At 43.1% G+C, this 144,179-nt stretch overlaps 15 non-coding genes across 15 annotated transcripts; all 15 read left to right on the top strand.

The window, feature by feature from the left end:
* Positions 1 to 6,403: 6,403 nt before the first annotated feature.
* trnap-agg (transfer RNA proline (anticodon AGG)) lies at positions 6,404 to 6,491 on the top strand. Its single transcript is given in 2 exon segments — positions 6,404 to 6,439; positions 6,456 to 6,491. It is a non-coding gene; the product is annotated as a tRNA-Pro (tRNA).
* A 3,034-nt stretch (positions 6,492 to 9,525) lies between these two features.
* Positions 9,526 to 9,613, top strand: trnap-agg (transfer RNA proline (anticodon AGG)). Its single transcript is given in 2 exon segments — positions 9,526 to 9,561; positions 9,578 to 9,613. It is a non-coding gene; the product is annotated as a tRNA-Pro (tRNA).
* Positions 9,614 to 12,647: 3,034 nt separating this feature from the next.
* On the top strand, positions 12,648 to 12,735 carry trnap-agg (transfer RNA proline (anticodon AGG)). Its single transcript is given in 2 exon segments — positions 12,648 to 12,683; positions 12,700 to 12,735. It is a non-coding gene; the product is annotated as a tRNA-Pro (tRNA).
* A 3,034-nt stretch (positions 12,736 to 15,769) lies between these two features.
* On the top strand, positions 15,770 to 15,857 carry trnap-agg (transfer RNA proline (anticodon AGG)). The gene is given in 2 exon segments: positions 15,770 to 15,805; positions 15,822 to 15,857. It is a non-coding gene; the product is annotated as a tRNA-Pro (tRNA).
* A 3,032-nt stretch (positions 15,858 to 18,889) lies between these two features.
* Positions 18,890 to 18,977, top strand: trnap-agg (transfer RNA proline (anticodon AGG)). The gene is given in 2 exon segments: positions 18,890 to 18,925; positions 18,942 to 18,977. It is a non-coding gene; the product is annotated as a tRNA-Pro (tRNA).
* Positions 18,978 to 34,496: 15,519 nt separating this feature from the next.
* Positions 34,497 to 34,584, top strand: trnap-agg (transfer RNA proline (anticodon AGG)). The gene is given in 2 exon segments: positions 34,497 to 34,532; positions 34,549 to 34,584. It is a non-coding gene; the product is annotated as a tRNA-Pro (tRNA).
* Positions 34,585 to 37,618: 3,034 nt separating this feature from the next.
* On the top strand, positions 37,619 to 37,706 carry trnap-agg (transfer RNA proline (anticodon AGG)). Its single transcript is given in 2 exon segments — positions 37,619 to 37,654; positions 37,671 to 37,706. It is a non-coding gene; the product is annotated as a tRNA-Pro (tRNA).
* Positions 37,707 to 40,740: 3,034 nt separating this feature from the next.
* Positions 40,741 to 40,828, top strand: trnap-agg (transfer RNA proline (anticodon AGG)). Its single transcript is given in 2 exon segments — positions 40,741 to 40,776; positions 40,793 to 40,828. It is a non-coding gene; the product is annotated as a tRNA-Pro (tRNA).
* A 3,032-nt stretch (positions 40,829 to 43,860) lies between these two features.
* On the top strand, positions 43,861 to 43,948 carry trnap-agg (transfer RNA proline (anticodon AGG)). The gene is given in 2 exon segments: positions 43,861 to 43,896; positions 43,913 to 43,948. It is a non-coding gene; the product is annotated as a tRNA-Pro (tRNA).
* Positions 43,949 to 46,980: 3,032 nt separating this feature from the next.
* Positions 46,981 to 47,068, top strand: trnap-agg (transfer RNA proline (anticodon AGG)). Its single transcript is given in 2 exon segments — positions 46,981 to 47,016; positions 47,033 to 47,068. It is a non-coding gene; the product is annotated as a tRNA-Pro (tRNA).
* Positions 47,069 to 50,100: 3,032 nt separating this feature from the next.
* Positions 50,101 to 50,188, top strand: trnap-agg (transfer RNA proline (anticodon AGG)). Its single transcript is given in 2 exon segments — positions 50,101 to 50,136; positions 50,153 to 50,188. It is a non-coding gene; the product is annotated as a tRNA-Pro (tRNA).
* A 3,037-nt stretch (positions 50,189 to 53,225) lies between these two features.
* trnap-agg (transfer RNA proline (anticodon AGG)) lies at positions 53,226 to 53,313 on the top strand. Its single transcript is given in 2 exon segments — positions 53,226 to 53,261; positions 53,278 to 53,313. It is a non-coding gene; the product is annotated as a tRNA-Pro (tRNA).
* Positions 53,314 to 56,350: 3,037 nt separating this feature from the next.
* Positions 56,351 to 56,438, top strand: trnap-agg (transfer RNA proline (anticodon AGG)). Its single transcript is given in 2 exon segments — positions 56,351 to 56,386; positions 56,403 to 56,438. It is a non-coding gene; the product is annotated as a tRNA-Pro (tRNA).
* Positions 56,439 to 62,568: 6,130 nt separating this feature from the next.
* On the top strand, positions 62,569 to 62,656 carry trnap-agg (transfer RNA proline (anticodon AGG)). The gene is given in 2 exon segments: positions 62,569 to 62,604; positions 62,621 to 62,656. It is a non-coding gene; the product is annotated as a tRNA-Pro (tRNA).
* Positions 62,657 to 71,266: 8,610 nt separating this feature from the next.
* Positions 71,267 to 71,355, top strand: trnar-ucg (transfer RNA arginine (anticodon UCG)). Its single transcript is given in 2 exon segments — positions 71,267 to 71,303; positions 71,320 to 71,355. It is a non-coding gene; the product is annotated as a tRNA-Arg (tRNA).
* The last annotated feature ends 72,824 nt before the right edge of the window (positions 71,356 to 144,179 follow it).

Below are 144,179 nucleotides of genomic sequence, written 5' to 3' on the forward strand. Positions count from 1 at the left end.
GAAGTAATGTCTCAAAGAATAATCTATTCATCAAAGGGAAAACAGTAGCAGGACTATGGAGAGGGGGACTCATGAGATCGGTCTCTGAGAGTCAGCACATTCACGATGGGCCGAATAGCAAACTAACGTCAGAATGTGAGAGCTAGATCCCTTAATGTCGGCGGCTCGTTGGTCTAGGTGTATGATTCTCGCTTAGGGATTCTAATAATTGAAATGCGAGAGGTCCCGGGTTCAAATCCCGGACGAGTCCTGACAACTTTTAGTCAAAAAACCACTTCTCAGCCGGTCGACATGTGAGAAAACTGACATGTTTCAAATTAAAACTTGTGATTGCGCTCCGTTGTTCACACAGCGTCCAAAAATCCTGGAGATTCCCAGGAGCAAAATGAAACTCACCGAACTGAGTAAAGTTCATGTATCTCAGATGTACTCTGCTCTGTGTCTCATTGGACAACCTGAACCCATGTTTGATACTGGCCAATACTTGATCAGTCCATCTTCCTTTCTGCATGCATGAGCTCACCTCCATTGGGATAAGGATACATTCAGCGTCAATCTCAACTTCAACGTGAAACAGACTCTGTCCTGAATATGAGTGCGTCCTGTTTCTCTAGCGCTGAAAAGATGTGTGAAGTTAGCTTTGCATTTAGTCCATTGGCTGCCGAATTTAAACCGTACAGGAAATCAATCCGGGGTGGCTAAGCTGCCTGGCCTGATGAAAAGGCGTTCACACCCTACATTCCAGGCATGTTATAGTGTTCTGGCCTCAACATTCGTTTCAACGTATCGGATCATAAGCACCGCTCACATTGTCTGCTAATGGTTCTGCTGTTCCCACTAACACCTCCTCTGGTCCATCCTTTGTTACTTTACACCCGCTTACCACCCACTTTGCCTTTTCGCATTGTGCCATTTATTATTCAATCACTCCCACGCTCCACTGTATCACAGACATTTTGTCCTTCCTCGCTGCCTATTTATTTCCAGGCGCTATTTTCGTGGAAAAAATCTGTAAACTTTACATTTTTCTTAAAATATCGGAATGATCATCTGACTGAACGTGAGCCCGGGTTATTCATCCACAGAATGTTCACGACCTGCTGAGTTTAACAGAATTCTTTGTTTTTGTTCATTGTGTTTCTGTATCCCTTTCAACGTGATGTGCTGGTCTGTCCGGGGTCATTCTCTGTCTCTCCAAAATGGTGTGCGATCAGTATCGGATCATTATGTATCTGTTTAAAAGCAATGTGCTGTCTGTCCCGGATTTCAAATTTCAAATTTCAAAAACTGCCTTTGAAGGTTGGAGGAATTTTAATTTGTTGGTGTGTTTGTGTAAGCGAGGGAGTGTGTGCAAACGTGCTGCGCGATCTTACTGTGCATTTCATGTCATGTGAGAAAAAATGCATTACATGCAACTTGAAGCCACACTGATTTCATTGAACACGCATTCGAGGACTGCCTGACAGGCGAAGAATCTGCTGTGGGATTTTACTGTTCCACATCTGAAAGAAGGCAAATTATATAAGTTAGAAACAAAGCGATTTTAGCGAGTGCTTGCGGATGGGCTGTGTGACATGATGAGCTCCTTCCCCCTTATTTTCAAATACGAATCAAATCAAGACAAGACAAGACATGACTGACTGACTGACTTTGTTTATATAAATATATGTATAAATATTTATATATGCGTATATTAACATACATTCCCTACTTTTTAACTTTCACAATTAATGTGCTTTTTCTGTTCTGCCTGCATTGGCTCTATTACATTTGACCTCTTTCACAGCACACGCAGCTTCTGTCTGATCCTGCAGAAAGGCATTCGCGACTTGAAAAGATCGCCTTTGTTGCCCACATCTTCCCTCGTGGCTTGTCTTACACCATGGGCTTACTGTGTTTGGGTATTTACTGACTGCACGCCCTGATTTCCAGTGGATTTCATGCAGTCGCACAGCCTTCGTTCAATCAAAAATATATAGATTAAGTAACAATTATTTATTTGTTTAAATCAAATCAAATTCAATTTTTTGCAATAAATTTGTAAATTTATTTATTTTCTTATTATGATAAATATATATATATGATTTAAATTGTCTTTTTGTCTGGGTTGGTTTTGCTTCCCTCCCTCATTCCTGCCTGTCAATCACCTGTGGCTTCTACAACCGTCCCAGCCCCGCGTGGTCCTGAGAACCGCGCTCACTCACGCACAGCACAATTGCCTTCTGGAATGATAGAAATCCCACTTTAATCTTTTGAAAGGAAACTGCTGTCCGCGAAGGCCCATTCTACAGCTGTGTAAGAGGGATGTGCTTCCTGTCCTGGGTCATTTGGTGTCTGTTCAAACGGGATGGTTGTCAGTTCTGGTTCATCAATTGCCCCTTGAAGACGTATTTTCTCACAATCCGGATCATCCTGTATATTTTAAAAGGAGTGTGATTTCAGTTGCGATAACCGAATTGTTAAACTGTTGTGTTTCAAGCTACATTGACGTTGCCTGTGTCCGTGCACATCCATATCGCAGCGCATCGGTTCATTACTCAAAATATGCCGATGTTTTCCTAAATCCACTCCTTGATCTAACTCTTGTCCCAAATTTGCTCTCAGTATAAAAAAACAACAAATTTTATGACGGTAGCAGCGGCCGCGTGGCGTAATGGATAAGTCGTCTGACTTCGATTGTAACCGTGATGTTGTTAGAAGATTGCAGGTTCGAGTCCGGACGCGGTCAGCGAACTCGCCGAGTGAAATTTTATATTCTTTGTTTTGATTCTGCCTCAAAAGCAACCATCTCGTGCAGTCACTCACCTGAAGTAAAGACAGGCTGTTTGCTTTAAAAAGCTAATGGCACATTTTCATCAATGTCGATCTGGTTGCACGGGCAAAACAAAGACTTTCGTGCACATTATTTCTGTTAAAATGCAAACAGTAGGGGATGGATGTCTGACGTTGCAGGAAATAGGAGACAAGGTGACTGAGAGGTTCAGGCAATGGACTGGTGATCCAGTATGCCCCCAGCTTCGTCGTTATTGTGTTACACCGTTTCCACCCGTTTTTTTTCGGCAATCACATTTAACATCATTGACAAATTCACCTTTTACTGACAAGGATGCAGCTCGTCGGTGAAGTAATGTCTCAAAGAATAATCTATTCATCAAAGGGAAAACAGTAGCAGGACTATGGAGAGGGGGACTCATGAGATCGGTCTCTGAGAGTCAGCACATTCACGATGGGCCGAATAGCAAACTAACGTCAGAATGTGAGAGCTAGATCCCTTAATGTCGGCGGCTCGTTGGTCTAGGTGTATGATTCTCGCTTAGGGATTCTAATAATTGAAATGCGAGAGGTCCCGGGTTCAAATCCCGGACGAGTCCTGACAACTTTTAGTCAAAAAACCACTTCTCAGCCGGTCGACATGTGAGAAAACTGACATGTTTCAAATTAAAACTTGTGATTGCGCTCCGTTGTTCACACAGCGTCCAAAAATCCTGGAGATTCCCAGGAGCAAAATGAAACTCACCGAACTGAGTAAAGTTCATGTATCTCAGATGTACTCTGCTCTGTGTCTCATTGGACAACCTGAACCCATGTTTGATACTGGCCAATACTTGATCAGTCCATCTTGCTTTCTGCATGCATGAGCTCACCTCCATTGGGATAAGGATACATTCAGCGTCAATCTCAACTTCAACGTGAAACAGACTCTGTCCTGAATATGAGTGCGTCCTGTTTCTCTAGCGCTGAAAAGATGTGTGAAGTTAGCTTTGGATTTAGTCCATCGGCTGCCGAATTTAAACCGTACAGGAAATCAATCCGGGGTGGCTAAGCTGCCTGGCCTGATGAAAAGGCGTTCACACCCTACATTCCAGGCATGTTATAGTGTTCTGGCCTCAACATTCGGTTCAACGTATCGGATCATAAGCACCGCTCACATTGTCTGCTAATGTTTCTGCTGTTCCCACTAACATCTCCTCTGGTCCATCCTTTGTTACTTTACACCCGCTTACCACCCACTTTGCCTTTTCGCATTGTGCCATTTATTATTCAATCACTCCCACGCTCCACTGTATCACAGACATTTTGTCCTTCCTCGCTGCCTATTTATTTCCAGGCGCTATTTTCGTGGAAAAAATCTGTAAACTTTACATTTTTCTTAAAATATCGGAATGATCATCTGACTGAACGTGAGCCCGGGTTCTTCATCCACAGAATGTTCACGACCTGCTGAGTTTAACAGAATTCTTTGTTTTTGTTCATTGTGTTTCTGTATCCCTTTCAACGTGATGTGCTGGTCTGTCCGGGGTCATTCTCTGTCTCTCCAAAATGGTGTGCGATCAGTATCGGATCATTATGTATCTGTTTAAAAGCAATGTGCTGTCTGTCCCGGATTTCAAATTTCAAATTTCAAAAACTGCCTTTGGAGGTTGGAGGAATTTTAATTTGTTGGTGTGTTTGTGTAAGCGAGGGAGTGTGTGCAAACGTGCTGCGCGATCTTACTGTGAATTTCATGTCATGTGAGAAAAAATGCATTACATGCAACTTGAAGCCACACTGATTTCATTGAACACGCATTCGAGGACTGCCTGACAGGAGAAGAATCTGCTGTGGGATTTTACTGTTCCACATCTGAAAGAAGGCAAATTATATAAGTTAGAAACAAAGCGATTTTAGCGAGTGCTTGCGGATGGGCTGTGTGACATGATGAGCTCCTTCCCCCTTATTTTCAAATACGAACAAATCAAGACAAGACAAGACATGACTGACTGACTGACTTTGTTTATATAAATATATGTATAAATATTTATATATGCGTATATTAACATACATTCCCTACTTTTTAACTTTCACAATTAATGTGCTTTTTCTGTTCTGCCTGCATTGGCTCTATTACATTTGACCTCTTTCACAGCACACGCAGCTTCTGTCTGATCCTGAAGAAAGGCATTCGCGACTTGAAAAGATCGCCTTTGTTGCCCACATCTTCCCTCGTGGCTTGTCTTACACCATGGGCTTACTGTGTTTGGGTATTTACTGACTGCACGCCCTGATTTCCAGTGGATTTCATGCAGTCGCACAGCCTTCGTTCAATCAAAAATATATAGATTAAGTAACAATTATTTATTTGTTTAAATCAAATCAAATTCAATTTTTTGCAATAAATTTGTAAATTTATTTATTTTCTTATTATGATAAATATATATATATGATTTAAATTGTCTTTTTGTCTGGGTTGGTTTTACTTCCCTCCCTCATTCCTGCCTGTCAATCACCTGTGGCTTCGACAACCGTCCCAGCCCCGCGTGGTCCTGAGAACCGCGCTCACTCACGCACAGCACAATTGCCTTCTGGAATGATAGAAATCCCACTTTAATCTTTTGAAAGGAAACTGCTGTCCGCGAAGGCCCATTCTACAGCTGTGTAAGAGGGATGTGCTTCCTGTCCTGGGTCATTTGGTGTCTGTTCAAACGGGATGGTTGTCAGTTCCGGTTCATCAATTGCCCCTTTAAGACGTATTTTCTCACAATCCGGATCATCCTGTATATTTTAAAAGGAGTGTGATTTCAGTTGCGATAAACGAATTGTTAAACTGTTGTGTTTCAAGCTACATTGACGTTGCCTGTGTCCGTGCACATCCATATCGCAGCGCATCGGTTCATTACTCAAAATATGCCGATGTTTTCCTCAATCCACTCCTTGATCTAACTCTTGTCCCAAATTTGCTCTCAGTATAAAAAAACAACAAATTTCATGACGGTAGCAGCGGCCGCGTGGCGTAATGGATAAGTCGTCTGACTTCGATTGTAACCGTGATGTTGTTAGAAGATTGCAGGTTCGAGTCCGGACGCGGTCAGCTAACTCGCCGCGTGAAATTTTATATTCTTTGTTTTGATTCTGCCTCAAAACCAACCATCTCGTGCAGTCACTCACCTGAAGTAAAGGCAGGCTGTTTGCTTTAAAAAGCTAATGGCACATTTTCATCAATGTCGATCTGGTTGCACGGGCAAAACAAAGACTTTCATGCACATTATTTCTGTTAAAATGCAAATAGTAGGGGATGGATGTCTGACGTTGCAGCAAATAGGAGACAAGGTGACTGAGAGGTTCAGGCAATGGACTGGTGATCCAGTATGCCCCCAGCTTCGTCGTTATTGTGTTACACCGTTTCCACTCGTTTTTTTTCGGCAATCACATTTAACATCATTGACAAATTCACCTTTTACTGACAAGGATGCAGCTCGTCGATGAAGTAATGTCTCAAAGAATAATCTATTCATCAAAGGGACAACAGTAGCAGGACTATGGAGAGGGGGACTCATGAGATCGGTCTCTGAGAGTCAGCACATTCACGATGGGCCGAATAGCAAACTAACGTCAGAATGTGAGAGCTAGATCCCTTAATGTCGGCGGCTCGTTGGTCTAGGGGTATGATTCTCGCTTAGGAATTCTAATAATTGAAATGCGAGAGGTCCCGGGTTCAAATCCCGGACGAGCCCTGACAACTTTTAGTCAAAAAAACACTTCTCAGACGGTCGACATGTGAGAAAACTGACATGTTTCAAATTAAAACTTGTGATTGCGCTCCGTTGTTCACACAGCGTCCAAAAATCCTGGAGATTCCCAGGAGCAAAATGAAACTCACCGAACTGAGTAAAGTTCATGTATCTCAGATGTACTCTGCTCTGTGTCTCATTGGACAACCTGAACCCATGTTTGATACTGGCCAATACTTGATCAGTCCATCTTCCTTTCTACATGCATGAGCTCACCTCCATTGGGATAAGGATACATTCAGCGTCAATCTCAACTTCAACGTGAAACAGACTCTGTCCTGAATATGAGTGCGTCCTGTTTCTCTAGCGCTGAAAAGATGTGTGAAGTTAGCTTTGGATTTAGTCCATTGGCTGCCGAATTTAAACCGTACAGGAAATCAATCCGGGGTGGCTAAGCTGCCTGGCCTGATGAAAAGGCGTTCACACCCTACATTCCAGGCATGTTATAGTGTTCTGGCCTCAACATTCGGTTCAACGTATCGGATGATAAGCACCGCTCACATTGTCTGCTAATGGTTCTGCTGTTCCCACTAACACCTCCTCTGGTCCATCCTTTGTTACTTTACACCCGCTTACCACCCACTTTGCCTTTTCGCATTGTGCCATTTATTATTCAATCACTCCCACGCTCCACTGTATCACAGACATTTTGTCCTTCCTCGCTGCCTATTTATTTCCAGGCGCTATTTTCGTGGAAAAAATCTGTAAACTTTACATTTTTCTTAAAATATCGGAATGATCATCTGACTGAACGTGAGCCCGGGTTCTTCATCCACAGAATGTTCACGACCTGCTGAGTTTAACAGAATTCTTTGTTTTTGTTCATTGTGTTTCAGTATCCCTTTCAACGTGATGTGCTGGTCTGTCCGGGGTCATTCTCTGTCTCTCCAAAATGGTGTGCGATCAGTATCGGATCATTATGTATCTGTTTAAAAGCAATGTGCTGTCTGTCCCGGATTTCAAATTTCAAATTTCAAAAACTGCCTTTGGAGGTTGGAGGAATTTTAATTTGTTGGTGTGTTTGTGTAAGCGAGGGAGTGTGTGCAAACGTGCTGCGCGATCTTACTGTGCATTTCATGTCATGTGAGAAAAAATGCATTACATGCAACTTGAAGCCACACTGATTTCATTGAACACGCATTCGAGGACTGCCTGACAGGAGAAGAATCTGCTGTGGGATTTTACTGTTCCACATCTGAAAGAAGGCAAATTATATAAGTTAGAAACAAAGCGATTTTAGCGAGTGCTTGCGTATGGGCTGTGTGACATGATGAGCTCCTTCCCCCTTTTTTTCAAATAAGAATCAAATCAAGACAAGACAAGACATGACTGACTGACTGACTTTGTTTATGTAAATATATGTATAAATATTTATATATGCGTATATTAACATACATTCCCTACTTTTTAACTTTCACAATAAATGTGCTTTTTTCTGTTCTGCCTGCATTGGCTCTATTACATTTGACCTCTTTCACAGCACACGCAGCTTCTGTCTGATCCTGCAGAAAGGCATTCGCGACTTGAAAAGATCGCCTTTGTTGCCCACATCTTCCCTCGTGGCTTGTCTTACACCATGGGCTTACTGTGTTTGGGTATTTACTGACTGCACGCCCTGATTTCCAGTGGATTTCATGCAGTCGCACAGCCTTCGTTCAATCAAAAATATATAGATTAAGTAACAATTATTTATTTATTTAAATCAAATCAAATTCAATTTTTTGCAATAAATTTGTAAATTTATTTATTTTCTTATTATGATAAATATATATATATGATTTAAATTGTCTTTTTGTCTGGGTTGGTTTTACTTCCCTCCCTCATTCCTGCCTGTCAATCACCTGTGGCTTCTACAACCGTCCCAGCCCCGCGTGGTCCTGAGAACCGCGCTCACTCACGCACAGCACAATTGCCTTCTGGAATGATAGAAATCCCACTTTAATCTTTTGAAAGGAAACTGCTGTCCGCGAAGGCCCATTCTACAGCTGTGTAAGAGGGATGTGTTTCCTGTCCTGGGTCATTTGGTGTCTGTTCAAACGGGATGGTTGTCAGTTCCGGTTCATCAATTGCCCCTTTAAGACGTATTTTCTCATAATCCGGATCATCCTGTATATTTTAAAAGGAGTGTGATTTCAGTTGCGATAACCGAATTGTTAAACTGTTGTGTTTCAAGCTACATTGACGTTGCCTGTGTCCGTGCACATCCATAACGCAGTGCATCGGATCATGACTCAAAATATGCCGATGTTTTCCTAAATCCACTCCTTGATCTAACTCTTGTCCCAAATTTGCTCTCAGTATAAAAAAACAACAAATTTCATGACGGTAGCAGCGGCCGCGTGGCGTAATGGATAAGTCGTCTGACTTCGATTGTAACCGTGATGTTGTTAGAAGATTGCAGGTTCGAGTCCCGACGCGGTCAGCTAACTCGCCGCGTGAAATTTTATATTCTTTGTTTTGATTCTGCCTCAAAACCAACCATCTCGTGCAGTCACTCACCTGAAGTAAAGGCAGGCTGTTTGCTTTAAAAAGCTAATGGCACATTTTCATCAATGTCGATCTGGTTGCACGGGCAAAACAAAGACTTTCATGCACATTATTTCTGTTAAAATGCAAATAGTAGGGGATGGATGTCTGACGTTGCAGCAAATAGGAGACAAGGTGACTGAGAGGTTCAGGCAATGGACTGGTGATCCAGTATGCCCCCAGCTTCGTCGTTATTGTGTTACACCGTTTCCACTCGTTTTTTTTCGGCAATCACATTTAACATCATTGACAAATTCACCTTTTACTGACAAGGATGCAGCTCGTCGATGAAGTAATGTCTCAAAGAATAATCTATTCATCAAAGGGACAACAGTAGCAGGACTATGGAGAGGGGGACTCATGAGATCGGTCTCTGAGAGTCAGCACATTCACGATGGGCCGAATAGCAAACTAACGTCAGAATGTGAGAGCTAGATCCCTTAATGTCGGCGGCTCGTTGGTCTAGGGGTATGATTCTCGCTTAGGAATTGTAATAATTGAAATGCGAGAGGTCCCGGGTTCAAATCCCGGACGAGCCCTGACAACTTTTAGTCAAAAAAACACTTCTCAGACGGTCGACATGTGAGAAAACTGACATGTTTCAAATTAAAACTTGTGATTGCGCTCCGTTGTTCACACAGCGTCCAAAAATCCTGGAGATTCCCAGGAGCAAAATGAAACTCACCGAACTGAGTAAAGTTCATGTATCTCAGATGTACTCTGCTCTGTGTCTCATTGGACAACCTGAACCCATGTTTGATACTGGCCAATACTTGATCAGTCCATCTTCCTTTCTACATGCATGAGCTCACCTCCATTGGGATAAGGATACATTCAGCGTCAATCTCAACTTCAACGTGAAACAGACTCTGTCCTGAATATGAGTGCGTCCTGTTTCTCTAGCGCTGAAAAGATGTGTGAAGTTAGCTTTGGATTTAGTCCATTGGCTGCCGAATTTAAACCGTACAGGAAATCAATCCGGGGTGGCTAAGCTGCCTGGCCTGATGAAAAGGCGTTCACACCCTACATTCCAGGCATGTTATAGTGTTCTGGCCTCAACATTCGGTTCAACGTATCGGATGATAAGCACCGCACACATTGTCTGCTAATGGTTCTGCTGTTCCCACTAACACCTCCTCTGGTCCATCCTTTGTTACTTTACACCCGCTTACCACCCACTTTGCCTTTTCGCATTGTGCCATTTATTATTCAATCACTCCCACGCTCCACTGTATCACAGACATTTTGTCCTTCCTCGCTGCCTATTTATTTCCAGGCGCTATTTTCGTGGAAAAAATCTGTAAACTTTACATTTTTCTTAAAATATCGGAATGATCATCTGACTGAACGTGAGCCCGGGTTCTTCATCCACAGAATGTTCACGACCTGCTGAGTTTAACAGAATTCTTTGTTTTTGTTCATTGTGTTTCAGTATCCCTTTCAACGTGATGTGCTGGTCTGTCCGGGGTCATTCTCTGTCTCTCCAAAATGGTGTGCGATCAGTATCGGATCATTATGTATCTGTTTAAAAGCAATGTGCTGTCTGTCCCGGATTTCAAATTTCAAATTTCAAAAACTGCCTTTGGAGGTTGGAGGAATTTTAATTTGTTGGTGTGTTTGTGTAAGCGAGGGAGTGTGTGCAAACGTGCTGTGCGATCTTACTGTGCATTTCATGTCATGTGAGAAAAAATGCATTACATGCAACTTGAAGCCACACTGATTTCATTGAACACGCATTCGAGGACTGCCTGACAGGAGAAGAATCTGCTGTGGGATTTTACTGTTCCACATCTGAAAGAAGGCAAATTATATAAGTTAGAAACAAAGCGATTTTAGCGAGTGCTTGCGTATGGGCTGTGTGACATGATGAGCTCCTTCCCCCTTTTTTTCAAATAAGAATCAAATCAAGACAAGACAAGACATGACTGACTGACTGACTTTGTTTATGTAAATATATGTATAAATATTTATATATGCGTATATTAACATACATTCCCTACTTTTTAACTTTCACAATAAATGTGCTTTTTTCTGTTCTGCCTGCATTGGCTCTATTACATTTGACCTCTTTCACAGCACACGCAGCTTCTGTCTGATCCTGCAGAAAGGCATTCGCGACTTGAAAAGATCGCCTTTGTTGCCCACATCTTCCCTCGTGGCTTGTCTTACACCATGGGCTTACTGTGTTTGGGTATTTACTGACTGCACGCCCTGATTTCCAGTGGATTTCATGCAGTCGCACAGCCTTCGTTCAATCAAAAATATATAGATTAAGTAACAATTATTTATTTATTTAAATCAAATCAAATTCAATTTTTTGCAATAAATTTGTAAATTTATTTATTTTCTTATTATGATAAATATATATATATGATTTAAATTGTCTTTTTGTCTGGGTTGGTTTTACTTCCCTCCCTCATTCCTGCCTGTCAATCACCTGTGGCTTCTACAACCGTCCCAGCCCCGCGTGGTCCTGAGAACCGCGCTCACTCACGCACAGCACAATTGCCTTCTGGAATGATAGAAATCCCACTTTAATCTTTTGAAAGGAAACTGCTGTCCGCGAAGGCCCATTCTACAGCTGTGTAAGAGGGATGTGTTTCCTGTCCTGGGTCATTTGGTGTCTGTTCAAACGGGATGGTTGTCAGTTCCGGTTCATCAATTGCCCCTTTAAGACGTATTTTCTCATAATCCGGATCATCCTGTATATTTTAAAAGGAGTGTGATTTCAGTTGCGATAACCGAATTGTTAAACTGTTGTGTTTCAAGCTACATTGACGTTGCCTGTGTCCGTGCACATCCATAACGCAGTGCATCGGATCATGACTCAAAATATGCCGATGTTTTCCTAAATCCACTCCTTGATCTAACTCTTGTCCCAAATTTGCTCTCAGTATAAAAAAACAACAAATTTCATGACGGTAGCAGCGGCCGCGTGGCGTAATGGATAAGTCGTCTGACTTCGATTGTAACCGTGATGTTGTTAGAAGATTGCAGGTTCGAGTCCCGACGCGGTCAGCTAACTCGCCGCGTGAAATTTTATATTCTTTGTTTTGATTCTGCCTCAAAACCAACCATCTCGTGCAGTCACTCACCTGAAGTAAAGGCAGGCTGTTTGCTTTAAAAAGCTAATGGCACATTTTCATCAATGTCGATCTGGTTGCACGGGCAAAACAAAGACTTTCATGCACATTATTTCTGTTAAAATGCAAACAGTAGGGGATGGATGTCTGACGTTGCAGCAAATAGGAGACAAGGTGACTGAGAGGTTCAGGCAATGGACTGGTGATCCAGTATGCCCCCAGCTTCGTCGTTATTGTGTTACACCGTTTCCACTCGTTTTGTTTCGGCAATCACATTTAACATCATTGACAAATTCACCTTTTACTGACAAGGATGCAGCTCGTCGATGAAGTAATGTCTCAAAGAATAATCTATTCATCAAAGGGACAACAGTAGCAGGACTATGGAGAGGGGGACTCATGAGATCGGTCTCTGAGAGTCAGCACATTCACGATGGGCCGAATAGCAAACTAACGTCAGAATGTGAGAGCTAGATCCCTTAATGTCGGCGGCTCGTTGGTCTAGGGGTATGATTCTCGCTTAGGGATTCTAATAATTGAAATGCGAGAGGTCCCGGGTTCAAATCCCGGACGAGCCCTGACAACTTTTAGTCAAAAAAACACTTCTCAGCCGGTCGACATGTGAGAAAACTGACATGTTTCAAATTAAAACTTGTGATTGCGCTCCGTTGTTCACACAGCGTCCAAAAATCCTGGAGATTCCCAGGAGCACAATGAAACTCACCGAACTGAGTAAAGTTCATGTATCTCAGATGTACTCTGCTCTGTGTCTCATTGGACAACCTGAACCCATGTTTGATACTGGCCAATACTTGATCAGTCCATCTTGCTTTCTGCATGCATGAGCTCACCTCCATTGGGATAAGGATACATTCAGCGTCAATCTCAACTTCAACGTGAAACAGACTCTGTCCTGAATATGAGTGCGTCCTGTTTCTCTAGCGCTGAAAAGATGTGTGAAGTTAGCTTTGGATTTAGTCCATTGGCTGCCGAATTTAAACCGTACAGGAAATCAATCCGGGGTGGCTAAGCTGCCTGGCCTGATGAAAAGGCGTTCACACCCTACATTCCAGGCATGTTATAGTGTTCTGGCCTCAACATTCGGTTCAACGTATCGGATGATAAGCACCGCTCACATTGTCTGCTAATGGTTCTGCTGTTCCCACTAACACCTCCTCTGGTCCATCCTTTGTTACTTTACACCCGCTTACCACCCACTTTGCCTTTTCGCATTGTGCCATTTATTATTCAATCACTCCCACGCTCCACTGTATCACAGACATTTTGTCCTTCCTCGCTGCCTATTTATTTCCAGGCGCTATTTTCGTGGAAAAAATCTGTAAACTTTACATTTTTCTTAAAATATCGGAATGATCATCTGACTGAACGTGAGCCCGGGTTCTTCATCCACAGAATGTTCACGACCTGCTGAGTTTAACAGAATTCTTTGTTTTTGTTCATTGTGTTTCTGTATCCCTTTCAACGTGATGTGCTGGTCTGTCCGGGGTCATTCTCTGTCTCTCCAAAATGGTGTGCGATCAGTATCGGATCATTATGTATCTGTTGAAAAGCAATGTGCTGTCTGTCCCGGATTTCAAATTTCAAATTTCAAAAACTGCCTTTGGAGGTTGGAGGAATTTTAATTTGTTGGTGTGTTTGTGTAAGCGAGGGAGTGTGTGCAAACGTGCTGCGCGATCTTACTGTGCATTTCATGTCATGTGAGAAAAAATGCATTACATGCAACTTGAAGCCACACTGATTTCATTGAACACGCATTCGAGGACTGCCTGACAGGAGAAGAATCTGCTGTGGGATTTTACTGTTCCACATCTGAAAGAAGGCAAATTATATAAGTTAGAAACAAAGCGATTTTAGCGAGTGCTTGCGTATGGGCTGTGTGACATGATGAGCTCCTTCCCCCTTTTTTTCAAATAAGAATCAAATCAAGACAAGACAAGACATGACTGACTGACTGACTTTGTTTATGTAAATATATGTATAAATATTTATATATGCGTATATTAACATACATTCCCTACTTTTTAACTTTCACAATAAATGTGCTTTTTTCTGTTCTGCCTGCATTGGCTCTATTACATTTGACCTCTTTCACAGCACACGCAGCTTCTGTCTGATCCTGCAGAAAGGCATTCGCGACTTGAAAAGATCGCCTTTGTTGCCCACATCTTCCCTCGTGGCTTGTCTTACACCATGGGCTTACTGTGTTTGGGTATTTACTGACTGCACGCCCTGATTTCCAGTGGATTTCATGCAGTCGCACAGCCTTCGTTCAATCAAAAATATATAGATTAAGTAACAATTATTTATTTATTTAAATCAAATCAAATTCAATTTTTTGCAATAAATTTGTAAATTTATTTATTTTCTTATTATGATAAATATATATATATGATTTAAATTGTCTTTTTGTCTGGGTTGGTTTTACTTCCCTCCCTCATTCCTGCCTGTCAATCACCTGTGGCTTCTACAACCGTCCCAGCCCCGCGTGGTCCTGAGAACCGCGCTCACTCACGCACAGCACAATTGCCTTCTGGAATGATAGAAATCCCACTTTAATCTTTTGAAAGGAAACTGCTGTCCGCGAAGGCCCATTCTACAGCTGTGTAAGAGGGATGTGTTTCCTGTCCTGGGTCATTTGGTGTCTGTTCAAACGGGATGGTTGTCAGTTCCGGTTCATCAATTGCCCCTTTAAGACGTATTTTCTCATAATCCGGATCATCCTGTATATTTTAAAAGGAGTGTGATTTCAGTTGCGATAACCGAATTGTTAAACTGTTGTGTTTCAAGCTACATTGACGTTGCCTGTGTCCGTGCACATCCATATCGCAGTGCATCGGATCATGACTCAAAATATGCCGATGTTTTCCTAAATCCACTCCTTGATCTAACTCTTGTCCCAAATTTGCTCTCAGTATAAAAAAACAACAAATTTCATGACGGTAGCAGCGGCCGCGTGGCGTAATGGATAAGTCGTCTGACTTCGATTGTAACCGTGATGTTGTTAGAAGATTGCAGGTTCGAGTCCGGACGCGGTCAGCTAACTCGCGGCGTGAAATTTTATATTCTTTGTTTTGATTCTGCCTCAAAACCAACCATCTCGTGCAGTCACTCACCTGAAGTAAAGGCAGGCTGTTTGCTTTAAAAAGCTAATGGCACATTTTCATCAATGTCGATCTGGTTGCACGGGCAAAACAAAGACTTTCATGCACATTATTTCTGTTAAAATGCAAACAGTAGGGGATGGATGTCTGACGTTGCAGCAAATAGGAGACAAGGTGACTGAGAGGTTCAGGCAATGGACTGGTGATCCAGTATGCCCCCAGCTTCGTCGTTATTGTGTTACACCGTTTCCACTCGTTTTTTTTCGGCAATCACATTTAACATCATTGACAAATTCACCTTTTACTGACAAGGATGCAGCTCGTCGATGAAGTAATGTCTCAAAGAATAATCTATTCATCAAAGGGACAACAGTAGCAGGACTATGGAGAGGGGGACTCATGAGATCGGTCTCTGAGAGTCAGCACATTCACGATGGGCCGAATAGCAAACTAACGTCAGAATGTGAGAGCTAGATCCCTTAATGTCGGCGGCTCGTTGGTCTAGGGGTATGATTCTCGCTTAGGGATTCTAATAATTGAAATGCGAGAGGTCCCGGGTTCAAATCCCGGACGAACCCTGACAACTTTTAGTCAAAAAAACACTTCCCAGCCGGTCGACATGTGAGAAAACTGACATGTTTCAAATTAAAACTTGTGATTGCGCTCCGTTGTTCACACAGCGTCCAAAAATCCTGGAGATTCCCAGGAGCAAAATGAAACTCACCGAACTGAGTAAAGTTCATGTATCTCAGATGTACTCTGCTCTGTGTCTCATTGGACAACCTGAACCCATGTTTGATACTGGCCAATACTTGATCAGTCCATCTTGCTTTCTGCATGCATGAGCTCACCTCCATTGGGATAAGGATACATTCAGCGTCAATCTCAACTTCAACGTGAAACAGACTCTGTCCTGAATATGAGTGCGTCCTGTTTCTCTAGCGCTGAAAAGATGTGTGAAGTTAGCTTTGGATTTAGTCCATTGGCTGCCGAATTTAAACCGTACAGGAAATCAATCCGGGGTGGCTAAGCTGCCTGGCCTGATGAAAAGGCGTTCACACCCTACATTCCAGGCATGTTATAGTGTTCTGGCCTCAACATTCGGTTCAACGTATCGGATGATAAGCACCGCTCACATTGTCTGCTAATGGTTCTGCTGTTCCCACTAACACCTCCTCTGGTCCATCCTTTGTTACTTTACACCCGCTTACCACCCACTTTGCCTTTTCGCATTGTGCCATTTATTATTCAATCACTCCCACGCTCCACTGTATCACAGACATTTTGTCCTTCCTCGCTGCCTATTTATTTCCAGGCGCTATTTTCGTGGAAAAAATCTGTAAACTTTACATTTTTCTTAAAATATCGGAATGATCATCTGACTGAACGTGAGCCCGGGTTCTTCATCCACAGAATGTTCACGACCTGCTGAGTTTAACAGAATTCTTTGTTTTTGTTCATTGTGTTTCTGTATCCCTTTCAACGTGATGTGCTGGTCTGTCCGGGGTCATTCTCTGTCTCTCCAAAATGGTGTGCGATCAGTATCGGATCATTATGTATCTGTTTAAAAGCAATGTGCTGTCTGTCCCGGATTTCAAATTTCAAATTTCAAAAACTGCCTTTGGAGGTTGGAGGAATTTTAATTTGTTGGTGTGTTTGTGTAAGCGAGGGAGTGTGTGCAAACGTGCTGCGCGATCTTACTGTGCATTTCATGTCATGTGAGAAAAAATGCATTACATGCAACTTGAAGCCACACTGATTTCATTGAACACGCATTCGAGGACTGCCTGACAGGAGAAGAATCTGCTGTGGGATTTTACTGTTCCACATCTGAAAGAAGGCAAATTATATAAGTTAGAAACAAAGCGATTTTAGCGAGTGCTTGCGTATGGGCTGTGTGACATGATGAGCTCCTTCCCCCTTTTTTTCAAATAAGAATCAAATCAAGACAAGACAAGACATGACTGACTGACTGACTTTGTTTATGTAAATATATGTATAAATATTTATATATGCGTATATTAACATACATTCCCAACTTTTTAACTTTCACAATAAATGTGCTTTTTCTGTTCTGCCTGCATTGGCTCTATTACATTTGACCTCTTTCACAGCACACGCAGCTTCTGTCTGATCCTGCAGAAAGGCATTCGCGACTTGAAAAGATCGCCTTTGTTGCCCACATCTTCCCTCGTGGCTTGTCTTACACCATGGGCTTACTGTGTTTGGGTATTTACTGACTGCACGCCCTGATTTCCAGTGGATTTCATGCAGTCGCACAGCCTTCGTTCAATCAAAAATATATAGATTAAGTAACAATTATTTATTTATTTAAATCAAATCAAATTCAATTTTTTGCAATAAATTTGTAAATTTATTTATTTTCTTATTATGATAAATATATATATATGATTTAAATTGTCTTTTTGTCTGGGTTGGTTTTACTTCCCTCCCTCATTCCTGCCTGTCAATCACCTGTGGCTTCTACAACCGTCCCAGCCCCGCGTGGTCCTGAGAACCGCGCTCACTCACGCACAGCACAATTGCCTTCTGGAATGATAGAAATCCCACTTTAATCTTTTGAAAGGAAACTGCTGTCCGCGAAGGCCCATTCTACAGCTGTGTAAGAGGGATGTGCTTCCTGTCCTGGGTCATTTGGTGTCTGTTCAAACGGGATGGTTGTCAGTTCCGGTTCATCAATTGCCCCTTTAAGACGTATTTTCTCATAATCCGGATCATCCTGTATATTTTAAAAGGAGTGTGATTTCAGTTGCGATAACCGAATTGTTAAACTGTTGTGTTTCAAGCTACATTGACGTTGCCTGTGTCCGTGCACATCCATATCGCAGCGCATCGGATCATGACTCAAAATATGCCGATGTTTTCCTAAATCCACTCCTTGATCTAACTCTTGTCCCAAATTTGCTCTCAGTATAAAAAAACAACAAATTTCATGACGGTAGCAGCGGCCGCGTGGCGTAATGGATAAGTCGTCTGACTTCGATTGTAACCGTGATGTTGTTAGAAGATTGCAGGTTCGATCCCGACGCGGTCAGCTAACTCGCCGCGTGAAATTTTATATTCTTTGTTTTGATTCTGCCTCAAAACCAACCATCTCGTGCAGTCACTCACCTGAAGTAAAGGCAGGCTGTTTGCTTTAAAAAGCTAATGGCACATTTTCATCAATGTCGATCTGGTTGCACGGGCAAAACAAAGACTTTCGTGCACATTATTTCTGTTAAAATGCAAACAGTAGGGGATGGATGTCTGACGTTGCAGGAAATAGGAGACAAGGTGACTGAGAGGTTCAGGCAATGGACTGGTGATCCAGTATGCCCCCAGCTTCGTCGTTATTGTGTTACACCGTTTCCACTCGTTTTTTTTCGGCAATCACATTTAACATCATTGACAAATTCACCTTTTACTGACAAGGATGCAGCTCGTCGGTGAAGTAATGTCTCAAAGAATAATCTATTCATCAAAGGGAAAACAGTAGCAGGACTATGGAGAGGGGGACTCATGAGATCGGTCTCTGAGAGTCAGCACATTCACGATGGGCCGAATAGCAAACTAACGTCAGAATGTGAGAGCTAGATCCCTTAATGTCGGCGGCTCGTTGGTCTAGGGGTATGATTCTCGCTTAGGGATTCTAATAATTGAAATGCGAGAGGTCCCGGGTTCAAATCCCGGACGAGCCCTGACAACTTTTAGTCAAAAAAACACTTCTCAGCCGGTCGACATGTGAGAAAACTGACATGTTTCAAATTAAAACTTGTGATTGCGCTCCGTTGTTCACACAGCGTCCAAAAATCCTGGAGATTCCCAGGAGCAAAATGAAACTCACCGAACTGAGTAAAGTTCATGTATCTCAGATGTACTCTGCTCTGTGTCTCATTGGACAACCTGAACCCATGTTTGATACTGGCCAATACTTGATCAGTCCATCTTCCTTTCTGCATGCATGAGCTCACCTCCATTGGGATAAGGATACATTCAGCGTCAATCTCAACTTCAACGTGAAACAGACTCTGTCCTGAATATGAGTGCGTCCTGTTTCTCTAGCGCTGAAAAGATGTGTGAAGTTAGCTTTGGATTTAGTCCATTGGCTGCCGAATTTAAACCGTACAGGAAATCAATCTGGGGTGGCTAAGCTGCCTGGCCTGATGAAAAGGCGTTCACACCCTACATTCCAGGCATGTTATAGTGTTCTGGCCTCAACATTCGGTTCAACGTATCGGATGATAAGCACCGCTCACATTGTCTGCTAATGGTTCTGCTGTTCCCACTAACACCTCCTCTGGTCCATCCTTTGTTACTTTACACCCGCTTACCACCCACTTTGCCTTTTCGCATTGTGCCATTTATTATTCAATCACTCCCACGCTCCACTGTATCACAGACATTTTGTCCTTCCTCGCTGCCTATTTATTTCCAGGCGCTATTTTCGTGGAAAAAATCTGTAAACTTTACATTTTTCTTAAAATATCGGAATGATCATCTGACTGAACGTGAGCCCGGGTTCTTCATCCACAGAATGTTCACGACCTGCTGAGTTTAACAGAATTCTTTGTTTTTGTTCATTGTGTTTCTGTATCCCTTTCAACGTGATGTGCTGGTCTGTCCGGGGTCATTCTCTGTCTCTCCAAAATGGTGTGCGATCAGTATCGGATCATTATGTATCTGTTTAAAAGCAATGTGCTGTCTGTCCCGGATTTCAAATTTCAAATTTCAAAAACTGCCTTTGGAGGTTGGAGGAATTTTAATTTGTTGGTGTGTTTGTGTAAGCGAGGGAGTGTGTGCAAACGTGCTGCGCGATCTTACTGTGCATTTCATGTCATGTGAGAAAAAATGCATTACATGCAACTTGAAGCCACACTGATTTCATTGAACACGCATTCGAGGACTGCCTGACAGGAGAAGAATCTGCTGTGGGATTTTACTGTTCCACATCTGAAAGAAGGCAAATTATATAAGTTAGAAACAAAGCGATTTTAGCGAGTGCTTGCGTATGGGCTGTGTGACATGATGAGCTCCTTCCCCCTTTTTTTCAAATAAGAATCAAATCAAGACAAGACAAGACATGACTGACTGACTGACTTTGTTTATGTAAATATATGTATAAATATTTATATATGCGTATATTAACATACATTCCCTACTTTTTAACTTTCACAATAAATGTGCTTTTTCTGTTCTGCCTGCATTGGCTCTATTACATTTGACCTCTTTCACAGCACACGCAGCTTCTGTCTGATCCTGCAGAAAGGCATTCGCGACTTGAAAAGATCGCCTTTGTTGCCCACATCTTCCCTCGTGGCTTGTCTTACACCATGGGCTTACTGTGTTTGGGTATTTACTGACTGCACGCCCTGATTTCCAGTGGATTTCATGCAGTCGCACAGCCTTCGTTCAATCAAAAATATATAGATTAAGTAACAATTATTTATTTATTTAAATCAAATCAAATTCAATTTTTTGCAATAAATTTGTAAATTTATTTATTTTCTTATTATGATAAATATATATATATGATTTAAATTGTCTTTTTGTCTGGGTTGGTTTTACTTCCCTCCCTCATTCCTGCCTGTCAATCACCTGTGGCTTCTACAACCGTCCCAGCCCCGCGTGGTCCTGAGAACCGCGCTCACTCACGCACAGCACAATTGCCTTCTGGAATGATAGAAATCCCACTTTAATCTTTTGAAAGGAAACTGGTGTCCGCGAAGGCCCATTCTACAGCTGTGTAAGAGGGATGTGCTTCCTGTCCTGGGTCATTTGGTGTCTGTTCAAACGGGATGGTTGTCAGTTCCGGTTCATCAATTGCCCCTTTAAGACGTATTTTCTCATAATCCGGATCATCCTGTATATTTTAAAAGGAGTGTGATTTCAGTTGCGATAACCGAATTGTTAAACTGTTGTGTTTCAAGCTACATTGACGTTGCCTGTGTCCGTGCACATCCATATCGCAGCGCATCGGTTCATTACTCAAAATATGCCGATGTTTTCCTAAATCCACTCCTTGATCTAACTCTTGTCCCAAATTTGCTCTCAGTATAAAAAAACAACAAATTTCATGACGGTAGCAGCGGCCGCGTGGCGTAATGGATAAGTCGTCTGACTTCGATTGTAACCGTGATGTTGTTAGAAGATTGCAGGTTCGAGCCCGACGCGGTCAGCTAACTCGCCGCGTGAAATTTTATATTCTTTGTTTTGATTCTGCCTCAAAACCAACGATCTCGTGCAGTCACTCACCTGAAGTAAAGGCAGGCTGTTTGCTTTAAAAAGCTAATGGCACATTTTCATCAATGTCGATCTGGTTGCACGGGCAAAACAAAGACTTTCGTGCACATTATTTCTGTTAAAATGCAAACAGTAGGGGATGGATGTCTGACGTTGCAGGAAATAGGAGACAAGGTGACTGAGAGGTTCAGGCAATGGACTGGTGATCCAGTATGCCCCCAGCTTCGTCGTTATTGTGTTACACCGTTTCCACTCGTTTTTTTTCGGCAATCACATTTAACATCATTGACAAATTCACCTTTTACTGACAAGGATGCAGCTCGTCGGTGAAGTAATGTCTCAAAGAATAATCTATTCATCAAAGGGAAAACAGTAGCAGGACTATGGAGAGGGGGACTCATGAGATCGGTCTCTGAGAGTCAGCACATTCACGATGGGCCGAATAGCAAACTAACGTCAGAATGTGAGAGCTAGATCCCTTAATGTCGGCGGCTCGTTGGTCTAGGTGTATGATTCTCGCTTAGGGATTCTAATAATTGAAATGCGAGAGGTCCCGGGTTCAAATCCCGGACGAGACCTGACAACTTTTAGTCAAAAAAACACTTCTCAGCCGGTCGACATGTGAGAAAACTGACATGTTTCAAATTAAAACTTGTGATTGCGCTCCGTTGTTCACACAGCGTCCAAAAATCCTGGAGATTCCCAGGAGCAAAATGAAACTCACCGAACTGAGTAAAGTTCATGTATCTCAGATGTACTCTGCTCTGTGTCTCATTGGACAACCTGAACCCATGTTTGATACTGGCCAATACTTGATCAGTCCATCTTCCTTTCTGCATGCATGAGCTCACCTCCATTGGGATAAGGATACATTCAGCGTCAATCTCAACTTCAACGTGAAACAGACTCTGTCCTGAATATGAGTGCGTCCTGTTGCTCTAGCGCTGAAAAGATGTGTGAAGTTAGCTTTGGATTTAGTCCATTGGCTGCCGAATTTAAACCGTACAGGAAATCAATCTGGGGTGGCTAAGCTGCCTGGCCTGATGAAAAGGCGTTCACACCCTACATTCCAGGCATGTTATAGTGTTCTGGCCTCAACATTCGGTTCAACGTATCGGATGATAAGCACCGCTCACATTGTCTGCTAATGGTTCTGCTGTTCCCACTAACACCTCCTCTGGTCCATCCTTTGTTACTTTACACCCGCTTACCACCCACTTTGCCTTTTCGCATTGTGCCATTTATTATTCAATCTCTCCCACGCTCCACTGTATCACAGACATTTTGTCCTTCCTCGCTGCCTATTTATTTCCAGGCGCTATTTTCGTGGAAAAAATCTGTAAACTTTACATTTTTCTTAAAATATCGGAATGATCATCTGACTGAACGTGAGCCCGGGTTCTTCATCCACAGAATGTTCACGACCTGCTGAGTTTAACAGAATTCTTTGTTTTTGTTCATTGTGTTTCTGTATCCCTTTCAACGTGATGTGCTGGTCTGTCCGGGGTCATTCTCTGTCTCTCCAAAATGGTGTGCGATCAGTATCGGATCATTATGTATCTGTTTAAAAGCAATGTGCTGTCTGTCCCGGATTTCAAATTTCAAATTTCAAAAACTGCCTTTGGAGGTTGGAGGAATTTTAATTTGTTGGTGTGTTTGTGTAAGCGAGGGAGTGTGTGCAAACGTGCTGCGCGATCTTACTGTGCATTTCATGTCATGTGAGAAAAAATGCATTACATGCAACTTGAAGCCACACTGATTTCATTGAACACGCATTCGAGGACTGCCTGACAGGAGAAGAATCTGCTGTGGGATTTTACTGTTCCACATCTGAAAGAAGGCAAATTATATAAGTTAGAAACAAAGCGATTTTAGCGAGTGCTTGCGTATGGGCTGTGTGACATGATGAGCTCCTTCCCCCTTTTTTTCAAATAAGAATCAAATCAAGACAAGACAAGACATGACTGACTGACTGACTTTGTTTATGTAAATATATGTATAAATATTTATATATGCGTATATTAACATACATTCCCTACTTTTTAACTTTCACAATAAATGTGCTTTTTCTGTTCTGCCTGCATTGGCTCTATTACATTTGACCTCTTTCACAGCACACGCAGCTTCTGTCTGATCCTGCAGAAAGGCATTCGCGACTTGAAAAGATCGCCTTTGTTGCCCACATCTTCCCTCGTGGCTTGTCTTACACCATGGGCTTACTGTGTTTGGGTATTTACTGACTGCACGCCCTGATTTCCAGTGGATTTCATGCAGTCGCACAGCCTTCGTTCAATCAAAAATATATAGATTAAGTAACAATTATTTATTTATTTAAATCAAATCAAATTCAATTTTTTGCAATAAATTTGTAAATTTATATATTTTCTTATTATGATAAATATATATATATATATGATTTAAATTGTCTTTTTGTCTGGGTTGGTTTTAGTTCCCTCCCTCATTCCTGCCTGTCAATCACCTGTGGCTTCTACAACCGTCCCAGCCCCGCGTGGTCCTGAGAACCGCGCTCACTCACGCACAGCACAATTGCCTTCTGGAATGATAGAAATCACACTTTAATCTTTTGAAAGGAAACTGCTGTCCGCGAAGGCCCATTCTACAGCTGTGTAAGAGGGATGTGCTTCCTGTCCTGGGTCATTTGGTGTCTGTTCAAACGGGATGGTTGTCAGTTCCGGTTCATCAATTGCCCCTTTAAGACGTATTTTCTCATAATCCGGATCATCCTGTATATTTTAAAAGGAGTGTGATTTCAGTTGCGATAACCGAATTGTTAAACTGTTGTGTTTCAAGCTACATTGACGTTGCCTGTGTCCGTGCACATCCATATCGCAGCGCATCGGTTCATTACTCAAAATATGCCGATGTTTTCCTAAATCCACTCCTTGATCTGACTCTTGTCCCAAATTTGCTCTCAGTATAAAAAAACAACAAATTTCATGACGGTAGCAGCGGCCGCGTGGCGTAATGGATAAGTCGTCTGACTTCGATTGTAACTGTGATGTTGTTAGAAGATTGCAGGTTCGAGTCCCGACGCGGTCAGCTAACTCGCCGCGTGAAATTTTATATTCTTTGTTTTGATTCTGCCTCAAAACCAACCATCTCGTGCAGTCACTCACCTGAAGTAAAGACAGGCTGTTTGCTTTAAAAAGCTAATGGCACATTTTCATCAATGTCGATCTGGTTGCACGGGCAAAACAAAGACTTTCGTGCACATTATTTCTGTTAAAATGCAAACAGTAGGGGATGGATGTCTGACGTTGCAGGAAATAGGAGACAAGGTGACTGAGAGGTTCAGGCAATGGACTGGTGATCCAGTATGCCCCCAGCTTCGTCGTTATTGTGTTACACCGTTTCCACCCGTTTTTTTCGGCAATCACATTTAACATCATTGACAAATTCACCTTTTACTGACAAGGATGCAGCTCGTCGGTGAAGTAATGTCTCAAAGAATAATCTATTCATCAAAGGGAAAACAGTAGCAGGATTATGTAGAGGGGGACTCATGAGATCGGTCTCTGAGAGTCAGCACATTCACGATGGGCCGAATAGCAAACTAACGTCAGAATGTGAAAGCTAGATCCCTTAATGTCGGCGGCTCGTTGGTCTAGGGGTATGATTCTCGCTTAGGGATTCTAATAATTGAAATGCGAGAGGTCCCGCGTTCAAATCCCGGACGAGCCCTGACAACTTTTAGTCAAAAAACCACTTCTCAGCCGGTCGACATGTGAGAAAACTGACATGTTTCAAATTAAAACTTGTGATTGCGCTCCGTTGTTCACACAGCGTCCAAAAATCCTGGAGATTCCCAGGAGCAAAATGAAACTCACCGAACTGAGTAAAGTTCATGTATCTCAGATGTACTCTGCTCTGTGTCTCATTGGACAACCTGAACCCATGTTTGATACTGGCCAATACTTGATCAGTCCATCTTCCTTTCTGCATGCATGAGCTCACCTCCATTGGGATAAGGATACATTCAGCGTCAATCTCAACTTCAACGTGAAACAGACTCTGTCCTGAATATGAGTGCGTCCTGTTTCTCTAGCGCTGAAAAGATGTGTGAAGTTAGCTTTGCATTTAGTCCATTGGCTGCCGAATTTAAACCGTACAGGAAATCAATCCGGGGTGGCTAAGCTGCCTGGCCTGATGAAAAGGCGTTCACACCCTACATTCCAGGCATGTTATAGTGTTCTGGCCTCAACATTCGGTTCAACGTATCGGATCATAAGCACCGCTCACATTGTCTGCTAATGGTTCTGCTGTTCCCACTAACACCTCCTCTGGTCCATCCTTTGTTACTTTACACCCGCTTACCACCCACTTTGCCTTTTCGCATTGTGCCATTTATTATTCAATCACTCCCACGCTCCACTGTATCACAGACATTTTGTCCTTCCTCGCTGCCTATTTATTTCCAGGCGCTATTTTCGTGGAAAAAATCTGTAAACTTTACATTTTTCTTAAAATATCGGAATGATCATCTGACTGAACGTGAGCCCGGGTTATTCATCCACAGAATGTTCACGACCTGCTGAGTTTAACAGAATTCTTTGTTTTTGTTCATTGTGTTTCTGTATCCCTTTCAACGTGATGTGCTGGTCTGTCCGGGGTCAATCTCTGTCTCTCCAAAATGGTGTGCGATCAGTATCGGATCATTATGTATCTGTTTAAAAGCAATGTGCTGTCTGTCCCGGATTTCAAATTTCAAATTTCAAAAACTGCCTTTGGAGGTTGGAGGAATTTTAATTTGTTGGTGTGTTTGTGTAAGCGAGGGAGTGTGTGCAAACGTGCTGCGCGATCTTACTGTGCATTTCATGTCATGTGAGAAAAAATGCATTACATGCAACTTGAAGCCACACTGATTTCATTGAACACGCATTCGAGGACTGCCTGACAGGCGAAGAATCTGCTGTGGGATTTTACTGTTCCACATCTGAAAGAAGGCAAATTATATAAGTTAGAAACAAAGCGATTTTAGCGAGTGCTTGCGGATGGGCTGTGTGACATGATGAGCTCCTTCCCCCTTATTTTCAAATACGAATCAAATCAAGACAAGACAAGACATGACTGACTGACTGACTTTGTTTATATAAATATATGTATAAATATTTATATATGCGTATATTAACATACATTCCCTACTTTTTAACTTTCACAATTAATGTGCTTTTTCTGTTCTGCCTGCATTGGCTCTATTACATTTGACCTCTTTCACAGCACACGCAGCTTCTGTCTGATCCTGCAGAAAGGCATTCGCGACTTGAAAAGATCGCCTTTGTTGCCCACATCTTCCCTCGTGGCTTGTCTTACACCATGGGCTTACTGTGTTTGGGTATTTACTGACTGCACGCCCTGATTTCCAGTGGATTTCATGCAGTCGCACAGCCTTCGTTCAATCAAAAATATATAGATTAAGTAACAATTATTTATTTGTTTAAATCAAATCAAATTCAATTTTTTGCAATAAATTTGTAAATTTATTTATTTTCTTATTATGATAAATATATATATATGATTTAAATTGTCTTTTTGTCTGGGTTGGTTTTGCTTCCCTCCCTCATTCCTGCCTGTCAATCACCTGTGGCTTCTACAACCGTCCCAGCCCCGCGTGGTCCTGAGAACCGCGCTCACTCACGCACAGCACAATTGCCTTCTGGAATGATAGAAATCCCACTTTAATCTTTTGAAAGGAAACTGCTGTCCGCGAAGGCCCATTCTACAGCTGTGTAAGAGGGATGTGCTTCCTGTCCTGGGTCATTTGGTGTCTGTTCAAACGGGATGGTTGTCAGTTCTGGTTCATCAATTGCCCCTTGAAGACGTATTTTCTCACAATCCGGATCATCCTGTATATTTTAAAAGGAGTGTGATTTCAGTTGCGATAACCGAATTGTTAAACTGTTGTGTTTCAAGCTACATTGACGTTGCCTGTGTCCGTGCACATCCATATCGCAGCGCATCGGTTCATTACTCAAAATATGCCGATGTTTTCCTAAATCCACTCCTTGATCTAACTCTTGTCCCAAATTTGCTCTCAGTATAAAAAAACAACAAATTTTATGACGGTAGCAGCGGCCGCGTGGCGTAATGGATAAGTCGTCTGACTTCGATTGTAACCGTGATGTTGTTAGAAGATTGCAGGTTCGAGTCCGGACGCGGTCAGCGAACTCGCCGCGTGAAATTTTATATTCTTTGTTTTGATTCTGCCTCAAAAGCAACCATCTCGTGCAGTCACTCACCTGAAGTAAAGACAGGCTGTTTGCTTTAAAAAGCTAATGGCACATTTTCATCAATGTCGATCTGGTTGCACGGGCAAAACAAAGACTTTCGTGCACATTATTTCTGTTAAAATGCAAACAGTAGGGGATGGATGTCTGACGTTGCAGGAAATAGGAGACAAGGTGACTGAGAGGTTCAGGCAATGGACTGGTGATCCAGTATGCCCCCAGCTTCGTCGTTATTGTGTTACACCGTTTCCACCCGTTTTTTTTCGGCAATCACATTTAACATCATTGACAAATTCACCTTTTACTGACAAGGATGCAGCTCGTCGGTGAAGTAATGTCTCAAAGAATAATCTATTCATCAAAGGGAAAACAGTAGCAGGACTATGGAGAGGGGGACTCATGAGATCGGTCTCTGAGAGTCAGCACATTCACGATGGGCCGAATAGCAAACTAACGTCAGAATGTGAGAGCTAGATCCCTTAATGTCGGCGGCTCGTTGGTCTAGGTGTATGATTCTCGCTTAGGGATTCTAATAATTGAAATGCGAGAGGTCCCGGGTTCAAATCCCGGACGAGTCCTGACAACTTTTAGTCAAAAAACCACTTCTCAGCCGGTCGACATGTGAGAAAACTGACATGTTTCAAATTAAAACTTGTGATTGCGCTCCGTTGTTCACACAGCGTCCAAAAATCCTGGAGATTCCCAGGAGCAAAATGAAACTCACCGAACTGAGTAAAGTTCATGTATCTCAGATGTACTCTGCTCTGTGTCTCATTGGACAACCTGAACCCATGTTTGATACTGGCCAATACTTGATCAGTCCATCTTCCTTTCTGCATGCATGAGCTCACCTCCATTGGGATAAGGATACATTCAGCGTCAATCTCAACTTCAACGTGAAACAGACTCTGTCCTGAATATGAGTGCGTCCTGTTTCTCTAGCGCTGAAAAGATGTGTGAAGTTAGCTTTGCATTTAGTCCATTGGCTGCCGAATTTAAACCGTACAGGAAATCAATCCGGGGTGGCTAAGCTGCCTGGCCTGATGAAAAGGCGTTCACACCCTACATTCCAGGCATGTTATAGTGTTCTGGCCTCAACATTCGTTTCAACGTATCGGATCATAAGCACCGCTCACATTGTCTGCTAATGGTTCTGCTGTTCCCACTAACACCTCCTCTGGTCCATCCTTTGTTACTTTACACCCGCTTACCACCCACTTTGCCTTTTCGCATTGTGCCATTTATTATTCAATCACTCCCACGCTCCACTGTATCACAGACATTTTGTCCTTCCTCGCTGCCTATTTATTTCCAGGCGCTATTTTCGTGGAAAAAATCTGTAAACTTTACATTTTTCTTAAAATATCGGAATGATCATCTGACTGAACGTGAGCCCGGGTTATTCATCCACAGAATGTTCACGACCTGCTGAGTTTAACAGAATTCTTTGTTTTTGTTCATTGTGTTTCTGTATCCCTTTCAACGTGATGTGCTGGTCTGTCCGGGGTCATTCTCTGTCTCTCCAAAATGGTGTGCGATCAGTATCGGATCATTATGTATCTGTTTAAAAGCAATGTGCTGTCTGTCCCGGATTTCAAATTTCAAATTTCAAAAACTGCCTTTGGAGGTTGGAGGAATTTTAATTTGTTGGTGTGTTTGTGTAAGCGAGGGAGTGTGTGCAAACGTGCTGCGCGATCTTACTGTGCATTTCATGTCATGTGAGAAAAAATGCATTACATGCAACTTGAAGCCACACTGATTTCATTGAACACGCATTCGAGGACTGCCTGACAGGCGAAGAATCTGCTGTGGGATTTTACTGTTCCACATCTGAAAGAAGGCAAATTATATAAGTTAGAAACAAAGCGATTTTAGCGAGTGCTTGCGGATGGGCTGTGTGACATGATGAGCTCCTTCCCCCTTATTTTCAAATACGAATCAAATCAAGACAAGACAAGACATGACTGACTGACTGACTTTGTTTATATAAATATATGTATAAATATTTATATATGCGTATATTAACATACATTCCCTACTTTTTAACTTTCACAATTAATGTGCTTTTTCTGTTCTGCCTGCATTGGCTCTATTACATTTGACCTCTTTCACAGCACACGCAGCTTCTGTCTGATCCTGCAGAAAGGCATTCGCGACTTGAAAAGATCGCCTTTGTTGCCCACATCTTCCCTCGTGGCTTGTCTTACACCATGGGCTTACTGTGTTTGGGTATTTACTGACTGCACGCCCTGATTTCCAGTGGATTTCATGCAGTCGCACAGCCTTCGTTCAATCAAAAATATATAGATTAAGTAACAATTATTTATTTGTTTAAATCAAATCAAATTCAATTTTTTGCAATAAATTTGTAAATTTATTTATTTTCTTATTATGATAAATATATATATATGATTTAAATTGTCTTTTTGTCTGGGTTGGTTTTGCTTCCCTCCCTCATTCCTGCCTGTCAATCACCTGTGGCTTCTACAACCGTCCCAGCCCCGCGTGGTCCTGAGAACCGCGCTCACTCACGCACAGCACAATTGCCTTCTGGAATGATAGAAATCCCACTTTAATCTTTTGAAAGGAAACTGCTGTCCGCGAAGGCCCATTCTACAGCTGTGTAAGAGGGATGTGCTTCCTGTCCTGGGTCATTTGGTGTCTGTTCAAACGGGATGGTTGTCAGTTCTGGTTCATCAATTGCCCCTTGAAGACGTATTTTCTCACAATCCGGATCATCCTGTATATTTTAAAAGGAGTGTGATTTCAGTTGCGATAACCGAATTGTTAAACTGTTGTGTTTCAAGCTACATTGACGTTGCCTGTGTCCGTGCACATCCATATCGCAGCGCATCGGTTCATTACTCAAAATATGCCGATGTTTTCCTAAATCCACTCCTTGATCTAACTCTTGTCCCAAATTTGCTCTCAGTATAAAAAAACAACAAATTTTATGACGGTAGCAGCGGCCGCGTGGCGTAATGGATAAGTCGTCTGACTTCGATTGTAACCGTGATGTTGTTAGAAGATTGCAGGTTCGAGTCCGGACGCGGTCAGCGAACTCGCCGAGTGAAATTTTATATTCTTTGTTTTGATTCTGCCTCAAAAGCAACCATCTCGTGCAGTCACTCACCTGAAGTAAAGACAGGCTGTTTGCTTTAAAAAGCTAATGGCACATTTTCATCAATGTCGATCTGGTTGCACGGGCAAAACAAAGACTTTCGTGCACATTATTTCTGTTAAAATGCAAACAGTAGGGGATGGATGTCTGACGTTGCAGGAAATAGGAGACAAGGTGACTGAGAGGTTCAGGCAATGGACTGGTGATCCAGTATGCCCCCAGCTTCGTCGTTATTGTGTTACACCGTTTCCACCCGTTTTTTTTCGGCAATCACATTTAACATCATTGACAAATTCACCTTTTACTGACAAGGATGCAGCTCGTCGGTGAAGTAATGTCTCAAAGAATAATCTATTCATCAAAGGGAAAACAGTAGCAGGACTATGGAGAGGGGGACTCATGAGATCGGTCTCTGAGAGTCAGCACATTCACGATGGGCCGAATAGCAAACTAACGTCAGAATGTGAGAGCTAGATCCCTTAATGTCGGCGGCTCGTTGGTCTAGGTGTATGATTCTCGCTTAGGGATTCTAATAATTGAAATGCGAGAGGTCCCGGGTTCAAATCCCGGACGAGTCCTGACAACTTTTAGTCAAAAAACCACTTCTCAGCCGGTCGACATGTGAGAAAACTGACATGTTTCAAATTAAAACTTGTGATTGCGCTCCGTTGTTCACACAGCGTCCAAAAATCCTGGAGATTCCCAGGAGCAAAATGAAACTCACCGAACTGAGTAAAGTTCATGTATCTCAGATGTACTCTGCTCTGTGTCTCATTGGACAACCTGAACCCATGTTTGATACTGGCCAATACTTGATCAGTCCATCTTCCTTTCTGCATGCATGAGCTCACCTCCATTGGGATAAGGATACATTCAGCGTCAATCTCAACTTCAACGTGAAACAGACTCTGTCCTGAATATGAGTGCGTCCTGTTTCTCTAGCGCTGAAAAGATGTGTGAAGTTAGCTTTGCATTTAGTCCATTGGCTGCCGAATTTAAACCGTACAGGAAATCAATCCGGGGTGGCTAAGCTGCCTGGCCTGATGAAAAGGCGTTCACACCCTACATTCCAGGCATGTTATAGTGTTCTGGCCTCAACATTCGTTTCAACGTATCGGATCATAAGCACCGCTCACATTGTCTGCTAATGGTTCTGCTGTTCCCACTAACACCTCCTCTGGTCCATCCTTTGTTACTTTACACCCGCTTACCACCCACTTTGCCTTTTCGCATTGTGCCATTTATTATTCAATCACTCCCACGCTCCACTGTATCACAGACATTTTGTCCTTCCTCGCTGCCTATTTATTTCCAGGCGCTATTTTCGTGGAAAAAATCTGTAAACTTTACATTTTTCTTAAAATATCGGAATGATCATCTGACTGAACGTGAGCCCGGGTTCTTCATCCACAGAATGTTCACGACCTGCTGAGTTTAACAGAATTCTTTGTTTTTGTTCATTGTGTTTCTGTATCCCTTTCAACGTGATGTGCTGGTCTGTCCGGGGTCATTCTCTGTCTCTCCAAAATGGTGTGCGATCAGTATCGGATCATTATGTATCTGTTTAAAAGCAATGTGCTGTCTGTCCCGGATTTCAAATTTCAAATTTCAAAAACTGCCTTTGGAGGTTGGAGGAATTTTAATTTGTTGGTGTGTTTGTGTAAGCGAGGGAGTGTGTGCAAACGTGCTGCGCGATCTTACTGTGCATTTCATGTCATGTGAGAAAAAATGCATTACATGCAACTTGAAGCCACACTGATTTCATTGAACACGCATTCGAGGACTGCCTGACAGGAGAAGAATCTGCTGTGGGATTTTACTGTTCCACATCTGAAAGAAGGCAAATTATATAAGTTAGAAACAAAGCGATTTTAGCGAGTGCTTGCGGATGGGCTGTGTGACATGATGAGCTCCTTCCCCCTTATTTTCAAATACGAATCAAATCAAGACAAGACAAGACATGACTGACTGACTGACTTTGTTTATATAAATATATGTATAAATATTTATATATGCGTATATTAACATACATTCCCTACTTTTTAACTTTCACAATTAATGTGCTTTTTCTGTTCTGCCTGCATTGGCTCTATTACATTTGACCTCTTTCACAGCACACGCAGCTTCTGTCTGATCCTGAAGAAAGGCATTCGCGACTTGAAAAGATCGCCTTTGTTGCCCACATCTTCCCTCGTGGCTTGTCTTACACCATGGGCTTACTGTGTTTGGGTATTTACTGACTGCACGCCCTGATTTCCAGTGGATTTCATGCAGTCGCACAGCCTTCGTTCAATCAAAAATATATAGATTAAGTAACAATTATTTATTTGTTTAAATCAAATCAAATTCAATTTTTTGCAATAAATTTGTAAATTTATTTATTTTCTTATTATGATAAATATATATATATGATTTAAATTGTCTTTTTGTCTGGGTTGGTTTTACTTCCCTCCCTCATTCCTGCCTGTCAATCACCTGTGGCTTCGACAACCGTCCCAGCCCCGCGTGGTCCTGAGAACCGCGCTCACTCACGCACAGCACAATTGCCTTCTGGAATGATAGAAATCCCACTTTAATCTTTTGAAAGGAAACTGCTGTCCGCGAAGGCCCATTCTACAGCTGTGTAAGAGGGATGTGCTTCCTGTCCTGGGTCATTTGGTGTCTGTTCAAACGGGATGGTTGTCAGTTCCGGTTCATCAATTGCCCCTTTAAGACGTATTTTCTCACAATCCGGATCATCCTGTATATTTTAAAAGGAGTGTGATTTCAGTTGCGATAAACGAATTGTTAAACTGTTGTGTTTCAAGCTACATTGACGTTGCCTGTGTCCGTGCACATCCATATCGCAGCGCATCGGTTCATTACTCAAAATATGCCGATGTTTTCCTCAATCCACTCCTTGATCTAACTCTTGTCCCAAATTTGCTCTCAGTATAAAAAAACAACAAATTTCATGACGGTAGCAGCGGCCGCGTGGCGTAATGGATAAGTCGTCTGACTTCGATTGTAACCGTGATGTTGTTAGAAGATTGCAGGTTCGAGTCCGGACGCGGTCAGCTAACTCGCCGCGTGAAATTTTATATTCTTTGTTTTGATTCTGCCTCAAAACCAACCATCTCGTGCAGTCACTCACCTGAAGTAAAGGCAGGCTGTTTGCTTTAAAAAGCTAATGGCACATTTTCATCAATGTCGATCTGGTTGCACGGGCAAAACAAAGACTTTCATGCACATTATTTCTGTTAAAATGCAAATAGTAGGGGATGGATGTCTGACGTTGCAGCAAATAGGAGACAAGGTGACTGAGAGGTTCAGGCAATGGACTGGTGATCCAGTATGCCCCCAGCTTCGTCGTTATTGTGTTACACCGTTTCCACTCGTTTTTTTTCGGCAATCACATTTAACATCATTGACAAATTCACCTTTTACTGACAAGGATGCAGCTCGTCGATGAAGTAATGTCTCAAAGAATAATCTATTCATCAAAGGGACAACAGTAGCAGGACTATGGAGAGGGGGACTCATGAGATCGGTCTCTGAGAGTCAGCACATTCACGATGGGCCGAATAGCAAACTAACGTCAGAATGTGAGAGCTAGATCCCTTAATGTCGGCGGCTCGTTGGTCTAGGGGTATGATTCTCGCTTAGGAATTCTAATAATTGAAATGCGAGAGGTCCCGGGTTCAAATCCCGGACGAGCCCTGACAACTTCTAGTCAAAAAAACACTTCTCAGACGGTCGACATGTGAGAAAACTGACATGTTTCAAATTAAAACTTGTGATTGCGCTCCGTTGTTCACACAGCGTCCAAAAATCCTGGAGATTCCCAGGAGCAAAATGAAACTCACCGAACTGAGTAAAGTTCATGTATCTCAGATGTACTCTGCTCTGTGTCTCATTGGACAACCTGAACCCATGTTTGATACTGGCCAATACTTGATCAGTCCATCTTCCTTTCTACATGCATGAGCTCACCTCCATTGGGATAAGGATACATTCAGCGTCAATCTCAACTTCAACGTTAAACAGACTCTGTCCTGAATATGAGTGCGTCCTGTTTCTCTAGCGCTGAAAAGATGTGTGAAGTTAGCTTTGGATTTAGTCCATTGGCTGCCGAATTTAAACCGTACAGGAAATCAATCAGGGGTGGCTAAGCTGCCTGGCCTGATGAAAAGGCGTTCACACCCTACATTCCAGGCATGTTATAGTGTTCTGGCCTCAACATTCGGTTCAACGTATCGGATGATAAGCACCGCTCACATTGTCTGCTAATGGTTCTGCTGTTCCCACTAACACCTCCTCTGGTCCATCCTTTGTTACTTTACACCCGCTTACCACCCACTTTGCCTTTTCGCATTGTGCCATTTATTATTCAATCACTCCCACGCTCCACTGTATCACAGACATTTTGTCCTTCCTCGCTGCCTATTTATTTCCAGGCGCTATTTTCGTGGAAAAAATCTGTAAACTTTACATTTTTCTTAAAATATCGGAATGATCATCTGACTGAACGTGAGCCCGGGTTCTTCATCCACAGAATGTTCACGACCTGCTGAGTTTAACAGAATTCTTTGTTTTTGTTCATTGTGTTTCAGTATCCCTTTCAACGTGATGTGCTGGTCTGTCCGGGGTCATTCTCTGTCTCTCCAAAATGGTGTGCGATCAGTATCGGATCATTATGTATCTGTTTAAAAGCAATGTGCTGTCTGTCCCGGATTTCAAATTTCAAATTTCAAAAACTGCCTTTGGAGGTTGGAGGAATTTTAATTTGTTGGTGTGTTTGTGTAAGCGAGGGAGTGTGTGCAAACGTGCTGCGCGATCTTACTGTGCATTTCATGTCATGTGAGAAAAAATGCATTACATGCAACTTGAAGCCACACTGATTTCATTGAACACGCATTCGAGGACTGCCTGACAGGAGAAGAATCTGCTGTGGGATTTTACTGTTCCACATCTGAAAGAAGGCAAATTATATAAGTTAGAAACAAAGCGATTTTAGCGAGTGCTTGCGTATGGGCTGTGTGACATGATGAGCTCCTTCCCCCTTTTTTTCAAATAAGAATCAAATCAAGACAAGACAAGACATGACTGACTGACTGACTTTGTTTATGTAAATATATGTATAAATATTTATATATGCGTATATTAACATACATTCCCTACTTTTTAACTTTCACAATAAATGTGCTTTTTTCTGTTCTGCCTGCATTGGCTCTATTACATTTGACCTCTTTCACAGCACACGCAGCTTCTGTCTGATCCTGCAGAAAGGCATTCGCGACTTGAAAAGATCGCCTTTGTTGCCCACATCTTCCCTCGTGGCTTGTCTTACACCATGGGCTTACTGTGTTTGGGTATTTACTGACTGCACGCCCTGATTTCCAGTGGATTTCATGCAGTCGCACAGCCTTCGTTCAATCAAAAATATATAGATTAAGTAACAATTATTTATTTATTTAAATCAAATCAAATTCAATTTTTTGCAATAAATTTGTAAATTTATTTATTTTCTTATTATGATAAATATATATATATGATTTAAATTGTCTTTTTGTCTGGGTTGGTTTTACTTCCCTCCCTCATTCCTGCCTGTCAATCACCTGTGGCTTCTACAACCGTCCCAGCCCCGCGTGGTCCTGAGAACCGCGCTCACTCACGCACAGCACAATTGCCTTCTGGAATGATAGAAATCCCACTTTAATCTTTTGAAAGGAAACTGCTGTCCGCGAAGGCCCATTCTACAGCTGTGTAAGAGGGATGTGTTTCCTGTCCTGGGTCATTTGGTGTCTGTTCAAACGGGATGGTTGTCAGTTCCGGTTCATCAATTGCCCCTTTAAGACGTATTTTCTCATAATCCGGATCATCCTGTATATTTTAAAAGGAGTGTGATTTCAGTTGCGATAACCGAATTGTTAAACTGTTGTGTTTCAAGCTACATTGACGTTGCCTGTGTCCGTGCACATCCATAACGCAGTGCATCGGATCATGACTCAAAATATGCCGATGTTTTCCTAAATCCACTCCTTGATCTAACTCTTGTCCCAAATTTGCTCTCAGTATAAAAAAACAACAAATTTCATGACGGTAGCAGCGGCCGCGTGGCGTAATGGATAAGTCGTCTGACTTCGATTGTAACCGTGATGTTGTTAGAAGATTGCAGGTTCGAGTCCCGACGCGGTCAGCTAACTCGCCGCGTGAAATTTTATATTCTTTGTTTTGATTCTGCCTCAAAACCAACCATCTCGTGCAGTCACTCACCTGAAGTAAAGGCAGGCTGTTTGCTTTAAAAAGCTAATGGCACATTTTCATCAATGTCGATCTGGTTGCACGGGCAAAACAAAGACTTTCATGCACATTATTTCTGTTAAAATGCAAATAGTAGGGGATGGATGTCTGACGTTGCAGCAAATAGGAGACAAGGTGACTGAGAGGTTCAGGCAATGGACTGGTGATCCAGTATGCCCCCAGCTTCGTCGTTATTGTGTTACACCGTTTCCACTCGTTTTTTTTCGGCAATCACATTTAACATCATTGACAAATTCACCTTTTACTGACAAGGATGCAGCTCGTCGATGAAGTAATGTCTCAAAGAATAATCTATTCATCAAAGGGACAACAGTAGCAGGACTATGGAGAGGGGGACTCATGACATCGGTCTCTGAGAGTCAGCACATTCACGATGGGCCGAATAGCAAACTAACGTCAGAATGTGAGAGCTAGATCCCTTAATGTCGGCGGCTCGTTGGTCTAGGGGTATGATTCTCGCTTAGGAATTCTAATAATTGAAATGCGAGAGGTCCCGGGTTCAAATCCCGGACGAGCCCTGACAACTTTTAGTCAAAAAAACACTTCTCAGACGGTCGACATGTGAGAAAACTGACATGTTTCAAATTAAAACTTGTGATTGCGCTCCGTTGTTCACACAGCGTCCAAAAATCCTGGAGATTCCCAGGAGCAAAATGAAACTCACCGAACTGAGTAAAGTTCATGTATCTCAGATGTACTCTGCTCTGTGTCTCATTGGACAACCTGAACCCATGTTTGATACTGGCCAATACTTGATCAGTCCATCTTCCTTTCTACATGCATGAGCTCACCTCCATTGGGATAAGGATACATTCAGCGTCAATCTCAACTTCAACGTGAAACAGACTCTGTCCTGAATATGAGTGCGTCCTGTTTCTCTAGCGCTGAAAAGATGTGTGAAGTTAGCTTTGGATTTAGTCCATTGGCTGCCGAATTTAAACCGTACAGGAAATCAATCCGGGGTGGCTAAGCTGCCTGGCCTGATGAAAAGGCGTTCACACCCTACATTCCAGGCATGTTATAGTGTTCTGGCCTCAACATTCGGTTCAACGTATCGGATGATAAGCACCGCTCACATTGTCTGCTAATGGTTCTGCTGTTCCCACTAACACCTCCTCTGGTCCATCCTTTGTTACTTTACACCCGCTTACCACCCACTTTGCCTTTTCGCATTGTGCCATTTATTATTCAATCACTCCCACGCTCCACTGTATCACAGACATTTTGTCCTTCCTCGCTGCCTATTTATTTCCAGGCGCTATTTTCGTGGAAAAAATCTGTAAACTTTACATTTTTCTTAAAATATCGGAATGATCATCTGACTGAACGTGAGCCCGGGTTCTTCATCCACAGAATGTTCACGACCTGCTGAGTTTAACAGAATTCTTTGTTTTTGTTCATTGTGTTTCAGTATCCCTTTCAACGTGATGTGCTGGTCTGTCCGGGGTCATTCTCTGTCTCTCCAAAATGGTGTGCGATCAGTATCGGATCATTATGTATCTGTTTAAAAGCAATGTGCTGTCTGTCCCGGATTTCAAATTTCAAATTTCAAAAACTGCCTTTGGAGGTTGGAGGAATTTTAATTTGTTGGTGTGTTTGTGTAAGCGAGGGAGTGTGTGCAAACGTGCTGCGCGATCTTACTGTGCATTTCATGTCATGTGAGAAAAAATGCATTACATGCAACTTGAAGCCACACTGATTTCATTGAACACGCATTCGAGGACTGCCTGACAGGAGAAGAATCTGCTGTGGGATTTTACTGTTCCACATCTGAAAGAAGGCAAATTATATAAGTTAGAAACAAAGCGATTTTAGCGAGTGCTTGCGTATGGGCTGTGTGACATGATGAGCTCCTTCCCCCTTTTTTTCAAATAAGAATCAAATCAAGACAAGACAAGACATGACTGACTGACTGACTTTGTTTATGTAAATATATGTATAAATATTTATATATGCGTATATTAACATACATTCCCTACTTTTTAACTTTCACAATAAATGTGCTTTTTTCTGTTCTGCCTGCATTGGCTCTATTACATTTGACCTCTTTCACAGCACACGCAGCTTCTGTCTGATCCTGCAGAAAGGCATTCGCGACTTGAAAAGATCGCCTTTGTTGCCCACATCTTCCCTCGTGGCTTGTCTTACACCATGGGCTTACTGTGTTTGGGTATTTACTGACTGCACGCCCTGATTTCCAGTGGATTTCATGCAGTCGCACAGCCTTCGTTCAATCAAAAATATATAGATTAAGTAACAATTATTTATTTATTTAAATCAAATCAAATTCAATTTTTTGCAATAAATTTGTAAATTTATTTATTTTCTTATTATGATAAATATATATATATGATTTAAATTGTCTTTTTGTCTGGGTTGGTTTTACTTCCCTCCCTCATTCCTGCCTGTCAATCACCTGTGGCTTCTACAACCGTCCCAGCCCCGCGTGGTCCTGAGAACCGCGCTCACTCACGCACAGCACAATTGCCTTCTGGAATGATAGAAATCCCACTTTAATCTTTTGAAAGGAAACTGCTGTCCGCGAAGGCCCATTCTACAGCTGTGTAAGAGGGATGTGTTTCCTGTCCTGGGTCATTTGGTGTCTGTTCAAACGGGATGGTTGTCAGTTCCGGTTCATCAATTGCCCCTTTAAGACGTATTTTCTCATAATCCGGATCATCCTGTATATTTTAAAAGGAGTGTGATTTCAGTTGCGATAACCGAATTGTTAAACTGTTGTGTTTCAAGCTACATTGACGTTGCCTGTGTCCGTGCACATCCATAACGCAGTGCATCGGATCATGACTCAAAATATGCCGATGTTTTCCTAAATCCACTCCTTGATCTAACTCTTGTCCCAAATTTGCTCTCAGTATAAAAAAACAACAAATTTCATGACGGTAGCAGCGGCCGCGTGGCGTAATGGATAATTCGTCTGACTTCGATTGTAACCGTGATGTTGTTAGAAGATTGCAGGTTCGAGTCCCGACGCGGTCAGCTAACTCGCCGCGTGAAATTTTATATTCTTTGTTTTGATTCTGCCTCAAAACCAACCATCTCGTGCAGTCACTCACCTGAAGTAAAGGCAGGCTGTTTGCTTTAAAAAGCTAATGGCACATTTTCATCAATGTCGATCTGGTTGCACGGGCAAAACAAAGACTTTCATGCACATTATTTCTGTTAAAATGCAAACAGTAGGGGATGGATGTCTGACGTTGCAGCAAATAGGAGACAAGGTGACTGAGAGGTTCAGGCAATGGACTGGTGATCCAGTATGCCCCCAGCTTCGTCGTTATTGTGTTACACCGTTTCCACTCGTTTTTTTTCGGCAATCACATTTAACATCATTGACAAATTCACCTTTTACTGACAAGGATGCAGCTCGTCGATGAAGTAATGTCTCAAAGAATAATCTATTCATCAAAGGGACAACAGTAGCAGGACTATGGAGAGGGGGACTCATGAGATCGGTCTCTGAGAGTCAGCACATTCACGATGGGCCGAATAGCAAACTAACGTCAGAATGTGAGAGCTAGATCCCTTAATGTCGGCGGCTCGTTGGTCTAGGGGTATGATTCTCGCTTAGGGATTCTAATAATTGAAATGCGAGAGGTCCCGGGTTCAAATCCCGGACGAGCCCTGACAACTTTTAGTCAAAAAAACACTTCTCAGCCGGTCGACATGTGAGAAAACTGACATGTTTCAAATTGAAACTTGTGATTGCGCTCCGTTGTTCACACAGCGTCCAAAAATCCTGGAGATTCCCAGGAGCAAAATGAAACTCACCGAACTGAGTAAAGTTCATGTATCTCAGATGTACTCTGCTCTGTGTCTCATTGGACAACCTGAACCCATGTTTGATACTGGCCAATACTTGATCAGTCCATCTTGCTTTCTGCATGCATGAGCTCACCTCCATTGGGATAAGGATACATTCAGCGTCAATCTCAACTTCAACGTGAAACAGACTCTGTCCTGAATATGAGTGCGTCCTGTTTCTCTAGCGCTGAAAAGATGTGTGAAGTTAGCTTTGGATTTAGTCCATTGGCTGCCGAATTTAAACCGTACAGGAAATCAATCCGGGGTGGCTAAGCTGCCTGGCCTGATGAAAAGGCGTTCACACCCTACATTCCAGGCATGTTATAGTGTTCTGGCCTCAACATTCGGTTCAACGTATCGGATGATAAGCACCGCTCACATTGTCTGCTAATGGTTCTGCTGTTCCCACTAACACCTCCTCTGGTCCATCCTTTGTTACTTTACACCCGCTTACCACCCACTTTGCCTTTTCGCATTGTGCCATTTATTATTCAATCACTCCCACGCTCCACTGTATCACAGACATTTTGTCCTTCCTCGCTGCCTATTTATTTCCAGGCGCTATTTTCGTGGAAAAAATCTGTAAACTTTACATTTTTCTTAAAATATCGGAATGATCATCTGACTGAACGTGAGCCCGGGTTCTTCATCCACAGAATGTTCACGACCTGCTGAGTTTAACAGAATTCTTTGTTTTTGTTCATTGTGTTTCTGTATCCCTTTCAACGTGATGTGCTGGTCTGTCCGGGGTCATTCTCTGTCTCTCCAAAATGGTGTGCGATCAGTATCGGATCATTATGTATCTGTTTAAAAGCAATGTGCTGTCTGTCCCGGATTTCAAATTTCAAATTTCAAAAACTGCCTTTGGAGGTTGGAGGAATTTTAATTTGTTGGTGTGTTTGTGTAAGCGAGGGAGTGTGTGCAAACGTGCTGCGCGATCTTACTGTGCATTTCATGTCATGTGAGAAAAAATGCATTACATGCAACTTGAAGCCACACTGATTTCATTGAACACGCATTCGAGGACTGCCTGACAGGAGAAGAATCTGCTGTGGGATTTTACTGTTCCACATCTGAAAGAAGGCAAATTATATAAGTTAGAAACAAAGCGATTTTAGCGAGTGCTTGCGTATGGGCTGTGTGACATGATGAGCTCCTTCCCCCTTTTTTTCAAATAAGAATCAAATCAAGACAAGACAAGACATGACTGACTGACTGACTTTGTTTATGTAAATATATGTATAAATATTTATATATGCGTATATTAACATACATTCCCAACTTTTTAACTTTCACAATAAATGTGCTTTTTCTGTTCTGCCTGCATTGGCTCTATTACATTTGACCTCTTTCACAGCACACGCAGCTTCTGTCTGATCCTGCAGAAAGGCATTCGCGACTTGAAAAGATCGCCTTTGTTGCCCACATCTTCCCTCGTGGCTTGTCTTACACCATGGGCTTACTGTGTTTGGGTATTTACTGACTGCACGCCCTGATTTCCAGTGGATTTCATGCAGTCGCACAGCCTTCGTTCAATCAAAAATATATAGATTAAGTAACAATTATTTATTTATTTAAATCAAATCAAATTCAATTTTTTGCAATAAATTTGTAAATTTATTTATTTTCTTATTATGATAAATATATATATATGATTTAAATTGTCTTTTTGTCTGGGTTGGTTTTACTTCCCTCCCTCATTCCTGCCTGTCAATCACCTGTGGCTTCTACAACCGTCCCAGCCCCGCGTGGTCCTGAGAACCGCGCTCACTCACGCACAGCACAATTGCCTTCTGGAATGATAGAAATCCCACTTTAATCTTTTGAAAGGAAACTGCTGTCCGCGAAGGCCCATTCTACAGCTGTGTAAGAGGGATGTGCTTCCTGTCCTGGGTCATTTGGTGTCTGTTCAAACGGGATGGTTGTCAGTTCCGGTTCATCAATTGCCCCTTTAAGACGTATTTTCTCATAATCCGGATCATCCTGTATATTTTAAAAGGAGTGTGATTTCAGTTGCGATAACCGAATTGTTAAACTGTTGTGTTTCAAGCTACATTGACGTTGCCTGTGTCCGTGCACATCCATATCGCAGCGCATCGGATCATGACTCAAAATATGCCGATGTTTTCCTAAATCCACTCCTTGATCTAACTCTTGTCCCAAATTTGCTCTCAGTATAAAAAAACAACAAATTTCATGACGGTAGCAGCGGCCGCGTGGCGTAATGGATAAGTCGTCTGACTTCGATTGTAACCGTGATGTTGTTAGAAGATTGCAGGTTCGATCCCGACGCGGTCAGCTAACTCGCCGCGTGAAATTTTATATTCTTTGTTTTGATTCTGCCTCAAAACCAACCATCTCGTGCAGTCACTCACCTGAAGTAAAGGCAGGCTGTTTGCTTTAAAAAGCTAATGGCACATTTTCATCAATGTCGATCTGGTTGCACGGGCAAAACAAAGACTTTCGTGCACATTATTTCTGTTAAAATGCAAACAGTAGGGGATGGATGTCTGACGTTGCAGGAAATAGGAGACAAGGTGACTGAGAGGTTCAGGCAATGGACTGGTGATCCAGTATGCCCCCAGCTTCGTCGTTATTGTGTTACACCGTTTCCACTCGTTTTTTTTCGGCAATCACATTTAACATCATTGACAAATTCACCTTTTACTGACAAGGATGCAGCTCGTCGGTGAAGTAATGTCTCAAAGAATAATCTATTCATCAAAGGGAAAACAGTAGCAGGACTATGGAGAGGGGGACTCATGAGATCGGTCTCTGAGAGTCAGCACATTCACGATGGGCCGAATAGCAAACTAACGTCAGAATGTGAGAGCTAGATCCCTTAATGTCGGCGGCTCGTTGGTCTAGGGGTATGATTCTCGCTTAGGGATTCTAATAATTGAAATGCGAGAGGTCCCGGGTTCAAATCCCGGACGAGCCCTGACAACTTTTAGTCAAAAAAACACTTCTCAGCCGGTCGACATGTGAGAAAACTGACATGTTTCAAATTAAAACTTGTGATTGCGCTCCGTTGTTCACACAGCGTCCAAAAATCCTGGAGATTCCCAGGAGCAAAATGAAACTCACCGAACTGAGTAAAGTTCATGTATCTCAGATGTACTCTGCTCTGTGTCTCATTGGACAACCTGAACCCATGTTTGATACTGGCCAATACTTGATCAGTCCATCTTCCTTTCTGCATGCATGAGCTCACCTCCATTGGGATAAGGATACATTCAGCGTCAATCTCAACTTCAACGTGAAACAGACTCTGTCCTGAATATGAGTGCGTCCTGTTTCTCTAGCGCTGAAAAGATGTGTGAAGTTAGCTTTGGATTTAGTCCATTGGCTGCCGAATTTAAACCGTACAGGAAATCAATCTGGGGTGGCTAAGCTGCCTGGCCTGATGAAAAGGCGTTCACACCCTACATTCCAGGCATGTTATAGTGTTCTGGCCTCAACATTCGGTTCAACGTATCGGATGATAAGCACCGCTCACATTGTCTGCTAATGGTTCTGCTGTTCCCACTAACACCTCCTCTGGTCCATCCTTTGTTACTTTACACCCGCTTACCACCCACTTTGCCTTTTCGCATTGTGCCATTTATTATTCAATCACTCCCACGCTCCACTGTATCACAGACATGTTGTCCTTCCTCGCTGCCTATTTATTTCCAGGCGCTATTTTCGTGGAAAAAATCTGTAAACTTTACATTTTTCTTAAAATATCGGAATGATCATCTGACTGAACGTGAGCCCGGGTTCTTCATCCACAGAATGTTCACGACCTGCTGAGTTTAACAGAATTCTTTGTTTTTGTTCATTGTGTTTCTGTATCCCTTTCAACGTGATGTGCTGGTCTGTCCGGGGTCATTCTCTGTCTCTCCAAAATGGTGTGCGATCAGTATCGGATCATTATGTATCTGTTTAAAAGCAATGTGCTGTCTGTCCCGGATTTCAAATTTCAAATTTCAAAAACTGCCTTTGGAGGTTGGAGGAATTTTAATTTGTTGGTGTGTTTGTGTAAGCGAGGGAGTGTGTGCAAACGTGCTGCGCGATCTTACTGTGCATTTCATGTCATGTGAGAAAAAATGCATTACATGCAACTTGAAGCCACACTGATTTCATTGAACACGCATTCGAGGACTGCCTGACAGGAGAAGAATCTGCTGTGGGATTTTACTGTTCCACATCTGAAAGAAGGCAAATTATATAAGTTAGAAACAAAGCGATTTTAGCGAGTGCTTGCGTATGGGCTGTGTGACATGATGAGCTCCTTCCCCCTTTTTTTCAAATAAGAATCAAATCAAGACAAGACAAGACATGACTGACTGACTGACTTTGTTTATGTAAATATATGTATAAATATTTATATATGCGTATATTAACATACATTCCCAACTTTTTAACTTTCACAATAAATGTGCTTTTTCTGTTCTGCCTGCATTGGCTCTATTACATTTGACCTCTTTCACAGCACACGCAGCTTCTGTCTGATCCTGCAGAAAGGCATTCGCGACTTGAAAAGATCGCCTTTGTTGCCCACATCTTCCCTCGTGGCTTGTCTTACACCATGGGCTTACTGTGTTTGGGTATTTACTGACTGCACGCCCTGATTTCCAGTGGATTTCATGCAGTCGCACAGCCTTCGTTCAATCAAAAATATATAGATTAAGTAACAATTATTTATTTATTTAAATCAAATCAAATTCAATTTTTTGCAATAAATTTGTAAATTTATTTATTTTCTTATTATGATAAATATATATATATGATTTAAATTGTCTTTTTGTCTGGGTTGGTTTTACTTCCCTCCCTCATTCCTGCCTGTCAATCACCTGTGGCTTCTACAACCGTCCCAGCCCCGCGTGGTCCTGAGAACCGCGCTCACTCACGCACAGCACAATTGCCTTCTGGAATGATAGAAATCCCACTTTAATCTTTTGAAAGGAAACTGCTGTCCGCGAAGGCCCATTCTACAGCTGTGTAAGAGGGATGTGCTTCCTGTCCTGGGTCATTTGGTGTCTGTTCAAACGGGATGGTTGTCAGTTCCGGTTCATCAATTGCCCCTTTAAGACGTATTTTCTCATAATCCGGATCATCCTGTATATTTTAAAAGGAGTGTGATTTCAGTTGCGATAACCGAATTGTTAAACTGTTGTGTTTCAAGCTACATTGACGTTGCCTGTGTCCGTGCACATCCATATCGCAGCGCATCGGATCATGACTCAAAATATGCCGATGTTTTCCTAAATCCACTCCTTGATCTAACTCTTGTCCCAAATTTGCTCTCAGTATAAAAAAACAACAAATTTCATGACGGTAGCAGCGGCCGCGTGGCGTAATGGATAAGTCGTCTGACTTCGATTGTAACCGTGATGTTGTTAGAAGATTGCAGGTTCGATCCCGACGCGGTCAGCTAACTCGCCGCGTGAAATTTTATATTCTTTGTTTTGATTCTGCCTCAAAACCAACCATCTCGTGCAGTCACTCACCTGAAGTAAAGGCAGGCTGTTTGCTTTAAAAAGCTAATGGCACATTTTCATCAATGTCGATCTGGTTGCACGGGCAAAACAAAGACTTTCGTGCACATTATTTCTGTTAAAATGCAAACAGTAGGGGATGGATGTCTGACGTTGCAGGAAATAGGAGACAAGGTGACTGAGAGGTTCAGGCAATGGACTGGTGATCCAGTATGCCCCCAGCTTCGTCGTTATTGTGTTACACCGTTTCCACTCGTTTTTTTTCGGCAATCACATTTAACATCATTGACAAATTCACCTTTTACTGACAAGGATGCAGCTCGTCGGTGAAGTAATGTCTCAAAGAATAATCTATTCATCAAAGGGAAAACAGTAGCAGGACTATGGAGAGGGGGACTCATGAGATCGGTCTCTGAGAGTCAGCACATTCACGATGGGCCGAATAGCAAACTAACGTCAGAATGTGAGAGCTAGATCCCTTAATGTCGGCGGCTCGTTGGTCTAGGGGTATGATTCTCGCTTAGGGATTCTAATAATTGAAATGCGAGAGGTCCCGGGTTCAAATCCCGGACGAGCCCTGACAACTTTTAGTCAAAAAAACACTTCTCAGCCGGTCGACATGTGAGAAAACTGACATGTTTCAAATTAAAACTTGTGATTGCGCTCCGTTGTTCACACAGCGTCCAAAAATCCTGGAGATTCCCAGGAGCAAAATGAAACTCACCGAACTGAGTAAAGTTCATGTATCTCAGATGTACTCTGCTCTGTGTCTCATTGGACAACCTGAACCCATGTTTGATACTGGCCAATACTTGATCAGTCCATCTTCCTTTCTGCATGCATGAGCTCACCTCCATTGGGATAAGGATACATTCAGCGTCAATCTCAACTTCAACGTGAAACAGACTCTGTCCTGAATATGAGTGCGTCCTGTTTCTCTAGCGCTGAAAAGATGTGTGAAGTTAGCTTTGGATTTAGTCCATTGGCTGCCGAATTTAAACCGTACAGGAAATCAATCTGGGGTGGCTAAGCTGCCTGGCCTGATGAAAAGGCGTTCACACCCTACATTCCAGGCATGTTATAGTGTTCTGGCCTCAACATTCGGTTCAACGTATCGGATGATAAGCACCGCTCACATTGTCTGCTAATGGTTCTGCTGTTCCCACTAACACCTCCTCTGGTCCATCCTTTGTTACTTTACACCCGCTTACCACCCACTTTGCCTTTTCGCATTGTGCCATTTATTATTCAATCACTCCCACGCTCCACTGTATCACAGACATGTTGTCCTTCCTCGCTGCCTATTTATTTCCAGGCGCTATTTTCGTGGAAAAAATCTGTAAACTTTACATTTTTCTTAAAATATCGGAATGATCATCTGACTGAACGTGAGCCCGGGTTCTTCATCCACAGAATGTTCACGACCTGCTGAGTTTAACAGAATTCTTTGTTTTTGTTCATTGTGTTTCTGTATCCCTTTCAACGTGATGTGCTGGTCTGTCCGGGGTCATTCTCTGTCTCTCCAAAATGGTGTGCGATCAGTATCGGATCATTATGTATCTGTTTAAAAGCAATGTGCTGTCTGTCCCGGATTTCAAATTTCAAATTTCAAAAACTGCCTTTGGAGGTTGGAGGAATTTTAATTTGTTGGTGTGTTTGTGTAAGCGAGGGAGTGTGTGCAAACGTGCTGCGCGATCTTACTGTGCATTTCATGTCATGTGAGAAAAAATGCATTACATGCAACTTGAAGCCACACTGATTTCATTGAACACGCATTCGAGGACTGCCTGACAGGAGAAGAATCTGCTGTGGGATTTTACTGTTCCACATCTGAAAGAAGGCAAATTATATAAGTTAGAAACAAAGCGATTTTAGCGAGTGCTTGCGTATGGGCTGTGTGACATGATGAGCTCCTTCCCCCTTTTTTTCAAATAAGAATCAAATCAAGACAAGACAAGACATGACTGACTGACTGACTTTGTTTATGTAAATATATGTATAAATATTTATATATGCGTATATTAACATACATTCCCTACTTTTTAACTTTCACAATAAATGTGCTTTTTCTGTTCTGCCTGCATTGGCTCTATTACATTTGACCTCTTTCACAGCACACGCAGCTTCTGTCTGATCCTGCAGAAAGGCATTCGCGACTTGAAAAGATCGCCTTTGTTGCCCACATCTTCCCTCGTGGCTTGTCTTACACCATGGGCTTACTGTGTTTGGGTATTTACTGACTGCACGCCCTGATTTCCAGTGGATTTCATGCAGTCGCACCGCCTTCGTTCAATCAAAAATATATAGATTAAGTAACAATTATTTATTTATTTAAATCAAATCAAATTCAATTTTTTGCAATAAATTTGTAAATTTATTTATTTTCTTATTATGATAAATATATATATATGATTTAAATTGTCTTTTTGTCTGGGTTGGTTTTACTTCCCTCCCTCATTCCTGCCTGTCAATCACCTGTGGCTTCTACAACCGTCCCAGCCCCGCGTGGTCCTGAGAACCGCGCTCACTCACGCACAGCACAATTGCCTTCTGGAATGATAGAAATCCCACTTTAATCTTTTGAAAGGAAACTGGTGTCCGCGAAGGCCCATTCTACAGCTGTGTAAGAGGGATGTGCTTCCTGTCCTGGGTCATTTGGTGTCTGTTCAAACGGGATGGTTGTCAGTTCCGGTTCATCAATTGCCCCTTTAAGACGTATTTTCTCATAATCCGGATCATCCTGTATATTTTAAAAGGAGTGTGATTTCAGTTGCGATAACCGAATTGTTAAACTGTTGTGTTTCAAGCTACATTGACGTTGCCTGTGTCCGTGCACATCCATATCGCAGCGCATCGGTTCATTACTCAAAATATGCCGATGTTTTCCTAAATCCACTCCTTGATCTAACTCTTGTCCCAAATTTGCTCTCAGTATAAAAAAACAACAAATTTCATGACGGTAGCAGCGGCCGCGTGGCGTAATGGATAAGTCGTCTGACTTCGATTGTAACCGTGATGTTGTTAGAAGATTGCAGGTTCGAGCCCGACGCGGTCAGCTAACTCGCCGCGTGAAATTTTATATTCTTTGTTTTGATTCTGCCTCAAAACCAACGATCTCGTGCAGTCACTCACCTGAAGTAAAGGCAGGCTGTTTGCTTTAAAAAGCTAATGGCACATTTTCATCAATGTCGATCTGGTTGCACGGGCAAAACAAAGACTTTCGTGCACATTATTTCTGTTAAAATGCAAAGAGTAGGGGATGGATGTCTGACGTTGCAGGAAATAGGAGACAAGGTGACTGAGAGGTTCAGGCAATGGACTGGTGATCCAGTATGCCCCCAGCTTCGTCGTTATTGTGTTACACCGTTTCCACTCGTTTTTTTTCGGCAATCACATTTAACATCATTGACAAATTCACCTTTTACTGACAAGGATGCAGCTCGTCGGTGAAGTAATGTCTCAAAGAATAATCTATTCATCAAAGGGAAAACAGTAGCAGGACTATGGAGAGGGGGACTCATGAGATCGGTCTCTGAGAGTCAGCACATTCACGATGGGCCGAATAGCAAACTAACGTCAGAATGTGAGAGCTAGATCCCTTAATGTCGGCGGCTCGTTGGTCTAGGGGTATGATTCTCGCTTAGGGATTCTAATAATTGAAATGCGAGAGGTCCCGGGTTCAAATCCCGGACGAACCCTGACAACTTTTAGTCAAAAAACCACTTCTCAGCCGGTCGACATGTGAGAAAACTGACATGTTTCAAATTAAAACTTGTGATTGCGCTCCGTTGTTCACACAGCGTCCAAAAATCCTGGAGATTCCCAGGAGCAAAATGAAACTCACCGAACTGAGTAAAGTTCATGTATCTCAGATGTACTCTGCTCTGTGTCTCATTGGACAACCTGAACCCATGTTTGATACTGGCCAATACTTGATCAGTCCATCTTCCTTTCTGCATGCATGAGCTCACCTCCATTGGGATAAGGATACATTCAGCGTCAATCTCAACTTCAACGTGAAACAGACTCTGTCCTGAATATGAGTGCCTCCTGTTTCTCTAGCGCTGAAAAGATGTGTGAAGTTAGCTTTGGATTTAGTCCATTGGCTGCCGAATTTAAACCGTACAGGAAATCAATCCGGGGTGGCTAAGCTGCCTGGCCTGATGGAAAGGCGTTCACATCCTACATTCCAGGCATGTTATAGTGTTCTGGCCTCAACATTCGGTTCAACGTATCGGATCATAAGCACCGCTCACATTGTCTGCTAATGGTTCTGCTGTTCCCACTAACACCTCCTCTGGTCCATCCTTTGTTACTTTACACCCGCTTACCACCCACTTTGCCTTTTCGCATTGTGCCATTTATTATTCAATCACTCCCACGCTCCACTGTATCACAGACATTTTGTCCTTCCTCGCTGCCTATTTATTTCCAGGCGCTATTTTCGTGGAAAAAATCTGTAAACTTTACATTTTTCTTAAAATATCGGAATGATCATCTGACTGAACGTGAGCCCGGGTTCTTCATCCACAGAATGTTCACGACCTGCTGAGTTTAACAGAATTCTTTGTTTTTGTTCATTGTGTTTCTGTATCCCTTTCAACGTGATGTGCTGGTCTGTCCGGGGTCATTCTCTGTCTCTCCAAAATGGTGTGCGATCAGTATCGGATCATTATGTATCTGTTTAAAAGCAATGTGCTGTCTGTCCCGGATTTCAAATTTCAAATTTCAAAAACTGCCTTTGGAGGTTGGAGGAATTTTAATTTGTTGGTGTGTTTGTGTAAGCGAGGGAGTGTGTGCAAACGTGCTGCGCGATCTTACTGTGCATTTCATGTCATGTGAGAAAAAATGCATTACATGCAACTTGAAGCCACACTGATTTCATTGAACACGCATTCGAGGACTGCCTGACAGGAGAAGAATCTGCTGTGGGATTTTACTGTTCCACATCTGAAAGAAGGCAAATTATATAAGTTAGAAACAAAGCGATTTTAGCGAGTGCTTGCGTATGGGCTGTGTGACATGATGAGCTCCTTCCCCCTTTTTTTCAAATAAGAATCAAATCAAGACAAGACAAGACATGACTGACTGACTGACTTTGTTTATGTAAATATATGTATAAATATTTATATATGCGTATATTAACATACATTCCCTACTTTTTAACTTTCACAATAAATGTGCTTTTTCTGTTCTGCCTGCATTGGCTCTATTACATTTGACCTCTTTCACAGCACACGCAGCTTCTGTCTGATCCTGCAGAAAGGCATTCGCGACTTGAAAAGATCGCCTTTGTTGCCCACATCTTCCCTCGTGGCTTGTCTTACACCATGGGCTTACTGTGTTTGGGTATTTACTGACTGCACGCCCTGATTTCCAGTGGATTTCATGCAGTCGCACAGCCTTCGTTCAATCAAAAATATATAGATTAAGTAACAATTATTTATTTATTTAAATCAAATCAAATTCAATTTTTTGCAATAAATTTGTAAATTTATATATTTTCTTATTATGATAAATATATATATATATATGATTTAAATTGTCTTTTTGTCTGGGTTGGTTTTAGTTCCATCCCTCATTCCTGCCTGTCAATCACCTGTGGCTTCTACAACCGTCCCAGCCCCGCGTGGTCCTGAGAACCGCGCTCACTCACGCACAGCACAATTGCCTTCTGGAATGATAGAAATCCCACTTTAATCTTTTGAAAGGAAACTGCTGTCCGCGAAGGCCCATTCTACAGCTGTGTAAGAGGGATGTGCTTCCTGTCCTGGGTCATTTGGTGTCTGTTCAAACGGGATGGTTGTCAGTTCCGGTTCATCAATTGCCCCTTTAAGACGTATTTTCTCATAATCCGGATCATCCTGTATATTTTAAAAGGAGTGTGATTTCAGTTGCGATAACCGAATTGTTAAACTGTTGTGTTTCAAGCTACATTGACGTTGCCTGTGTCCGTGCACATCCATATCGCAGCGCATCGGTTCATTACTCAAAATATGCCGATGTTTTCCTAAATCCACTCCTTGATCTAACTCTTGTCCCAAATTTGCTCTCAGTATAAAAAAACAACAAATTTCATGACGGTAGCAGCGGCCGCGTGGCGTAATGGATAAGTCGTCTGACTTCGATTGTAACCGTGATGTTGTTAGAAGATTGCAGGTTCGAGTCCCGACGCGGTCAGCTAACTCGCCGCGTGAAATTTTATATTCTTTGTTTTGATTCTGCCTCAAAACCAACCATCTCGTGCAGTCACTCACCTGAAGTAAAGGCAGGCTGTTTGCTTTAAAAGGCTAATGGCACATTTTCATCAATGTCGATCTGGTTGCACGGGCAAAACAAAGACTTTCGTGCACATTATTTCTGTTAAAATGCAAACAGTAGGGGATGGATGTCTGACGTTGCAGGAAATAGGAGACAAGGTGACTGAGAGGTTCAGGCAATGGACTGGTGATCCAGTATGCCCCCAGCTTCGTCGTTATTGTGTTACACCGTTTCCACTCGTTTTTTTTCGGCAATCACATTTAACATCATTGACAAATTCACATTTTACTGACAAGGATGCAGCTCGTCGGTGAAGTAATGTCTCAAAGAATAATCTATTCATCAAAGGGAAAACAGTAGCAGGACTATGGAGAGGGGGACTCATGAGATCGGTCTCTGAGAGTCAGCACATTCACGATGGGCCGAATAGCAAACTAACGTCAGAATGTGAGAGCTAGACCCCTTAATGTCGGCGGCTCGTTGGTCTAGGGGTATGATTCTCGCTTAGGGATTCTAATAATTGAAATGCGAGAGGTCCCGGGTTCAAATCCCGGACGAGCCCTGACAACTTTTAGTCAAAAAACCACTTCTCAGCCGGTCGACATGTGAGAAAACTGACATGTTTCAAATTAAAACTTGTGATTGCGCTCCGTTGTTCACACAGCGTCCAAAAATCCTGGAGATTCCCAGGAGCAAAATGAAACTCACCGAACTGAGTAAAGTTCATGTATCTCAGATGTACTCTGCTCTGTGTCTCATTGGACAACCTGAACCCATGTTTGATACTGGCCAATACTTGATCAGTCCATCTTCCTTTCTGCATGCATGAGCTCACCTCCATTGGGATAAGGATACATTCAGCGTCAATCTCAACTTCAACGTGAAACAGACTCTGTCCTGAATATGAGTGCCTCCTGTTTCTCTAGCGCTGAAAAGATGTGTGAAGTTAGCTTTGGATTTAGTCCATTGGCTGCCGAATTTAAACCGTACAGGAAATCAATCCGGGGTGGCTAAGCTGCCTGGCCTGATGGAAAGGCGTTCACATCCTACATTCCAGGCATGTTATAGTGTTCTGGCCTCAACATTCGGTTCAACGTATCGGATCATAAGCACCGCTCACATTGTCTGCTAATGGTTCTGCTGTTCCCACTAACACCTCCTCTGGTCCATCCTTTGTTACTTTACACCCGCTTACCACCCACTTTGCCTTTTCGCATTGTGCCATTTATTATTCAATCACTCCCACGCTCCACTGTATCACAGACATTTTGTCCTTCCTCGCTGCCTATTTATTTCCAGGCGCTATTTTCGTGGAAAAAATCTGTAAACTTTACATTTTTCTTAAAATATCGGAATGATCATCTGACTGAACGTGAGCCCGGGTTCTTCATCCACAGAATGTTCACGACCTGCTGAGTTTAACAGAATTCTTTGTTTTTGTTCATTGTGTTTCTGTATCCCTTTCAACGTGATGTGCTGGTCTGTCCGGGGTCATTCTCTGTCTCTCCAAAATGGTGTGCGATCAGTATCGGATCATTATGTATCTGTTTAAAAGCAATGTGCTGTCTGTCCCGGATTTCAAATTTCAAATTTCAAAAACTGCCTTTGGAGGTTGGAGGAATTTTAATTTGTTGGTGTGTTTGTGTAAGCGAGGGAGTGTGTGCAAACGTGCTGCGCGATCTTACTGTGCATTTCATGTCATGTGAGAAAAAATGCATTACATGCAATTTGAAGCCACACTGATTTCATTGAACACGCATTCGAGGACTGCCTGACAGGAGAAGAATCTGCTGTGGGATTTTACTGTTCCACATCTGAAAGAAGGCAAATTATATAAGTTAGAAACAAAGCGATTTTAGCGAGTGCTTGCGGATGGGCTGTGTGACATGATGAGCTCCTTCCCCATTATTTTCAAATAAGAATCAAATCAAGACAAGACAAGACATGACTGACTGACTGACTTTGTTTATATAAATATATGTATAAATATTTATATATGCGTATATTAACATACATTCCCTACTTTTTAACTTTCACAATAAATGTGCTTTTTCTGTTCTGCCTGCATTGGCTCTATTACATTTGACCTCTTTCACAGCACACGCAGCTTCTGTCTGATCCTGCAGAAAGGCATTCGCGACTTGAAAAGATCGCCTTTGTTGCCCACATCTTCCCTCGTGGCTTGTCTTACACCATGGGCTTACTGTGTTTGGGTATTTACTGACTGCACGCCCTGATTTCCAGTGGATTTCATGCAGTCGCACAGCCTTCGTTCAATCAAAAATATATAGATTAAGTAACAATTATTTATTTATTTAAATCAAATCAAATTCAATTTTTTGCAATAAATTTGTAAATTTATATATTTTCTTATTATGATAAATATATATATATATATGATTTAAATTGTCTTTTTGTCTGGGTTGGTTTTAGTTCCCTCCCTCATTCCTGCCTGTCAATCACCTGTGGCTTCTACAACCGTCCCAGCCCCGCGTGGTCCTGAGAACCGCGCTCACTCACGCACAGCACAATTGCCTTCTGGAATGATAGAAATCCCACTTTAATCTTTTGAAAGGAAACTGCTGTCCGCGAAGGCCCATTCTACAGCTGTGTAAGAGGGATGTGCTTCCTGTCCTGGGTCATTTGGTGTCTGTTCAAACGGGATGGTTGTCAGTTCCGGTTCATCAATTGCCCCTTTAAGACGTATTTTCTCATAATCCGGATCATCCTGTATATTTTAAAAGGAGTGTGATTTCAGTTGCGATAACCGAATTGTTAAACTGTTGTGTTTCAAGCTACATTGACGTTGCCTGTGTCCGTGCACATCCATATCGCAGCGCATCGGTTCATTACTCAAAATATGCCGATGTTTTCCTAAATCCACTCCTTGATCTAACTCTTGTCCCAAATTTGCTCTCAGTATAAAAAAACAACAAATTTCATGACGGTAGCAGCGGCCGCGTGGCGTAATGGATAAGTCGTCTGACTTCGATTGTAACCGTGATGTTGTTAGAAGATTGCAGATTCGAGTCCCGACGCGGTCAGCTAACTCGCCGCGTGAAATTTTATATTCTTTGTTTTGATTCTGCCTCAAAACCAACCATCTCGTGCAGTCACTCACCTGAAGTAAAGGCAGGCTGTTTGCTTTAAAAGGCTAATGGCACATTTTCATCAATGTCGATCTGGTTGCACGGGCAAAACAAAGACTTTCGTGCACATTATTTCTGTTAAAATGCAAACAGTAGGGGATGGATGTCTGACGTTGCAGGAAATAGGAGACAAGGTGACTGAGAGGTTCAGGCAATGGACTGGTGATCCAGTATGCCCCCAGCTTCGTCGTTATTGTGTTACACCGTTTCCACTCGTTTTTTTTCGGCAATCACATTTAACATCATTGACAAATTCACCTTTTACTGACAAGGATGCAGCTCGTCGGTGAAGTAATGTCTCAAAGAATAATCTATTCATCAAAGGGAAAACAGTAGCAGGACTATGGAGAGGGGGACTCATGAGATCGGTCTCTGAGAGTCAGCACATTCACGATGGGCCGAATAGCAAACTAACGTCAGAATGTGAGAGCTAGACCCCTTAATGTCGGCGGCTCGTTGGTCTAGGGGTATGATTCTCGCTTAGGGATTCTAATAATTGAAATGCGAGAGGTCCCGGGTTCAAATCCCGGACGAGCCCTGACAACTTTTAGTCAAAAAACCACTTCTCAGCCGGTCGACATGTGAGAAAACTGACATGTTTCAAATTAAAACTTGTGATTGCGCTCCGTTGTTCACACAGCGTCCAAAAATCCTGGAGATTCCCAGGAGCAAAATGAAACTCACCGAACTGAGTAAAGTTCATGTATCTCAGATGTACTCTGCTCTGTGTCTCATTGGACAACCTGAACCCATGTTTGATACTGGCCAATACTTGATCAGTCCATCTTCCTTTCTGCATGCATGAGCTCACCTCCATTGGGATAAGGATACATTCAGCGTCAATCTCAACTTCAACGTGAAACAGACTCTGTCCTGAATATGAGTGCGTCCTGTTTCTCTAGCGCTGAAAAGATGTGTGAAGTTAGCTTTGCATTTAGTCCATTGGCTGCCGAATTTAAACCGTACAGGAAATCAATCCGGGGTGGCTAAGCTGCCTGGCCTGATGAAAAGGCGTTCACACCCTACATTCCAGGCATGTTATAGTGTTCTGGCCTCAACATTCGGTTCAACGTATCGGATCATAAGCACCGCTCACATTGTCTGCTAATGGTTCTGCTGTTCCCACTAACACCTCCTCTGGTCCATCCTTTGTTACTTTACACCCGCTTACCACCCACTTTGCCTTTTCGCATTGTGCCATTTATTATTCAATCACTCCCACGCTCCACTGTATCACAGACATTTTGTCCTTCCTCGCTGCCTATTTATTTCCAGGCGCTATTTTCGTGGAAAAAATCTGTAAACTTTACATTTTTCTTAAAATATCGGAATGATCATCTGACTGAACGTGAGCCCGGGTTCTTCATCCACAGAATGTTCACGACCTGCTGAGTTTAACAGAATTCTTTGTTTTTGTTCATTGTGTTTCTGTATCCCTTTCAACGTGATGTGCTGGTCTGTCCGGGGTCATTCTCTGTCTCTCCAAAATGGTGTGCGATCAGTATCGGATCATTATGTATCTGTTTAAAAGCAATGTGCTGTCTGTCCCGGATTTCAAATTTCAAATTTCAAAAACTGCCTTTGGAGGTTGGAGGAATTTTAATTTGTTGGTGTGTTTGTGTAAGCGAGGGAGTGTGTGCAAACGTGCTGCGCGATCTTACTGTGCATTTCATGTCATGTGAGAAAAAATGCATTGCATGCAACTTGAAGCCACACTGATTTCATTGAACACGCATTCGAGGACTGCCTGACAGGAGAAGAATCTGCTGTGGGATTTTACTGTTCCACATCTGAAAGAAGGCAAATTATATAAGTTAGAAACAAAGCGATTTTAGCGAGTGCTTGCGGATGGGCTGTGTGACATGATGAGCTCCTTCCCCCTTATTTTAAAATACGAATCAAATCAAGACAAGACAAGACATGACTGACTGACTGACTTTGTTTATATAAATATATGTATAAATATTTATATATGCGTATATTAACATACATTCCCTACTTTTTAACTTTCACAATAAATGTGCTTTTTCTGTTCTGCCTGCATTGGCTCTATTACATTTGACCTCTTTCACAGCACACGCAGCTTCTGTCTGATCCTGCAGAAAGGCATTCGCGACTTGAAATGATCGCCTTTGTTGCCCACATCTTCCCTCGTGGCTTGTCTTACACCATGGGCTTACTGTGTTTGGGTATTTACTGACTGCACGCCCTGATTTCCAGTGGATTTCATGATTCGTTCAATCAAAAATATATAGATTAAGTAACAATTATTTATTTATTTAAATCAAATCAAATTCAATTTTTTGCAATAATTTGTAAATTTGTTTATTTTCTTATTATGATAAATATATATATGTTTTAAATTGTCTTTTTGTCTCGGTTGGTTTTACTTCCCTCCCTCATTCCTGCCTGTCAATCATCTGTGGCTTCAACGACCGTCCCAGCCCCGCGTGGTCCTGAGACCCGCGCTCACTCACGCACAGCACAATTGCCTTCAGGAATGATAGAAGTCCCACTTTAATCTTTTGAAAGGAAACTGCTGTCCGCGAAGGCCCATTCTACAGCTGTGTAAGAGGGATGTGCTTCCTGTCCTGGATCATTCGGTGTCTGTTCAAACGGGATGGTTGTCAGTTCCGGTTCATCAATTGCCCCTTTAAGACGTATTTTCTCATAATCCGGATCATCCTTTATATTTTAAAAGGAGTGTGATTTCAGTTGCGATAACCGAATTGTTAAACTGTTGTGTTTCAAGCTACATTGACGTTGCCTGTGTCCGTGCACATCCATATCGCAGCGAATCGGTTCATTACTCAAAATATGCCGATGTGTTCATAAATCCACTCCTTGATCTAACACTTGTCCCAAATTTGCTCTCAGTATAAAAAAACAACAAATTTCATGACGGAAGCAGCGGCCGCGTGGCGTAATGGATAAGTCGTCTGACTTCGATTGTAACTGTGATGTTGTTAGAAGGTTGCAGGTTCGAGTCCCGACGCGGTCAGCTAACTCGCCGCGTGAAATATTATATTCTTTGTTTTGATTCTGCCTCAAAACCAACCATCTCGTGCAGTCACTCACCTGAAGTAAAGGCAGGCTGTTTGCTTTAAAAAGCTAATGGCACATTTTCATCAATGTCGATCTGGTTGCACGGGCAAAACAAAGACTTTCGTGTACATTATTTCTGTTAAAATGCAAACAGTAGGGGATGGGTGTCTGACGTTGCAGTAAATAGGAGACAAGGTGACTGAGAGGTTCAGGCAATGGACTGGTGAATCAGTATGCCCCCAGATTCGTCGTTATTGTGTTACCCCGTTTCCACTCGTTTTTTTTCGGCAATCACATTTAACCTCATTGACAAATTCACCTTTTACTGACAAGGATGCAGCTCGTCGGTGAAGTAATGTCTCAAAGAATAATCTATTCATCAAAGGGAAAACATTAGCAGGACTATGGAGAGGGGGACTCATGAGATAGGTCTCTGAGAGTCAGCACATGCACGATGGGTCGAATAGCAAACTAACGTCAGAATGTGAGAGCTAGATCCCTTAATGTCGGCGGCTCGTTGGTCTCGGTGTATGATTCTCGCTTAGCGGTTCTAATAATTAAAATGCGAGAGGACCCGGGTTCAAATCCCGGACGAGCCCTTACAACTTTTAGTTAAAAACCACTTCTCAGCCGGTCGACATGTGAAAAAACTGACATGTTTCAAATTAAAACTTGTGATTGCGCTCCGTTGTTCACACAGCGTCCAAAAATCCTGGAGATTCCCAGGAGCAAAATGAAACTCACTGAACTGAGTAAAGTTCATGTATCTCAGATGTACTCTGCTCTGTGTCTCATTGGACAACCTAAACCCATGTTTGATACTGGCCAATACTTGATAAGTCCATCTTCCTTTCTGCACGCATGAGCTCATCTCCATTGGGATAAGGATACATTCAGCGTCAATCTCAACTTCAACGTGAAACAGACTCTGGCCTGAATATGAGTGCGTCCTGTTTCTCTAGCGCTGAAAAGATGTGTGAAGTTGGCTTTGGATTTAGTCCATTGGCTGCCGAATTTAAACCGTACAGGAAATCAATCCGGGGTGGCTAAGCTGCCTGGTCTGATTAAAAGGCGTTCACACCCTACATTTCAGGCATGTTATAGTGTTCTGGCCTCAACATTCGGTTCAACGTATCGGATCATAAGCACCGCTCACATTGTCTGCTAATGGTTCTGCTGTTCCCACTAACACCTCCTCTGGTCCATCCTTTGTTACTTTACACCCGCTTACCACCCACTTTGCCTTTTCGCATTCTGCCATTTATTATTCAATCACTCATACGCTCCACTGTATCACAGACATTTTGTCCTTCCTCGCTGCCTATTTATTTCCAGGCGCTATTTTCGTGGAAAAAATCTGTAAACTTTTTCTTAAAATATCGGAATGATCATCTGACTGAACGTGAGCCCGGGTTCTTCATCCACAGAATGTTCACGACCTGCTGAGTTTAACAGAATTCTTTGTTTCTGTTCATTGTGTTTCTGTATCCCTTTTAACGTGATGTGCTGGTCTGTCCAGGGTCATTCTCTGTCTCTCCAAAATGGTGTGCGATCAGTATCGGATCATTATGTATCTGTTTAAAAGCAATGTGCTGTCTGTCCCGGATTTCAAATTTCAAATTTCAAAAACTGCCTTTGGAGGTTGGAGGAATTTTAATTTGTTGGTGTGTTTGTGTAAGCGAGGGAGTGTGTGCAAACGTGCTGCGCGATCTTACTGTGCATTTCATGTCATGGGAGAAAAAATGCATTACATGCAACTTGAAGCCACACTGATTTCATTGAACACGCATTCGAGGACTGCGTGACAGGAGAAGAATCTGCTGTGGGATTTTACTGTTCCACATCTGAAAGAAGGCAAATTATATAAGTTAGAAACATAGCGATTTTAGCGAGTGCTTGCGGATGGGCTGTGTGACATGATGAGCTCCTTCCCGGTTATTTTCAAATACAAATCAAATCAAGACAAGACAAGACATGACTGACTGACTGACTTTGTTTATATAAATATATGTATAAATATTTATATATGCGTATATTAACGTGCATTCCCTACTTTTTAACTTTCACAATTAATGTGCTTTTTCTGTTCTGCCTGCATTGGCTCTATTACATTTGACCTCTTTCACAGCACACGCAGCTTCTGTCTGATCCTGCAGAAAGGCATTCGCGACTTGAAAAGATCGCCTTTGTTGCCCACATCTTCCCTCGTGGCTTGTCTTACACCATGGGCTTACTGTGTTTGGGTATTTACTGACTGCACGCCCTGATTTCCAGTGGATTTCATGCAGTCGCACAGACTTCGTTCAATCAAAAATATATAGATTAAGTAACAATTATTTATTTATTTAAATCAAATCAAATTCAATTTTTTGCAAAAAAATTGTAAATTTATTTATTTTCTTATTATGATAAATATATAAATGTTTTAAATTGTCTTTTTGTCTGGGTTGGTTTTACTTCCCTCCCTCATTCCTGCCTGTCAATTACCTGTGGCTTCAACAACCGTCCCAGCCCCGCGTGGTCTTGAGACCCGCGCTCACTCACGCACAGCACAATTGCTTTCAGAAATGATAGAAATCCCACTTTAATCTTTTGAAAGGGAACTGCTGTCACCGAAGGCCCATTCTACAGATGTGTAAGAGGGATGTGCTTCCTGTCCTGGATCATTCTGTGTCTGTTCAAACGGGATGGTTGTCAGTTCCGGTTCATCAATTGCCCCTTTAAGACGTATTTTTTCATAATCCGGATCATCCTGTATATTTTAAAAGGAGTGTGATTTCAGTTGTGATAACCGAATTGTTAAACTGTTGTGTTTCAAGCTACATTGACGTTGCCTGTGTCCGTGCACATCCATATCGCAGCGCATCGGTTCATTACTCAAAATATGCCGATGTTTTCCGAAATCCACTCCTTGATCGAACTCTTGTCGCAAATTTGCTCTCAGTATAAAAAAACAACAAATTTCATGCTAGTAACAGCGGCCGCGTGGCGTAATGGATAAGTCGTCTGATTTCGATTGTAACTGTGATGTTGTTAGAAGATTGCAGGTTCGAGTCCCGACGCGGTCAGCTAACTCGCCGCGTGAAATTTTATATTCTTTGTTTTGATTCTGCCTCAAAACCAACCATCTCGTGCAGTCACTCGCCTGAAGGAAAGGCAGGCTGTTTGCTTTAAAAAGCTAATGGCACATTTTCATCAATGTCGATCTGGTTGCACGGGCAAAATAAAGACTTTCGTGCACATTATTTCTGTTAAAATGCAAACAGTAGGGGATGGATGTCTGACGTTGCAGGAAATAGGAGACAAGGTGACTGAGAGGTTCAGGCAATGGACTGGTGATCCAGTATGCCCCCAGCTGCGTCGTTATTGTGTTACACCGTTTCCACTCGTTTTTTTTCGGCAATCATATTTAACCTCATTGACAAATTCACCTTTTACTGACAAGGATGCAGCTCGTCGGTGAAGTAATGTCTCAAAGAATAATCTATTCATCAAAGGGAAAACAGTAGCAGGACTATGGAGAGGGGGACTCATGAGATCGGTCTCTGAGAGTCAGCACATTCACGATGGGCCGAATAGCAAACTAACGTCAGAATGTGAGAGCTAGATCCCTTAATGTCGGCGGCTCGTTGGTCTAGGGGTATGATTTTCGCTTAGGGATTCTAATAATTGAAATGCGAGAGGTCCCGGGTTCAAATCCCGGACGAGCCCTGACAACTTTTAGTCAAAAAACCACTTCTCAGCCGGTCGACATGTGAGAAAACTGACATGTTTCAAATTAAAACTTGTGATTGCGCTCCGTTGTTCACACAGCGTCCAAAAATACTGGAGATTCCCAGGAGCAAAATGAAACTCACCGAACTAAGTAAAGTTCATGTATCTCAGATGTACTCTGCTCTGTGTCTCATTGGACAACCTGAACCCATGTTTGATACTGGCCAATACTTGATCAGTCCATCTTCCTTTCTGCATGCATGAGCTCACCTCCATTGGGATAAGGATACATTCAGCGTCAATCTCAACTTCAACGTGAAACAGACTCTGTCCTGAATATGAGTGCGTCCTGTTTCTCGAGCGCTGAAAAGATGTGTGAAGTTAGCTTTGCATTTAGTCCATTGGCTGCCGAATTTAAACCGAACAGGAAATCAATCCGGGGTGGCTAAGCTGCCTGGCCTGATGAAAAGGCGTTCACACCCTACATTCCAGGCATGTTATAGTGTTCTGGCCTCAACATTCGGTTCAACGTATCGGATCATAAGCACCGCTCACATTGTCTGCTAATGGTTCTGCTGTTCCCACTAACACCTCCTCTGGTCCATCCTTTGTTACTTTACACCCGCTTACCACCCACTTTGCCTTTTCGCATTGTGCCATTTATTATTCAATCACTCCCACGCTCCACTCTATCACAGACATTTTGTCCTTCCTCGCTGCCTATTTATTTCCAGGCGCTATTTTCGTGGAAAAAATCTGTAAACTTTACATTTTTCTTAAAATATCGGAATGATCATCTGACTGAACGTGAGCCCGGGTTCTTCATCCACAGAATGTTCACGACCTGCTGAGTTTAACAGAATTCTTTGTTTTTGTTCATTGTGTTTCTGTATCCCTTTCAACGTGATGTGCTGGTCTGTCCGGGGTCATTCTCTGTCTCTCCAAAATGGTGTGCGATCAGTATCGGATCATTATGTATCTGTTTAAAAGCAATGTGCTGTCTGTCCCGGATTTCAAATTTCAAATTACAAAAACTGCCTTTGGAGGTTGGAGGAATTTTAATTTGTTGGTGTGTTTGTGTAAGCGAGGGAGTGTGTGCAAACGTGCTGCGCGATCTTACTGTGCATTTCATGTCATGTGAGAAAAAATGCATTACATGCAACTTGAAGCCACACTGATTTCATTGAACACGCATTCGAGGACTGCCTGACAGGAGAAGAATCTGCTGTGGGATTTTACTGTTCCACATCTGAAAGAAGGCAAATTATATAAGTTAGAAACAAAGCGATTTTAGCGAGTGCTTGCGGATGGGCTGTGTGACATGATGAGCTCCTTCCCCCTTATTTTCAAATACGAATCAAATCAAGACAAGACAAGACATGACTGACTGACTGACTTTGTTTATATAAATATATGTATAAATATTTATATATGCGTATATTAACATACATTCCCTACTTTTTAACTTTCACAATTAATGTGCTTTTTCTGTTCTGCCTGCATTGGCTCTATTACATTTGACCTCTTTCACAGCACACGCAGCTTCTGTCTGATCCTGCAGAAAGGCATTCGCGACTTGAAAAGATCGCCTTTGTTGCCCACATCTTCCCTCGTGGCTTGTCTTACACCATGGGCTTACTGTGTTTGGGTATTTACTGACTGCACGCCCTGATTTCCAGTGGATTTCATGCAGTCGCACAGCCTTCGTTCAATCAAAAATATATAGATTAAGTAACAATTATTTATTTATTTAAATCAAATCAAATTCAATTTTTTGCAATAAATTTGTAAATTTATTTATTTTCTTATTATGATAAATATATATATATGATTTAAATTGTCTTTTTGTCTGGGTTGGTTTTACTTCCCTCCCTCATTCCTGCCTGTCAATCACCTGTGGCTTCTACAACCGTCCCAGCCCCGCGTGGTCCTGAGAACCGCGCTCACTCACGCACAGCACAATTGCCTTCTGGAATGATAGAAATCCCACTTTAATCTTTTGAAAGGAAACTGCTGTCCGCGAAGGCCCATTCTACAGCTGTGTAAGAGGGATGTGCTTCCTGTCCTGGGTCATTTGGTGTCTGTTCAAACGGGATGGTTGTCAGTTCCGGTTCATCAATTGCCCCTTTAAGACGTATTTTCTCATAATCCGGATCATCCTGTATATTTTAAAAGGAGTGTGATTTCAGTTGCGATAACCGAATTGTTAAACTGTTGTGTTTCAAGCTACATTGACGTTGCCTGTGTCCGTGCACATCCATATCGCAGCGCATCGGTTCATTACTCATAATATGCCGATGTTTTCCTAAATCCACTCCTTGATCTAACTCTTGTCCCAAATTTGCTCTCAGTATAAAAAAACAACAAATTTCATGACGGTAGTAGCGGCCGCGTGGCGTAATGGATAAGTCGTCTGACTTCGATTGTAATTGTGATGTTGTTAGAAGGTTGCAGGTTCGAGTCCCGACGCGGTCAGCTAACTCGCCGCGTGAAATTTTATATTCTTTGTTTTGATTCTGCCTCAAAACCAACCATCTCGTGCAGTCACTCACCTGAAGTAAAGGCAGGCTGTTTGCTTTGAAAAGCTAATGGCACATTTTCATCAATGTCGATCTGGTTGCACGGGCAAAACAAAGACTTTCGTGTACATTATTTCTGTTAAAATGCAAACAGTAGGGGATGGGTGTCTGACGTTGCACTAAATAGGAGACAAGGTGACTGAGAGGTTCAGGGAATGGACTGGTGATCCAGTATGCCCCCAGATTCGTCGTTATTGTGTTAGACCGTTTCCACTCGTTTTTTTTCGGCAATCACATTTAACCTCATTGACAAATTCACCTTTTACTGACAAGGATGCAGCTCGTCGGTGAAGTAATGTCTCAAAGAATAATCTATTCATCAAAGGGAAAACATTAGCAGGACTATGGAGAGGGGGACTCATGAGATAGGTCTCTGAGAGTCAGCACATGCACGATGGGTCGAATAGCAAATTAACGTCAGAATGTGAGAGCTCGATCCCTTAATGTCGGCGGCTCGTTGGTCTAGGTGTATGATTCTCGCTTAGCGGTTCTAATAATTAAAATGCGAGAGGACCCGGGTTCAAATCCCGGACAAGCCCTGACAACTTTTAGTTAAAAACCACTTCTCAGCCGGTCGACATGTGAAAAAACTGACATGTTTCAAATTAAAACTTGTGATTGCGCTCCGTTGTTCACACAGCGTCCAAAAATCCTGGAGATTCCCAGGAACAAAATGAAACTCACTGAACTGAGTAAAGTTCATGTATCTCAGATGTGCTCTGCTCTGTGTCTCATTGGACAACCTAAACCCATGTTTGATACTGGCCAATACTTGATCAGTCCATCTTCCTTTCTGCACGCATGAGCTCACCTCCATTGGGATAAGGATACATTCAGCGTCAATCTAAACTTCAACGTGAAACAGACTCTGTCCTGAATATGAGTGCGTCCTGTTTCTCTGGCGCTGAAAAGATGTGTGAAGTTGGCTTGGGTTTTGTCCATTGGCTGCCGAATTTAAACCGTACAGGAAATCAATCCGGGGTGGCTAAGCTGCCTGGTCTGATTAAAAGGCGTTCACACCCTACATTCCAGGCATGTTATAGTGTTCTGGCCTCAACATTCGGTTCAACGTATCGGGTCATAAGCACCGCTCACATTGTCTGCTAATGGTTCTGCTGTTCCCACTAACACCTCCTCTGGTCCAACCTTTGTTACTTTACACCCGCTTACCACCCACTTTGCCTTTTCGCATTGTGCCATTTATTATTCAATCACTCCCACGCTCCACTGTATCACAGACATTTTGTCCTTACTCGCTGTCTATTTATTTCCAGGCGCTATTTTCGTGGAAAAAATCTGTAAACATTACATTTTTCTTAAAATATCGGAATGATCATCTGACTGAACGTGAGCCCGGGTTCTTCATCCACAGAATGTTCACGACCTGCTGAGTTTAACAGAATTCTTTGTTTTTGTTCATTGTGTTTCTGTATCCCTTTCAACGTGATGTGCTGGTCTGTCCGGGGTGATTCTCTGTCTCTCCAAAATGGTGTGCGATCAGTATCGGATCATTATGTATCTGTTTAAAAGGAATGTGCTGTCTGTCCCGGATTTCAAATTTCAAATTTCAAAAACTGCCTTTGGAGGTTGGAGGAATTTTAATTTGTTGGTGTGTTTGTGTAAGCGAGGGAGTGTGTGCAAACGTGCTGCGCGATCTTACTCTGCATTTCATGTCATGGGAGAAAAAATGCAGTACATGCAACTTGAAGCCCCACTGATTTCATTGAACACGCATTCGCGGACTGCCTGACAGGTGAAGAATCTGCTGTGGGATTTTACTGTTCCACATTTGAAAGAAGGCAAATTATATAAGTTAGAAACATAGCGATTTTAGCGAGTGCTTGCGGATGGGCTGTGTGAAATGATGAGCTCCTTCCCTCTTATTTTCAAATACAAATCAAATCAAGACAAGACAAGACATGACTGACTGACTGACTTTGTTTATATAAATATATGTATAAATATTTATATATGCGTATATTAACATACATTCCCTACATTTTAACTTTCACAATTAATGTGCTTTTTCTGTTCTGCCTGCATTGGCTCTATTACATTTGACCTCTTTCACAGCACACGCAGCTTCTGTCTGATCCTGCAGAAAGGCATTCGCGACTTGAAAAGATCGCCTTTGTTGCCCACATCTTCCCTCGTGGCTTGTCTTACACCATGGGCTTACTGTGTTTGGATATTTACTGACTGCACGCCCTGATTTCCAGTGGATTTCATGCAGTCGCACAGCCTTCGTTCAATCAAAAATATATAGATTAAGTAACAATTATTTCTTCATTAAAATCAAATCAAATTCAATTTTTTGCAATAAAATTGTAAATTTATTTATTTTCTTATTATGATAACGATATATATGTTTTAAATTGTCTTTTTGCCTGGGTTGGTTTTACTTCCCTCCCTCATTCCTGCCTGTCAATCACCTGTGGCTTCAACAACCGTCGCAGCCCCGCGTGGTCCTGAGACCCGCGCTCACTCACGCACAGCACAATTGCCTTCAGGAATGATAGAAATCCCACTTTAATCTTTTGAAAGGGAACTGCTGTCCGCGAAGGCCCATTCTACAGCTGTGTAAGAGGGATGTGCTTCCTGTCCTGGATCATTCGGTGTCTGTTGAAACGGGATGGTTGTCAGTTCCGGTTTATCAATTACCCCTTTGAGACGTATTTTCTCATAATCCGGATCATCCTGTATATTTTAAAAGGAGTGTGATTTCAGTTGCGATAACCGAATTGTTAAACTGTTGTGTTTCAAGCTACATTGATGTTGCCTGTGTCCGTGCACATCCATATCGCAGCGCATCGGTTCATTACTCAAAATATGCCGATGTTTTCCAAAATCCACTCCTTGTCCCAAATTTGCTCTCAGTATAAAAAAACAACAAATTTCATGCCAGTAGCAGCGGCCGCGTGGCGTAATGGATAAGTCGTCTGACTTCGATTGTAACTGTGATGTTGTTAGAAGATTGCAGGTTCGAGTCCCGACGCGGTCAACTAAGTCGCCGCGTGAAATTTTATATTCTTTGTTTTGATTCTGCCTCAAACCAACCATCTCGTGAAGTAACGGCAGGCTGTTTGCTTTAAAAAGCTAATGGCACATTTTCATCAATGTCGATCTGGTTACACGGGCAAAACAAGCGGTGAAGTAGACTTTCGTTCACATTATTTCTGTTAAAATGCAAACAGTTGGGGATGGATGTCTGACGTTGCAGTAAATAGGAGACCAGGTGACTGAGAGGTTCAGGCAATGGACTGGTGATGCAGTCTGCCCCCAGCTTCGTCGTTATTGTGTTACACCGTTTCCACTCGTTTTTTCTCGGCAATCACATTTAACCTCATTGACAAATTCACATTTTACTGACAAGGATGCAGCTCGTCGGTGAAGTAATGTCTCAAAGAATAATCTATTCATCAAAGGGAAAACATTAGCAGGACTATGGAGAGGGGGACTCATGAGATAGGTCTCTGAGAGTCAGCATATTCACGATGGGCCGAATAGCAAACTAACGTCAGAATCTGAGAGCTAGATTCCTTTCTGTCTGCGGCTCGTTGGTCTAGGGGTATGATTTTCGATTCGGAATTCTTATAATTGAAATCCGAAACGTCCCGGGTTCAAATTCCGGACGAGCCCTGACAACATTTAGTCAAAAAAACACTTCTCAGCCGGTCGACATGTGAGAAAACTTACATGTTTCAAATTAAAACGTGTGATTGCGCTCCGTTGTTCACACAGCGTCCAAAAATCCTGGAGATTCCCAGGTGCAAAGTGAAACTCACCGAACTGAGCAAAGTTCATGTATCTCAGATGTAATCGGCTCTGTGTCTCATTGGACAACCTAAACCCATGTTTGATTCTGGCCAATACTTGATCAGTCCATCTTCCTTTCTGCACGCATGAGCTCACCTCCATTGGGATAAGGATACATTCAGCGTCAATCTCAACTTCAACGTGAAACAGACTCTGTCCTGAATATGAGTGCGTCCTGTTTCTCTAGCGCTGAAAAGATGTGAGAAGCTGGCTTTGGATTTAGTCCCTTGGCTGCCGAATTTAAACCGTACAGAAAATCAATCCGGGGTGGGCAAGCTGCCTGGTCTGATTAAAAGGCGTTCAGACCCTACATTCCAGGCATGTTATAGTGTTCTGGCCTTATCATTCGGTTCAACGTATCGGATCATAAGCACCGCTCCTATTGTCTGCTAATGGTTCTGCTGTTCCCACTAACACCCACTCTGGTCCATCCTTTGTTACTTTATTGCCCGCTTGCCACCCACTTTGCCTTTTCGCATTGTGCCATTTATTATTCAATCACTCCTACGCTCCACTGTATCACAGACATTCCCTTTTGTCCTTCCTCGCTGCCTATTTTTTTCCAGGCGCTATTTTCGTGGAAAAAATCTGTAAACTTTACATTTTTCTTAAAATATCGAAATGATCATCTGACTGAACGTGAGCCCGGGTTCTTCATCCACAGAATGTTCACGACCAGCTGAGTATTACAGAATGCTTTGTTTTTGTTAACTGTGTTTCTGTATCGCTTTTAAGGTGATGTCCTGTCTGTCCGAGGTCATTCTCTGTCTCTTCAAAATGGTGTGCTATCAGTATCGGATCATTATGTATCTGTTTAAAAGGAATGTGCTGTCTGTCCCGGATTTCAAATTTCAAATTTCAAAAACTGCCTTTGGAGGTTGCAGGAATTTTAGTTTGTTGGTGTGTTTGTGTAGCGAGGGAGTGTGTGCAAAAGTGCTGTGCGATCTTACTGTGCATTTCATGTCATGGGAGAAAAAATGCATTACATGCTACTTGAAGTCACACTGATTTGATTGAACACGCATTCGAGGACTGCCTGACAGGAGAAGAATCTGCTGTGGGATTTTGCTGTTCCACATCTGAAAGAAGGCAAATTATATAAGTTAGAAACATAGCGATTTTAGCGAGAGCTTGCGGATGGGCTGTGTGACATGATAAGCTCCTTCCCCCTTATTTTCAAATACAACTCAAATCAAGACAAGACAAGACATGACTGACTGACTGACTTTGTTTATATAAATATATGTATAAATATTTATATATGCGTATATTAAGATACATTCCCTACTTTTTAACTTTCACAATAAATGTGCTTTTTCTGTTCTGCCAGCAATGTGCTCGATTACATTTGACCTCTTTCACAGCACACGCAGCTGCTGTCATATCCAGCAGAAAGGCACTCGCGACTTTAAAAGATCGCCTTTGTTCCCCAAATCTTCCCTCGTGGCTTGTCTTACACCATGGGCTTACTTGTTTGGGTATTTACTGGCTGCACGCCCTGATTTCCAGTGGATTTCATGCAGTCGCACAGCCTTCGTTCAATCAAAAATATAAAGATTAAGAAATAATTATTTATTTATTTAAATCAAACCAAATTCAATGTTTGGCAATAAAATTGTAAATTTATTTATTTTCTTATTGTGATAAATATATACATGTTTTAAATTGTTATTTTGTATGGGTTGGTTTTCCTTCCCTCCCTCCTTCCTGCCTGTCAATCACCTGTGGCTTCAAAAACCGTCCCAGCTCCTCGTGGTACTGAGACTCGCGCTCACTCACGCACAGCACAATTGCCTTCAGGAATGATAGAAATCCCACTTTAATCTTTTGAAAAGGAAGTGCTGTCCGTGAAGGCCCATTCTACAGCTGTGTAAGAGGGATGTGCTTCCTCTCCTCGATCATTCGGTGTCTGTCAAACGGGATGGTTGTCAGTTCCGGTTCATCAATTGCCCCTTTAAGACATATTTTCTCATAATCGGGATCATCCTGTATATTTTAAAAGGAGTGTGATTTCAGTTGCGATAACCGATTGTTAAACTGTTGTGTTTCAAGCTACATTGACGTTGACTGTGTCCGTGCACATCCATATCGCAGCGCATCGGTTCATTACTCAAAATATTCCCATGTTTTCATAAATCCACTCCTTGAAAGATCCCTTGTCCCAAATTTGCTCTCAGTATAAAAAAACAACAAATTTCATCCGAGCAGCAGCGGCCGCGTGGCCTAATGGACAAGTCGTCTGACTTCGATTGTAACTGTGATGTTATCAGAAGATTGCAGGTTCGAGTCCTGCCGCGGTCAGCTAACTTGCCGCGTAAAATTTTATATTCTTTGCTTTGATTCTGCCTCAAAACCATCCATCTCGTGCAGTCACTCACCTAAAGTGAAGGAAGGCTGTTTGCTTTAATAAGCTAATGGCACATTTTCATCACTGTCGATCTGGTTGCACGGGCAAAACAAGCGGTGAAGTAGACTTTCGTGCACATTATTTCTGTTTGAATGCAAAAAGTAGGGGATGGATGTCTGACTTTGCAGTAAATAGGAGATAAGATGACTGAGAATATTTACAAAAAATCCCTACTTTTTAACTTTCACAATAAATGTGCATTTTCTGTTCTGCTTGCACTGGGCCCTATTACATTTGAGCTCTTTCACAGCACACGCAGCTGCTGTCAGATCCAGCAGAAAGGCACTCGCGACTTTAAAAGATCGCCTTTGTTCCCCACATCTTCCCTCGTGGCTTGCCCTCCACCATGGGCTGACCGTGTTTGGGTATTTACTTGCTGCTCCCCTGATTTCCAGTGCAATTCATCCAGTCACGCAGCCTTCCTTCAATCAAAAATATGTAGATTATGAAACAATTGTTTATTTATTTAAATCAAATCAAATTAACTTTTTTCAATATAATTATAAAATTATTTATTTTCTTATTATGATAAATATATATATATATATATATATATATATATTTTAAATTAGCTTTTTGTCTGGGTTGGTTTTACTAACCTCCCTCCTTCCTGTCTGTCGATCACCTGTGGCTGCAAAAACCGTCCCAGCCCCGCGTGGTCCAGAGTCCCACGCTCACTCACGCACAGCATAATTGCCTTCAGGATTGATAGAAATCCCACTTTTAATCATTCTTTTAAAAGGGAACTGTTGTCAGTCAATGGTCATTCTACATCTGTAAGAGCGATGTGCTTGCAGTCCCGGATCATTCGGTGTCTATTTAAAAGGGGTGGTTGTCAGTTCCGGTTCATAATTTCTCCTTTAACAAGTATTTTCTCAGAATGTCGGATCGTCCTGTACAGCATTAAAAGGAGTGTGATTTCAGCTGCGATGACCGAATTGTAAAGCTGTTGTGTTTCAAGCTACATTGTGCCCGTGCCCATCCATATCGCAGCGCATCTGTTCATTACTCGAAATATGCTCATGTTTTTCTAAATCCTCTCCTTGATCTAACCCTTGTCTCAAATTTGCTCTCAATATAACAGTCACCTGTCACAAATGTCAGGGAATTTAAGAGGCAGTATCTATCATGCACTAACCTGTCACATATTTTCAGAATAAGATATACAGCATCTATCTAACACTCACCTGTCACATTGTATCAGAGAATGAGAGAGGCAGTATCGATCCAACACTCACCTGTCACATAGTGTCAGAGAATGAGAGACGAAGTATCTATCCAACAATCACCTGTCACATATTGTCAGAGAATAAGAGAGGAAGTATCTATCCTACACTCACCTGTCACATAGTTTCAGAGAATGAGAGAGGCAGTATCTATCCAACATTCACCTGTCACATTGAGTCAGAGAATGAGAGAGGCAGTATCTATCCAACACTCACCTGTCACATAGAATCAGAGAATGAGAGAGGCAGTATGTATCCAACACTCACCTGTCACTTCGTATCAGAGAATGAGAGAGGCAGTATCTATCCAACATTCACCTGTCACATAGAGTCAGAGAATGAGAGAGGCAGTATCTATCCAACACTCACCTGTCACATAGGATCAGAGAATGAGAGAGGCAGTATGTATCCAACACTCACCTGTCACTTCGTATCAGAGAATGAGAGAGGCAGTATCTATCCTGCACTCACATGTCACTTGGTATCAGGAAATGAGAAAGGCAGTATCTATCCTACAATCACCTGTCACATCGCGTCAGAGAAGTAGAGAGGAAGCATCTATCCAACACTCACCTGTCACATAACGTCAGAGAATGAGAGAGGCAGTATCTATCCAACACTCACCTGTCACATAGTGTCAGAGAATGAGAGAGGCAGTATCTATACTACACTCACCTGTCACATATTGATAGAGAATGAGAGAGGATATATCTATCCAACACGCACCTGTCACATAGTATCAGAGAATGAGAGAGACAGTATCTTTCCAACACTCACCTGTCACATCGTGTCAGAGAATGAGAGAGGCTGTATCTATCCTACACTCACCTGTCACATAGTGTCAGAGAATGAGAGAGGCAGTATCTATCCAACACTCACCTGTCACGTCGAATCACTGAATGAGAAAGGCACTATCTATCCTACACTCACATGTCACATAGTGTCAGAGAATGAGAGAGGCAGTATCGATCCAACACTGACCTGTCACATAGTGTCAGCGAATGAGAGTGGCAGTATCTGTCCAACACTCACCTGTCACATAGTATCAGCGAATGAGAGAGGCAGTATCTATCTTACACTCACCTGTCACACAGTGTCAGCGAATGAGAGAAGCAGTATGTCTTCAACACTTGCATGTCACATCGTGTCAGAGAATGAGAGAGACAGTATCGACCCTACACTCACATGTCACAGAATGTCAGAGAATGAGAGAGGCAGTATCTATCCAACACTCACCTGTCACATAGTGTCAGAGAATGAGAGTGGCAGTATCGATACAACTCTCACCTGTCACACAGTATCAGTGAATGAGAGAGGCAGTATCTATCCTAAACTCAGCTGTCACACAATATCAGATAATGTGAGAGGCAGCATCAATCCAACTCTCACCTGTCACATAATGTCAGAGAATGAGAGAGGCAGTATCTATGCTACACTCACCTGTCACATATTGTCAGAGAATGAGAGAGGATTTATCTATCCAACACTCACCTGTCACATAGTATCATAGAATAAGAGAGGCAGTATCTATCCAACACTCACCTGTCACGTGATATCAGGTAATGAGAGAGGCAGCATCTATCCAACACTCACCTGTCACATAGCATCAGAAAATGAGAGAGGCAATATCTATCCTACACTCACCTGTCACATCGTGTCAGAGAATGAGAGAGGCAGTATATATCCAACACTCACCTGTCACATAGTGTCAGAGAATGAGAGAGGCAGTATCTATCCAACACTCACCTGTCACATTGTATCAGAGAATGAGAGAGGCACTATCTATCCTACACTCACATGTCACACAGTTTCAGAGAATGAGAGAGGCAGTATCTATCCAACACTCATCTGTCACACAGTATCAGAGAATGAGAGAGGCAGTATCTATCCTCCACTCACATGTCACATAATGTCAGAGAATGACGAGGCAGTATCTATCCTACAGTCACCTGTCACATAGTGTCAGAGATTGAGAGAGGCAGTATCAATCCAACACTCACCTGTCACTTGGTATCAGAGAATGACAGAGGGAGTATCTATCCAACACTCATCTGTAACATTGTATCAGAGAATGAGAGAGGCAGTATCTATCCAACACTCACCTGTCAACTAGTTTCAGAGAATGAGAGAGACAGTATCTATCCTTCACTAACCTGTCACAGAGTATCAGAGAATGAGAGACGCAGTATCTATCCAACACTCATCTTTCACATTGTGCCAGAGAATGAGGGAGGCAGTCTCTATCCAACACTCACCTGTCAAATAGTGTCAGAGAATGAGTAGAGGCTGTATCTATCCTAAACTCACCTGTCACATAGTATCAGATAATGAGAGAGGCTGTATCTATCCTATACTCACCTGTCATATAGTGTCAGAGAATGAGAGAGGCAGGATCTATCCAACACTCACCTGTCACATAGTGTCAGAGAATGAGAGAGGCAGTATCAATCCCACACTCACCAGTTACATAGTTTCAGCGAATGAGAGTGGCAGTATCTCTCCAAAATTCACCTGTCACATAGTGTCAGAGAATGAGAGAGGCAGTATCTATCCTGCAATCACCTGTCACATCGTGTCAGAGAATGATAGAGGCAGTTTCTATCCGAAAATCACCTGTCACATAGTATCAGAGAATGAGACAGGCTTCATCTATCCTACACTCACCTGTCACATAATATCAGCGAATGAGAGAGGCAGTATCTATCCTGCAGTCACCTGTCACATAGTGTCAGAGAATGAGAGAGGAACTATCTAATCAGCACTCACCTGTCACATAATATCAGAGAATGAGAGAGGCAGTATCTATCCTGCACTCATATGTCACTTGGTATCAGGAAATGAGAGAGGCAGTATCTATCCAACACTCATCTTTCACATTGTGTCAGAGAATGAGGGAGGCAGTCTCTATCCAACACTCACCTGTCAAATAGTATCAGAGAATGAGTAGAGGCTGTATCTATCCTAAACTCACCTGTCACACAGTATCAGTTAATGAGAGAGGCTGTATATATCCAACATTCACCTGTCACATAATGTTAGAGAATGAGAGAGGCAGCATCTATACAACACTCACATTTCACACATTGTCAGAGAATGAGAGAGGCAGTATCTATCCTACACTCACCTGTCATATAGTGTCAGAGAATGAGTGACGCAGTCTCTATAAGGGGTAAGCCATTTAGGACCGAGATGCGGAGGAACTTCTTCACCCAGAGAGTGGTGAACCTGTGGAATTCTCTACCACAGAAAGTTGTTGAGGCCAATTCACTAAATATATTCAAAAAGGAGTTAGATGAGGTCCTTACTGCTAGGGGGATCAAGGGGTATGGCGAGAAAGCAGGAATGGGGTACTGAAGTTGAATGTTCAGCCATGAACTCATTGAATGGCGGTGCAGGCTAGAAGGGCCGAATGGCCTACTCCTGCACCTATTTTCTATGTTTCTATGTTTCTATCCAAAACTCATCTTTCACATTGTGTCAGAGAATGAGGGAGGCAGTCTCTATCCAACACTCACCTGTCAAATAGTGTCAGAGAATGAGTAGAGGCTGTAGCTATCCTAAACTCACCTGTCACACAGTATCAGATAATGAGAGAGGCTGTATATATCCAACATTCACCTGTCACATCGTGTTAGAGAATGAGAGAGGCAGCATCTATACAACACTCACATTTCACATATTGTCAGAGAATGAGAGAGGCAGTATTTATCCTACACTCACCTGTCATATAGTGTCAGAGAATGAGAGAGGCAGTATCTATCCAACACTCACCTGTCACATAGTGTCAGAGAATGAGAGAGGCATTATCAATCCAACATTCACCAGTCACATAGTGTCAGAGAAGGAGAGAGGCAGTATCAATCCCACACTCACCAGTCACATAGTTTCAGCGAATGAGAGAGGCAGTATCTATCCTCCACTCACATGTCACATAATGTCAGAGAATGACGAGGCAGTATCTATCCTACAGTCACCTGTCACATAGTGTCAGAGATTGAGAGAGGCAGTATCAATCCAACACTCACCTGTCACTTGGTATCAGAGAATGACAGAGAGAGTATCTATCCAACACTCATCTGTAACATTGTATCAGAGAATGAGAGAGGCAGTATCTATCCAACACTCACCTGTCAACTAGTTTCAGAGAATGAGAGAGACAGTATCTATCCTTCACTAACCTGTCACAGAGTATCAGAGAATGAGAGACGCAGTATCTATCCAACACTCATCTTTCACATTGTGCCAGAGAATGAGGGAGGCAGTCTCTATCCAACACTCACCTGTCAAATAGTGTCAGAGAATGAGTAGAGGCTGTATCTATCCTAAACTCACCTGTCACATAGTATCAGATAATGAGAGAGGCTGTATCTATCCTATACTCACCTGTCATATAGTGTCAGAGAATGAGAGAGGCAGGATCTATCCAACACTCACCTGTCACATAGTGTCAGAGAATGAGAGAGGCAGTATCAATCCCACACTCACCAGTTACATAGTTTCAGCGAATGAGAGTGGCAGTATCTCTCCAAAATTCACCTGTCACATAGTGTCAGAGAATGAGAGAGGCAGTATCTATCCTGCAATCACCTGTCACATCGTGTCAGAGAATGATAGAGGCAGTTTCTATCCGAAAATCACCTGTCACATAGTATCAGAGAATGAGACAGGCTTCATCTATCCTACACTCACCTGTCACATAATATCAGCGAATGAGAGAGGCAGTATCTATCCTGCAGTCACCTGTCACATAGTGTCAGAGAATGAGAGAGGAACTATCTAATCAGCACTCACCTGTCACATAATATCAGAGAATGAGAGAGGCAGTATCTATCCTGCACTCATATGTCACTTGGTATCAGGAAATGAGAGAGGCAGTATCTATCCAACACTCATCTTTCACATTGTGTCAGAGAATGAGGGAGGCAGTCTCTATCCAAGACTCACCTGTCAAATAGTATCAGAGAATGAGTAGAGGCTGTATCTATCCTAAACTCACCTGTCACACAGTATCAGTTAATGAGAGAGGCTGTATATATCCAACATTCACCTGTCACATAATGTTAGAGAATGAGAGAGGCAGCATCTATACAACACTCACATTTCACACATTGTCAGAGAATGAGAGAGGCAGTATCTATCCTACACTCACCTGTCATATAGTGTCAGAGAATGAGTGACGCAGTCTCTATCCAAAACTCATCTTTCACATTGTGTCAGAGAAGGAGGGAGGCAGTCTCTATCCAACACTCACCTGTCAAATAGTGTCAGAGAATGAGTAGAGGCTGTAGCTATCCTAAACTCACCTGTCACACAGTATCAGATAATGAGAGAGGCTGTATATATCCAACATTCACCTGTCACATCGTGTTAGAGAATGAGAGAGGCAGCATCTATACAACACTCACATTTCACATATTGTCAGAGAATGAGAGAGGCAGTATTTATCCTACACTCACCTGTCATATAGTGTCAGAGAATGAGAGAGGCAGTATCTATCCAACACTCACCTGTCACATAGTGTCAGAGAATGAGAGAGGCATTATCAATCCAACATTCACCAGTCACATAGTGTCAGAGAAGGAGAGAGGCAGTATCAATCCCACACTCACCAGTCACATAGTTTCAGCGAATGAGAGAGGCAGTATCTATCCTCCACTCACATGTCACATCGTGTCAGAGAATGAGAGAGGCAGTTTCTATCCGAAAATCACCTGTCACATAGTATCAGAGAATGAGACAGGCTTCATCAATCCTACACTCACCTGTCACATAATATCAGCGAATGAGAAAGGCAGTATCTATATTACACTCACCTGTCACATATTGTCAGAGAATGAGAGAGGATATATCTATCCAACACGCACCTGTCACATAGTATAAGAGAATGAGAGAGACAGTATCTATCCTACACTCACCTGTCACATAGTGTCAGAGAATGAGAGAGGCAGTATCTATCCAACACTCACCTGTCACATCGAATCACTGAATGAGAGAGGCACTATCTATCCTACACTCACATGTCACATAGTGTCAGAGAATGAGAGAGGCAGTATCGATCCAATACTCACCTGTCACATAGTGTCAGAGAATTAGAGAGGTTGCATCTATCCTACACTCACCAGTCACATAGTGTCAGAGAATGAGAGAAACAGTATCAATCCAACACTGACCTGTCACATCGTGTCAGCGAATGAGAGAGGCAGTATCTATCCTACACTCACCTGTCAAACAGTGTCAACGAATGAGAGAGGCAGTATCTCTCCAACACTCGCCTGTCACATCGTGTCAGAGAATGATCAGGCAGCATCTATCCTACACTGACCTGTCACATCGTGTCAGAGAAGTGGAGAGGCAGCATCTATCCAACACTCACCTGTCACATCGTGTCAGATAATGAGACATGCAGCATCTATCGAACACTCACATGCCACATAGTGTCAGAGAATGAGAGAGTCAGTATATATCCAACACTCACCGGTCACATCGTATCAGAGAATGAGAGAGGCAGTATCTACCCTACACTCACCTGTCACATAGTGTCAGAGAATGAGAGAGGCAGTATATATCCAACACTCACCTGTAACATAGTGTCAGAGATTGAGAGACGCAGTATCTATCCAACACTCACTTCTCACATCGTATCAGAGAATGAGCGAGGCACTATCTATCATACACTCACCTGTCACAATGTATCAGAGAATGAGAGAGGCAGTATATATCCAGCACACACATGTCACTTGGTATCAGAAAATGAGAAAGGCAGTATATATCCTACAATCACCTGTCACATCGTGTCAGAGAAGTAGAGAGGAAGCTTCTATCCAACACTCACCTGCCACTTAGTGTCAGAAAATGAGAGAGTCAGTATATATCCAACACTCACCTGCCACATCGTATCAGAGAATGAGAGAGGCAGTATCTATCATACACTCACCTGTCACATAGTGTCAGAGAATGAGAGAGGCAGCATCTATCCAACACTCCCTGTCAGGTTGTATCAGAGAATGAGAGAGGCAGTATCTATCCAACACTCACCTGTCAACTAGTTTCAGAGAATGAGTGAGACAGTATATTTCCAATACTCACCTGTCACATCGTGTCAGAGAATGAGAGAGGCAGTATCTATCCTACACTCACCTGTCACATCGAATCACTGAATGAGAGAGGCACTATCTATCCTACACTCACATGTCACATAGTGTCAGAGAATGAGAGAGGCAGTATCGATCCAACACAGACCTGTCACATAGTGTCAGCGAATGAGAGAGGCAGTATCTATCCAACACTCACCTGTCACATAGTGTCAGAGAATGAGAGAGACAGTATCTATCTAATACTCCCTGTCAGGTTGTATCAGAGAATGAGAGAGGCAGTATCTATCCAACACTCACCTGTCAACTAGTTTCAGAGAATGAGTGAGGCAGTATCTATCCAACACTCACCTGTCACATAGTGTCAGAGAATGAGAAAGGCAGTATCTATCCAAGACTCACCTGTCACATAGTGTCAGAGAATGAGAGAGGCAGTATCTATCCTTCACTAACCTGTCACAGAGTATCAGAGAATGAGAGACGCAGTATCTATCCAACACTCATCTTTCACATTGTGTCAGAGAATGAGGGAGGCAGTCTCTATCCAACACTCACCTGTCACATAGTGTCAGAGAATGAGTGAGGCTGTATCTATCCTAAACTCACCTGTCACACAGTGTCAGATAATGAGAGAGGCTGTATATATCCAACATTCACCTGTCACATAGTGTTAGAGAATGAGCGAGGCAGCATCTATACAACACTCACATTTCACATATTGTCAGAGAATGAGAGAGGCAGTATCCATCCTACACTCACCTGTCATATAGTCTCAGAGAATGAGAGAGGCAGTATCTATCCAACACTCATCTGTCACATAGTGTCAGAGAATGAGAGAGGCCGTATCAATCCAACACTCAACAGTCACATAGTGTCAGAGAATGAGAGAGGCAGTATCAATCCCACACTCACCAGTCACATAGTTTCAGCGAATGAGAGAGGCAGTATCTCTCGAAAACTCACATGTCACATAGTGTCAGAGAATGAGAGAGACAGTATCTATCCTGCAATCAGGAGGCGGGAGTCGAGAGAGGCAGCGGCCTATAAAAGGCTCAGCAGTCCGGGGAGCGTCGAGAGAGGCGGCGGCCTATAAAAGGCTCAGCAGTCCGGTGAGCGTCGAGAGAGGCAGCGGCCTAAAAAGGCTCAGCAGTCCGGGGAGCGTCAAGAGAGGCGGGAGTCGAGAGAGGCAGCGGCCTATCAAAGGCTCAGCAGTCCGGGGAGCGTCGAGAGAGGCGGCAGTCGAGAGAGGCGTACTTTTGCAGCTCCAGCTGAGAGAAGTCAAAAAAGAATTAGAAAGAAATCAAAAGGTGACGTCACAGCCAACGTGGTAAGTGATTGGCTGCTGATTGGTGAGTAGTTTTTCATTTTCTTTATTAGTCAGTAACTTTTAACATTGTTGTCGGCAATTTAAGTGTATCTATGGGTTAAGTCATGGCAGGACAGCTCGGACATGTGATATGCTCCTCCTGTACGATGTGGGAACACGGGGACAATACCAGTGTCCCTGACGACTACATGTGCGGGAAGTGTGTCCACCTCCGGCTACTGACGGTCCGCGTTGCGGAGTTGGAGCTGAAGGTGGATTCACTCTGGAGCATCCACGATGCTGAGAATGACGTGAGTATCACGTGTAGCGAGTTGGTCTTACCACAGGAGAAGGGTCCACAGCCAGCGAGGGAATGGAAGACCAGCAGGAAGAGTAGTGCAAGGAAGGTAGTGCAGGGGTCCCCTGTGGTCATCCCACTGCAAAACAGATACACTGCTTTGAGTGCTGTTGAGGGGGATGACTCATCAGGAGCGGGCAGCAGCAGCCAAGTTCATGGCACCGTGGCTGGCTCTGTTGCACAGGAGGGCAGCAAAAAGAGTGGGCGAGCGATAGTGATAGGGGATTCAATTGTAAGGGGAATAGATAGGCGTTTCTGCGGCCGCAACCGAGACTCCAGGATGGTATGTTGCCTCCCTGGTGCAAGGGTCAAGGATGTCTCGGAGCGGGTGCAGGACATTCTAAAAAGGGAGGGAGAACAGCTAGTTGTCGTGGTGCACGTTGGTACCAATGACATCGGTAAAAAAAGGGATGAGTTCCTACGAAATGAATTTAAGGAGCTAGGAGCTAAATTAAAAAGTAGGACCTCAAATGTAGTAATCTCGGGATTGCTACCAGTGCCACGTGCTAGTCAGAGTAGGAATCGCAGGATAGTTCAGATGAATACGTGGCTTGAGCAATGGTGCAGCAGGGAGGGATTCAAATACCTGGGGCATTGGAACCGGTTCTGGGGGAGGTGGGACCAGTACAATCCGGACGGTCTGCAGCTGGGCAGAATCGGAACCAATGTCCTCGGGGGAGTGTTTGCTAGTGCTGTTGGGGAGGAGTTAATCTAATATGGCAGGGGGATGGGAACCAATGCAGGGAGATAGAGGGAAACAAAAAGGAGGCTAAACAATAGACAGAAATGAGATGAGGAAAAGTGGAGGGCAGAGAAACCCAAGGCAAAGAACAAAAAGGGCCATTGTACAGCATAATTCTAAAAGGACAGAGGGTGTGAAAAAAACAAGCCCAAACGCTTTGTGTCTTAATGCAAGGAGTATCCGCAATAAGGTGGATGAATTAACTGTGCAAATAGATGTTAACAAATATGATGTGATTGGGATTACGGAGACGTGGCTCCAAGATGATCAGGGCTGGGAACTCAACATCCAAGGGTATTCAACATTCAGGAAGGATAGAATAAAAGGAAAAGGAGGTGGGGTAGCATTGCTGGTTAAGGAGGGGATTAAGGCAATAGTTAAGAAGGACATTAGCTTGGATGATGTGGAATCTATATGGGTAGAGCTGCAGAACACCAAAGGGCAAAAAACGTTAGTGGGAGTTGTGTACAGACCTCCAAACAGTAGTAGTGATGTTGGGGAGGGCATCAAACATGAAATTAGGGGTGCGTGCAATAAAGGTGCAGCAGTGAAAATGGGTGACTTTAATATGCACATAGATTGGGCTAACCAAACTGGAAGCAATACGGTGGAGGAGGATTTTCTGGAGTGCATAAGGGATGGTTTTTTAGACCAATATGTCGAGGAACCAACTAGGGGGGAGGCCATCTTAGACTGGGTGTTATGTAATGAGAGAGGATTAATTAACAATCTCGTTGTGCGAGGCCCCTTGGGGAAGAGTGACCATAATATGGTGGAATTCTGCATTGGGATGGAGAATGAAACAGTTAATTCAGAGAGCATGGTCCAGAACTTAAAGAAGGCTAACTTTGAAGGTATGAGGCGTGAATTGGCTGGGATCGATTGGCAAATGATACTTAAGGGGTTGAATGTGGATGGGCAATGGCAGACATTTAGAGACCGCATGGATGAATTACAACAATTGTAAATTCCTGTCCAGCATAAAAATAAAAAAGGGAAGGTGGCTCAACCGTGGCTATCAAGGGAAATCAGGGATAGTATTAAAGCCAAGGAAGTGGCATACAAATTGGCCAGAAATAGCAGCGAACCTGGGGACTGGGAGAAATTTAGAACTCAGCAGAGGAGGACAAAGCTTTTGATTAGGGCAGGGAAAATGGAGTATGAGAAGAAGCTTGCAGGGAACATTAAGACGGATTGCAAAAGTTTCTGTAGATATGTAAAGAGAAAAAGGTTAATAAAGACAAACGTAGGTCCCCTCCAGTAAGAATCAGGGGAAGTCATAACGAGGAACAAAGAAATGGCGGACCAATTGAACAAGTACTTTGGTTCGGTATTCACGTAGGAGGACACGAACAACCTTCCGGTTCTAAAAGTGGTCGGGGGGTCTAGTAAGGAGGAGGAACTGAGGGAAATCCTTATTAGCCGGGAAATTGTGTTGGGGAAATTGATGGGATTGAAGGCCGATAAATCCCCAGGGCCTGATGGACTGCATCCCAGAGTACTGAAGGAAGTGGCCTTGGAAATAGTGGATGCGTTGACAGTCATTTTCCAACAATCCATTGACTCTGGATCAGTTCCTATGGATTGGAGGGTAGCCAATGGAACCCCACTTTTTAAAAAAGGAGGGAGTGAGAAAACAGGGAATTATAGACCGGTCAGCCTGACATCGGTAGTGGATAAAATGATGGAATCAATTATTAAGGATGTCATAGCAGTGCATTTGGAAAGAGGTGACATGATAGGTCCAAGTCAGCATGGATTTGTGAAAGGGAAATCATGCTTGACAAATCTTCTGGAATTTTTTGGGATGTTTCCAGTAAAGTGGACAAAGGAAAACCAGTTGATGTGGTATATTTGGACTTTCAGAAGGCGTTCGACAAGGTCCCACACAAGAGATTGATGTGCAAAGTTAGAGCACATGGATTGGGGGTAGTGTACTGACATGGATTGAGAACTGGTTTTCATACAGGAAGCAAAGAGTAGGAGTAAATGGGTACTTTTCAGAATGGCAGGCAGTGACTAGTGGGTTACCGCAAGGTTCTGTGCTGGGGCCCCAGCTGTTTACACTGTACATTAATGATTTAGATGAGGGGATTAAATGTAGTATCTCCAAATTTGCGGATGACACTAAGTTGGGTGGCAGTGTGAGCTGCGAGGAGGATGCTGTGAGGCTGCAGAGCGACTTGGATAGGTTAGATGAGTGGGCAAATGCATGGCAGATGAAGTATAATGTGAATAAATGTGAGGTTATCCACTTTGGTGGTAAAAACAGAGAGACAGACTATTATCTGAATGGTGACAGATTAGGAAAAGGGGAGGTGCAAATAGACCTGGGTGTCATGATACATCAGTCATTGAAGGTTGGCATGCAGGTGCAGCAGGCGGTTAAGAAAGCAAATGGCATGTTGGCCTTCATAGCAAGGGGATTTGAGTACAGGGGCAGGGAGGTGTTGCTACAGTTGTACAGGGCATTGGTGAGGCCACACCTGGAGTATTGTGTACAGTTTTGGTTTCCTAACCTGAGGAAGGACATACTTGCTATTGAGGGAGTGCAGCGAAGGTTCACCAGACTGATTCCCGGGATTGCGGTACTGACCTATCAAGAAAGACTGGATCAAATGGGCTTGTATTTACTGGAGTTCAGAAGAATGAGAGGGGACCTCATAGAAACCTTTAAAATTCTGACGGGGTTAGACAGGTTAGATGCAGGAAGAATGTTCCCAATGTTGGGGAAGTCCAGAACCAGAGGTCACAGTCTAAGGATAAGGGGTAAGCCATTTAGGACCGAGATGCGGAGGAACTTCTTCACCCAGAGAGTGGTGAACCTGTGGAATTCTCTACCACAGAAAGTTGTTGAGGCCAATTCACTAAATATATTCAAAAAGGAGTTATATGAGGTGCTTACTACGAGGGGGATCAAGGGGTATGGCGAGAAAGCAGGAATGGGGTACTGAAGTTGAATGTTCAGCCATGAACTCATTGAATGGCGGTGCAGGCTAGAAGGGCCGAATGGCCTACTCCTGCACCTATTTTCTATGTTTCTATGTTTCTATCACCTGTCATATCGTGTCAGAGAATGGGAGAGGCAGTTTCTATCCGACAATCACCTGTCACATCGTGTCAGAGAATGAGAGAGACAGTATCAATCCAACACTGACCTGTCACATAATGTCAGCGAATGAGAGAGGCAGTATCTCTCCAACATTCGCCTGTCACATCGTGTCAGAGAATGAGACAGGCAGCATCTATCCTACATTCACCTGTCACATAATGTCAGAGGATGAGAGAGGCAGTATCTGTCCAACACTCACCTGTCACATCTTATCACTGATTGAGAGAGGCACTATCTATCCTACATTACATGTCACATAGTGTCAGAGAATGAGAGAGGCAGTATCGATCCAAAACTAACCTGTCACATAGTATCAGCGAATGAGAGAGGCAATATCTATCCTACACTCACCTGTCACATAGTGTCAGAGAATGAGAGAGGAAGTATCTATCATGCAGTCACCTGTCACATAGTGTCAGCGAATGAGAGAGGCAGTATCTATCCAACACTCACCTGTCACATAGTATCAGCGAATGAGAGAGGCAATATCTATCCTACACTCACCTGTCACATAGTGTCAGAGAATGAGAGAGGCAGTATCTATCCAGCACACACCTGTCACATCGTCTCAGAGAATGAGAGAGGCAGTATCTATCCTGCACTCACATGTCACTTGGTATCAGGAAATGAGAGAGGCAGTATCTATTCTACAATCACCTGTCACAACGCCTCAGAGAAGTAGAGAGGAAGCATCTATCCTACACTCATCTGTCACATAACGTCAGAGAATGAGAGAGGCAGTATCTATCCAACACTCACCTGTCACATAGTGTCAGAGAATGAGAGAGGCAGTATCTATACTACACTCACCTGTCAAATATTGATAGAGAATGATAGAGGATATATCTATCCAACACGCACCTGTCACATAGTATCAGAGAATGAGAGAGACAGTATCTTTCCAACACTCACCTGTCACATCGTGTCAGAGAATGAGAGAGGCAGTATCTATCCTACACTCACCTGTCGCATAGTGGCAGAGAATGAGAGAGGCAGTATCTATCCAACACTCACCTGTCACATCGAATCACTGAATGAGAAAGGCACTATCTATCCTACACTCACATGTCACATAGTGTCAGAGAATGAGAGAGGCAGTATCGATCCAACACTGACCTGTCACATTGCGTCAGCGAATGAGAGAGGCAGTATCTGTCCAACACTCACCTGTCACACAGTATCAGCGAATGAGAGAGGCAGTATCTATCCTACACTCACCTGTCACACAGTGTCAGCGAATGAGAGAAGCAGTATCTCTTCAAAACTTGCATGTCACATCGTGTCAGAGAATGAGAGAGACAGTATCTATCCTACACTCACATGTCACAGAGTGTCAGAGAATGAGAGAGCAGTATCTATCCAACACTCACCTGTCACATTGTATCAGAGAATGTGAGAGGCAGTATCTATCCTCCACTCACATGTCATATAATGTCAGAGAATGAGAGAGGCAGTATCTATCCGACAGTCACCTGTCACATAGTATCAGAGAATGAGAGAGGCAGTATCAATCCAACACTCACCTGTCACTTGGTATCAGAGAATGACAGAGACGGTATCGATCCAACACTCATCTGTAACATTGTATCAGAGAATGAGAGAGGCAGTATCTATCCAACACTCACATGTCACATAGTGTTAGAGAATGAGAGAGGCAGCATCTATACAACACTCACATTTCACATATTGTCAGAGAATGAGAGAGGCAGTATCAATCCTACACTCACCTGTCATATAGTGTCAGAGAATGAGAGAGGCAGTATCTATCCAACACTCACCTGTCACATAGTGTCAGAGAATGAGAGAGGCAGTATCAATCCAGCACTCACCAGTCATATAGTGTCAGAGAATGAGAGAGGCAGTATCAATCCCAAACTCACCAGTCACACAGTTTCAGCGAATGAGAGAGGCAGTATCTCTCCAAAATTCACCTGTCACATAGTGTCAGAGACTGAGAGAGGCAGTATCTATCCTGCAATCAATTGTCACATCGTGTCAGAGAATGAGAGAGGCAGTTTCTATCCGAAAATCACCTGTCACATAGCATCAGAGGATGAGACAGGCTTCATCTATCCTACACTCACCTGTCACATAATATCAGCGAATGAGAGAGGCAGTATCTATCCTGCAGTCACCTGTCACATAGTGTCAGAGAATGAGAGAGGCAGTATCTATCCAGCACTCACCTGTCACATAGTATCAGAGAATGAGAGAGGCAGTATCTATCCTGCATTCATATGTCACTTGGTATCCGGAAATGAGAGAGGCTGTATCTATCCTACAATCACCTGTCACATCGTATCAGAGAAAGAGAAAGGCAGTATCTATATTACACTCACCTGTCACATATTGTCAGAGAATGAGAGAGGATATATCTATCCAACACGCACCTGTCACATACTAAAAGAGAATGAGAGAGACAGTATCTTTCCAACACTCACCTGTCACATCGTGTCAGAGAATGAGAGAGGCAGTATCTATCCTACACTCACCTGTCACATAGTGTCAGAGAATGAGAGAGGCAGTATCTATCCAACCCTCACCTGTCACATCGTATCACTGAATGAGAGAGGCACTATCTATCCTACACTCACATGTCACATACTGTCAGAGAATGAGAGAGGCAGTATCGATCCAACACTAACCAGTCACATAGTGTCAGAGAATTAGAGAGGCAGCATCTATCCTCCACTCACCTGTCACATAGTGTCAGAGAATGAGAGAGGCAGTATCTATCCAACACTGACCTGTCACATAGTGTCAGCGAATGAGAGAGGCAGTATGTATCCAACACTCATCTGTCAGATAGTATCAGCGAATGAGAGAGGCAGTATCTATCCTACACTCAACTGTCACACAGTGTCAGCGAATGGGAGAAGCAGTATCTCTTCAACACTTGCATGTCACATCGTGTCAGAGAATGAAAGAGACAGTATATATCCGACACTCACCTGTCACCTTGTATCAGAGAATGTGAGAGGCAGTATCTATCCTCCACTCACATGTCACATAGTGTCAGAGAATGAGAGAGGCAGCATCAATCCAACACTCACGTGTCACTTGGTATCAGAGAATGACAGAGACAGTATCTATCCAACACTCATCTGTAACATTGTATCAAGAATGAGAGAGACAGTATCTATCTAACACTCCCTGTCAGGTTGTATCAGAGAATGAGAGAGGCAGTATCTATCCAACACTCACCTGTCAACTAGTTTCAGAGAATGAGAGAGGCAGTATCTATCCAACACTCACCTGTCACATTGTATCACTGAAAGAAAGAGGCGGAATGAGAGAGGCCTGGGGAATTATCAGCCTTCAATCCCATCAATTTGCCCAACACAATTTCCCGACTAATAAAGATTTCCCTCAGTTCCATCTCCTGACTAGACCCTCTGACCACTTTTATATCCGGAAGGTTGTTTGTGTCCTCCTAATGAATACTGAACCAAAGTACTTGTTCAATTGGTCTGCCATTTCTTTGTTCCCCGTTACGACTTCCCCTGATTCTGACTGCAGTGGACCTACGTTTGTCTTTACTAAACTTTTTCTCTTTACATACCTATAGAAACTTTTGCAATCCGCCTTAATGTTCACTGCAACCTTCTTCTCGTACGACATTTTCCCAACCCTAATCAAACCCTTTGTCCTCCTCTGCTGAGTTCTAAATGTCTCCCAGTCCCCAGGATCGCTGCTATTTCTGGCCAATTTGTATGCCATTTCCTTGGCTTTAATACTATCCCTGATTTCCCTAGATAGCCACGGTTGAGCAAACTTCCCTTTTTTATTTTTACGCCAGACAGGAATGTACAATTGTTGTAATTCATCCATGCGGTCTCTAAATGTCTGCCATTCCCCATCCACAGTCAACCCCTTAAGTATCATTAGCCAATCTATCTTAGCCAATTCATGCCTCATACCTTCAAAGTTACCCTTCTTTAAGTTCTGGACCATGGTCTCTGAATTAACTGTTTCATTCTCCATTCTAATGCAGAATTCCACCATATTATGGTCACTCTTCCCCAAGGGGCCTCGCACAATGAGATTGCTAATTAATCCTCTCTCATTACACAACACCCAGTCTAAGATGGCCTCCCCCCTAGTTGGTTCCTCGACATATTGGTCTAGAAAACCATCCCTTATGCACTCTAGGAAATCCTCCTCCATCGTATTGCTACCAGTTTGGCTGGCCCAATCTTTGTGCATATTAAAGTCACCCATTATAAGTGCTGCACCTTTATTGCATTCACTCCGAATTTCCTGGTTGATGCCCTCCCCAACATCACTACTACTATTTGGAGGTCTGTACACAACTCCCACGAACGATTTTTGCCCTTTAGTGTTCTGCAGCTCTACCCATATAGATTCCACATCATCCAAGCTAATGTCTTACCTAACTATTGCATTAATCTCCTCTTTAACCAGCAATGCTAACCCACCTCCTTTTGCTTTTATTCTATCCTTCCTGAATGTTGAATACCCCTGGATGTTGAGGTCCCAGCCCTGATCATCCTCGAGCCACGTCTCCGTAATCCCAATCACATCATATTTGTTAACATCTACTTGCACAGTTAATTCATCCACCTTATTGCGGATACTCCTTGTATTAAGACACAAAGCCTTCAGGCTTGCTTTTTTAACACCCTTTGTCCTTTTAGAATTTTGCTGTACAGTGGCCCTTTTTGTTCTTTGCCTTGGGATTCTCTGCCCGCCACTGTTCCTCATCTCCTTTCTGCCTTTTGCTTTTGCCTCATTTTTGTCTCCCTCTGTCTCCCTGCATAGGTTCCCATCCCCCTGCAATATTAGTTTAACTCCTCCCCAACAGCACTAGCAAACACTCCCCCTCGGACATTGGTTCCGGTCCTGCCCAGGTGCAGTAGATAGATAGATAGATAGGCACTATCTATCCTACACTCACATGTCACACAGTGTCAGAGAATGAGAGAGCAGTATCTATCCAACACTCACCTGTCATTTGGTATCAGATAATGAGAGAGGCAGTATCTATACAACAGTCCCCTGTCACATAGTGTCAGAAAATGAGTGAGGCAGCATCTATCCTACACTCACCTGCCACCTGTGTCAGAGAAAGAGAGAGACAGTATCTATCCAACACTCACCTGTTACATAGTGTCAGAGAATGAGAGAGGCAGTATCAATCCAACTCTCACCAGTCACATAGTGCCAGAGAATGAGAGAGTCAGTATCTATCCCACACTCACCTGTCACATAGTTTCAGCGAATGAGAGAGGCAGTATCTTTCCAAAACTCACCTGTCACATAGTGTCAGAGAATTACAGAGGCAGTATCTATTCTGCAATCACCTGTCACATCGTGTCAGAGAATGAGAGAGGCAGTATATATCCCACACTCACCTGTCACATAGTTTCAGCGAATGAGAGAGGCAGTATCAATCCAACACTCACCAGTCACATAGTGTCAGAGAATGAGAGAGGCAGTATCTATCCAACACTCACCAGTCACATAGTGTCAGAGAATGAGAGAGGCAGTATCTATCCCACACTCACCTGTCAAATAGTTTCAGCGAATGAGAGAGGCAGTATCTTTCCAAAACTCACCTGTCACATCGTGTCAGAGAATGACAGAGGCAGTATTTATCCTGCACTCACATGTCATATAGTGTCAGAGAATGAGAGAGGCAGTATCAATCCAACTCTCACCAGACACACAGTGTCAGAGAATGAGAGAGGCAGTATCTATGCTGCACTCACCTGTCACATATTGCCAGAGAATGCAAGAGAATTTATCTATCCAACATTCAACTGTCACGTAGTGTCAGAGAATGAGAGAGGCAGTATCAATCCAACACGCACCTGCCACATAGTGAAAGAGAATGAGAGATGCAGCATCTATCCACCACTCACCTGCCACATAGTTTCAGAGAATGAGAGAGTCAGTATATAACTACACTCACCTGTCACATCGTATCAGAGAATGAGAGAGGCAGTATCTATCCTACACTCACCTGTCACATCGTGTCAGAGAATGAGAGAGGCACTATCTATCATCCACTCACATGTCACACAGCTTCAGAGAATGAGAGAGGAAGTATCTCTCCAACACTAACCTGACAGATCGTGTCAGAGAATGAGACAGGCATCATCTATCCTACACTCACCTGTCACATAATATCAGCGAATGAGAGAGGCAGTATCTATCCTACACTCACCTGTCACATCGTGTCAGAGAAGCAGAGAGGCAGCATCTATCCAACATTCACCTGTGACATAGTGTCAGAGGAAGAGAGAGGCAGTATCTATCCAACACTCACATGTCACAAAGTGTCAGAGAATGAGAGAGGCAGTATCGATCCAAGACTAACCTGTCACATAGTGTCAGAGAATTAGACAGGCAGCATCTATCCTACACTCACCTGTCACATAGTGTCAGAGAATGAGGGAGGCAGTATCGATCCAACAGTAACCTGTCACATAGAGTCAGAGAATTAGAGAGGCAGCATCTATCCTCCACTCACCTGTCATATAGTGTCAGAGAATGAGAGAGGCAGTATATATCTAACACTGACCTGTCACATAGTGTCAGCGAATGAGAGAGGCAGTATCTATCCAACACTCACCTGTCCCATAGTATCAGCGAATGTGACAGGCAATATCTATCCTACACTCACCTGTCACACAGTATCAGCGAATGAGAGAGGCAGTATCTCTCCAACACTCGCATGTCACATCGTGTCAGAGAATGAGAGAGACAGTAACTATTCAACACTTACCTGTCACATAGTGTCAGAGAATGAGAGAGGCAGTATCTATCCTATCACTCACCTGTCACATAGTGTCAGAGAATGAGAGAGGCAGTATCTATCCAACACTCACCTGAAACATAGTGTCAGAGAATGAGAGAGGCGGAATCTATCCAACACTCACCTGTCACATCGTATCACTGAAAGAGAGAGGCACTATCTATCCTACACTCACCTGTCACATACTGTCAGAGAATGAGAGAGGCAGTATCGATCCAACACTCACCTGTCACATCATGTCAGAGAATTAGGGAGGCAGTATCTATCCTGTACTCACCTGTCACATAGTATCAGAGAATGAGTGAGGCAGTATCAATCCAACACTCACCTTTCACATAGTGTCAGAGAATGAGAGAGCAGTATCTATCCAACACTCACCTGTCAAATTGTATCAGAGAATGTGAGAGGCAGTATCTATTCACCACTCACATGTCACATAGTGTCAGAGAATGAGAGAGGCAGTATCTATCCTGCAGTCACCTGTCACATAGTGTCAGAGAATGAGAGAGGCAGTATCTATCCCACACTCACCTGTCACATAGTTTCAGCGAATGAGAGAGGCAGTATCTTTCCAAAACTCACCTGTCACATAGTGTCAGAGAATTACAGAGGCAGTATCTATTCTGCAATCACCTGTCACATCGTGTCAGAGAATGAGAGAGGCAGTATATATCCCACACTCACCTGTCACATAGTTTCAGCGAATGAGAGAGGCAGAATCTATCCAACACTCACCAGTCACATAGTGTCAGAGAATGAGAGAGGCAGTATCTATCCCACACTCACCTGTCAAATAGTTTCAGCGAATGAGAGAGGCAGTATCTTTCCAAAACTCACCTGTCACATCGTGTCAGAGAATGACAGAGGCAGTATTTATCCTGCACTCACATGTCATATAGTGTCAGAGAATGAGAGAGGCAGTATCAATCCAACTCTCACCAGACACACAGTGTCAGAGAATGAGGGAGGCAGTATCTATGCTGCACTCACCTGTCACATATTGTCAGAGAATGCAAGAGAATTTATCTATCCAACATTCAACTGTCACGTAGTGTCAGAGAATGATAGAGGCAGTATCAATCCAACACGCACCTGCCACATAGTGAAAGAGAATGAGAGATGCAGCATCTATCCACCACTCACCTGCCACATAGTTTCAGAGAATGAGAGAGTCAGTATATAACTACACTCACCTGTCACATCGTATCAGAGAATGAGAGAGGCAGTATCTATCCTACACTCACCTGTCACATCGTGGCAGAGAATGAGAGAGGCAGTATCTATCCAACACTCACCTGTCACATCGTATCAGAGAATGAGAGAGGCACTATCTATCATCCACTCACATGTCACACAGTTTCAGAGAATGAGAGAGGAAGTATCTCTCCAACACTAACCTGACAGATCGTGTCAGAGAATGAGACAGGCATCATCTATCCTACACTCACCTGTCACATAATATCAGCGAATGAGAGAGTCAGTATCTATCCTACACTCACCTGTCACATCGTGTCAGAGAAGTAGAGAGGCAGCATCTATCCAACATTCACCTGTGACATAGTGTCAGAGGAAGAGAGAGGCAGTATCTATCCAACACTCACATGTCACAAAGTGTCAGAGAATGAGAGAGGCAGTATCGATCCAAGACTAACCTGTCACATAGTGTCAGAGAATTAGTCAGGCAGCATCTATCCTACACTCACCTGTCACATAGTGTCAGAGAATGAGGGAGGCAGTATCGATCCAACAGTAACCTGTCACATAGTGTCAGAGAATTAGAGAGGCATCATCTATCCTCCACTCACCTGTCATATAGTGTCAGAGAATGAGAGAGGCAGTATATATCTAACACTGACCTGTCACATAGTGTCAGCGAATGAGAGAGGCAGTATCTATCCAACACTCACCTGTCCCATAGTATCAGCGAATGTGACAGGCAATATCTATCCTACACTCACCTGTCACACAGTATCAGCGAATGAGAGAGGCAGTATCTCTCCAACACTCGCATGTCACATCGTGTCAGAGAATGAGAGAGACAGTAACTATTCAACACTTACCTGTCACATAGTGTCAGAGAATGAGAGAGGCAGTATCTATCCTATCACTCACCTGTCACATAGTGTCAGAGAATGAGAGAGGCAGTATCTATCCAACACTCACCTGAAACATAGTGTCAGAGAATGAGAGAGGCGGAATCTATCCAACACTCACCTGTCACATCGTATCACTGAAAGAGAGAGGCACTATCTATCCTACACTCACCTGTCACATACTGTCAGAGAATGAGAGAGGCAGTATCGATCCAACACTCACCTGTCACATCATGTCAGAGAATTAGGGAGGCAGTATCTATCCTGTACTCACCTGTCACATAGTATCAGAGAATGAGTGAGGCAGTATCAATCCAACACTCACCTGTCACATAGTGTCAGAGAATGAGAGAGCAGTATCTATCCAACACTCACCTGTCAAATTGTATCAGAGAATGTGAGAGGCAGTATCTATTCACCACTCACATGTCACATAGTGTCAGAGAATGAGAGAGGCAGTATCTATCCTGCAGTCACCTGTCACATAGTGTCAGAGAATGAGAGAGGCAGTAATTATCCAACACTCACCTGTCAACTAGTTTCAGAGAATGAGAGAGGCAGTATCTATCCAACATTCACCTGTCACATAGTGTCAGAAAATGAGAGAGGCAGTATGTATCCAACACTCACCTGTCACACAGTATCAGAGAATGAGAGACGCAGTATCTATCCAACACTCACCTTTCACATTGTGTCAGAGAATGAGGGAGGCAGTGTCGATGCAACACTCACCTGTCACATAGTGTCAGAGAATGAGAGAGGCTGTATCTATCCGAAACTCACCTGTCACACAGTATCAGATAAAGTGAGAGGCTGTATATATCCAACACTCACCTGTCACATTGTGTTAGAGAATGAGACAGGCAGTATCTAGCCAACACTCACATTTCACATATTATCAGAGAATGAGAGAGGCAGTATCTATCCTACACTCACCTGGCACATAGTGTCAGAGAATGAGAGAGGCAGTATCTATCCAACACTCACCTGTTACATAGTGTCAGAGAATGAGAGAGGCAGTATCAATCCAACACTCACCAGTCACATCGTGTCAGCGAATGAGAGAGGCAGTATCTATCCCAAACTCACCTGTCACATAGTTTCAGCGAATGAGAGGCAGTATCTTTCCAAAACTCACCTGTCACATAGTGTCAGAGAATGACAGAGGCATTATCTATCCTGCAATCACCTGTCACATCGTGTCAGAGAATGAGAGAGGCAGTTTCTATCCGACAATCACCTGTCACATCGTGTCGGAGAATGAGAGAGGCAGTATCTATGCTACACTCACCTGTCACATATTGTCAGTGAATGAAAGAGGATTTGTCGATCCAACATTCACCTGTCACATAGTATCAGAGAATAAGAGAGGCAGCATCTATCCAACACTCACCTGTCACTTAATATCAGGTAATGAGAGAGGCAGTATCTATCCAACACGCACCTGTCACATAGTGAAAGAGAATGAGAGATGCAGCATCTATCCAACACTCACCTGTCACATAATGTCAGAGAATGAGAGAGTCAGTATCTATCCAACACTCACCTGTCACATAGTGTCAGAGAATGAGAGAGTCAGTATCGATCCAGCACTCATCTGTCACACAGTATCAGAGAATGAGAGAGGCAGTATCTATCCAACACTCACCTGTCACATAGTGTCAGAGAATGAGAGAGGAAGTACCTCTCCAACACTCACCTGTCAGATCGTGTCAGAGAATGAGACAGGCATCATCTATCCTACACTCACCTGTAACATAATATCAGCAAATGAGAGAGGCAGTATCTATCCTACTCTCACCTGTCACATAGTGTCAGAGAATGAGAAAAGCAGTATCTATCCAACACTCACCTGTCACATAATGTCGGAGAATGAGAGAGTCAGTATCTATCCAACACTCACCTGTCACATAGTGTCAGAGAATGAGAGAGTCAGTATCGATCCAGCACACATCTGTCACACAGTATCAGAGAATGAGAGAGGCAGTATCTATCCAACACTCACCTGTCACATAGTGTCAGAGAATGAGAGAGGCAGTACCTCTCCAACACTCACCTTTCACATCGTGTCAGAGAATGAGCGAGGCAGTATCTATCCTACACTCACATGTCACATAGTGTCATAGAATGAGAGAGGCAGTATTGATCCAACACTCACATGTCACATAGTGTCAGAGAATGAGGGAGGCAGGATGTATGTTATACTCACCTGACACATAGTCTCAAAGAATGAGTTAGGCAGTATCTATCCAACACTCACCTGACACTTGTATCAGATAATGAGAGAGGCAGTATCTCTCCAACACTCGCCTGTCACATCGTGTCAGAGAATGAGAGATGCAGTATCTATCCTACACTGACCTGTTACATATTGTCGGAGAATGAGAGACGCAATATCTATCCAACATTCGCCTGTCACATAGTGTCAGAGAATGAGAGAGGCAATATCTATCCAACACTCACCTGTCACACAGTATCAGAGAATGAGAGAGGCAGTATCTACCCAGCACTCACCTTTCACATAGTATCAAAGAATGAGAGAGGCATAGAAACATAGAAACATAGAAAATAGGTGCAGGAGCAGGCCATTCAGACCTTCTAGCCTGCACCTCCATTCAATGAGTTCATGGCTGAACATGCAACTTCAGTACACTCTTCCGACTTTCACGCCATACCCCTTCATCCCCCGAGTAGTAAGGACTTCATCTAACTCCCCTTTGAATAAATTTAGTGAATTGGCCTCAACTACTTTCTGTGGTAGAGAATTCCACAGGTTCACCACTCTCTGGGTGAAGAAGTTTCTCCTTATCTCTAAATGGCTTACCCCTTATCCTTAGACTGTGACCTCTGGTTCTGGACTTCCCCAACATTGGTAACATTCTTCCTGCATCCAACCTGTCCAAACCCGTCAGAATTTTAAACGTATCTATGAGGTCCCCTCTCACTCTTCTGAACTCCAGTGAATACAAGCCCAGTTGATCCAGTCTTTCTTGATAGATCAGTCCCACCTTCCCGGGAATCAGTCTGCTGAATCTTCGCTGCACTCCCTCAATAGCAAGAATGTCCTTCCTCAAGTTAGGAGACCAAAACTGTACACAATACTCCAGGTGTGGCCTCACCAAGGCCCTGTACAACTGTAGCAGCACCTCCCTGCCCCTGGACTCAAATCCCCTCGCTATGAAGGCCAACATGCCATTTGCTTTCTTAACCGCCTGCTGTACCTGCATGCCAACCTTCAATGACTGATGTACCATGACACCCAGGTCTCGTTGCACCTTCCCTTTTCCTAATCTGACACCATTCAGATAATAGTCTGTCTCTCTGTTTTTACCACCAAAGTGGATAACCTCACATTTATCCACATTATACTTCATCTGCCACGCATTTGCCCACTCACCTCACCTATCCAAGTCACTCTGCAGCCTCATAGCATCCTCCTCGCAGCTCACACTGCCACCCAACATAGTGTCATGCGCAAATTTGGAGATACTACATTTAATCCCCTCGTCTAAATCATTAATGTACAATGTAAACAACTGGGACCCCAGCTAGGAACCCTGCGGTACCCCACTAGTCACTGCCTGCCATTCCGAAACGTACCCATTTACTCCTACTCTTTGCTTCCTGTCTGACAACCAGTTCTCAATCCACGTCAGCACACTACCCCCAATCCCATGTGCTTTAACTTTGCACATAAATCTCCTGTGTGGGACCTTGTCGAAAGCCTTCTGAAAGCCCAAATATACCACATCAACTTGTACTCCTTTGTCCACTTTACTGGAAACATCCTCAAAAAATTCCAGAAGATTTGTCAAGCATGATCTCCCTTTCACAAATCCATGCTGACTTGGACCTATCATGTCACCATTTTCCAAATGCGCTGCTATGACATCTTTAATAATTGATTCCATCATTTTACCCATTTCTGAGGTCAGGCTGACCGGTCTATAATTCCCTGCTTTCTCTCTCCCTCCTTTTTTTAAAAGTGGGGTTACATTGGCTACCCTCCACTCGATAGGAACTGATCCAGAGTCAATGGAATGTTGGAAAATGACTGTCAATGCATCCGCTATTTCCAAGGCCACCTCCTTAAGTACTCTGGGATGCAATCCATCAGGCCCTGGTGATTTATCGGCCTTCAATCCCATCAATTTCCCCAACACAATTTCCCGACTAATAAAGATTTCCCTCAGCTCCTCCTCCTTACTAGACCCGCTGACCACTTTTATATCCGGAAGGTTGTTTGTGTCCTCCTTAGTGAATACTGAACATAATACTTGTTCAATTGGTCTGCCATTTCTTTGTTCCCAGTTATGACTTCCCCTGATTCTGAAGGCAGGGGACCTACGTTTGTCTTTACTAACCTTTTTCTCTTTACATACCTATAGAAACTTTTGCAATCAGCCTTACTGTTCCCTGCAAGCTTCTTCTCGTACTCCATTTTCCCTGCCCTTATCAAACCCTTTGTCCTCCTCTGCTGAGTTCTAAATTTCTCCCAGTCCCCAGGTTCGCTGCTATTTCCGGTCAATTTGTATGCCATTTCCTTGGCTTTAAAACTATCCCTGATTTCCATAGATAGCCACGGTTGAGCCACCTTCCCTTTTTTATTTTTACGCCAGACAGGAATGTACAATTGTTGTAATTCATCCATGCGGTCTCTAAATGTCTGCCATTGGCCATCCACAGTCAACCCCTTTAGTATCATTAGCCAATCTATCTTAGCCAATTCATGCCTCATACCTTCAAAGTTACCCTTCTTTAAGTTCTGGACCATGGTCTCTGAATTAACTGTTTCATTCTCCATCCTAATGCAGAATTCCACCATATTATGGTCACTCTTCCCCAAGGGGCCTCGCACAATGAGATTGCTAATTAATCCTCTCTCATTACACAACACCCAGTCTAAGATGGCCTCCCCCCTAGTTGGTTCCTCGACATATTGGTCTAGAAAACCATCCCTTTTGCACTCCAGGAAATCCTCCTCCATCGTATTGCTTCCAGTTTGGCTGGCCCAATCAATGTGCATATTAAAGTCACCCATTATAACTGCTGCACCTTTATTGCATGCACTCCTAATTTCCTGTTTGATGCCCTCCCCAACATCACTACTACTGTTTGGAGGTCTGTACACAACTCCCACGAACGATTTTTGCCCTTTAGTGTTCTGCAGCTCTACCCATATAGATTCCACATCATCCAAGCTAATGTCTTTCCTAACTATTGCATTAATCTCCACTTTAACCAGCAATGCTACCCCACCTCCATTTCCTTTTATTCTATCCTTCCTGAATGTTGAATACCCCTGGATGTTGAGTTCCAAGCCCTGATCATCCTGGAGCCACGTCTCCGTAATCCCAATCACATCATATTTGTTAACATCTATTTGCACAGTTAATTCATCCACCTTATTGCGAATACTCATTGCATTAAGACACAAAGCCGTCAGGCTTGCTTTTTTAACACCCTTTGTCCTTGTAGAATTTTGCTGTACAGTGGCCCTTTTTGTTCTTTGCCTTGGGTTTCTCTGCCCTCCACTTTTCCTCATCTCCTTTCTGTCTTTTGCTTTTGCCTCATTTTTGTCTCCCTCTGGCTCACTGCATAGGGTCCCATCCCCCTGCAATATTAGTTTAACTCGTCCCCAACAGCACTAGCAAACACTCCCCCTAGGACATTGGTTACTGTCCTGCCCAGGTGCAGTAGATAGATAGATATATAGGCACTATCTATCCTACAGTCACATGTCACACAGTGTCAGAGAAGGAGAGAGCAGTATCTATCCAACACTCAACTGTCGTTTGATATCAGATAATGAGAGAGGCAGTATCTATACAACAGTCCCCTGTCACATAATGTCAGAAAAAGAGTGAGGCAGCATCGATCCGACACTCACCTGTCACCTGTGTCAGAGAATGAGAGAGTCAGTATCTATCCAACACTCACCTGTCACATAGTGTCAGAGATTGAGAGAGGCAGTATCTATCCAACACTCACCGGTCACTTAGTGTCAGCGAATGAGAGAGGCGGTATCTATCCTACACTCACCTGTCACATCGTGTCAGAGAAAGAGAGAAGCAGTATCTATCCAAAACTCATCTGTCACACAGTGTCAGAGAAAGAGAGAGGCATTATCTATCCAACACTCACTTGTCTCACAGTACCAGAGAATGAGAGAGGCAGTATCTATCCAACACTCACCTATCACTTGGAATCAGAGAATGAGAGAGGCACAATCTATCCTACACTCACATGTCACACAGTGTCAGAGAAGGAGAGAGCAGTATCTATCCAACAGTCACCTGTCACACATTATCAGAGAATGAGAGATGCAGTATATATCCAACGATCACCTGTCACATATTGTCAGAGAATGAGATAGTCGTTATAAAACCAACACTCACTTGTCACACAATATCAATGAATGAGAGACGCAGTATCAATCCAACACTCACGGGTCACACAGTGTCAGAGAATGAGCGAGGAAGTATCTATCTAACACTCACATGTCACACAGTATCAGAGAATGAGAGAGGCAGTATCTATCCAGCACTCACCTGTCACATAGTATCAGAGAATGAGAGAGGCAGTATCTCTCCAACACTCACCTGTCACATAGTGTCAGAGAATGAGAGAGGCAGTATCTATCCAAAACTCACCTGTCACACATTATCAGAGAATGAGAGATGCAGTATATATCCAACGATCACCTGTCACATATTGTCAGAGAATGAGAGAGTCATTATAAAACCAACACTCACGTGTCACACAATATCAATGAATGAGAGACGCAGTATCAATCCAACACTCACCGGTCACATAGTGTCAGAGAATGAGCGAGGAAGTATCTATCTAACACTCACCTGTCACACAGTATCAGAGAATGAGAGAGGCAGTATCTATCCAGCACTCACCTGTCACATATTATCAGAGAATGAGAGAGGCAGTATCTATCCTGCACTCAGATGTCATATAGTGTCAGAGGATGAGAGAGGCAGCATCTATCCTACACGCACCTGTCACATCGTGTCAGAGAATTAGTGAGGCAGTATCTTTCCAACACTCACCTGTCACATTGCGTCAAAGAATGAGAGTGGCAGTATCTATCCTACACTCACCAGTTACATTGTGTCAGAGAATGAGAGAGGCAGTATCTCACCAACACTCGCAATGTCACATAGTGTCAGAGAATGAGAGAGGCCGTATCGATCCGACACTCACCTGTCACATAGTATCAAAGAATGAGGGAGGCACTATCTGTCGGACACACACATGTCACATCGTGTCAGATAATGAGAGAGCAGTATCTATCCAACACTCACCTGTCACATAGTGTCAGAGAATGAGAGTGGCAGTATCGATACAACTCTCACCTGTCACACAGTATCAGTGAATGAGAGAGGCAGTATCTATCCTAAACTCAGCTGTCACACAATATCAGATAACGTGAGAGGCAGCATCAATCCAACTCTCACCTGTCACATAATGTCAGAGAATGAGAGAGGCAGTATCTATGCTACACTCACCTGTCACATATTGTCAGAGAATGAGAGAGGATTTATCTATCCAACACTCACCTGTCACATAGTATCATAGAATAAGAGAGGCAGTATCTATCCAACACTCACCTGTCACGTGATATCAGGTAATGAGAGAGGCAGCATCTATCCAACACTCACCTGTCACATAGTATCAGAGAATGAGAGAGGCAATATCTATCCTACACTCACCTGTCACATCGTGTCAGAGAATGAGAGAGGCAGTATATATCCAACACTCACCTGTCACATAGTGTCAGAGAATAAGAGAGGCAGTATCTATCCAACACTCACCTGTCACATCGTATCAGAGAATGAGAGAGGCACTATCTATCCTACACTCACATGTCACACAGTTTCAGAGAATGAGAGAGGCAGTATCTATCCAACACTCATCTGTCACACAGTATCAGAGAATGAGACAGGCATCATCTATCCTACACTCACCTGTCACATAGTGTCAGAGAATGAGAGAGGCAGTATTTTTCCAACACTCACTTGTCACATAGTGTCAGAGAAAGAGCGAGGCAATATATATCCAACACGCACCTGGCACATAGTGTCAGAGAATGAGAGAAGCTGTATCAATCCAAAATTCACCTCTCACATCGTGTCAGAGAATGTGTGACGCAGCATCTATCCAACACTCACCTTTCACAGAGTGTCAGAGGATGAGAGAGGCAGCATCTATCCTACACGCACCTGTCACATCGTGTCAGAGAATGAGAGAGGCAGTATCTATCCAACACTCACCTTTCACATAGTTTCAAAGAATGAGAGTGGCAGTTTCTATCCTACACTCACCTGTTACCTAGTATCAGAGAATGAGAGAGGCAGTATCTCTCCAACACTCGCCTGTCACATAGTGTCAGAGAATGAGAGAGGCAGTATCTATCCTACACTCACCTGTCACATAGTATCAAAGCATGAGAGAGGCACTATCTATCGTACACTCACATGTCACATCGTGTCAGAGAATGAGAGTACAGTATCTGTCCAACACTCACCTGTCATATAGTGTCAGAGAATGAGAGTAGCAGTATCGATACAGCTCTCACCTGTCAAATAGTGTCAGAGAATGAGAGAGGCAGAATCTATCCAACACTCACGTGTCACATAGTGTCAGAGAATGAGAGAGGATGTATCTATACAACACTCACCTGTCACACAGTATCAATGAATGAGTGAGGCAGTATCTATCCTGAACTCACCTGTCACACAGTATCAGATAATGAGAGAGGCAGCATCAATCCAACTCTCACCTGTCACATAATGTCAGAGAATAAGAGAGTCAGTATCTATGCTACACTCACCTGTCACATATTGTCAGAGAATGAAAGAGGATTTATCTATCCAACACTCACCTGTCACAGAGTATCAGAGAATAAGAGAGGCAGTATCTATCCAACACTCATCTGTCACACAATATCAGAGACTGAGCGAGGCATCATCTATCCTACACTCACCTGTCACATCGTGTCAGAGAATGAGAGAGGCAGTATCTTTCCAACACTCACCTGTCACATAATATCAGCAAATGAGAGAGGCAGTATCTATCCTACACTCACCTGTCACTTAGTGTCAGAGAATGAGAGAAGCAGTATCTATCCAACACTCACCTGTCACATAGTGTCAGAGAATGAGAGAGGCAGTATTGATCCAACACTCATCTGTCACACAGTATCAGAGAATGAGAGAGGCAGTATAGGTCCAACACTCACCTGTCACATAGTGTCAGAGAATGAGAGAGGCAGTATCTTTCCAACACTCACCTGTCACATAATATCAGCAAATGAGAGAGGCAGTATCTATTCCACACTCACCTTTCACACAGTGTCAGAGAATGAGAGAGGAAGTATCTATCCAACACTCACCTGTCACATGGTATCAGAGAATGAGAGCGAATGTACCTATCCAACACTCACCTTCCACATCGTGTCAGAGAATGAGAGAGGCAGTATCTATCCTACACTCACATGTCACATAGTGTCATAGAATGAGAGAGGCAGTATCGATCCAACACTCAAATGTCACATAGTGTCAGAGAATGAGAGAGGCAGGATGTATCCTATACGCACCTGACACATAGTGTCAGAGAATGAGTTAGGCAGTATCTATCCAACACACCCCTGTCACTTGTATCAGATAATGAGAGAGGCAGTATCTATCCAACACTCACCTGTGACATAGTTTCAGAGAATGAGAGATACAGCATCTATCCTACACTCACCTGTCACATAGTTTCAGAGAATGAGAGAGGTAATATCTATCCAACACGCACCTGTCACATAATGCAGAGAAAGAGAGAGGCTGTATCTATCCAAAATTTACCTGTCACATAGTGTCAGAGAATGTGTGACGCAGTATCTATCCAACACTCACCTTTCACAGAGTGTCAGAGGATGAGAGAGGCAGCATCTATCCTACACGCACCTGTCACATCGTGTCAGAGAATGAGAGAGGCAGTATCTATCCAACACTCACCTGTCACTATAGTGTCAAAGAATGAGAGTGGCAGTATCTATCCTACACTTACCTGTCACATAGGATCAAAGCATGAGAGAGGCACTATCTATCGTACACTCACATGTCACATCGTGTCAGAGAATGAGAGAGCAGTATCTATCCAACACTCACCTGTCATATAGTGTCAGAGAATGAGAGTGGCAGTATCGATACAACTCTCACCTGTCAAATAGTGTCAGAGAATGAGAGAGGCAGAATCGATCCAACACTCACCTGTCACATAGTGTCAGAGAATGAGAGAGGATGTATCTATCAACACTCACCTGTCACACAGTATCAGTGAATGAGAGAGGCAGTATCTATCCTGAACTCACCTGTCACACAGTATCAGATAATGAGAGAGGCAGCATCAATCCAACTCTCACCTGTCACATAATGTCAGAGAATGAGAGAGGCAGTATCTATGCTACACTATTCTGTCACATAGTATCAGAGAATAAGAGAGGCAGTATCTATCCAACACTCACCTGTCACTTGATCAAGGTAATGAGAGATGCAGTATCTATCCAACACACACCTGTGACATAGTGAAAGAGAATGAGAAATGCAGCATCTATCCAACACTCACCTGTCACATAGTATCAGAGAATGAGGGAGGCAATATCTATCCTACACTCACATGTCACACAATTTCAGAGAATGAGAGAGGCAGTATCTATCCAACATTCATCTGTCACACAGTATCAGAGACTGAGAGAGGCATCATCTATCCGACACTCACCTGTCACATCGTGTCAGAGAATGAGAGAGGCAGTATCTTTCCAAAACTCACCTGTCACATAATATCACCAAATGAGAGAGGCAGTATCTATCCAACACTCGCCTGTCACATACTGTCAGTGAATGAGAGAGGCAGTATCTATCCAACACTCACCTTTCACACAGTGTCAGAGAATGAGAGAGGAAGTCTCGGGCCAACACTCACCTGTCACATGGTATCAGAGAATGAGAGAGGCAGTACCGATCCAACACTCACCTGTCACATAGTATCAGAGAATAAGAGAGGCAGTATCTATCCTACACTCATATGTCGCATAATGTCATAGAATGAGAGAGGCAGTATCGATCCAACACTCAAATGTCACATAGTGTCAGAGAATGAGAGAGGCACTATCTATCGTACACTCACATGTCACATCTTGTCAGAGAATGAGAGTGCAGTATCTATCCAACACTCACCTGTCATATAGTGTCAGAAAATGAGAGTGGCAGTATCGATACAACTCTCACCTGTCAAATAATGTCAGAGAATGAGAGAGGCAGAATCGATCCAACACTCACCTGTCACATTGTGTCAGAGAATGAGAGAGGATGTATCTATCCAACACTCACCTGTCACACAGTATCAATGAATGAGAGAGGCAGTATCTATCCTAAACTCACCTGTCACACATTATCAGATAATGAGATAGGCAGCATCAATCCAACTCTCACCTGTCACATAATGTCAGAGAATGAGAGAGGCAGTATCTGTGCTACACTCACCTGTCACATATTGTCAGAGAATGAGAGAGCATTTATCTATCCAACACTCACCTGTCACATAGTATCAGAGAATAAGAGAGGCAGTATCTATCCAACACTCACCTGTCACTTGATCTCAGGTAATGAGAGAGGCAGTATCTATCCAACACGCACCTGTGACATAGAGAAAGAGAATGAGAGATGCAGCATCTATCCAACACTCACCTGTCACATAGTATCAGAGAATGAGAAAGGCAATATCTATCCTACACTCACATGTCACACAGTTTCAGAGAATGAGAGAGGCAGTATCTATCCAACACTCATCTGTCACACAGTATCAGAGACTGAGAGAGGCATCATCTATCCTACACTCACCTGTCACATCGTGTCAGAGAATGAGAGTGGCAGTATCTTTCCAACACTGACCTGTCACATAATATCAGCAAATGAGAGAGGCAGTATCTATCCTACACTCACCTGTCACTTAGTGTCAGAGAATGAGAGAGGCAGTATCTATCCAACACTCATCTGTCACACAGTATCAGAGAATGAGAGAGGCAGCATCTATCCAACACTCACATATCACATATTCTCAGAGTATGAGAGAGGCAGTATCAATCCAACACTCGCCTGTCACATGCTGTCAGAGAATGAGAGAGGCAGTATCTATCCAACACTCGCCTGTCACTTACTATCAGAGAATGAGAGAGGCAGTATCTATCCAACACTCACCTTTCACACAGTGTCAGAGAATGAGAGAGGAAGTATCTATCCAACATTCACCTGTCACATGGTATCAGAGAATGAGAGAGGCAGTACCTATCCAAAACTCACCTTTCACATCGTGTTAGAGAATGAGAGAGGCAGTATCTATCCTACATTCACATGTCACATAGTGTCATAGAATGAGAGAGGCAGAATCGATCCAACACTCAAATGTCACATAGTGTCAGAGAATGAGAGTGGCAGTATCTATCCTACACTCACCTGTCACACAGTATCAGATAATGAGAGAGGCGGCATCAATCCAACTCTCACCTGTCACAAAATGTCAGAGAATGAGAGAGGCAGTATCTATGCTACACTCACCTTTCACATATTGTCAGAGAATAAGAGAGGCAGTATCTATCCTACACTCAGCTGTCACAAAATATCAAAGCATGAGAGAGGCACGATCTATCGTACACTCACATGTCACATCGTGTCAGAGAATGAGAGAGCAGTATCTATCCAACTCTCACCTGTCACATAATGTCAGAGAATGAGAGAGGCAGTATCTATGCTACACTCACCTGTCACATATTGTCAGAGAATGAGAGAGGATTTGACTATCCAACACTCACCTCTCACATAGTATCAGAGAATAAGAGAGGCAGTATCTATCCAACACACACCTGTCACTTGATCTCAGGTAATGAGAGAGGCAGTATCTATCCAACACTCACCTGTCACATAGTATCAGAAAATGAGAGATGCAATATCTATTCTGCACTCACATGTCACACAGTTTCAGAGAATGAGAGAGGCAGTATCTTTCCAACACTCACCTGTCACATAATATCAGCAAATGAGAGAGGCAGTATCTATCCTACACTCACCTGTCACTTAGTGTCAGAGAATGAGAGAAGCAGTATCTATCCAACACTCACCTGTCACATAGTGTCAGAGAATGAGAGAGGCAGTATTGATCCAACACTCATCTGTCACACAGTATCAGAGAATGAGAGAGGCAGTATAGGTCCAACACTCACCTGTCACATAGTGTCAGAGAATGAGAGAGGCAGTATCTTTCCAACACTCACCTGTCACATAATATCAGCAAATGAGAGAGGCAGTATCTATTCCACACTCACCTTTCACACAGTGTCAGAGAATGAGAGAGGAAGTATCTATCCAACACTCACCTGTCACATGGTATCAGAGAATGAGAGCGAATGTACCTATCCAACACTCACCTTCCACATCGTGTCAGAGAATGAGAGAGGCAGTATCTATCCTACACTCACATGTCACATAGTGTCATAGAATGAGAGAGGCAGTATCGATCCAACACTCAAATGTCACATAGTGTCAGAGAATGAGAGAGGCAGGATGTATCCTATACGCACCTGACACATAGTGTCAGAGAATGAGTTAGGCAGTATCTATCCAACACACCCCTGTCACTTGTATCAGATAATGAGAGAGGCAGTATCTATCCAACACTCACCTGTGACATAGTTTCAGAGAATGAGAGATACAGCATCTATCCTACACTCACCTGTCACATAGTTTCAGAGAATGAGAGAGGTAATATCTATCCAACACGCACCTGTCACATAATGCAGAGAAAGAGAGAGGCTGTATCTATCCAAAATTTACCTGTCACATAGTGTCAGAGAATGTGTGACGCAGTATCTATCCAACACTCACCTTTCACAGAGTGTCAGAGGATGAGAGAGGCAGCATCTATCCTACACGCACCTGTCACATCGTGTCAGAGAATGAGAGAGGCAGTATCTATCCAACACTCACCTGTCACTATAGTGTCAAAGAATGAGAGTGGCAGTATCTATCCTACACTTACCTGTCACATAGGATCAAAGCATGAGAGAGGCACTATCTATCGTACACTCACATGTCACATCGTGTCAGAGAATGAGAGAGCAGTATCTATCCAACACTCACCTGTCATATAGTGTCAGAGAATGAGAGTGGCAGTATCGATACAACTCTCACCTGTCAAATAGTGTCAGAGAATGAGAGAGGCAGAATCGATCCAACACTCACCTGTCACATAGTGTCAGAGAATGAGAGAGGATGTATCTATCAACACTCACCTGTCACACAGTATCAGTGAATGAGAGAGGCAGTATCTATCCTGAACTCACCTGTCACACAGTATCAGATAATGAGAGAGGCAGCATCAATCCAACTCTCACCTGTCACATAATGTCAGAGAATGAGAGAGGCAGTATCTATGCTACACTATTCTGTCACATAGTATCAGAGAATAAGAGAGGCAGTATCTATCCAACACTCACCTGTCACTTGATCAAGGTAATGAGAGATGCAGTATCTATCCAACACACACCTGTGACATAGTGAAAGAGAATGAGAAATGCAGCATCTATCCAACACTCACCTGTCACATAGTATCAGAGAATGAGGGAGGCAATATCTATCCTACACTCACATGTCACACAATTTCAGAGAATGAGAGAGGCAGTATCTATCCAACATTCATCTGTCACACAGTATCAGAGACTGAGAGAGGCATCATCTATCCGACACTCACCTGTCACATCGTGTCAGAGAATGAGAGAGGCAGTATCTTTCCAAAACTCACCTGTCACATAATATCACCAAATGAGAGAGGCAGTATCTATCCAACACTCGCCTGTCACATACTGTCAGTGAATGAGAGAGGCAGTATCTATCCAACACTCACCTTTCACACAGTGTCAGAGAATGAGAGAGGAAGTCTCGGGCCAACACTCACCTGTCACATGGTATCAGAGAATGAGAGAGGCAGTACCGATCCAACACTCACCTGTCACATAGTATCAGAGAATAAGAGAGGCAGTATCTATCCTACACTCATATGTCGCATAATGTCATAGAATGAGAGAGGCAGTATCGATCCAACACTCAAATGTCACATAGTGTCAGAGAATGAGAGAGGCACTATCTATCGTACACTCACATGTCACATCTTGTCAGAGAATGAGAGTGCAGTATCTATCCAACACTCACCTGTCATATAGTGTCAGAAAATGAGAGTGGCAGTATCGATACAACTCTCACCTGTCAAATAATGTCAGAGAATGAGAGAGGCAGAATCTATCCAACACTCACCTGTCACATTGTGTCAGAGAATGAGAGAGGATGTATCTATCCAACACTCACCTGTCACACAGTATCAATGAATGAGAGAGGCAGTATCTATCCTAAACTCACCTGTCACACATTATCAGATAATGAGATAGGCAGCATCAATCCAACTCTCACCTGTCACATAATGTCAGAGAATGAGAGAGGCAGTATCTGTGCTACACTCACCTGTCACATATTGTCAGAGAATGAGAGAGCATTTATCTATCCAACACTCACCTGTCACATAGTATCAGAGAATAAGAGAGGCAGTATCTATCCAACACTCACCTGTCACTTGATCTCAGGTAATGAGAGAGGCAGTATCTATCCAACACGCACCTGTGACATAGAGAAAGAGAATGAGAGATGCAGCATCTATCCAACACTCACCTGTCACATAGTATCAGAGAATGAGAAAGGCAATATCTATCCTACACTCACATGTCACACAGTTTCAGAGAATGAGAGAGGCAGTATCTATCCAACACTCATCTGTCACACAGTATCAGAGACTGAGAGAGGCATCATCTATCCTACACTCACCTGTCACATCGTGTCAGAGAATGAGAGTGGCAGTATCTTTCCAACACTGACCTGTCACATAATATCAGCAAATGAGAGAGGCAGTATCTATCCTACACTCACCTGTCACTTAGTGTCAGAGAATGAGAGAGGCAGTATCTATCCAACACTCATCTGTCACACAGTATCAGAGAATGAGAGAGGCAGCATCTATCCAACACTCACATATCACATATTCTCAGAGTATGAGAGAGGCAGTATCAATCCAACACTCGCCTGTCACATGCTGTCAGAGAATGAGAGAGGCAGTATCTATCCAACACTCGCCTGTCACTTACTATCAGAGAATGAGAGAGGCAGTATCTATCCAACACTCACCTTTCACACAGTGTCAGAGAATGAGAGAGGAAGTATCTATCCAACATTCACCTGTCACATGGTATCAGAGAATGAGAGAGGCAGTACCTATCCAAAACTCACCTTTCACATCGTGTTAGAGAATGAGAGAGGCAGTATCTATCCTACATTCACATGTCACATAGTGTCATAGAATGAGAGAGGCAGAATCGATCCAACACTCAAATGTCACATAGTGTCAGAGAATGAGAGTGGCAGTATCTATCCTACACTCACCTGTCACACAGTATCAGATAATGAGAGAGGCGGCATCAATCCAACTCTCACCTGTCACAAAATATCAGAGAATGAGAGAGGCAGTATCTATGCTACACTCACCTTTCACATATTGTCAGAGAATAAGAGAGGCAGTATCTATCCTACACTCAGCTGTCACAAAATATCAAAGCATGAGAGAGGCACGATCTATCGTACACTCACATGTCACATCGTGTCAGAGAATGAGAGAGCAGTATCTATCCAACTCTCACCTGTCACATAATGTCAGAGAATGAGAGAGGCAGTATCTATGCTACACTCACCTGTCACATATTGTCAGAGAATGAGAGAGGATTTGACTATCCAACACTCACCTCTCACATAGTATCAGAGAATAAGAGAGGCAGTATCTATCCAACACACACCTGTCACTTGATCTCAGGTAATGAGAGAGGCAGTATCTATCCAACACTCACCTGTCACATAGTATCAGAAAATGAGAGATGCAATATCTATTCTGCACTCACATGTCACACAGTTTCAGAGAATGAGAGAGACAGTATCTATCCAACACTCATCTGTCACACAGTATCAGAGACTGAGAGAGGCATCATCTATCCTACACTCACCTATCACATCGTGTCAGAGAATGAGAGAGGCAGTATCTTTCCAACACTGACCAGTCACATAATATCAGCAAATGAGAGAGGCAGTATCTATCCTACACTCACCTGTCACTTAGTGTCAGAGAATGAGAGAAGCAGTATCTATCCAACACTCACCTGTCACATAGTGTCAGAGAATGAGAGAGGCAGTATCTATCCAACACTCACCTGTCACTTGATCTCAGGTAATGAGAGAAGCAGTATCTATGCAACACGCACCTGTGACATAATGAAAGAGAATGAGAGATGCAGCATCTATCCAACACTCACCTGTCACATAGTATCAGAGAATGAGCGAGGCAATATCTATCGTACACTCACATGTCACACAGTTTCAGAGAATGAGAGAGGCAGTATCTATCCAACACTCACCTTTCACACAGTGTCAGAGAATGTGAGAGCAGTATCTATCCATCACTCCCCTGTCACATGGTATCAGAGAATGAGAGAGGCAGTACCTATCCAACACTCACCTTTCACATCGTGTTAGAGAATGAGAGAGGCAGTATCTATCCTACACTCACATGTCACATAGTGTCATAGAATGAGAGAGGCAGTGTCGATCCAACACTCAAATGTCACATAGTGTCAATAGAATGAGAGAGGCAGTATCTATGCTACACTCACCTGTCACATATTGTCAGAGAATGAGAGAGGATTTATCTATCCAACACTCACCTTTCAGATAGTATAAGAGAATAAGAGAGGCAGTATCTATCCAACACTCACCTGTCACTTGATCTCAGGAAATGAGAGAGGCAGTATCTATCCAACACGCACCTGTGAAATAGAGAAAGAGAATGAGAGATGCAGCATCTATCCAACACTCACCTGTCCCATAGTATCAGGGAATGAGAGTGGCAGTATCTTTCCAACACTGACCTGTCACATAATATCAGCAAATGAGAGAGGCAGTATCTATCCTACACTCACCTGTCACTTAGTGTCGGAGAATGAGAGAGGCAGTATCTATCCAACACTCATCTGTCACACAGTATCAGAGAATGAGAGAGGCAGTATCTATCCAACACTCACATGTCACATATTGTCAGAGTATGAGAGAAGCAGTATCTATCCAACACACACCTGTCACATAGTATCAGAGAATGAGAGAGGTAATATCTATCCAACACGCACCTGTCACATAGTGCAGAGAAAGAGAGAGGATTTATCTATCCAACACTCACCTGTCACATAGTGTCAGAGAATGTGTGACGCAGTATCTATCCAACACTCACCTTTCACAGAGTGTCAGAGGATGAGAGAGGCAGCATCTATCCTACACACACCTGTTACATCGTGTCAGAGAATGAGAGAGGCAGTATCTATCCAACACTCACCTGTCACATAGTGTCAAAGAATGAGAGTGGCAGTATCTATCCTACACTCACCTGTCACATAGTATCAAAGCATGAGAGAGGCACTATCTATCGTAAACTCACATATCACGTCGTGTCAGAGAATGAGAGAGCAGTATCTATCCAACACTCACCTGTCATATAGTGTCAGAAAATGAGAGTGGCAGTATCGATACAACTCTCACCTGTCAAATAGTGTCAGAGAATGAGAGAGGCAGAATCTATCCAACACTCACCTGTCACAGAGTGTCAGAGAATGAGAGAGGATGTATCTATCCAACACTCACCTGTCACACAGTATCAGATAATGAGAGAGGCAGCATCAATACAACTCTCACCTGTCACATGCTGTCAGAGAATGAGAGAGGCAGTATCTATCCAACACTCGCCTGTCACATACTCTCAGAGAATGAGAGAGGCAGTATCTATCCAACACTCACCTTTCACACAGTGTCAGAGAATGTGAGAGGAAGTATCTATCCAACACTCACCTGTCACATGGTATCAGAGAATGAGAGAGGCAGTACCTATCCAACAGTCACCTTTCACATCGTGTTAGAGAATGAGAGAGGCAGTATCTATCCTACACTCACATGTCACATAGTGTCATAGAATGAGAGAGGCAGTATCGATCCAACACTCAAATGTCACATAGTGTCAGAGAATGAGAGAGGCAGGATGTACCCTATACTCACCTGTGACATAATGTCAGAGAATGAGAGAGGCAGTATCTATGCTACACTCACCTGTCACATATTGTCAGAGAATGAGAGAGGATTTATCTATCCAACACTCACCTGTCACATAGCATCAGAGAATAAGAGAGGCAGTATCTATCCAACACACACCTGTCACTTGATCTCAGGTAAAGAGAGAGGCAGTATCTATCCAACACTCACCTGTGACATAGTTTCAGAGAATGAGAGAGGCAGCATCTATCCTACACTCACCTGTCACATAGTATCAGAGAATGAGAGAGGTAATATCTATCCAACACGCACCTGTCACATAGTGCAGAGAAAGAGAGAGGCTGTATCTAATCAACACTCACCTGTCACATATTGTCAAAGAATGAGAGTGGCAGTATCTATACTCCACTCAGCTGTCACAAAATATCAAAGCATGAGAGAGGCACTATCTATCGTACACTCACATGTCACATCGTGTCAGAGAATGAGAGTGGCAGTATCGATACAACACTCACCTGTCAAATAGTGTCAGAGAATGAGAGAGGCAGAATCTATCCAACACTCACCTGTCACATAGTGTCAGAGAATGAGAGAGGATGTATCTATCCAACACTCACCTGTCACACAGTATCAATGAATGAGAGAGGCAGTATCTATCCTAAACTCACCTGTCACACAGTATCAGATAATGAGAGAGGCAGCATCAATCCAACTCTCACCTGTCACATAATGTCAGAGAATGAGAGAGGCAGTATCTATGCTACACTCACCTGTCACATATTGTCAGAGAATGAGAGAGGATTTATCTATCCAACACTCACCTGTCACATAGTATCAGAGAATAAGAGAGGCAGTATCTATCCAACACACACCTGTCACTTGATCTCAGGTAAAGAGAGAGGCAGTATCTATCCAACACGCACCTGTGACACAGTGAAAGAGAATGAGAGATGCAGCATCTATCCAACACTCACCTGTCACATAGTATCAGAGAATGAGTGAGGCAATATCTATTCTGCACTCACATGTCACACAGTTTCAGAGAATGAGAGAGACAGTATCTATCCAACACTCATCTGTCACACAGTATCAGAGACTGAGAGAGGCATCATCTATCCTGCACTCACCTATCACATCGTGTCAGAGAATGAGAGAGGCAGTATCTTTCCAACACTGACCTGTCACATAATATCAGCAAATGAGAGAGGCAGTATCTCTCCGACACTCACCTGTCACTTAGTGTCAGAGAATGAGAGAAGCAGTATCTATCCAACACTCACCTGTCACATAGTGTCAGAGAATTAGAGAGGCAGTATCTATCCAACACTCATCTGTCACACAATATCAGAGAATGAGAGAGGCAGTATCTATCCAACACTCACATGTCACATATTTTCAGAGCATGAGAGAGGCAGTATCAATCCAACACTCGCCTGTCACATGCTGTCAGAGAATGAGAGAGGCAGTATCTATCCAACACTCGCCTGTCACATACTCTCAGAGAATGAGAGAGGCAGTATCTATCCAACACTCACCTTTCACACAGTGTCAGAGAATGTGAGAGGAAGTATCTATCCAACACTCACCTGTCACATGGTATCAGAGAATGAGAGAGGCAGTACCTATCCAACAGTCACCTTTCACATCGTGTTAGAGAATGAGAGAGGCAGTATCTATCCTACACTCACATGTCACATAGTGTCATAGAATGAGAGAGGCAGTATCGATCCAACACTCAAATGTCACATAGTGTCAGAGAATGAGAGAGGCAGGATGTACCCTATACTCACCTGTGACATAATGTCAGAGAATGAGAGAGGCAGTATCTATGCTACACTCACCTGTCACATATTGTCAGAGAATGAGAGAGGATTTATCTATCCAACACTCACCTGTCACATAGTATCAGAGAATAAGAGAGGCAGTATCTATCCAACACACACCTGTCACTTGATCTCAGGTAAAGAGAGAGGCAGTATCTATCCAACACTCACCTGTGACATAGTTTCAGAGAATGAGAGAGGCAGCATCTATCCTACACTCACCTGTCACATAGTATCAGAGAATGAGAGAGGTAATATCTATCCAACACGCACCTGTCACATAGTGCAGAGAAAGAGAGAGGCTGTATCTATCCAAAACTCACCTGTCACGTAGTGTCAGAGAATGTGTGACGCAGTATCTATCCAACACTCACCTTTCACAGAGTGTGAGAGGATGAGAGAGGCAGCATCTATCCTACACGCACCTGTCACATCGTGTCAGAGAATGAGAGAGGCAGTATCTAATCAACACTCACCTGTCACATATTGTCAAAGAATGAGAGTGGCAGTATCTATACTCCACTCAGCTGTCACAAAATATCAAAGCATGAGAGAGGCACTATCTATCGTACACTCACATGTCACATCGTGTCAGAGAATGAGAGTGGCAGTATCGATACAACACTCACCTGTCAAATAGTGTCAGAGAATGAGAGAGGCAGAATCTATCCAACACTCACCTGTCACATAGTGTCAGAGAATGAGAGAGGATGTATCTATCCAACACTCACCTGTCACACAGTATCAATGAATGAGAGAGGCAGTATCTATCCTAAACTCACCTGTCACACAGTATCAGATAATGAGAGAGGCAGCATCAATCCAACTCTCACCTGTCACATAATGTCAGAGAATGAGAGAGGCAGTATCTATGCTACACTCACCTGTCACATATTGTCAGAGAATGAGAGAGGATTTATCTATCCAACACTCACCTGTCACATAGTATCAGAGAATAAGAGAGGCAGTATCTATCCAACACACACCTGTCACTTGATCTCAGGTAAAGAGAGAGGCAGTATCTATCCAACACGCACCTGTGACACAGTGAAAGAGAATGAGAGATGCAGCATCTATCCAACAATCACCTGTCACATAGTATCAGAGAATGAGTGAGGCAATATCTATTCTGCACTCACATGTCACACAGTTTCAGAGAATGAGAGAGACAGTATCTATCCAACACTCATCTGTCACACAGTATCAGAGACTGAGAGAGGCATCATCTATCCTGCACTCACCTATCACATCGTGTCAGAGAATGAGAGAGGCAGTATCTTTCCAACACTGACCTGTCACATAATATCAGCAAATGAGAGAGGCAGTATCTCTCCGACACTCACCTGTCACTTAGTGTCAGAGAATGAGAGAAGCAGTATCTATCCAACACTCACCTGTCACATAGTGTCAGAGAATTAGAGAGGCAGTATCTATCCAACACTCATCTGTCACACAATATCAGAGAATGAGAGAGGCAGTATCTATCCAACACTCACATGTCACATATTTTCAGAGCATGAGAGAGGCAGTATCAATCCAACACTCGCCTGTCACATGCTGTCAGAGAATGAGAGAGGCAGTATATATCCAACACTCGCCTGTCACATACTGTCAGAGAATGAGAGAGGCAGTATCTATCCAACACTCACCTTTCACACAGTGTCAGAGAATGAGAGAGGAAGTATCTATCCAACACTCACCTGTCACATGGTTATCAGAGAATGAGAGAGGCAGTACCTATCCAACACTCACCTTTCACATCGTGTTAGAGAATGAGAGAGGCAGTATCTATCCTACACTCACATGTCACATGGTGTCATAGAATGAGAGAGGCAGTTCCGATCCAACACTCAAATGTCACATAGTGTCAGAGAATGAGAGAGGCAGGATGTATCCTATACTCACCTGACACATAGTGTAAGAGAATGAGTTAGACAGTATCTATCCAACACTCCCCTGTCACTTGTATCAGATAATGAGAGAGGCAGTATCTATCCAACACTCACCTGTGACATAGATTCAGAGAATGAGAGAGGTAATATCTATCCAACACGCACCTGTCACATAGTGCAGAGAAATAGAGAGGCTATATCTATCCAAAATTCACCTGTCACATCTTGTCAGAGAATGTGTGACGCAGTATCTATCCAACACTCACCTTTCACACAATGTCAGAGGATGAGAGAGGAAGCATCTATCCTACACTCACCTGTCACATAGTATCAAAGCATGAGAGAGGCACTATCTATCGTACACTCACATGTCACATCGTGTCAGAGAATGAGAGAGCAGTATCTATCCAACACTCACCTGTCATATAGTGTCAGAGAATGAGAGTGGCAGTATCGTTACAACTCTCACCTGTCAAATAGTGTCAGAGAATGAGAGAGGCAGAATCTATCCAACACTCACCTGTCACAGAGTGTCAGAGAATGAGAGAGGATGTATCTATCCAACACTCACCTGTCACACAGTATCAATGAATGAGAGAGGCATTATCTATCGTAAACTCACCTGTCACACAGTATCAGATAATGAGAGAGGCAGCATCAATACAACTCTCACCTGTCACATAATGTCAGAGAATGAGAGAGACAGTATCTATGCTACACTCACCTGTCACATATTGTCAGAGAATGAGAGAGGATTTATCTATCCAACACTCACCTGTCACATCGTATCAGAGAATAAGAGAGGCAGTATCTATCCAACACTCATCTGTCACACAATATCAGAGAATGAGAGAGGCAGTATCTATCCAACACTCACATGTCACATATTGTCAGAGTATGAGAGAGGCAGTATCAATCCAACACTCGCCTGTCACATGCTGTCAGAGAATGAGAGAGGCAGTATCTATCCAACACTCGCCTGTCACATACTGTCAGAGAATGAGAGAGGCAGTATCTATCCAACACTCACCTTTCACACAGTGTCAGAGAATGTGAGAGGAAGTATCTATCTATCACTCACCTGTCACATGGTATCAGAGAATGAGAGAGGCAGTACCTATCCAACACTCACCTTTCACATCGTGTTAGAGAATGAGAGAGGCAGTATCTATCCTAACTCACATGTCACATAGTGTCATAGAATGAGAGAGGCAGTATCGATCCAACACTCAAATGTCACATAGTGTCAGAGAATGAGAGAGGCAGTATCTATGCTACACTCACCTGTCACATTTTGTCAAAGAATGAGAGAGGATTTATCTATCCAACACTCACCTGTCACATAGTATCAGAGAATAAGAGAGGCAGTATCTATCCAACAATCACCTGTCACTTGATCTCAGGTAATGAGAGAGGCAGTATCTTTCCAACACGCACCTGTGACATAGAGAAAGAGAATGAGAGATGCAGCATCTATCCAACACTCACCTGTCACATAGTATCAGAGAATGAGAGAGGCAATATCTATCCTACACTCACATGTCACACAGTTTCAGAGAATGAGAGAGGCAGTATCTATCCAACACTCATTAGTCACACAGTATCAGAGACTGAGAGAGGCATCATCTATCCTACACTCACCTGTCACATCGTGTCAGAGAATGAGAGTGGCAGTATCTTTCCAACACTGACCTGTCACATAATATCAGCAAATGAGAGAGGCAGTATCTATCCTACACTCACCTGTCACTTCGTGTCAGAGAATGAGAGAGGCAGTATCTATCCAACACTCATCTGTCACACAGTATCAGAGAATGAGAGAGGCAGTATCTATCCAACACTCACATGTCACATATTGTCAGAGTATGAGAGAGGCAGTATCAATCCAACACTCGCCTGTCACATGCTGTCAGAGAATGAGAGAGTCAGTATCTATCCAACACTCGCCTGTCACATACTGTCAGAGAATGAGAGAGACAGTATCTATCCAACACTCACCTTTCACACAGTGTCAGAGAATGTGAGAGGAAGTATCTATCCAACACTCACCTGTCACATGGTATCAGAGAATGAGAGAGGCAGTACCTATCCAACAGTCACCTTTCACATCGTGTTAGAGAATGAGAGAGGCAGTATCTATCCTACACTCACATGTCACATTGTGTCATAGAATGAGAGAGGCAGTATCGATCCAACACTCAAATGTCACATAGTGTCAGAGAATGAGAGAGGCAGGATGTATCCTATACTCACCTGTGACATAATGTCAGAGAATGAGAGAGGCAGTATCTATGCTACACTCACCTGTCACATATTGTCAGAGAATGAGAGAGGATTTATCTATCCAACACTCACCTGTCACATAGTATCAGAGAATAAGAGAGGCAGTATCATCCAACACACACCTGTCACTTGATCTCAGGTAAAGAGAGAGGCAGTATCTATCCAACACTCACCTGTGACATAGTTTCAGAGAATGAGAGAGGCAGCATCTATCCTACACTCACCTGTCACATAGTATCAGAGAATGAGAGAGGTAATATCTATCCAACACGCACCTGTCACATAGTGCAGAGAAAGAGAGAGGCTGTATCTATCCAAAACTCACCTGTCACATAGTGTCAGAGAATGTGTGACGCAGCATCTATCCAACACTCACCTTTCACAGAGTGTGAGAGGATGAGAGAGGCAGCATCTATCCTACACGCACCTGTCACATATTGTCAAAGAATGAGAGTGGCAGTATCTATCTTCCACTCAGCTGTCACAAAATATCAAAGCATGAGAGAGGCACTATCTATCGTACACTCACATGTCACATCGTGTCAGAGAATGAGAGTGGCAGTATCGATACAACACTCACCTGTCAAATAGTGTCAGAGAATGAAAGAGGCAGAATCTATCCAACACTCACCTTTCACATAGTGTCAGAGAATGAGAGAGGATGTATCTATCCAACACTTACCTGTCACACAGTATCAATGAATGAGAGAGGCAGTATCTATCCTAAACTCACCTGTCACACAGTATCAGATAATGAGAGAGGCAGCATCAATCCAACTCTCACCTGTCACATATTGTCAGAGAATGAGAGAGGATTTATCTATCCAACACTCACCTGTCACATAGTATCAGAGAATAAGAGAGGCAGTATCTATCCAACACACACCTGTCACTTGATCTCAGGTAAAGAGAGAGGCAGTATCTATCCAACACGCACCTGTGACACAGTGAAAGAGAATGAGAGATGCAGCATCTATCCAACACTCACCTGTCACATAGTATCATAGAATGAGTGAGGCAATATCTATTCTGCACTCACATGTCACACAGTTTCAGAGAATGAGAGAGACAGTATCTATCCAACACTCATCTGTCACACAGTATCAGAGACTGAGAGAGGCATCATCTATCCTGCACTCACCTATCACATCGTGTCAGAGAATGAGAGAGGCAGTATCTTTCCAACACTGACCTGTCACATAATATCAGCAAATGAGAGAGGCAGTATCTATCCGACACTCACCTGTCACTTAGTGTCGGAGAATGAGAGAAGCAGTATCTATCCAACACTCACCTGTCACATAGTGTCAGAGAATGAGAGAGGCAGTATCTATCCAACACTCATTTGTCACACAATATCAGAGAATGAGAGAGGCAGTATCTATCCAACACTCACATGTCACATATTTTCAGAGTATGAGAGAGGCAGTATCTATCCAACACTCGCCTGTCACATACTGTCAGAGAATGAGAGAGGCAGTATCTATCCAACACTCACCTTTCACACAGTGTCAGAGAATGAGAGAGGAAGTATCTATCCAACACTCACCTGTCACATGGTTATCAGAGAATGAGAGAGGCAGTACCTATCCAACACTCACCTTTCACATCGTGTTAGAGAATGAGAGAGGCAGTATCTATCCTACACTCACATGTCACATGGTGTCATAGAATGAGAGAGGCAGTATCGATTCAACACTCAAATGTCACATAGTGTCAGAGAATGAGAGAGGCAGGATGTATCCTATACTCACCTGACACATAGTGTAAGAGAATGAGTTAGACAGTATCTATCCAACACTCCCCTGTCACTTGTATCAGATAATGAGAGAGGCAGTATCTATCCAACACTCACCTGTGACATAGATTCAGAGAATGAGAGAGGCAGCATCTATCCGACAATCACCTGTCACATAGTATCAGAGAATGAGAGAGGTAATATCTATCCAACACGCACCTGTCACATAGTGCAGAGAAAGAGAGAGGCTGTATCTATCCAAAATTCACCTGTCACATAGTGTCAGAGAATGTGTGACGCAGTATCTATCCAACACTCACCTTTCACACAATGTCAGAGGATGACAGAGGCAGCATCTATCCTACACTCACCTGTCACATAGTATCAAAGCATGAGAGAGGCACTATCTATCGTACACTCACATGTCACATCGTGTCAGAGAATGAGAGAGCAGTATCTATCCAACACTCACCTGTCATATAGTGTCAGAGAATGAGAGTGGCAGTATCGATACAACTCTCACCTGTCAAATAGTGTCAGAGAATGAGAGAGGCAGAATCTATCCAACACTCACCTGTCACAGAGTGTCAGAGAATGAGAGAGGATGTATCTATCCAACACTCACCTGACACACAGTATCAATGAATGAGAGAGGCATTATCTATCGCAAACTCACCTGTCACACAGTATCAGATAATGAGAGAGGCAGCATCAATACAACTCTCACCTGTCACATATTGTCAGAGAATGAGAGAGGATTTATCTATCCAACACTCACCTGTCACATAGTATCAGAGAATAAGAGAGGCAGTATCTATCCAACACTCATCTGTCACACAATATCAGAGAATGAGAGAGGCAGTATCGATCCAACACTCGCCTGTCACATACTGTCAGAGAATGAGAGAGGCAGTATCTATCCAACACTCACCTTTCACACAGTGTCAGAGAATGAGAGAGGAAGTATCTATCCAACACTCACCTGTCACATGGTATCAGAGAATGAGAGAGGCAGTACCTATGCAACAATCACCTGTCACTTGATCTCAGGTAATGAGAGAGGCAGTATCTACCTAACACGCACCTGTGACATAGTGAAAGAGAATGAGAGATGCAGCATCTATCCAACACTCACCTGTCATATAGTATCAGAGAATGAGCGAGGCAATATCTATCGTACACTCACATGTCACACAGTTTCAGAGAATGAGAGAGGCAGTATCTATCCAACACTCAGCTTTCACACAGTGTCAGAGAATGTGAGAGGAAGTATCTATCCAACACTCACCTGTCACATGGTATCAGAGAATGAGAGAGGCAGTACCTATGCAACACTCACCTTTCACATCGTGTTAGAGAATGAGAGAGGCAGTATCTATCCTAACTCACATGTCACATAGTGTCATAGAATGAGAGAGGCAGTATCGATCCAACACTCAAATGTCACATAGTGTCAGAGAATGAGAGAGGCAGTATCTATGCTACACTCACCTGTCACATATTGTCAAAGAATGAGAGAGGATTTATCTATCCAACACTCACCTGTCACATAGTATCAGAGAATAAGAGAGGCAGTATCTATCCAACAATCACCTGTCACTTGATCTCAGGTAATGAGAGAGGCAGTATCTTTCCAACAGGCACCTGTGACATAGAGAAAGTGAATGAGAGATGCAGCATCTATCCAACACTCACCTGTCACATAGTATCAGAGAATGAGAGAGGCAATATCTATCCTACACTCACATGTCACACAGTTTCAGAGAATGAGAGAGGCAGTATCTATCCAACACTCATCTGTCACACAGTATCAGAGACTGAGAGAGGAATCATCTATCCTACACTCACCTGTCACATCGTGTCAGAGAATGAGAGTGGCAGTATCTTTCCAACACTGACCTGTCACATAATATCAGCAAATGAGAGAGGCAGTATCTATCCTACACTCACCTGTCACTTAGTGTCAGAGAATGAGAGAGGCAGTATCTATCCAACACTCATCTGTCACACAGTATCAGAGAATGAGAGAGGCAGTATCTATCCAACACTCACATGTCACATATTGTCAGAGTATGAGAGAGGCAGTATCAATCCAACACTCGCCTGTCACATGCTGTCAGAGAATGAGAGAGTCAGTATCTATCCAACACTCGCCTGTCACATACTGTCAGAGAATGAGAGAGGCAGTATCTATCCAACACTCACCTTTCACACAGTGTCAGAGAATGAGAGAGGAAGTATCTATCCAACACTCACCTGTCACATGGTATCAGAGAATGAGAGAGGCAGTATCTATCCAAAACTCACCTTTCACATCGTGTTAGAGAATGAGAGAGGCAGTATCTATCCTACATTCACATGTCACATAGTGTCATAGAATGAGAGAGGCAGTATCGATCCAACACTCAAAGGTCACATAGTGTCAGAGAATGAGAGAGGCAGGATGTGTCCTACACTCACCTGACACATAGTGTCAGGGAATGAGTTAGACAGTAGCTATCCAACACTCCCCTGTCACTTCTATCAGATAATGAGAGAGGCAGTATCAATCCAACACTCACCTGTGACATAGTTTCAGAGAATGAGAGAGGCAGCATCTAACCTACACTCACCTGTCAAATAGTATCAGAGAATGAGAGTGGCAGTATCTTTCCAACACTGACCTGTCACATAATATCAGCAAATGAGAGAGGCAGTATCTATCCTACACTCACCTGTCACTTCGTGTCAGAGAATGAGAGAGGCAGTATCTATCCAACACTCATCTGTCACACAGTATCAGAGAATGAGAGAGGCAGTATCTATCCAACACTCACATGTCACATATTGTCAGAGTATGAGAGAGGCAGTATCAATCCAACACTCGCCTGTCACATGCTGTCAGAGAATGAGAGAGGCAGTATCTATCCAACACTCACCTGTCACATGGTATCAGAGAATGAGAGAGGCAGTACCTATCCAAAACTCACCTTTCACATCGTGTTAGAGAATGAGAGAGGCAGTATCTATCCTACATTCACATGTCACATAGTGTCATAGAATGAGAGAGGCAGTATCGATCCAACACTCAAAGGTCACATAGTGTCAGAGAATGAGAGAGGCAGGATGTATCCTACACTCACCTGACACATAGTGTCAGAGAATGAGTTAGACAGTAGCTATCCAACACTCCCCTGTCACTTCTATCAGGTAATGAGAGAGGCAGTATCAATCCAACACTCACCTGTGACATAGTTTCAGAGAATGAGAGAGGCAGCATCTAAACTAAACTCACCTGTCAAATAGTATCAGAGAATGAGAGAGGTAATATCTATCCAACACGCACCTGTCACATAGTGCAGATAAAGAGAGAGGCTGTATCTATCCAAAATTCACCTGTCACATAGTGTCAGAGAATGTGTGACGCTGTATCTATCCAACACTCACCTTTCACAGACTGTCAGAGGATGAGAAAGGCAGCATCTATCCTACACGCACCTGTCACATCGTGTCAGAGAATGAGAGAGGCAGTATCTATTCAACACTCACCTGTCACATAGTGTCAGAGAATGAGAGAGGATGTATCTATCCAACACTCACCTGTCACACAGTATCAATGAATGAGAGAGGCAGTATCTATCGTAAACTCACCTGTCACACAGTATCAGATAATGAGTGAGGCAGCATCAATCCAACTCTCACCTGTCACATAATGTCAGAGAATGAGCGAGGCAGTATCTATGCTACACTCACCTGTCACATATTGTCAGAGAATGAGAGAGGATTTATCTATCCAACACTCACCTGTCACATAGTATCAGAGAATAAGAGAGGCAGTATCTATCCAACACTCACCTGTCACTTGATCTCAGGTAATGAGAGAGGCAGTATCTATCCTACACTCATCTGTCACATCGTGTCAGAGAATGAGAGAGACAGTATCTATCCTACACTCACCTGTCACATAGTGTCAGAGAATGAGAGAGGCAGTATCTATCCAACACTCACCTGTCACATATTGTCAGAGTATGAGAGAGGCAGTATCTATCCAACACTCATCTGTCACACAGTATCAGAGACTGAGAGAGGCATCCTCTATCCTACACTCATCTGTCACATCGTGTCAGAGAATGAGAGAGGCAGTATCTTTCCAACACTCATCTGTCACATAATATCAGCAACTGAGAGAGGAAGTATCTATCCTACACTCACCTGTCACTTAGTGTCAGAGAATGAGAGAAGCAGTATCTATCCAACACTCACCTGTCACATAGTGTCAGAGAATGAGAGAGGCAGTATCTATCCAACACTCATCTGTCACACAGTATCAGAGAATGAGAGAGGCAGTTACTATCCAACACTCACCTGTCACATATTGTCAGAGTATGAGAGTGGCAGTATCAATCCAACACTCGCCTGTCACATACTGTCAGAGAATGAGAGAGGCAGTATCTATCCAACACTCACATGTCACATATTGTCAGAGTATGAGAGAGGCAGTATCTATCCTACATTCACATGTCACATAGTGCCATAGAATGAGAGAGGCAGTATCTTTCCAACACTCATCTGTCACATAATATCAGCAACTGAGAGAGGCAGTATCTATCCTACACTCACCTGTCACTTAGTGTCAGAGAATGAGAGAAGCAGTATCTATCCAACACTCACCTGTCACATAGTGTCAGAGAATGAGAGAGGCAGTATCTATCCAACACTCATCTGTCACACAGTATCAGAGAATGAGAGAGGCAGTATCTATCCAACACTCACCTTTCACACAGTGTCAGAGAATGAGAGAGGAATTATCTATCCAACACTCACCTGTCACATGGTATCAGAGATTGAGAGAGGCAGTACCTATCCAAAACTCACCTTTCACATCGTGTTAGAGAATGAGAGAGGCAGTATCTATCCTACATTCACATGTCACATAGTGTCATAGAATGAGAGAGGCAGTATCGATCCAACACTCAAATGTCACAAAGTGTCAGAGAATGAGAGAGGCAGGATGTATCCTAAACTCACCTGACACATAGTGTCAGAGAATGAGTTAGAGAGTAGCTATCCAACACTCTCCTGTCACTTCTATCAGATAATGAGAGAGGCAGTATCAATCCAACACTCACCTGTGACATAGTTTCAGAGAATGAGAGAGGCAGCATCTAACCTACACTCACCTGTCAAATAGTATCAGAGAATGAGAGAGGTAATATCTATCCAACACGCACCTGTCACAAAGTGCAGATAAAGAGAGAGGCTGTATCTATCCAAAATTCACCTGTCACATAGTGTCAGAGAAAGTGTGACGCAGTATCTATCCAACACTCACCTTTCACAGAGTGTCAGAGGATGAGAAAGGCAGCATCTATCCTACACGCACCTGTCACATCGTGTCAGAGAATGAGAGAGGATGTATCTATCCAACACTCACCTGTCACACAGTATCAATGAATGAGAGAGGCAGTATCTATCGTAAACTCACCTGTCACACAGTATCAGATAATGAGAGAGGCAGCATCAATCCAACTCTCACCTGTCACATAATGTCAGAGAATGAGAGAGGCAGTATCTATGCTACACTCACCTGTCACATATTGTCAGAGAATGAGAGAGGATTTATCTATCCAACAGTCACCTGTCACACAGTATCAGAGAATAAGAGAGGCAGTATCTATCCAACACTCACCTGTCACTTGATCTCAGGTAATGAGAGAGGCAGTATCTATCCAACACGCACCTGTGACATAGTGAAAGAGTATGAGAGATGCAGCATCTATCCAACACTCACCTGTCACATAGTATCAGAGAATGAGCGAGGCAATATCTATCGTACACTCACATGTCACACAGTTTCAGAGAATGAGAGAGGCAGTATCTATCCAAAACTCATCTGTCACACATTATCAGAGACTGAGAGAGGCATCCTCTATCCTGCACTCATCTGTCACATCGTGTCAGAGAATGAGAGAGGCAGTATCTTTCCAACACTCATGTGTCACATAATATCAGCAACTCAGAGAGGCAGTATCTATCCTACACTCACCTGTCACTTAGTGTCAGAGAATGAGAGAAGCAGTATCTATCCAACACTCACCTGTCACATAGTGTCAGAGAATGAGAGAGGCAGTATCTATCCAACACTCATCTGTCACATAGTATCAGAGAATGAGAGAGGCAGTTACTATCCAACACTCACCTGTCACATATTGTCAGAGTATGAGAGTGGCAGTATCAATCCAAGACTCGCCTGTCACATACTGTCAGAGAATGAGAGAGGCAGTATCTATCCAACACTCACAATTCACATATTGTCAGAGTATGAGAGAGGCAGTATCAATCCAACACTCGCCTGTCACATGCTGTCAGAGAATGAGAGAGGCAGTATCTATCCAACACTCACCTTTCACACAGTGTCAGAGAATGAGAGAGGAAGTATCTATCCAACATTCACCTGTCACATGGTATCAGAGAATGAGAGAGGCAGTACCTATCCAAAACTCACCTTTCACATCGTGTTAGAGAATGAGAGAGGCAGTATCTATCCTACTTTCACATGTCACATAGTGTCATAGAATGAGAGAGGCAGTATCGATCCAACACTCAAATGTCACATAGTGTCAGAGAATGAGAGAGGCAGCATCTAACCTACACTCACCTGTCAAATAGTATCAGAGAATGAGAGAGGTAATATCTATCCAACACGCACCTGTCACATAGTGCAGATAAAGAGAGAGGCTGTATCTATCCAAAATTCACCTGTCACATAGTGTCAGAGAATGTGTGACGCAGTATCTATCCAACACTCACCTTTCACAGAGTGTCAGAGGATGAGAAAGGCAGCATCTATCCTACACGCACCTGTCACATCGTGTAAGAGAATGAGAGAGGCAGTATCTATTCAACACTCACCTGTCACATAGTGTCAGAGAATGAGAGAATGTATCTATCCAACACTCACCTGTCACACAGTATCAATGAATGAGAGAGGCAGTATCTATCGTAAACCCACCTGTCACACAGTATCAGATAATGAGAGAGGCAGCATCAATCCAACTCTCACCTGTCACATAATGTCAGAGAATGAGAGAGGATTTATCTATCCAACACTCACCTGTTACATAGTATCAGAGAATAAGAGAGGCAGTATCTATCCAACACTCACCTGTCACTTGATCTCAGGTAATGAGAGAGGCAGTATCTATCCAACACGCACCTGTGACATAGTGAAAGAGAATGAGAGATGCAGCATCTATCCAACACTCACCTGTCTCATAGTATCAGAGAATGAGCGAGGCAATATCTATCGTACACTCACATGTCACACAGTTTCAGAGAATGAGAGAGGCAGTATCTATCCAACACTCATCTGTCACACAGTATCAGAGACTGAGAGAGGCATCCTCTATCCTACACTCATCTGTCACATCGTGTCAGAGAATGAGAGAGGCACTATCTTTCCAACACTCATCTGTCACATAATATCAGCAACTGAGAGAGGCAGTATCTATCCTACACTCACCTGTCACTTAGTGTCAGAGAATGAGAGAAGCAGTATCTATCCAACACTCACCTGTCACATAGTGTCAGAGAATGAGAGAGGCAGTATCTATCCAACACTCATCTGTCACACAGTATCAGAGAATGAGAGAGGCAGTTACTATCCAACACTCACCTGTCACATATTGTCAGAGTATGAGAGTGGCAGTATCAATCCAACACTCGCTTGTCACATACTGTCAGAGAATGAGAGAGGCAGTATCTATCCAACACTCACATGTCACATATTGTCAGAGTATGAGAGAGGCAGTATCAATCCAACACTCGCCTGTCACATGCTGTCAGAGAATGAGAGAGTCAGTATCTATCCAACCGTCGCCTGTCACGTACTGTCAGAGAATGAGAGAGGCAGTATCTATCCAACACTCACCTTTCACACAGTGTCAGAGAATGAGAGAGGAAGTATCTATCCAACACTCACCTGTCACATGGTATCAGAGAATGAGAGAGGCAGTACCTATCCAAAACTCACCTTTCACATCGTGTTAGAGAATTAGAGAGGCAGTATCTATCCTACATTCACATGTCACATAGTGTCATAGAATGAGAGAGGCAGTATCGATCCAACACTCAAATGTCACATAGTGTCAGAGAATGAGAGAGGCAGGATGTATCCTACACTCACCTGACACATAGTGTCAGAGAATGAGTTAGACAGTATCTATCCAACACTCCCCTGTCACTTCTATCAGATAATGAGAGAGGCAGTATCTATCCAACACTCCCCTGTGACATAGTTTCAGAGAATGAGAGAGGCAGCATCTAACCTACACTCAGCTGTCAAATAGTATCAGAGAATGAGAGAGGTAATATCTATCCAACACGCACCTGTCACATAGTGCAGAGAAAGAGAGAGGCAGTATCTATCCAAAATTCACCTGTCACATAGTGTCAGAGAATGTGTGACGCAGTATCTATCCAACACTCACCTTTCACAGAGTGTCAGAGGATGAGAAAGGCAGCATCTATCCTACACGCACCTGTCACATCGTGTCAGAGAATGAGTGAGGCAGTATCTATTCAACACTCACCTGTCACATAGTGTCAGAGAATGAGAGAGGATGTATCTATCCAACACTCACCTGTCACACAGTATCAATGAATGAGAGAGGCAGTATCTATCGTAAACTCACCTGTCACACAGTATCAGATAATGAGAGAGGCAGCATCAATCCAACTCTCACCTGTCACATAATGTCAGAGAATGAGAGAGGCAGTATCTATGCTACACTCACCTGTCACATATTGTCAGAGAATGAGAGAGGATTTATCTATCCAACAGTCACCTGTCACATAGTATCAGAGAATAAGAGAGGCAGTATCTATCCAACACTCACCTGTCACTTGATCTCAGGTAATGAGAGAGGCAGTATCTATCCAACACGCACCTGTGACATAGTGAAAGAGAATGAGAGATGCAGCATCTATCCAACACTCACCTGTCACACAGTATCAGAGAATGAGAGAGGCAGTATCTATCCAACACTCACCTGTCACATATTGTCAGAGTATGAGAGAGGCAGTATCAATCCAACACTCGCCTGTCACATACTGTCAGAGAATGAGAGAGGCAGTATCTATCCAACACTCGCCTGTCACATACTGTCAGAGAATGAGAGAGCTAGTATCTATCCAACACTCACATGTCACTTAGTGTCATAGAATGAGAGAAGCAGTTTCGATCCAACACTCAAATGTCACTTGTATCAGATAATGAGAGAGGCAGTATCTATCCAACACTCACCTGTGACATAGTTTCAGAGAATGAGAGAGGCAGCATCTATCCTACACTCACCTGTCACATAGTATCAGAGAATGAGAGAGGTAATATCTATCCAACACGCACCTGTCACATAGTGCAGAGAAAGAGAGAGGCTGTATCTATCCAAAAATCACCTTTCACAAAGTGTCAGAGAATGTGTGACGCAGTATCTATCCAACACTCACCTTTCACAGAGTGTGAGAGAATCAGAGAGGCAGCATCTATCCTACACGCACCTGTCACATCGTGTCAGAGAATGAGAGAGGCAGTATCTATCCAACACTCACCTGTAACACAGTGTCAAAGAATGAGAGTGGCAGTATCTATCCTACACTCACCTGTTACATACTCTCAGAGAATGAGAGAGGCAGTATCTCTCCAACAATCGCCTGTCACATAGTGTCAAATAATGAGAGAGGCAGTAACTATCCTGCACTCACCTGTCACAAAATATCAGAGAATGAGAGAAACACTATCTATCCGACACTCACATGTCACACAGTTTCAGAGAATGAGAGAGGCAGTATCTATCCAACACTCACCTGTGACATAGTTTCAGAGAATGAGAGAGGCAGCATCTATCCTACACTCACCTGTCACATAGTATCAGAGAATGAGAGAGGTAATATCTATCCAACACGCACCTGTCACATAGTGCAGAGAAAGAGAGAGGCTGTATCTATCCAAAAATCACCTTTCACAAAGTGTCAGAGAATGTGAGACGCAGTATCTATCCAACACTCACCTTTCACAGAGTGTGAGAGAATCAGAGAGGCAGCATCTATCCTACACGCACCTGTCACATCGTGTCAGAGAATGAGAGAGGCAGTATCTCTTCAACAATCGCCTGTCACATAGTGTCAAATAATGAGAGAGGCAGTATCTATCCTGCACTCACCTGTCACAAAATATCAGAGAATGAGAGAAGCACTATCTATCCGACACTCACATGTCACACAGTTTCAGAGAATGAGAGAGGCAGCATCTATCCAACACTCATCTGTCACACAGTATCAGAGAATGAGAGAGGCATCATCTATCCTACACTCACGTGTCACATAGTGTCTGAGAATGAAAGAGGCAGTATCTTTCCAACACTCACTTGTCACATAATATTAGCAAATGAGAGAGGCAGTATATATCATACATGCACCTGTCACATAGTGTCAGAGAATGAGAGAGGCTGTATCTATCCAACACTCACCTGTCACATAGTGTCAGAGAATGTGTGACGCAGTATCTATCCAACACTCACCTTTCACCAAGTGTCAGAGGATGCGAGAGGCAGCATCTATCCTACACGCACCTGTCACATCGTGTCAGAGAATGAGAGAGGCAGTATCTATCCAACACTCACCTGTCACATAGTGTCATAGAATGAGAGTGGCAGTATCTATCCTACACTCACCTGTTACATAGTGTCAGAGAATGAGAGAGGCAGTATCTCTCCAACACTCGCCTGTCACATAGTATCAGAGAATGAGAGAGGCAGTATCTATCCTACACTCACCTGTCACATAGTATCAAAGCATGTGAGAGGCACTATCTATCGTACACTCACATGTCACATCGTGTCAGAGAATGAGAGAGCAGTATCTATCCAACACTCACCTGTCATATAGTGTCAGAGAATGAGAGTGGCAGTATCGATACAACTCTCACCTGTCATATTGTGTCAGAGAATGAGAGAGGCAGAATCTATCCAACACTCACCTGTCACATAGTGTCAGAGAATGAGAGAGGATGTATCTATCCAACACTCACCTGTCACACAGTAGCAATGAATGAGAGAGGCAGTATCTATCCTAAACTCACCTGTCACACAGTATCAGATAATGAGAGAGGCAGCATCAATCCAACTCTCACCTGTCACACAGTATCAGATAATGAGAGAGGCAGTATCTATGCTACACTCACCTGTCACATATTATCAGAGAATAAGAGAGGCAGTATCTATCCAACACTCACCTGTCACTTGATCTCAGGTAATGAGAGAGGCAGTATCTATCTAACACGCACCTGTGACATCGTGAAAGAGAATGAGAGATGCAGCATCTATCCAACACTCAGCTGTCACTTAGTATCAGAAAATGGGAGAGGCAATATCTATCCTGCACTCACCTGCCGCAGAGTGTCAGAGAATGCGAGCGGCAGTATATATCCAACACTCACCTGTCACATAGTGTCAGAGAATGAGAGAAAGTATCTGTCCAACACTCACCTGTCACATCGTATCAGAGAATGAGAGAGGCACTATCTATCATACACTCACATGTCACACAGTTTCAGAGAATGACAGAGGCAATATCTATCCAACACTCATCTGTCACACAGTATCAGAACTGAGAGAGGCATCATATATCCTACACTCACCTGTCACATAGTGTCAGAGAATGAGAGAGGCAGTATCTATCCTAAACTCACACATCACGTAGTTTCATAGAATGAGAGAGGCAGTATCTATCCTAAACTCACCTGTCACACAGTATCAATGAATGAGTGAGGCAGTATCTATCCTACACTCACCTGTCACATGGTATCAGAGAATGAGAGAGGCAGTACCTATCCAACACTCACCTGTCACATGGTATCAGAGAATGAGAGAGGCAGTACCTATCCAACACTCACCTTTCACATCGTGTCAGAGAATGGGAGAGGCAGTATCTATCCAACACTCACCTGTCACATAATGTCAGAGAATGAGAGAGGCAGTATCTATCCAACACTCACCTGTCACACAATATCAATGAATGAGTAAGGCAGTATCTATCCTACACTCACCTGTCACATATTGTCAGAGAAGGTGAGAGGCTGTATCTATCCTACACTCACATGTCACATAGTGTCAGAAAATGAGAGAGGCTGTATTGATCCAACTCTCACCTGTCACATAGTGTCAGAGAATGAGAGAGGCAGTATCGATCCTACACTCACCTGTCACACAGTGTCATTGAATGAGAGAGGGAGTATCGATTCAACACTCACCTGTCACTTGGTATCAGAGAATAAGAGAGGCAATATCTATCCAACACTCACCTGTCACTTGGTATCAGAGAATTGGAGAGGAAGCATCTATCCTACACTCACCTGTTACATAGTGTCAGAGAATCAGAGAGGCAGTATCTATCCAACACTCACCTGTCACATATTGTCAGCGAATGAGAGAGGCAGTATCTATCCAAAACCCAACCTGTCACACATTGTAATAGAATGAGAGAGGCATTATATATCCAAAACTCACCTGTCACACAGTACCAGAGAATGAGAGAGGCAGTATCTTTCCAACACTCACCTCTCACAAAATGTCAGAGAATGAGAGGGGCAGTATCTATCCAACACTCACCTGTCACACAGTATCAATGAATGAGAGAGGCAGTATCTATCCTAAACTCACCTGTCACACAGTATCAGATAATGAGAGAGGCTGTATATATCCAACACTCACCTGTCACATAGTGTTAGAGAATGAGAGAGGCAGCATCAATCCAACTCTCACCTGTCACATAATGTCAGAGAATGAGAGAGGCAGTATCTATGCTACACTCACCTGTCATATATTGTCAGAGAATTAGGGAGGATTTATCTATCCAACACTCACCTGTCACATAGTATCAGAGAATAAGAGAGGCAGTATCTACCCAACATTCACCTGTCACTTGATCTCAGGTAATGAGAGAGGCAGTACCTATGCTACACTCACCTGTCACATATTGTCAGAGAATGAGAGCATTTATCTATCCAACACTCACCTGTCACTTAGTGTCAGCGAATGAGAGAGGCAGTATCTATCCTACACTCACCTGTCACATCGTGTCAGAGAAAGAGAGAAGCAGTATATATCCAACACTCATCTGTCACATAGTGTCAGAGAATGAGAGATGCCGTATCTATCCAACACTCACCTGTCACACAGTATCAGAGAATAGGCGAGGCAGTATCTATCCAACACTCACCTGTCACTTGATAACAGGTAATGAGAGAGGCAGTATCTATCCAATACTCACCTGTCACTTCGTGTCAGAGAATGAGAGAGGCACTATCTATCCTACACTCAAATGTCACACAGTTTCAGGGAATGAGAGAGGCAGTATCTATCATACACTCACCTGTCACTTCGTGTCAGAGAATGAGAGAAGCAGTATCTATCCAACACTCATCTGGCACACAATATCAGAGAATGAGAGAGGCAGTATCTATCCAACACTCACCTGTCACATATTGTCAGAGTATGAGAGAGGCAGTATCTATCCAACACTCATCTGTCACATAGTGTCAGAGAATGAGAGATGCAGTATCTATCCAACACTCACCTGTCACACAGTATCAAAGAATGAGAGAGGAAGTATCTATCCAAAACTCACCTGTCACATATAGTTAGAGAATGAGAGAGGCATTATATATCCAACACTCACTTGTCTCACAGTACCAGAGAATGAGAGAGGCAGTATCTATCCAACACTCACCTGTCACATAATGTCAGAGAATGAGAGAGGCAGTATCTATCCAACACTCATCTGTCACATAGTGTCAGAGAATGGGAGATGCAGTATCTATCCAACACTCACCTGTCACACAGTATCAGAGAATGAGAGAGGCAGTATCTATCCAACACTCACCTGTCACATAGTGTCAGAGAATGAGAGAAACAGCATCTATCCTACACTCACCTGTCACATCGTTTCACAAAATGAGTGAGGCAGCATCTATCCTACACTCACCTGTCACATAGTGTCAGAGATTGAGAGAGGCAGTATCTTTCCAACACTCACCTGTCACTTAGTGTCAGCGAATGAGAGAGGCAGTATCGAACCTACACTCACCTGTCACATCGTGTCAGAGAAAGAGAGAAGCAGTATATATCCCACACTCATCGGTCACATAGAGTCAGAGAATTTGTGAGGCAGTCTCTTTTCAACACTCACCTGTCACTTGGTATCGGAGAATAAGATAGGCAGTTTCTATCAAACATTCAACTGTCACTTGGTATCGGATAATGCGGGAGGCAGCATTAAGCAACACTCACCTGTGACATAGTGTCAGAGAATGAGAGAGACTATATCAATGCTGCACTCACCTGTCACATAATGTCAGGGACTCAGAGAGGCAGTATCTATACAACACTCACCTGTCACATAGTGTCAGAGAATGAGAGAGGCAGTATCTATCCAACACTCACCCGTCACATAGTGTCAGAGAATGACAGAGGTAGTATCTATCCAACACTCACCTGTCACATGGTATCAGAGAATGAGAGAGGCAGTACCTATCCAACACTCACCTTTCACATCTTGTCAGAGAATGAGAGAGGCAGTATCTATCCTACACTCACATGTCACATAGTGTCATAGAATGATAGAGGCAGGATGTATCCTATACTCACCTGACACATAGTGTCAGAGAATGAGTTATCAGTATCTATCCAACACTCACCTGTCACTTGTATCAGATAATGAGAGAGGCAGTATCTATCCAACACTCACCTGTGACATAGTTTCAGAGAATGAGAGAGGAAGCATCTATCCTGCACTCACCTTTCACATAGTATCAGAGAATGAGAGAAGCAATATCGATCCAACACGCACCTGTCACATCGTGTCAGAGAATGAGAGAGGCTGTATCTATCCAAAATTCACCTGTCACATAGTGTCAGAGAATGTGTGACGCATATCTATCCAACACTCACCTTTCACAGAGTGTCAGAGGATGAGAGAGGCAGCATCTAACCTACACGCACCTGTCACATAGTGTCAGAGAATGAGATAGGCAGCAAATATCCAACACTCTCCTGTCACTTAGTGTCAAAGAATGAGAGTGGCAGTATCTATCCTACATCACCTGTTACATAGTGTCAGAGAATGAGAGGGGCAGTATCTCTCCAACACTCGCCTGTCACATAGTGTCAGAGAATGAAAGAGGCACTATCTATCCTACACTCACCTGTCACATCGTGTCAGAAAATGAGTGAGGCAGCATCTATCCTACACTCACCTGTCACATAGTGTCAGAGATTGAAGAGGCAATATCTTTCCAACACTCACCTGTCACATAGTGTCAGCGAATGAGAGATGCAGTATCTATCCTACACTCACCTATCACATCGTGTCAGAGAAAGAGAGAAGCAGTATATATCCAACACTCATCTGTCACATAGTGTCAGAGAATGAGAGATGCAGTATCTATCCAACACTCACCTGTCACACAGTATCAGTGAATGAGAGAGGCAGTATCTATCCTAAACTCACCTGTCACACAGTATCAGATAATGAGAGAGGCTGTATATATCCAACACTCACCTGTCACATAGTGTTAGAGAATGAGAGAGGCAGCATCAATCCAACTCTCACCTGTCACATAATGTCAGAGAATGAGAGAGGCAGTATCTATGCTGCACTCACCTGTCACTTATTGTCAGAAAATTAGAGAGGATTTATCTATCCAACACTCACCTGTCACATAGTATCAGAGAGTAAGAGAGGCAATATCTATCCAACACTCACCTGTCACTTGATCTCAGGTAATGAGAGAGGCAGTACCTATGCTACACTCACCTTTCACATATTGTCAGAGAATGAGAGAGGCATTATCGAACCAACACTCACTTGTCTCACAGTACCAGAGAATGAGAGAGGCAGTATCTATCCAACACTCACCTGTCACATAATGTCAGAGAATGAGAGAGGCAGTACCTATCCAACACTCACATGTCACACAGTATCAAAGAATGAGTGAGGCAGTATCTATCCTACACTCACCTGTCACATCGTGTCAGAGAAAGAGAGAAGCAGTATATATCCAACACTCATCTGTCACATAGTGTCAGAGAATCGGAGATGCAGTATCTATCCAACCCTCACCTGTCACACAGTATCAGAGAATGAGAGAGGCAGTATCTATCCAACACGCACCTGTCACATGGTGTCAGAGAATGAGAGAGGCAGTATCTCTCCAACACTCGCCTGTCAAATCGTGTCAGAGAATGAGAGAGGCAGTATCTATCCTACATAAACCTGTCACATCGTGTCTGTAAATGAGTGACGCAGCATCTTTCCAACACTCACCTGTCACTTAGTGTCAGCGAATGAGAGAGGCAGTATCGATCCTGCACTCACCTGTCACATCGTGTCAGAGAAAGAGAGAAGCAGACTATATCCCACACTCATCGGTCACATAGTGTCAGAGAATTTGAGAGGCAGTCTCTTTTCAACACTCACCTCTCACTTGGCATCGGAGAATAAGAGAGGCAGTTTCTATCAAACATTCACCTGTCACTTGGTATCAGATAATGCGAGAGGCAGCATTAAGCAACACTCACCTGTGACATAGTGTCAGAGAATGAGAGAGACAATATCAATGCTGCACTCACCTGCCACATAATGTCAGGGACTGAGAGCGGCAGTATCTATCCAACACTCACCTGTCACTTGATCTCAGGTAATGAGAGAGGCAGTACCTATGCTACACTCACCTTTCACATATTGTCAGAGAATGAGAGAGGCATTATCTAACCAACACTCACTTGTCTCACAGTACCAGAGAATGAGAGAGGCATTATCGATCCAACACTCACCTGTCACATAATGTCAGAGAATGAGAGAGGCAGTATCTATCCAACACTCACCTGTCACACAGTATCAAAGAATGAGTGAGGCAGTATCTATCCTACACTCACCTGTCACATCGTGTCAGAGAAAGAGAGAAGCAGTATATATCCAACACTCATCTGTCACATAGTGTCAGAGAATCGGACATACAGTATCTATCCAACACTCACCTGTCACACAGTATCAGAGAATGAGAGAGGCAGTATCTATCCAACACGCACCTGTCACATAGTATCAGAGAATGAGAGAGGCAGTATCTCTCCAACACTCGCCTGTCAAATCGTGTCAGAGAATGAGAGAGGCAGTATCTATCCTACATTCACCTGTCACATCGTGTCTGAAAATGAGTGAGGCAGCATCTTTCCAACACTCACCTGTCACTTAGTGTCAGCGAATGAGAGAGGCAGTATCGATCCTGCACTCACCTGTCACATCGTGTCAGAGAAAGAGAGAAGCAGTCTATATCCCACACTCATCGGTCACATAGTGTCAGAGAATTTGAGAGGCAGTCTCTTTTCAACACTCACCTGTCACTTGGTATCGGAGAATAAGAGAGGCAGTTTCTATCAAACATTCACCTGTCACTTGGTATCAGATAATGCGAGAGGCAGCATTAAGCAACACTCACCTGTGACATAGTGTCAGAGAATGAGAGAGACAATATCAATGCTGCACTCACCTGCCACATAATGTCAGGGACTGAGAGAGGCAGTATCTATACAACACTCACCTGTCACATATTGTCAGAGAAAAAGAGAGGCAGTATCTATCCAACACTCACCCGTCACATAGTGTCAGAGAATGAGAGAGGTAGTATCTATCCAACACTCACCTGTCACATGGTATCAGAGAATGAGATAAGCAGTACCAATCCAACATTCACCTTTCACATCGTGTCAGAGAATGAGAGAGGCAGTATCTATCCTACACTCACCTGTCACTTCGTGTCAAAGAATGAGAGTGGCAGTATCTATCCTACACTCACTGGTTACATAGTGTCAGATAATGAGAGGGGCAGTATCTCTCCAACACTCACATGTCACATAGTGTCAGAGAAATAAAGAAGCAGTATCTATCAAAAACTCATCTGTCACATAGTGTCAGAGAAAGAGAGAAGCAGTATCTTTCCTACAGTCACTTTTCACACAGTATCAGAGAATGAGAGAGGGAGTATCGATCCAACACTCACCTGTCACACAGTATCAATCAATGAGTGAGGCAGAATCTATCCTACACTCACCTGTCACATATTGTCAGAGAATGAGAGAGGCTGTATCGATCCAACTCTCAGCTGTCACATAGTGTCAGAGAATGAGAGAGGCAGTATCGATCCTACAATCACCTGTCACACAGTGTCAGTGAATGAGAGAGGAAGTATCGATCCAACACTCACCTGACACTTGGTATCAGAGAAGAAGAGAGGCAATATCTATCCAACACTCACCTGTCACTTGGTATCAGAGAATGAGAGAGGCAGTATCTATCCAACACTCAGCTGTCACATAGTGTCAGAGAATGAGAGAGGCAGCATCTAACCTACACACACCTGTCACATAGTGTCAGAGAATGAGAGAGGCAGTATCTATCCAACACTCACCTCTCACATAGTGTCAGAGAATGAGAGAAGATGTATCTATCCAACACTCACCTGTCACACAGTATCAGAGAATGAGAGAGGCAGCATCTAACCTACACACACCTGTCACATAGTGTCAGAGAATGAGAGAGGCAGTATCTATCCAACACTCACCTCTCACATAGTGTCAGAGAATGAGAGAAGATGTATCTATCCAACACTCACCTGTCACTTGGTATCAGCGTATAAGAGCGGCAGTATCTATCCAACTGTCGCCTGTCGTTTAGTGTCAGATAATGAGAGAGGCAGTATCTATACAACACTCCCCTGTCACATAGTGTCAGAAAATGAGTGAGGCAGCATCTATCCTACACTCACCTGTCACAGAGTGTCAGAGATTGAGGAGACAGTATTTATCCAACACTCACCTGTCTCTGAGTGTCAGCGAATGAGAGAGGCAGTATCTATCCTACACTCACCTGTCACATCGTGTCAGAGACAGAGAGAAGCAGTATCTATCCAACACTCACCAGTCACATATTGTCAGAAAATGAGAGAGGCATTATCTATCCAACACTCACCTGTCACACCGCATCAATGAATGAGTGAGGCAGTATCTATCCTACACTCACTTGTCACATATTGTCAGAGAATGAGACAGGCTCTATCTATCCTACACTCACATGTCACATAGTGTCATTGAATGAGAGATGCAGTATCGATCCAACACTCACATGTTACATAGTGTCAGAAAATGAGAGAGGCAGTATGTATCGTATACTCACCTGACACATAGTGTCAGAGAATGAGTTCGGCAGTATCTATCCAACACTCACTTGTCACTTGTATCAGATAATGAGAGAGGCAGTATCTATCCAACACTCACCTGTGACATAGTTTCAGAGAATGAGAAAGGCAGCATCTATCCTGCACTCACCTGTCACGTAGTATCAGAGAATGAGAAAGGCAATTTCTATCCAACACGCACCTGTCACATAGTGTCAGAGAATGAAAGATGCTGTATCTAACCAAAATTCACCTGTCACATAGTTTCAGAGAATGTGTGACGCATATCTATCCAACACTCACATTTCACAGAGTGTCAGAGGATGAGAGAGGCAGCATCTATCCTACACTCACCTGTCACATATCGCCAGACATTGAGAGAGGCAGTATCTTTCCAACGCTCTCCTGTCACTTAGTGTCAGCGAATGAGAGAGGCAGTATCTATGCTGCACTCACCTGTCACACAGTATAAGAGAATGAGAGAGGCAGTATCTATCCAACACTCACCTGTCACATATAGTCAGAGAATGAGTGCGGCATTATCTATCCAACACTCACTTGTCTCACAGTACCAGAGAATGATAGAGGCAGTATCTATCCAACACTCACCTGTCACATAATTTCAGAGAATGATAGAGGCAGTATCTCTCCAACACTCACCTGTCACACAGTATCAATGAATGAGTGAGGCAGTATCTATCCTACATTCACCTGTCACATATTGTCAGAGAATGAGAGAGGCTGTATCTATCCTACACTCACATGTCACATAGTGTCAGAAAATGAGAGAGGCTGCATTGATCCAACTCTCACCTGTCACATAGTGTCAGAGAATGAGAGAGGCAATATCGATCCTATACTCACCTGTCACACAGTGTCAGTGAATTAGAGAGGAAGTATCGATCCAACACTCACCTGTCACTTGGTATCAGAGAATAAGGGAGGCAATATCTATCCAACACTCACCTGTCACTTGGTATCAGAGAATGAGAGAGGCAGCATCTATCCCACACTCACCTGTTACATAGTGTCAGAGAATCAGAGAGGCAGTATCTATCCAACACTCACCTGTCACATATTGTCAGCGAATGAGAGAGGCAGTATCTATCCTACACTCACCTGTCACATCGTGTCAGAGAATGAGAAAACCAGTATCTGTCCAACACTTACCTGTCACATAGTGTCAGAGAATGAGAGAGGCAATATCTATCCAACACACAACCTGTCACATATTGTAAGAGAATGAGAGAGGCATTACATGTCCTACACTCACCTGTCACACAGTACCAGAGAATGAGAGATACAGTATCTATCCAACACTCACCTGTCACAAAATGTCAGAGAATGAGAGAGGCAGTATCTATCCAAAACTCACCTGTCACACAGTATCAATGAATAAGAGAGGCAGTATCTATCCAACACTCACCTGTCACATAGTTTCAGAGAATGAGTGAGGCTGTATCTATCCTACACTCACAGGTCACATAGTGTCAGAAAATGAGAGAGGCAGTATCGATCCACCACTCATCTGTCACATAGTGTCAGAGAATGAGAGAGGCAGTATCTATTCTTCACTCACCTGTCACATAGATTCAGAGAATGATAGAGGCAGTCTCTATTCAACACTCACCTGTCACTTGGTATCAGAGAATAAGAGAGGAAGTTTCTATCAAACATTCACCTGTCACTTGGTATCAGATAATGAGATGGCAGCATTAAGCAACACTCACCTGTGACATAGTGTCAGAGAATGAGAGAGGCAGTACCTATCCAACACTCACCTGTCACATTGTATCACTGAATGAGAGAGGCCAGATATATCCAACACTCACCTGTCACATATTGTCAGAGAATGGGAGAGGCAGTATCTATCCAACACTCACCTGTCACATAGTGTCAGAGAATGAGATAGGCAGTATCTATCCAAATATCACCTGTCACATGGAGTTAGAGAATGAGAGAGGCAGTATCTTTCCAACACTCACCTGTCACATAGTGTCCGAGAATGACAGAGGCAGTATCTCTCCTGCACTCACCTGTCACATTGTGACAGAGCATGAGTGAGGCAGTATCTATCCAGCCCTCACCTGTCACATATTGTCGAAAATGAGAGAGGCAGTATCTGTCTAACACTCATCTGTCAGAAAGTTTTAGAGAATGAGAGAGGCAGTATCTATCCAACACTTTCCTGTCACACAGTGTCAGAGAATGAGAGAGGCAGTATCATTCCTACACTCACATGTCACATATTGTCAGCGAATGAGAGAGGCAGTATCTTTACAACACTCACCTGTCACATAATATCAGAGAATGAGAGAGGCAGTATCTATACAACACTCACCTGTCACATAGTATCAGAGAATGAGAGAGGCAGTATCGATCCTACAATCACCTGTCACACAGTGTCAGTGAATGAGAGAGGAAGTATCGATCCAACACTCACCTGACACTTGGTATCAGAGAAGAAGAGAGGCAATATCTATCCAACACTCACCTGTCACTTGGTATCAGAGAATGAGGGAGGCAGTATCTATCCAACACTCAGCTGTCACATAGTGTCAGAGAATGAGAAAGGCTGTATCTATCCAACACTCACCTGTCACACAGTATCAGAGAATGAGAGATGCAGTATATATCCAACGCTCACCTGTCACATATTGTCAGAGAATGAGAGAGTTATTATAAAACCAACACTCACTTGTCACACAATACCATTAAATGAGAGAAGATGTATCTATCCAACACTCACCTGTCACACAGTATCAGAGAATGAGAGAGGCAGCATCTAACCTACACACACCTGTCACATAGTGTCAGAGAATGAGAGAGGCAGTATCTATCCAACACTCACCTGTCACATAGTGTCAGAGAATGAGAGAAGATGTATCTATCCAACACTCACCTGTCACTTGGTATCAGAGTATAAGAGCGGCAGTATCTATCCAAAACTCGCCTGTCGTTTAGTGTCAGATAATGAGAGAGGCAGTATCTATACAACACTCCCCTGTCACATAGTGTCAGAAAATGAGTGAGGCAGCATCTATCCTACACTCACCTGTCACAGAGTGTCAGAGATTGAGAGAGACAGTATTTATCCAACACTCTCCTGTCACATCGTGTCAGCGAATGAGAGAGGCAGTATCTATCCTACACTCACCTGTCACATCATTTTCAGAGACAGAGAGAAGCAGTATCTATCCAACACTCACCAGTCACATATTGTCAGAAAATGAGAGAGGCATTATCTATCCAACACTCACCTGTCACACCGCATCAATGAATGAGTGAGGCAGTATCTATCCTACACTCACCTGTCACATATTGTCAGAGAATGAGACAGGTTGTATCTATCCTACACTCACATGTCACATAGTGTCATAGAATGAGAGATGCAGTATCGATCCAACACTCACATGTTACATAGTGTCAGAAAATGAGAGAGGCAGTATGTATCGTATACTCACCTGACACATAGTGTCAGAGAATGAGTTAGGCAGTATCTATCCAACACTCACTTGTCACTTGTATCAGATAATGAGAGAGGCAGTATCTATCCAACACTCACCTGTGACATAGTTTCAGAGAATGAGAAAGGCAGCATCTATCCTGCACTCACCTGTCACGTAGTATCAGAGAATGAGAAAGGCAATATCTATCCAACACGCACCTGTCACATAGTGTCAGAGAATGAGAGATGCTGTATCTAACCAAAATTCACCTGTCACATAGTTTCAGAGAATGTGTGACGCATATCTATCCAACACTCACATTTCACAGAGT

This window comes from Pristiophorus japonicus, chromosome 29, assembly GCF_044704955.1.
Source record: "Pristiophorus japonicus isolate sPriJap1 chromosome 29, sPriJap1.hap1, whole genome shotgun sequence".
Taxonomy (NCBI): domain Eukaryota; kingdom Metazoa; phylum Chordata; class Chondrichthyes; family Pristiophoridae; genus Pristiophorus; species Pristiophorus japonicus.